This window comes from Xenopus tropicalis, chromosome 2, assembly GCF_000004195.4.
Source record: "Xenopus tropicalis strain Nigerian chromosome 2, UCB_Xtro_10.0, whole genome shotgun sequence".
NCBI lineage: Eukaryota > Metazoa > Chordata > Amphibia > Anura > Pipidae > Xenopus > Xenopus tropicalis.
The window spans coordinates 12,371,630-12,482,203 of NC_030678.2; the positions used below are offsets into that span (position 1 = coordinate 12,371,630).

A 110,574-nucleotide genomic window follows, 5' to 3' on the forward strand; every position below is an offset into this window, starting at 1 on the left:
CTTTTCTCTGTAATAATAAAACAGTACCTGTACTTGATCCCAACTAAGATATAATTACCCCTTATTGGGGGCAGAACAGCCCTATTGGGTTTATTTAATGGTTAAATGATTCCCCTTTCTCTGTAATAATAAAACAGTACCTGTACTTGATCCCAACTAAGATATAATTACCCCTTATTGGGGGCAGAACAGCCCTATTGGGTTTATTTAATGGTTAAATGATTCCCTTTTCTCTGTAATAATAAAACAGTACCTGTACTTGATCCCAACTAAGATATAATTACCCCTTATTGGGGGCAGAACAGCCCTATTGGGTTTATTTAATGGTTAAATGATTCCCTTTTCTCTGTAATAATAAAACAGTACCTGTACTTGATCCCAACTAAGATATAATTACCCCTTATTGGGGCAGAACAGCCCTATTGGGTTTATTTAATGGTTAAATGATTCCCCTTTCTCTGTAATAATAAAACAGTACCTGTACTTGATCCCAACTAAGATATAATTACCCCTTATTGGGGCAGAACAGCCCTATTGGGTTTATTTAATGGTTAAATGATTCCCTTTTCTCTGTAATAATAAAACAGTACCTGTACTTGATCCCAACTAAGATATAATTACCCCTTATTGGGGGCAGAACAGCCCTATTGGGTTTATTTAATGGTTAAATGATTCCCTTTTCTCTGTAATAATAAAACAGTACCTGTACTTGATCCCAACTAAGATATAATTACCCCTTATTGGGGCAGAACAGCCCTATTGGGTTTATTTAATGGTTAAATGATTCCCCTTTCTCTGTAATAATAAAACAGTACCTGTACTTGATCCCAACTAAGATATAATTACCCCTTATTGGGGCAGAACAGCCCTATTGGGTTTATTTAATGGTTAAATGATTCCCTTTTCTCTGTAATAATAAAACAGTACCTGTACTTGATCCCAACTAAGATATAATTACCCCTTATTGGGGCAGAACAGCCCTATTGGGTTTATTTAATGGTTAAATGATTCCCTTTTCTCTGTAATAATAAAACAGTACCTGTACTTGATCCCAACTAAGATATAATTACCCCTTATTGGGGGCAGAACAGCCCTATTGGGTTTATTTAATGGTTAAATGATTCCCTTTTCTCTGTAATAATAAAACAGTACCTGTACTTGATCCCAACTAAGATATAATTACCCCTTATTGGGGCAGAACAGCCCTATTGGGTTTATTTAATGGTTAAATGATTCCCCTTTCTCTGTAATAATAAAACAGTACCTGTACTTGATCCCAACTAAGATATAATTACCCCTTATTGGGGCAGAACAGCCCTATTGGGTTTATTTAATGGTTAAATGATTCCCTTTTCTCTGTAATAATAAAACAGTACCTGTACTTGATCCCAACTAAGATATAATTACCCCTTATTGGGGGCAGAACAGCCCTATTGGGTTTATTTAATGGTTAAATGATTCCCTTTTCTCTGTAATAATAAAACAGTACCTGTACTTGATCCCAACTAAGATATAATTACCCCTTATTGGGGCAGAACAGCCCTATTGGGTTTATTTAATGGTTAAATGATTCCCCTTTCTCTGTAATAATAAAACAGTACCTGTACTTGATCCCAACTAAGATATAATTACCCCTTATTGGGGCAGAACAGCCCTATTGGGTTTATTTAATGGTTAAATGATTCCCTTTTCTCTGTAATAATAAAACAGTACCTGTACTTGATCCCAACTAAGATATAATTACCCCTTATTGGGGGCAGAACAGCCCTATTGGGTTTATTTCATGGTTAAATGATTCCCTTTTCTCTGTAATAATAAAACAGTACCTGTACTTGATCCCAACTAAGATATAATTACCCCTTATTGGGGGCAGAACAGCCCTATTGGGTTTATTTCATGGTTAAATGATTCCCTTTTCTCTGTAATAATAAAACAGTACCTGTACTTGATCCCAACTAAGATATAATTACCCCTTATTGGGGGCAGAACAGCCCTATTGGGTTTATTTAATGGTTAAATGATTCCCTTTTCTCTGTAATAATAAAACAGTACCTGTACTTGATCCCAACTAAGATATAATTAATCCTTATTGGAGCCAATTTGCAATTGGTCTTCATTTGTTATTTGTGGTTCTTTAATGATTTCACTTTTTGTTCCGCCACTATCTAGTTTGGAATTTCAGCAGTTATCTGGTTGCCAGGGTTTAAATTACCTTAGCAACCAAGCAGTTATTTGAATGAGATACTGTGATATGAATAGGAGAGGCCTCAATAATAAGTAATAAAAAGTAACAATAAATATGTAGCCACTTGGGGAAATTGTTTTATGGCTTCCAGGGTCAGCGACCCCCTTTTGAAAGCTGTCCCCTTATTCACTGTTCCTTCGTTAAGGACACAATCGCCATTTCTATTGGTACCAGCCCCCCCCCCCCCCATACAGCACTATGTCCTTCCATCCGTTTCTAAGAGCAAAGCCTCAGAGTCTCAGTTCTGTGTTGCTCTCCCGCGGCTGACGGCTTGATACATGCGGTGCCGCGCATAATGTGCCTTTTTTATGTTTTTAATATCACTGAGACACCTCCATCGCACTTGATGAAAGCAGAATTTATTCCGTTATCTGTGTAAATATGTCGGGCGTCCCAGAGCGCCTAAGCGCGTGTGCGTCGGCTTTATGAGCCAATCCGGTAATTATTCATGTTAATGTCGATAAAATCTCCCTAATAGGGCACATTACTGCTCTAATAAAAATTTCACAGCTAAATTATGGCGTGGAGTGTTTTATATTATTATAAGCGCAGTGCCGGGCAGTTGTACCTGAACCCCAACCCAGGGGCCACCGTTTGGCTTATACTAATAATTAAGGGGTTGAAGACCTACAAATAAAATGTTGATTAATGAAAGATAATGGAATTTTAAGCAATTTTCCGGTATAGATACACTGCACATATTAAGGGCTGCACAGAACCAGGGTTGGACTGGGCCGGAGGGACACAGGGAAATAACCTGGTGGGCCCAGCCATAAAAATCTATGAAAGATTATCAAAATTTTAACCAATTTGTTATTGTTTTTCAGAGGAAAATTTCTATTTAAATTGTGACGGTCGTGATGGAGATCATGATTGTCGCAAGTATGTGCATATTTTTTTATTTTTGCAAATGTGCAGTTTTTAATTAATAAAACCCCGGAAAAACACTGTCCATGGCTGCTGAGATCAGGTAATGGTTTAGGGGGACATTGTTTTGAGCTCAACCAAAAAGCTGCTTGGCTTAGTCGTGAGTGGCCACATCATCAGCCGACGCAAGGATGGAACCCCCTATAGTACTTACATTACAATGGCACTGGGGCCCACAAACTGGGGCTTGAGGCTCAGAATATTCTTGTGTTTCTTGACAAAATACAGTGAAATGGGATCCAAACTGTTGCCTTTCACTGGGGCCCTTCAGTGTCTGGTTCCACGCGGGTCCCTCTGTCTGGTTCCATGCCGGTCCCTCAGTCTGGTTCCACGCCAACCCCCCTGTCTGGTTCCCCACCGGCCCCTCTGTCTGGTTCCACACCGGCCCCTCTGTCTGGTTCCACGCCAGTCCCTCTGTCTGGTTCCACACCGACCCCTCTGTCTGGTTCCACACCGACCCCTCTGTCTGGTTCCACACCGACCCCTCTGTCTGGTTCCACACCGACCCCTCTGTCTGGTTCCACGCCGGTCCCTCTGTCTGGTTCCACGCTGGTCCCTCTGTCTTGTTCCAGACCGACCCCTCTGTCTGGTTCCACGCCGGTCCCTCTGTCTGGTTCCACACCAACACCCCTGTCTGGTTCCACACCAACACCCCTGTCTGGTTCCACGCCAGTCCCTCTGTCTGGTTCCACGCCGACCCCTCTGTCTGGTTCCACACCGACCCCTCTGTCTGGTTCCACGCTGGCCCCCCGTCTGGTTCCCCACCGCCCCCCCTGTCTGGTCCCCCACCGGCCCCCCTGTCTGGTTCCACGCCGGCCCCCCGTCTGGTTCCATGCCGGCCCCTCTGTTCCATTATAAAGGCAAATTAGAGTGCAAGGGATAATATTATTATTATTAACATTTATTTATAAAGTGCCAACATATTCTGCAGCGCTGTACAATATTCCCACGGGGAGCAGCCGGGAGGAAGAGCACAATCTCAGGTTCTCAGAAGACTTTGCATCAAACATTCCTGCTATAATCGAGTCCCCCATCCAAGTAAAATGGCTGTGTAATTGCTGGAACTGTGATTAAAGGGCCCCTATTCTTTCTCTTTTCCTCCATTTCTCCTTTGTTCCCATAATAATAATAAATGCTGTTATTTTCTATCAGCCTCTCACAACATATCCGAGACCAATGCACAAAGACAGACCCAGAGTGCTGTTTGTGTATATTGCCATTGTTTGCTTTCTATAAATCCCCCCCCTTGGGCATGGAATGGGGGGGCCCCACTGTTTCTGTAAATCCAGATGTTGTTACAAGATCAGACATATTGCCATTGATTTCTCTCATCCTTTTATGTCATTCTCTAAGGGCCGGAGTTGGACTGATCACACATGGGTCACTATTCTATAACCAATCAGCCTCTTTTGACTAAGCAGCTTATTGGCCTGTATAGGGGGCCCCCAGAGGACAGATATTGATTGGCCAATCCTGTTGAGCATGGCCAAGCACGCAGTCTTCTAATGGTAAGTCTGCAGCCCAGAGTCATCCAATCATTGAACAGACCTGATTGGACTAATTACCTGGATGGACAAATCAGACATAGATGTGCTTGTTTGGGGGCCTCTAGCTTTAGGAAAGTGGGGGGCCCTGGCTATGGGGGGAGGCTGGGGCCCAGGGCTGGATCTAGGGTAGGCAGAAGAGGCACCTAGGGCGTAATGATGGGTAGGGCGCCAAGCAGGTACCTCTTTTGCCTACAGGCCCAGATTTGTGGCTTGACTTTGCCTAGGAAAACTCCTATTGATTTCTATAGAATTTTAGCATCACAGAGCAATAGTTATTTTGGCTGCCGGGGTCAGTGACCCCCATTTAAAAACTGGAAAGAGTTTGAAGAGGAAAGGAAATAATTCAAAAACTATTAAAAATTGATCCCAAAGGTGAATGACCCCTTTAAAGAGAGAATCGGGGTGTAATGACTCTTAGTTACTTATACGGGTGTTTGCGGAAACATAGAAGCAGATATGTCTATCAATGATTACTAAACAAGTCCAGTTGCTTCAAATTTATTTATACTAGATATAGAAGCAGATATCGCCTTTCATCATTTTAATTTCACTAGAACCATTAAAGCTCATTGCTGATTGGTTGCTATGGGATAGACATTTGCAGCATCATCAAAAACTTGCAAAATGTGCTAAAGTAGTCAATGTCACCCAACTGTCGGCCCGAGGGTCGAATGTTTGGATCTGCCCAATCTGACCTGTCTCTTAGGTGGCAAAATTGGACAAAGATCAGTCTGGTAGTTTTTTAATTATTTTACTTTTTTTTCCGCAGCTCTCCAGTTTGGAGAGCAGTTATCTGGTCCAATTTGCCTTAGTAACCAGCGAGTGGTTTGAATGAGAGACTGATATATGAATAGGAGAGGGGCTGAATAGAAAGATAAGTAATAAAAAGTAACAATAACAATAAAACTGGAGCCTCACAGAGGAATAGTTTTTGGTTGCCGGGGTCAGCGACCCCCATTTGAACGCTGGAAAGAGACAGAAGAAGGCAAATAATTAAAAAACTATAAAAGATAAAAAATGAAGACCAAATGAAAAATTGCTTAGAATTGCCCATTCTGTAACATTATATAACTATATAAGGGTCTGGGGGGGGAACTACCATACAGCAGGGGCTGGGGGGGGGAACTACCATACAGCAGGGGCTGGGGGGGGGAACTACCATACAGCAGGGGCTGGGGGGGGGGAACTACCATACAGCAGGGGCTGGGGGGGGGGAACTACCATACAGCAGGGGCTGGGGGGGGGAACTACCATACAGCAGGGGCTGGGGGGGGGGAACTACCATACAGCAGGGGCTGGGGGGGGGGGAACTACCATACAGCAGGGGCTGGGGGGGGGAACTACTATACAGCAGGGGCTGGGGGGGGGGGAACTACCATACAGCAGGGGCTGGGGGGGGGAACTACCATACAGCAGGGGCTGGGGGGGGGAACTACCATACAGCAGGGGCTGAAGTCCCGGCCACCTTTGTCCCCCTGCAATTACCTTTTCTGAACCCTCATTTTAACCCCTTAACTGCTCACACCAAGCAGTATTTGTAGTATTAGCAACGAGCTGAATAACCCCTTATGGCTGTTCCTTGTAATCCCACCATTCTAATTAGTATTCTTGGAAACATATCAAATTTTGTCTTTAACCCACTGGTTGCCATAGCAATGAGCCTTTCAGGCCAGGCATTCCTTTAATGGGTAAAAATTGCACTGACTGCCTAAGTAGGTCACTAATGCTCGGCGCTGCACTCTACCCAGCATGCACTGCTGCAGCGCTACAAGTACTGAGACTTGTCACATGACTGGCGTCAAATAAGGGGTGATATCAATGATAGCTTATATTACTGTACAGCCTGCAGGTTGGGCCCCCCTTAGGGACAAAGCTGATTTTGTTTGTTTTACTCGATATTGGACTTTATAACCTGCAATAATTCTCTTTTGTTCTTTATGCAACTGACAAGGGAACATCATGCCGTAGGTATCAGTGTACAGGTATAGGATCCATTATCCAGAATGCTCGGGAGCTAGGGTATTCTGGATAGGGGTCTTTCGTAATTTGGATCTCCTACCTTAAGTCTACTAAAAAAATCAATAAAACATTAATTAAACCCAATAGGATTGTTCTGCCCCCAATAAGGGGTAATTATATCTTAGTTGGGATCAAGTACAGGTACTGTTTTATTATTACAGAGAAAAGGGAATCATTTAACCATTAAATAAACCCAATAGGGCTGTTCTGCCCCCAATAAGGGGTAATTATATCTTAGTTGGGATCAAGTACAGGTACTGTTTTATTATTACAGAGAAAAGGGAATCATTTAACCATTAAATAAACCCAATAGGGCTGTTCTGCCCCCAATAAGGGGTAATTATATCTTAGTTGGGATCAAGTACAGGTACTGTTTTATTATTACAGAGAAAAGGGAATCATTTAACCATTAAATAAACCCAATAGGACTGTTCTGCCCCCAATAAGGGGTAATTATATCTTAGTTGGGATCAAGTACAGGTACTGTTTTATTATTACAGAGAAAAGGGAATCATTTAACCATTAAATAAACCCAATAGGGCTGTTCTGCCCCCAATAAGGGGTAATTATATCTTAGTTGGGATCAAGTACAGGTACTGTTTTATTATTACAGAGAAAAGGGAATCATTTAACCATTAAATAAACCCAATAGGGCTGTTCTGCCCCCCAATAAGGGGTAATTATATCTTAGTTGGGATCAAGTACAGGTACTGTTTTATTATTACAGAGAAAAGGGAATCATTTAACCATTAAATAAACCCAATAGGGCTGTTCTGCCCCAATAAGGGGTAATTATATCTTAGTTGGGATCAAGTACAGGTACTGTTTTATTATTACAGAGAAAAAGGAAATCAGTTTTAAAATTATGAATCATTTGATTAAAATGGAGTCTATGGGAGACAGGCTTTCCGTAATTTGGAGCTTTCTGGATAATGGGTTTCCGGATACCTGTAATATGTTATACTGTATTTCTGTATAGCTTCTTGCACCCCAGCATTATAAGGAGCTTTCCAACAATGGAACACAAACTGGCTACCCCGTTCTACCACCGGCCATGGAGTCGCAATGCCTGATGGGAATAGCAGAATGGGCAGATCTGACTCTTTCCGGCCTCTACAGAGTTACATTGCCTTGGGCCTGGAGCCTTTATGGGAAGAGCCATTGCAGTAAGCTGGAAAGGTTTATAGCCGCGCTTAATATGGGACAGGCATGAAATAAAGTCAATGATTAATGGACTCTGGGCATTTAAATCAAAGCCGAGCTGGGCAGACGGGGAATAGTCAATTGGATCTTATCTGCTCTCAAAGCCTAAAGCATAAATCACATACAATGACTATAAATTCAATGATATTGGTTAGAATAGGAGGCCCGTATCTAACAGCGCCAACGCCGCGCTGAATTGTCACCCAACAGAATAAGTGTTTTGTCCGCTGTCAATTCAAGCAATTCAATGCAAGTGAAGCAATCAGGCTGCAGGGAGTGATGTGATTGGCTGCTGCAGTTATTCTACTCTGTCTTAAACGTGAGTCCATTATGGAATACTGGGCACTAAGTTTGCACAGGAGCAGTAACCCATAGCAACCAATCAGCAGGAAGCATTTACTGGTCACCTGTTTAAAAACAATCATCATATTGGTTGCTATGGATTACTGCTCCTTATTAAATATAGTGTATAGACTTTTAGCCACTGCATTTGCGGACGTAAACAAGCCCTTATATTTTATGATTTAAGTCAGTAGCCAATCAGTGACTTGAGGGGGGGGCCATATGGGACATAACTGTCAGTTAGTTTGCATTTGAATCTGACCTGCATGCTCACAAACTAACTGACAGTTATGTCCATGTGGCCCCCCCTAAAGTCAAGTCACTGATTGGTTACTGACTGCTAACAGCTTAGAGAGCTGAAAAGCAGGTATAGTGTTCTGGCTATTATGTTAGACATCTGCCCACTCCAGCCTTTATAGATTACATTTTGCCTAACTAATTCACCTAAATAATTTTTATTTTGTGCAGTTTTTGCTCAAGGGGCAGACAGATATTGCTTTTCTTAGCAACAAACAACTTTAAAAATACTAACATTGATGAATGTAAAAAATCAGAAAGGTGCTTAGAATGACTATATCTGTCACTGGGCAATTTGTTATATTGGACTTTCCCCTTAGCATCACATAGAAAGAGCCCTGCTAGTGTCCCCTTAGGCAGAACTATCTTTGCAGCTATGCTTTGCTATCAGACCCCTGCAGCTGGGGGTTGGCTGAGCTTTATATTTATACTAAAAGTCACTTATCAAATCGTATTTCCATTATGAGTCGATCCTCATACAAACAACATGCAGCTGATTTGAAGAGGGAATTCCATTAAAAAAAACCACCTTTCTAACCGGTGCGATTCCCTCCTTGGCCAGTAGGTGGCACTGTGGCGCAGAGTCAGTGCCAGGCTTTATTCCCCACTCGCTTCTCAGACTCAGCAGCAGAAGATGCAGCTCCTGTGCGATTCAGTAGCGTTCATTCAATCTGCGGATTTCACGATCTTCACAGCACTTTTCTTGCCTGGTCCGTTTTTATTCCCCCCTCTTGGCGTTTTAGCTGCTGCCTGACACCCCTCCCCCCCACCCTCCGACTTTGTCGCAGCCGCGCAGTTGGTCGCACTTGGATAATTATTATCTGGTTGCAAATACATGTCTGTGAGAGCGACAGAGCGATGTTGGAGCAGCGACAGAAGCGATGTGTGTGCGGGGGGGATAGGGGACCAGTGAGGGCAACAAGCTCCTCATTTTAACTCTTTCACTGCTGCTGAGCAACTGGTCTCTGGCTAATTACCCTCCAAAGCAACAGAACATCATGAGAGGCTGATCCAGGGCATCAGGAGAAGGTAAAGCCCCCCCCCCCCCCCCCCCCATCCCTTCCCTAATACTTCCCTTGGCTTCCTATTTTAACTCATATGGTGCTGGTTTGGGTTTGGGTCAGTACTGTCCCAACCCACTGGGGTTCAGCACCAAGGCAGCCCATTGGCTTCTGTAGTCCTTTTGATCCCCCCTAGGAATATGTTTGCTAAATCCGCCGCTGGGCAGAAGAGGGATTCTGTTTGTGTTATTTCACTTGTTAGTGTGTTTAATATATAAATATATGATAATATATATACATATATCCACTCTCCCAGATATTGCTGAACTACAACTCACACACCCCTTGACTTTCAGGGTGCAATCTGGGTTATTATTATTATTATTAACATTTATTTATAAAGCGCCAACATATACCGCAGGGTTAGGCATACAAATAGGGGGCTTCCATTAGATTGCCATTGGTTTCTATTGATTCTATGGAAGCCCCTGTGCTTATCTTAATAGTCCACTCGTTAACTGTTGATCTGTAGACATATCTGCCCGTTATTCAGCCGCCCTATTCCCAAAACGGCTTTAATAATGCGATTTAAATATAATAATGGCCATTTAGCAATGTTGTATTTGGGCTTGGAGATTCACGTCTGGTTGGTGCGCTGGCAGCCAGCGTGGGATTATGTAACTCGTGGGAGGGCGGCTCGGTGTTCCCACAACTACGCTGCTGAGGAAGGGGCATCACTAACAACCTTTATCCCAACGCATTGCAGAGCCTTAAACTTTCCACTCCATACAAAGGCAACTGCAGCCATTTTTGCCCCCCCCCCCCCCGCGCGCGCGATGTTGCCATTGGATCCTTCCTTGCCCCTACATTGATTAGGGAGGCACGCTGATTATTAGTTCAAGGGATAAAGGAAAAGAAAAAACCCACATCTGCTGTTAGAAGGTGATAATTAAGTAATACCCATCTCTGTGTCACCATGGCGACTCCGGGGGGGGGGAATCTGTTGTTTGTGCTGCAAGACCAAAATAAAAAGCTTAAAACTTCAGTGCTAATTAGTTAAAAATATTTCTATTTTTGTTATCCGTGGGGTGAAGTTTATAAGATATTGAAATTGTCAAAGAGACAGACAGATTTAGTCACTACAGTGAGAATATTAAAGCACCCTGGGCAGATCGCGGGTATTAGTTCTACACCCTGGATGGATAAGAGCTTGGTGCCTATATACTCATTGGTTGATAGCCCTGGACAGATTATGACTTGACTACTCATTGGCTCAGCACCCAGGACAGACCATGACTTTAGGCCTATATGTCTGTTGTATCAGCACCCTCTAAAATTATGACTTTAGGTCTATATGTCTATTGGCTCAGCCCCCTGGAAAGTGCATGACGTTAGGCCTATATGACTATTGTATCAGCAACCTGGGTACACCATGACTTCAGGCCAATGTGCCCATTAATTCAGCCCCCTGGAAAGTGCATGACGTTAGGCCTATATGTCTATTGTATCAGCAACCTGGGTACACCATGACTTTAGGCCAATGTGCCCATTAATTCAGCACCCTGGAAAGACCATGACGTTAGGCCTATATGCCTGAGGTTTCAGCAACCTGGGCAGACCATGACTTTAGGCCAATTGCCCATTGGTTCAGCAACCTGGGAAGACCATGACTTTAGGCCTATATACCTATGGTTTCAGCACCCTGGACTATCATGACTTTAGGCCTATATGCCTGAGGTTTCAGCAACCTGGGCAGACCATGACTTTAGGCCAATGTGCCCATTGGTTCAGTACCCTGGGAAGATCATGACTTTAGGCCTATATACCTATGGTTTCAGCACCCTGGACAGACCATGACTTTAGGCCTATATGTCCGTTGGTTTAGCACCCTGGACAGACCATGACTTTAGGTCTATATGCCCGTTGGTTTAGCACCCTGGACAGACCATGACTTTAGGCCTATATGTCCGTTGGTTTAGCACCCTGGACAGACCATGACTTTAGGTCTATATGCCCGTTGGTTTAGCACCCTGGACAGACCATGACTTTAGGTGTCTATCCCTATTGTTCAACAAACTCAACAGATTATGTCTTAAAGACTATCTATACCTATACATACATATATTGTAGCTTGAGTTTGTCTAGAGGTTACGAGTCTTTGCTGTTGGATCTCATGCTAGAGACCCTGGTTTGATTCCTTGTGGCAACTCCTAGTGACCCTGGACAAGTCACTTAATGGTTTTCCAGGCTACTGTGTGGTCCTATAATGGCCACTTTGCTTGTTGTAAATCACTTTGAGTCCCATGGGTGAAAAAGTGATATATCAAAATAATTTCCCTTCCCTATCCTTTGGTTCGGCACCATGGACAGATCATGGCTTAAAGCCGATATACACACATTGGTACAGCATAGCTCACAGCCCAAGCTCTATTTATCCACTGGTTCAGAACCCTGGACAGATCCAGTTTAAAGACTATGTTCTCATTGGCTCAACATTAGTACAGATTACTGCCTGAGCCCTATTTATCCATTGGTTCAGCACCCCGGACAGATCCATATTGAAGGCTTTATAGCCATTACTCTAGCCCTGCAGGACAGCTCTGAGATTGTAAAGCCACACTCCGAGCAAATTCTCTCTAATGGGGCCATGAAAATGCTATTAAACATTGACAAATTACCGCACGTTAACCACGCTTACAAGGCCCTTGCAGGGAAATTAATATCTTTTGTCGTGAGTTAAATTATAGATTTATACACAAAAGCTTTTAGGTTTGATGCTGTGAAACGTTATCAGGCGCCACCCTAGGGTAAAAGAGAAATATCTGTAAATTCAGTTGGAAATTATTATCCAAATGCACTGGGTTAATATATAATATTCAGTTATAGAAGATACAGTATATGTTATCGTTCTGGATTGAGGACAATAGCCCACAGGGTTTTGGGATATTAATATTTTGGTCACAGAGACAGGGCAGATTTCTCAGTATTCCCTTTGGCTGTGCCCATATTAAATCTCTACTAAGGAAACATCAGGCTAATTTATAGAGCGAAGGTTCCCAGTGCTGTTTGCTCTACTTGGTGAGCGGGTTGGCAGGGCTCCAACTCCACGGTTGTAGCATTCCGGATCGATCTTCGCTGTCAGGATGGATCTAAAGAGCACGTTTTGTTGGTTTTGGCCTTATATTGGGCCTCTGTGTTGCTGAGCTTGGAAGTTTTCGTATGGGATCATAAGAATTATTTATACTTTTCATCTCTACATAGTGTTCAGCGCTATTTCCCAGCATGCCCCTATAATCTTTGCACTGGTTTCTGGTCAGGAACATTTTTCACCCATCACCCATTGCCATGCCTAGGACTTATATAATATATGAGCCCTTGGGTCCCAAACACTCCCAATATTCAGGTGTTACACTCACCATCTTCATCTGCCTTCCCACCTACAAATGATGTTCTCTGGGGCCCAGGACGACCATCTATATCTGCATTTCCTAAAGGCAGCAATGATGGTCTCAACCCTATTAACTACATTCATGTAAAGGGTTTCCATCCAATGGACTAAAATGAATATGGACTGTATAGATTTAATTATGTCTTAAAGCCTATATGTACATTTGATCAGCACCCCATACAGATCATGACTTCGGTTGTTCTAGAGCAGTGATCCCCAACCAGTGGCTCAGGGGCAACATGTTGCTCCCCAACCCCTTGGATGTTACTCCCAGTGGCCTCAATGAAGGTGCCCATTTTTTAATTCCTGGCCCGTCTAGTCCCCTCTATTTATAAACCCTCCCCCGCTTCACCCACCAATGGCATCACAAAAGGGGTGGGCGCTTATAAATAAGAGAGCCAGAAAGCCGGCGGTGTAAGGTCGACCGGAAAATGTTGTGCAGAGGTCCCACGGGTATCGGGCCGGCCTGCACATCACTAGTCTATAGGTCAAGTTATCAGCCTTTGCTGTTGGATCTCTTGCTAGAGACCCTGGTTTGATTCCCTGTGGCAACTCCTTGTGACCCTGGACAAGTCACTTAATCTTTTGGTTTCCCAAGGGATCCTGACTTAAGGTCCCCATACACCTTATGGGGTGTCGCCAAGCGAGTGGATCTTCTCCCGATATCCCCACCTACAGGTGGGTGATATCGGGAGAATCCAGGCTAAATCCAGGGCCAAACGATCGAATTATAATGACGGGTATAGGCAAAGTCGGTCCGGGGACCGCATCAACGAGCCGATGTGGTCCCCGATCCGACTAGATTTTTTAACCTGCCCGATCGAGATCTGCCTGATTTCAGGCCAGATATCGGTCGGGCAGTCCCGTCGGTAGTCCCCATACACGGGCCGATTAGCTGCCGAATCAGTCTAAGGGACCAATATCGGCAGCTAGAATCGGCCTGTGTACCTTTACACAATGGAGCATCGGTACAGATCATGGCTTGAATCCTATTGATCCAGTGGCTCAGCACCTTGTACAGATCCCAGGTTGAATCCTAGAAACCCATTGCTCCAGTTCTGAGGCTGTAGAACCAGACTCTATACGGAATACGCAAGTGATGCAGGGGTTATTGGAGTCGCTGAAGCTGTCACCCTTTCGCTCTTATTATTCCCACCTACCGACCACTTTATCCTCATCTACAGACTTACTTGTTGTTAAACTGAGCCCTTCTACATTACCCCCCCCCCCCCCCACATAAATCAATCGCTTTCATATTATATACAAAACCTAAAATCACTGCATATGATTTGCGGTGGGTATAGAATATAGACAGAATAATGATAGTTTTAGACGTTCTCTATTAATTATTCTTGAGGGCCTAGCAGAGGCTTCATCAGAAAGTTTGATAAATGGCATCATTAGCGCTGGGGCCGGTGTTACTGTTGCACTGCAGAGAAGCTGTAGCTCGCTATCCCCGCGCTCCTTCTCCACTAAATAAATTATTTACTGAGCCGTAAGAAGGGGCTGCGTAATGCAGCTACATTTCCCCACGGTGTTTAAAGTTCAGACTGTGAAGCACACACACACGTGGGCACTCGTCATGCAATAAACATGTAGATTCCGTGTGCATCCCTACGGCTTTTCCCCAGGGCAGGAAGTTCCTGGGGGGGTTGCATTCTTAGTGCAGAGCATGTATCTGTCATACGATAATGGCTTTCTTGGTAAACATCATTTATCTACAACCGCGCCATTGATGACTGTGTTTATGTAGCTTCCCAAAGGTTTTGTGTTATAGGTGATATACAACAATGACGGGATTGGGCTACTAAACGTTGATGTTCTATAAAGCTTGGAAATGTCTGTAATGGAGGCCGGTAATAACCAGGTGCTCCTGTCATTTTGGTTGGTCCTCTCCTGGGTGCCCACTGGCATCATACCCACTTACACTGAAACATGTCCCTTGGCTTCTTTCAAAGCAGTTGGGAGTAAGGCACACTGTAGTCGGATTGGGTAGTGGGACCTGCTGACCCAATCCTGCTCCCTGTGCCTGCTGCAAGCTGTCTGTGGGTGCAACTGATTGCCCACCCCCCCACTCCATTTCCGATCTCATCCATAAAGAGGCAGGAATGCTCATGTGTGCAGCGTTGCGATTGGTTCTGATATTTGCCTGCAGGGAAGCTTACGACTGGGGTGGGGGGACCCTGAGAGGCAATCCCAGTGGGCCCCACACACCCCAGTCTGACACTGGTAGAGAGAGAAAACAATGGAGGTTTCTGCAAGGTGGGATCCGTATTAAAATAAGGAAAGAAGGTTCGTGGCCCTTATGTACCCAAAATGTAATAATATAATGGTTTATACAGAGTTCTGAAGGCAAGCATCCGTGGTTAGTGATGAGCGAATCTGTCCCGTTTCGCCGAAAAATTTGTGAATCTCTCAAAAGATTCCCGACCGCGGCTTTTCTTTTGTCGCCCGCAACTATTCTTTCGTCGCACAGCTATTCTTTTGTCACCCGCGACTATTCTTTTGACGCTTGTGGCTATTCTTTTGTCGCCCACGGCTATTCTTTTGTGGCCCACGACTATTCTTTTGTCGCCTGCGGCTATTCATTTGTCGCCTGTGGCTATTCTTTCGTCGCCCGTGGCTATTCTTTCGTTGCGCAGCTATTCTTTTGTTGCCCAACTATTCTTTTGACGCCCGCGACTATTCTTTTGTCGCGCGGCTATTCTTTTGTCATCCGCATCAAAAAAATAAAAGTCGCGCAACTAAAGAATAGTCGTGGGAGACAAAAGAATAGTCGCAGGCAACAAAAGAATAGCCGCGCGACAATTTTTTTTTTCAACCATTTCACGAAACAATCTGCCAATGGCGAAACGTGGAAATTCGCCGCGAATCCATGCCTGGTGGGTGAAACATTTCACCCATCGCTATTCGTGGGACACTAGGAGCCAGCTAGGTTCCTCTGCCACACACACAAGTCAAAGCTATTAGCCTTCGGCTATGGCAGACCGACTGTGACCCCCGTGGCTTGTCACCCCATTGTAACCCCCTGTACACTCAGGCCTCCAGTAAGAGAAACTGCCCTCGGCCTCGGCTGGCTGGCTCTGGGGCACGGCCATTTAGTTCAGCTCTCCTATCAGTTGTTTCCGAACCTTCTTTTTCCCCTGTACGTGGAGCAACAAAGGTTTAAGCTTTATTTGCCTGCAGCAAACAGATTAGTGTGACAGTAGCAATGCCACTGAAGAGCAATGATATCATTATTCATCCAAACAGCACGGCGCTGGGATAAAGCCATTACTGCAGCCAATGAGCAGGAAATAGCAGGGACAGTATGAAAAGGCATGTCAGTACCCACTCCCCTCGCTACCGAGCTATGCCATCCAGCATGGCCGTCCCTTGGCTATTATGGCACTGGTAATTAAATAGTAGTGTAGAACAGGATGGCTTGGCAGGCGTAGAACTGGTACATCTTGGGCAAACTTGATTGGCAAATATGGTATTTGGGCATCATATGGGCTGGGGTGGCAGGGAATGGAATCCTACAGCTGGGGAGCTATGGAACAGTATAAACGGGGCACAGAAGCAGGAATTATACACTTAGGGGTTTATTTATCATGGTGTGTAAAAAGTGGAGTGAAGCAGGGCAACCAATCAGCAATTGGATTTCAATAGTAAGAAAAACCAAAGCAAAGCATCTGATTGGCTGCTATGAGCAACATCACCGGTGATGTTTTACTCCACTTTTTACACAGCATGATAAATATACCCCTTAGTCACCTCCTGGTGGTTTTATTTCCACCTCAAATATCACCTGAACCAGAATCATGTAGCGTCGCCTTCCCCTCTGTACTGTAATTGTTGGGTCCCAGGCAATATAGAGAGATGGGGATTAGAAACCGCAGAGAAACTGAAGGCCACTAATTGTATTAATGTGGTTACTGAATTGTTGTTATAGTACATGAGCCGGCCACAGTTTGAAACCACAAAATAGTTTTAATCTCTTACAGTCTGTAAACTCGTATTAGGGATCATTTACAGTAGGGAAGGCAGTGAGCAAAGTGCGACAAATAGCTACGGCGTGTACGGCACAGTCATTCCCTGGGCAGAATTTACAGTATAATACATCATGGATACCCAGGCCTCCCTGTATAACTCAGCCTGCAGCCTTGTGCCTTTATATGGGCACAGAACCCCTCAGTGACTGCTAATATCCTTATCATTTACAGTAGGGGGTACATTATCCCTTATAATACATGAGTGATACTCAGAGTTCCCTGTATAACTCAGCCTGCAGCCTTGTGCCTTTATATGGGCACAGAACCCCTCAGTGACTGCTAATATCCTTATCATTTACAGTAGGGGGTACATTATCCCTTATAATACATGAGTGATACTCAGAGTTCCCTGTATAACTCAGCCTGCAGCCTTGTGCCTTTATATGGGCACAGAACCCCTCAGTGACTGCTAATATCCTTATCATTTACAGTAGGGGGTACATTATCCCTTATAATACATGAGTGATACTCAGAGTTCCCTGTATAACTCAGCCTGCAGCCTTGTGCCTTTATATGGGCACAGAACCCCTCAGTGACTGCTAATATCCTTATCATTTACAGTAGGGGGTACATTATCCCTTATAATACATGAGTGATACTCAGAGTTCCCTGTATAACTCAGCCTGCAGCCTTGTGCCTTTATATGGGCACAGAACCCCTCAGTGACTGCTAATATCCTTATCATTTACAGTAGGGGGTACATTATCCCTTATAATACATGAGTGATACTCAGAGTTCCCTGTATAACTCAGCCTGCAGCCTTGTGCCTTTATATGGGGGGCACAGAACCCCTCAGTGACTGCTAATATCCTTATCATTTACAGTAGGGGGTACATTATCCCTTATAATACATGAGTGATACTCAGAGTTCCCTGTATAACTCAGCCTGCAGCCTTGTGCCTTTATATGGGCACAGAACCCCTCAGTGACTGCTAATATCCTTATCATTTACAGTAGGGGGTACATTATCCCTTATAATACAGGAGTGATACTCAGAGTTCCCTGTATAACTCAGCCTGCAGCCTTGTGCCTTTATATGGGCACAGAACCCCTCAGTGACTGCTAATATCCTTATCATTTACAGTAGGGGGTACATTATCCCTTATAATACATGAGTGATACTCAGAGTTCCCTGTATAACTCAGCCTGCAGCCTTGTGCCTTTATATGGGGGGCACAGAACCCCTCAGTGACTGCTAATATCCTTATCATTTACAGTAGGGGGTACATTATCCCTTATAATACATGAGTGATACTCAGAGTTCCCTGTATAACTCAGCCTGCAGCCTTGTGCCTTTATATGGGCACAGAACCCCTCAGTGACTGCTAATATCCTTATCATTTACAGTAGGGGGTACATTATCCCTTATAATACATGAGTGATACTCAGAGTTCCCTGTATAACTCAGCCTGCAGCCTTGTGCCTTTATATGGGCACAGAACCCCTCAGTGACTGCTAATATCCTTATCATTTACAGTAGGGGGTACATTATCCCTTATAATACATGAGTGATACTCAGAGTTCCCTGTATAACTCAGCCTGCAGCCTTGTGCCTTTATATGGGCACAGAACCCCTCAGTGACTGCTAATATCCTTATCATTTACAGTAGGGGGTACATTATCCCTTATAATACATGAGTGTTCCCTGGGGGATCTAGAGCTCTTGTTTTAGAGTTTTAAAGGTAATTTTGCAGGCTTTACAGGGTTTAAGGTTTATCAGTTACTAACCAGCTCCCAGAAGCTTACAGTCAGCGGCCTCTAATTTCCTATTAATTACTCTGTAATAGTTTTGGCAGTTTCCTACAGCTGAATGTAAACATGTTTAATAATGCGTGTAGGCTGCGCTACAAACACGGAGTAGATCTGTACAGAATGCCGGCCGCAGCTGGGAGGTGGGACTGGGGTGGCCAACAAGAGAAACAGCAGCTGAAGTGTTAGCCATTAAGGCAATTAGCTAATTAAGGTGGCACGGGGGCATTACTTCCAGCAGATTGACTTTCATTCCATAAACAAGGTTTAACACATATTGTGAACTCTGATATTTCTTCAGTTCCATTTGTTCTTTGTATAAATAAATAAGCCAAGTGTTTCTTTCTACAGATTAACGTATTTAGTTGCCCTTTAATTTATGGTTCATCCAGTTTATCATTTTAAACCTTGTCCATAATATGTTGTGTTATGTATAATGCATAAAGATAACTACAGGGCCTAATGCACTAACCCTTAATTGCACCAGTTCAGCAGTCGCAATGAGCAATGACGTATTTGCTGATGGGAAGTCAATGCTAATTGGTCGCTATTGGCAACTGTAAAGGTCAACGGGGCCCCCATGTCAGTACCTAATGTCACAGGAATCCAGCAAATCCATCGCTTTGGGATTCCGCCCTGTGCCAAATGGGCCACAACAGATATAAAAAATAATAACATGGAGGCTTCATCACTTCCAACCAAAAAGTCAATCATTTTGAGCAGAAAAGCGGCGGTTTGGATCAGCCCGTTAGTATTGATCTACACCTCTATTAAACGGAAATGATGGGAAGGAGCTACAGCCTGTCTCCCTGTTTGGAAATATGGCGGCCTGACGAGAATCTTTCTGCCATATCTCCTCTAGACATGATCGATAATGGGCAAATCATGACTTGGCAGCTCGCGGTGACAACGGAAACGACGGCCAAAATATATTGCAGCCAAAAAAGAATTCACCGCCGACTGCTTTCCGTTATTATTTCCATTATTTGTATTTACTGATAACTTAAAAGCCACTGAAAACGGGTAATGAGTGTGTAATGGAAAAATGAAAAGTTCAGGGGAGGGGGGGGGCCCTTGGTGTTCTTGTACCCTGGGTCTATGGAAATGGCCCCCATTGTCTTTCATTGTTACATATACAAGTGCATTGTTCCATTTTGGATGCAATTTATAGGGTTTTTTTCACCCAGAATGCAGACTTTTTCTCCATAATTGTGGGTGGGGGGGGGAGCTTGGGTCTGAATGCGAATGGGATTCGCTCACGTCTGGAACTTGGTGTCCAAATGACTTGTGTGTGTGATTCTGTAGGTGCAAGGGTGCTGTGTATATTGGTGCTGGGAACTAGGGTTGCCACCTTTCCAGTTTTGACCCAATGAAAACCGGGCTGCCCAGGTTAAAACTGGCAAAGCCTCTGCTTGATTGATACGGCGATTGTCCAATCCCAACATAGTCCCGCCCTGTAACAAAACAGTCCCACCCTGACGTCATTTCCCCTGCCCAGAGTTCATGCAGAAGAAAAGTGGGAACCCTAGAATTGCCCCCAGCTTGTAGGCTTCAGCTCCAACAGTGCGGCAGCCGGCACCAAGGCCAACTATACAGAAGCGTAGGGAGTGGCTTGATAATGGTATCAACTCACCCAACGATGGAGCCCATCCTCTGCACCTGTAGTCAATATTTGTGGGTGAAGTTCCCCTTTACAAGTGGTTATGTTGCACAGCAGCCATGGTTACTGGGCTCATACAGTATATTTGGGCTCTAATGACCCCAGATGCTCATTGCATACAGAGGCTTTCAGCCAAATTTCCTCTCGTTTATCAGCCCTGGCACTTCTTGCTGGAGGTATTTATGCAGGATGTTTTGTGCCTGTTCTCCAGAATCCCCTTCTACTGTAACAGCACTAAACAAAAAAAATGCCTTCGGGGTTGTGCTCTATTATACTGGTGACAAAAGGAGAAATTCTCCAGAGAGGCGTACTTAAACTCTCTCTCGTAGGATGGCGTGCACTCGCTGTAAAGAGCAGCACAGTAAGAACCTTTATAGGAGCACAAAGGGGTAAATGGGTCGGGACAATGATGAGTTGACTGCATTTAGCCACCTTTGTGGCTCTTTTGTAAAGAAAAGACTCAAATATGAGATGTCTGTAAATTATATTATATAGAGCCGCGGTTCCCAGGCTGTGGGACTGGCACCCAGGGGGTATTTGGAGGAGTAGTGGGGTGGTGGGGGGAGAGAATTGAGAAAAATTGCCTTTTGCTCTCTTAGAGACACCTGAAATGTCAGCTTGAAGATCAAGGTCAGGGCGCAGTTTGGGGTTAATATGTAAAGTATTTGCTGCTCAATATGTTCTTAAAACTCTGACCGAATGACTGGTACACTGATTTTCTGATATCTGTACTTATTTCATGAGCTAAAGAGGGACTTGACTTAAGGTTGGACCTTTATGGGGAAACTTGACCAAAGGTTGGACCTTCATGGGGAACCTTGACCAAAGGTTGGACCTTTATGGGGAAACTTGACCAAAGGTTGGACCTTCATGGGGAACCTTGACCAAAGGTTGGACCTTTATGGGGAAACTTGACCAAAGGTTGGACCTTCATGGGGAACCTTGACCAAAGGTTGGACCTTTATGGGGAACCTTGACCAAAGGTTGGACCTTCAAGGGGAACCTTGACCAAAGGTTGGACCTTCATGGGGAACCTTGACCAAAGGTTGGACCTTCAAGGGGAACCTTGACCAAAGGTTGGACCTTCAAGGGAAACTTTGACCAAAGGTTGGACCTTCATGGGGAACCTTGACCAAAGGTTGGACCTTTATGGGGAACCTTGACCAAAGATTGGACTTTCAAGGGGAACCTTGACCAAAGGTTGGACCTTCCAGTGTGGCCTGAGCTAATTTGTTATGATTTACTTCAAAACCTGGGGTGCATGAGGCAACTTTCAGGCTTTTTCAGGGGCCTAAAAACTTCAAAAAGTCCAAAATGTCCCCTGTTAATTGTGTTTAAGTACATGAAAGCATTGGGGGTACCTGTTCAACACAATAGTCGGACAAGTAGGGGGTCTCCTCAATCCGAAATGTATTAATTGATGCACTTCCCTGAACGCATATAGATTAATTAGAAAACCCTTCACTTGACTGATGAGCCCCAATAAGAGTGAAACCAGCCTGCAGTTGGGTTCTGATCAGCAGCCGCCCATACGCTTTAGCATAAAGAATGATACGGGGTTTCCTTCCCAGCATTCCTTCTGTTAAGTATCAGTAGCCATGCAACAGATATAAGTAGCCCCCCTACTTGTACCGCACAAGGGGACATTTGCAGGCATAACTATATGCACTTTCATAGGGTAAACATTTCTATCATTGGTGCATAATAAGCCTCCATCAGAGGGTGCTACAGTGGAACATACATTATTGCCGTGCCGGGTAATGTTACTGGCGCTGTGATTCCCGCGTTCATCTGTCTCTGTGATTCAGGGATCATTATGGGACCAGCGAGAGGCCGAGCGCATGTGAATATCTACTGTGCAATGTTGGTTTTCTTTTTTAATTGCGATGCGAAGGCTAAAACGCATCTGTTATAGGAAATAAACCTTGTTTGGAACAGGAGTTTCTCTTCAGTTCCTTTAGCTGATACCTACAGAATAGTGAGGGAATGAGCTTATTGAACATTCCTCCTCTGTGTTGGCATGTGTGTTTGTATGTTTGGGTTGGAACTATTATACTGCTGCCCTAAAGTCTCCCACATGAGTGAAACTTTGCCCAGTTGGAGGGCCCAACTGAACTATGGACCAATGATTGGATCATATGGGGGAATGGGCATGGGCATAGCTATTATCAGAGAAAAATATCCAAGCCCTGATTCCACCCATGGAATTTTGCAGCCAGTCCAGTCTAAATTAGGCTAAGCCCCACCATCAGTAGAGGTGGCCATAGGATTTTTGATGTGCTCTAGGTGGAGCATTGTGCCTTGCTGGAATAAACTCATGGGAAGACATGGTACTTTGCGATGGAATTTTGGCTTAATAAATGACCCACCACCAATCAATTGCTAGGGAAAGGCTAGATGCTTTTCTTGAACCTTTCTTGGAGGGCTAGATGCTTTTTTTGACCCTTTTCTTGGAGGGCTAGATGCTTTGTCTTGCTTAATAAATTACCCACCACCACTAAGAGGAGACCTCAGAGGACATCAGGGAGAAGAACCCAATACATGAGCAATAGCTAGAAGAGGGCTAGTTTTTAATTTTTTTTGGCTGTTTCATAAAGGACCCACCACCACCAAAGGTAGACCTCAGAGGACATCAGGGAGAAGAAACCTAATAAATGAACAATTGCTAGAAGAGGACTAGATGCTTTTCTTGGCCTTTTTCTTGGAGGGCTAAATGTTTTTTCTTGCTTAATAACTGACCCACCACCACTAAGAGGAGACCTCAGGGGACATCAGGGAGAAGAACCCAATAAATGAGCAATAGCTAGAAGAGGGCTAGATTTTATTTTTTTGGCTGTTTCATAAAGGACCCACCACCACCAAAGGGAGACCTCAGAGGACATCAGGGAGAAGAAACCTTATAAATGAGATATTGCTAGATGCTTTTCTTGGCTTTTTTCTTGGAGGGCTAGATGCTTTTTCTTGCTTAATAACTGACCCACCAGCACCAAGAGGAGACCTCAGGGGACATCAGAGAGAAGAAACCTAATAAATGAGCAACTGCTAGAAGAGGGCTAGATGCTTTTCTTGGCCCTTTTCTTGGAGGGCTAAATGTTTTTTCATGATTAAGAACTGACCCACCACCACTAAGAGGAGACCTCAGGGGACATCAGAGAGAAGAACCCAATAAATGAGCAATAGCTAGAAGAGGGCTAGATTTTTTTTTGGCTGTTTCATAAAGGACCCACCACCACCAAAGGGAGACCTCAGAGGACATCAGAGACAGAGAGAAGAAACGTAATAAATGAGCAACTGCTAGAAGAGGACTAGATGCTTTTCTTGGCCTTTCTTGGAGGGCTAAATGTTTTTTCATGCTTAATAACTGACCCACCACCACTAAGAGGAGACCTCAGGGGACATCAGAGAGAAGAAGCTCAATAAATTAACAATTGCTAGATGCTATGTGTAGTCTCTTTAGTAGAATAAGTTTGTAAGGGTTATTTAGGACTGTCTGTGACCTCCCTCTCTGGCCGCAGCCCATCATGTAGACAAAGGTTTAGGCTTGCTGAGCTTTTGTCATTGTTTTTCTCTATATTCCTGTTTGTGTTTCCATCCGATGTAAGAAGCTCATTAGGCAAGAAGCCGGCGTTCGTTGCGGACCATTAGCCAGTAAGATTTAGGCTGCCTTAGACATTGCTGAGGATTTTTTTTTCTATCTCCGAGATACAGTGTATGGTTGAGTGCCTCGAACAGAGCGGAATGTAACTGTGTAATTGTAAACCAGTGCAATAATACTGTGATACATAGAAAGGCTTTTCCTAACCCATCCCTCAGTCCAGCCAAAGCCTGCGCGGCACGGGAATCATAAAATCCCTCCACAAGTGCCAGGGCAGTAAAAATGAGATTACGCCAACACATGCATGCCATAAACGTGCCATTTGCAAGGAATAGGGGCAGGGAAATGGCAGTGACAGAATCGTAAGTAGCAGCTCTTTAATAGTAAATACTCAGTAATTGCCTTGTTTTTAAAGCGCTTCCCACCCCTGTGTATTGTATAGAGCTGTATCCTACCTCACCCCAATTGTCTACTCTGCGCCACTTCAGAAGAGAATGACGTCTCACCACAATATCAATGCACCCCCAGGGTTCCATAGCAGCTTATAGCCCCAGCCAGCGCACTCAGGGGGAGGAGCTGCACCTGGAATATGGCGGATACGCCACAGACATCTGCAACAACGTAGATAGCATTAATGCTAGCCATTTCTGCCCCTGCCATTATATCATACACACACCCCCATATTTGCACCCCCAAGGAGAACATGCTAACCTAATTGTTTTTATATTGTTATTAGTTAGCAAATCAACCATTACAAATGTTTGTCCGTATTTTCTCAAAAACAGGCTCTAACCAATTGCGTGTCTATTTATATAATGGGTCACATTGTAGTATTGGGGGTCAGTAAGTGCCTACTCATATGATACATTGTTAGTGTCCCTTATGGGAAAGGGGGTGGATATTGTATATGAGTGGGTAGGATAGCTAGTGCAGCCTCACCAGTTGATGTCATGCCCTAGGGGTGTTAAGGTGGCCATATTGGGGCCCTTCAGCAGGCCTCCCCAACCAATATCTGCCCCAAAATCATCCAGATATCAATCGGACAGGCTAGATTTTTCTGTCTGATCTAGGACCGTATCAGCTCATTGATGCAGCCCTTGCTCCAACTTCTTGTATCCCCTTTGTTGTGATTCGATTGTTTGGCCCTAGGGCCACAGGATCACATTAGTACAAAATCGTCTACCCAAGGTGGGCATACTGGGGGAAGAATTTGCTTGAGTGGAAACCTTGCCAAACAAGCGAGTCTCCCATAGAGACCCATTTGTACAACTGAATCAGATGATCACCTGGGGTTTATAAAGGGAGAAGATGAGTTATTGTTTGTCTCAGAGTGAATGCTGGACTTGTGCCCAGAGCATGGCATGAGAGGGTCCCTGTGACGACTAAGCTCTGAAAAAGTCATAGAGTAGCAACCTAACCAGTGAGGATTAGTTAGTGGACTGCTAGGTCCTATGTGTAATCCCTGGGGAAGCATGAGTTGGTGATGCTGAGCAGCCAGAAGCTCCAACAAGCAGTGCAGTGTGTTTGTTCCCCAGTGTAGTCACTAGTGTGATGGGTGTGAGTGAAACCCTTTATAGCCAGTCTCAGAATGCCCAATAACACTGTGGTTGAATGACCTAACCCATTAGTGGCATCAGTGAAAATAAGATACACCTCCTATACTGGGAGGCCTTAGTCTGAGTATAAGAAGACCAGTGTAACCCATGTTCTAACAAAATGGGCCAAGAAGGGCTTGAAAATAGTTTTGCAGTGTAACATGTAGAATAGCAAATAGCGTGGCTTCCCTGGCTCTACTCACTGTATGCAAGAAGAATGGGCAGAGGGTTGGTTTTATTATAGTATGTGCATATGTTGTAATTGCTTCTAAATCTGCATGTACAGTGGGCTGGGCTTAGGAACGAGCCAATCCCAGCATTAGAACATCCACGGGGCAAGAGCCCTAATGTTGTTAGAGCTGGCAGCCTTCAATAGCAGTGAGCGACGGCTTTTCCAAATGAAACCAAGTTAAGGTGCTCAACGCGTTCCATGCAGTAACGCTCTTTGTGCTGCGGTGGCACAATCGGCTATTGATAGCCTTGTCATTGGTGCATTGTATTCTATCTGAAGGCTGTTGTCAGTTTCCCATCACCGGCACGGTTTTCTCTTGTGTGTATTTGCATGGGTAATGAAAAATAAAGGCAGATAAGCACAATGTTGTGACAGGCGGTTTAAATCGACTGATAACAGCAGTTACAGGGAATAATCAGCCTTCAGTCGTTATGTATTAAATTGCTGAAAAGCACCGAATTTATTCCGTAGCAGTTTAACTCTACTTTGATCTCCCATGTTGCCAATAAACATCTAAAAATGTACTCAGGGTTGGACTGGGCTGTGGGAACATCAGAAGAAATCATGGTGGGCCCCAGTCGTCATTGGCCATCACCTCGGGCCCTGCCTAGGCCAATGGGTGGGGAGAACAGTTTGCAGCTTGAGGAGGCAAGGGGTGGGGCAGTGGGGTGGGGAAATTGGGGGGGAAGGTGTGACAGAAATGAAGGCCTCTGTCTCTGTGGTTGAGGTGGTGGGCCATTGGTGATTGCCCCTGATGGGACCCAAACATCTCAGTCCAACACTGAATGTACTTTTATACCAGGGTCATTGATTTTAGCACCTTAGGGGTTGAAGATGGGGAGCTATGCAAGAAAACAAGAAGGGCTCTCCTAGGGAACAGCATCATTCAGAGCAAGACAGGGCTAAAGCCATATTTAACTAGAAGAACTTGTCATGGTCCCATCAGGTCATCAGTACTTCTAGTAATATATCCAGTTATTTAGCCAACATGCAGAAGGGGCAATTGCTTCTTGCACCATGGCAGCAAGTAACCCCAGATCTCCCTGCCCATGGTCTCCCTCTAGGAGTCTCCGTCATGCTGATAATAATAACAGGGCATTAAATGGCTTCAATTAAAAATAAACTCATCCTTCCTTGTTGTTTAATTCTTCCATTCCCTTTCTCTGCACTCTCTCCTTCTTAAGGACTGGAGCCCAAAACTGCCCCCCATACTCAAGGTGAGGCCTTACCAGGGACCTATAAAGGGGCAATATTATGTTTTCATCCCTTGAGTCAATGCCTGATGGTTCATACAAAACCCCAAAATAGTTCCACCCACCGCTTTCCTTATTTTCTCCCCTAAATGCGCCTGTGAGTACAGCATTGACTGTATATACTGTAACTGTAGGTGGCAAAGGCAGCAGATTGTACTGTTTGTTTGTCCCCGAAACCCTTTTTTCGGATTCCCAATTTGAAAACAATTAAAACCTGGGTACTGAATGTTCTGATTCATTTGAGCGGCGGCGGCGGCGCTCCATCTGATCCGTCAGGATTACATTCGCCACCCTGCTATAAATAAATCCCTATAGCTCTCTGCGGCTGAGTGTGTAGGAAGCATCTGACTGAGCCATTCTGAGAGCCCAAACCATCAATAAATAAGGAGCGATTTGGTGGGAACACAGAATAACAGGGAGAGCGCTCAATAGACAATAATGACGACTGCTGTGTCGCTTACGTCGCCGGGGATTATGAAACCGCGCACATTGTTTGGGCCCAGAATGTAACAAAACATAGAACTTCACCTAAATGGTTATCAAAGTTAGTGGAACGGGCCAATGGGGGGAGGCAAATGGGCAAGTGATCTTCCTTCTTTTACAAGAGCTGCTGTTGGGGGTCCATGTTCCCCGACTTCTCTAGTGGACCTTGGGCGCCACTGACACAGTTGAACCCTGCCCTTGATTGCCCCCACCTGGAGCCACAGTTAAGAGGTGAGTGCAGGGTAGGGCTGCTGAGGGGCAGGGGGTACAGGGGTTGCGCAATACAAGTGATGTGATAGGGCGAGGAGCCATCGCCCATTGACAGGCAATAAGGTAGAACCAGAAAGTCAGACTAGGGGTAGGTGAAGAGGTACATCTAGGCACATTGCTCTAGGCACATTGCCCTTCTGCCCACCCCTAGTTCCAGCTTGATACTGGGGCCTTACAGTCCAGGCTCCCAACACATACAACCCTGGTACTAAGTGGAACTGGATGAGTAATGTGCTCACTCCCATTAGACATGATCTCAGGGCCAATTGGGGATCCACGCATTTTGGATAACAGATCCCATACCTGTATATGGAAGCATCTAATAGAATAAGGTATGTAGGTGTGTAGGTTCCTCCTCCTGACCAAACCCCACAGGAGAACCTCCCCGCTACATCCATGGATGGTCTCACAAGGGGAGGATGGTTCAACTGCTTAAGAACACACCAGTTGTGGTGGGATCTAGTACCCCAAGAACAAAATGAATATTTCCTTATGTTATGATAATATAAAGTGCTAATGGCTACTTGATTTTTGTTTTTCCCTGAGCTCTGTATAAACAAACCCAGAGCTGCAGCTTTCGTTGGTCGTTGAGATAAGCAGCATCTTATTTTGTAGAGGGTTTATATGTGGACTGGTTTCCTCTGCAAAAGTAAAAGCAGTTCCATTTTCAGGTTTAGTTCAAGAAATAACAAATAGCAAATATATTTCTTAATTAGATCAAAAGGCAAAATGTATGTCCAGCAGTACCAGCCCTATTTATTGAACTAACGTTGATAAAGTTGGTATAGTGCCCCTTTAATGGAGAGTAATATTTTATATCTAGCTCTTTAGTTCTATTCGTTTCTCTTGCTTTCTCTTCATTATAGCTCTGACCTGACCCTTAAACCCTGGGAAGTCCCAGTCGGCTACTGCAGTTGACCTTCTAGGTCACCCATGGCCGCCTGGCTTAGCTGTGCCAGCCAATAGGATTGCAGACTGCAGCCCCGGGGGGGACCGTTCCATATGTACCCACCTCAGTACCGAGCAGCCAGCCGTTTGTTGGAATAATCCCAACGGCTTTTATTGGCTCTGGTTTATTGTTTATAATTGAGCTTTTAGCTGCTATTTGTTCCTGTGTTCCCTGCAGCAGAATTAAATCAGCATTGATCCCTGGGAGCATATTCAGCTCCATTGGCTTTTGTGTCATTTGGACAGAAACCGCCCTGATTCTCCTTTTGTTTCATTCCCTGACTTTGTCCGGCCGACAGTGCGTCCCCAGTGTAATGAACTGCCCCGTATTGGTTATGCTTGGGATACGGGTAACTCTGAGAGGGCACAAGGGACACTTATATATCACTTAGATTGTAAGCTCTACGGGGCAGGGACCTCCTTCCTACTGTGTCTCATACCACATTGCACTTACATATATATATATATTTATTGTATTTTTTTATTATATCACTTGTCCTCCCTGTGTGTAATTGTGTATATTGTAAGACTGTACAGCGCTGCGTTCCCTTGTGGCACTTTATAAATAAAGTTATACATACATACATACATACATACATATCATTATCTGCCATTAAACTCAGCTTATTCCAGCGCAAAGGGTCAGGTAGGTGTTCTGTATAGAACTCATATACCCAAGAAGCTGGCACTGTGGTGGGCATCCCCATTTAACATGGCAGGGCATCAAAGTGCCCCCGTGCTAACATGGGTGCAAATGGTGAACATATTGATAATATTCATTAAAAGTACTTGTGTCAAGAACACACTTATTACTCCGGCCGGCCTGGATTGGGGCAATAGGGGCAAAAGACTTGTGCCATAAGAATCACACACTAATGGTGTCTAAGTGATGTAGTTACCAGTGGTGTAACTTGGTCGTTCCGGGCCCCCCTGCAGGAAAACCCTCTAAGGGGGCTCGGCACAACCAGTCAAACCCCCCCCGTACCCACTCACGCTGCACCTCCCAGTGCCATTCTGTTTAAAGGTAGGAGAAGGGCCGGTGAGGGGGGGGCTTATGGTACAGCAGACCCTGTGGTCTAAGCCCCCTCAGTTGCCCGGGGCCCCCACGGCCGCGGGTTTTTTCCAAGTGTCCTGCCTGGGAGCTACTGCCAATGAGCTTGCACCTAAAGAATCAGTGCATGTAGCACAATCTGGAATTAGAAAATCTTTACCAAAACTGCATTTGCCACAAGTGTATAGGCACCTCTCTCAGTCGCAGGGGCAATTAATAGGGGGGACAACCAACGAAATCTTCACCAAAACTGCATTTGCCACAAGTGTATAGGCACCTCTCTCAGTCGCAGGGGCAATTAATAGGGGGGACAACCAACGAAATCTTCCCCAAAACTACCTTTGCCACAAGTGTATAGGCACCTCTCTCAGTCGCAGGGGCAATTAATAGGGGGGACAACCAACGAAATCTTCCCCAAAACTGCCTTTGCCACAAGTGTATAGGCACCTCTCTCAGTCGCAGGGGCAATTAATAGGGGGGACAACCAACGAAATCTTCCCCAAAACTCCATTTGGCACAAGTGTATAGGCACATCTCTCAGTCGCAGGGGCAATTAATATGGGGGACAACCAACAAAATCTTCCCCAAAACTGCATTTGGCACAAGTGTATATGCACCTCTCAGTCGCAGGGGCAATTAATATGGGGGACAACCAACGAAATCTTCCCCAAAACTGCGTTTGGCACAAGTGTATAGGCACATCTCTCAGTCGCAGGGGCAATTAATATGGGGGACAACCAACGAAATCTTCCCCAAAACTGCATTTGGCACAAGTGTATAGGCACATCTCTCAGTCGCAGGGGCAATTAATATGGGGGACAACCAACGACCTGCTATTATTGGCTGACACCGAGCATGTGGATAAAGGATAGCTGAGCAGAGAGAGTGAAGCCGCAGTTCCATCTAATGAAATGAATTATTGGTGTCAGGGAGGCTGAACTTCCCATCGCTCCCCATCAATCAAGGCCGTGCCAGACCTCATTACTGCTCCAAGTAGGATGAAAAGCGCCGATGAGGAAGATAAATGAGTGAGGCCCAGACATTATCCCAGAGTTCCCTGTGCGCAGGATAGGTGGTCTGTGTGTCTCCTGTACCAACGTGGAAGGCTCGCTGCGTGGTCCTTACCAATCAGTCCGCGGGTGCAAAAGTGCTCCTGCCTCGATGTCATTTACAGAAGTTGGATATATTAGATTTTATGCCCTATTTCTGCTCTTGGACAGGACACATTGGTTGGAACGCTGTTCTTCTGGTGTGTTGACTGCTTTAACCCGTCCGATGCCTGAGAAGTGAATTACCACCCTTTTCCTATTTTTTGCACCATATAGGGTACAATTTATGGGACCTCAAGCCTAAGTGCCAATTAGGGTGACATTTAGGCTCAGCTATTTTTTCTATTCTGCCACGCAGGTCCCAAAATTGTTACGTGCATAAAATTTTTTGACGCACCGACGAATTTCCGCAGCAGTTTTGATTCAGTTGATGGCAAAACGTGGAAATTCGCAGTGAACCCATGCCTGCCGAAATTTTTCACTCATCGCTAACTGTAGCAAAATAATGTATTTTTTGCATGTATAACACTGTGGAGAGTAAAATGGGGGATGCCTGAAACTCATAACCCATAATGCCTGAAACCAAAGCCAAAAATATACATTATAGGAGCTCAAATCAATGGGCCTAGAGTTCTACTACAGATAAAGCTTGGACAGCAGTTACCTATGTTATGTTAATATGTGTTAAAACTCTCTCTCTAAAAGTATAAGGGTCCTCAGCCTTCACACTCTGTAACATTTAGAATCGATTTGGCTAAAGGAGAGATGTGATTTTGGATAGGTCATTTAGAATTTTCAGCCCCCATCCATCCATCGCTAACCTGCTTTCATGGTGATCCTGCCCCCCAGGGGAATTTACCCAGCCCACCACCCCCAGGTGTCCTCACCCCTGGCAGCAGAGAGAGAGGACTCAGCCGGGAGCGGGATGGGGGAGCTGAGAGGGAGGACGGAGGGCAGGTAGGACTTAGCGGGAATGAAGGGAACGCCAGAGGGAGGATTTGAGGGGAAATGTGACAAGTTTGGGCCACATTTTGCTGCCACTGTCACCACCGATGAAGAGGGGTGCTGTCTGAGGGGCCCTTGATATGGCCCCTTGGGTCAGAAGTTTGAGGACCCCTGTTCTAGAACCTTACCAGATCTGCAGAACTAGCAGTTGACTATTGAATCATCATTTAGACATTGGGTGGGAAGAAGAGTAAGTGTGGAGCACTTCTGGACGGGGGCCAACCACTACATGTCCTAACTGTGCTTCTGTGCCCCAAGAGGGGCAACTAGTTTTAAAGGAGAAGCAAAGTGTAAAGCACTGGGGGGGGGGGTGCCAAAATGTTAATGTTAGGAATTAAGATGGCTTATATGATACCCCGGGTCAGTGCACCGGCCACAGTTTGCTGTAAGTAACCAATGTATCTGCTTGGGACCTGTGGCACAACAGGCCTGCACCGGGCAATAAGGCAATTTAGCTTGGTAATTGGACAGTCTAGTCCCCAGGTGCTTGACATTAATGCTTCTTCAGTGCTAAACAGCCATAAATAAAGGATAATATTACGGACTCTCTTGAAGCTTCTCGCTTGATTTCCAGAAGCGCAATGTATAACATCATCTCATCCACAGTGTGCCCTGTATAAATAAACCCACATGTGTTGGAACCACAATACTTGCAAGAGAGAAGAGAATGCATAACCCGTGGCATTATCTAATTAAAGCGTAATATTATAAAAAAAAAATAATGAGCAATAATACCTTGGAGCAGTCTGTCTCCATGGAGTTCCTAATGTCACAGTCTATGGCAGGAGAATGTAGATAAAGGTAAACCTTGTTCTAGACAGCTACACGGCTGCTTAGGCAAGTACCTTGTTCAAGGGAGGAATACGCAGCTTTCTAATAAAAATAAAAGTAAAATAGTGATGTAGTTTGTAATCATGGTTTTACAGAATGGGCTAGTTCCTGATAGTGAAAGATAAAGAGCTAGAACCCAGTATTAGTGATCCAGGTAGAAGAGTTCTAAGAGATCCTCGAAAATGTCAAGTAACCCCCCTAGTGTATAAAAAGGAATCCATCTTAGCCTTGGGTCCAGCAGTCAAATAGGAAAGATGGAGTCGAAAGTGTTTGGAAGACTCATTGAAGAAAATGGGGGAGATCTCAGAAGATCTCAAGCCTTGCAATAGATTTTCCATGTCGCGTATAATGATGTCGGTGAGGTCTGGCTGACAAAGTATCAAGGAATAGGCAGAGACAAGGTCAGGGCAGGCAAAACCAGTTCAACACAAACCAACCGGCCAACATCAGGGCAGGCAGTGAGCTGCTCAAAAAACCCAACAAATCCAACTCTGAATCCTGAGAAATGACATCTTATAGAACTGGAATGATTTGATTAAGTGTCTTATTTGCTTTAGTGCCTATATTTTAGAGTTTAGGAAGGCTTTTTCCAGACCCTCCAGTCTCTTTATATAAATAAAAAGCAGACACAGATACTCCCACCTCCTTCATTCTTGTTTGGGGGATTCTCTGTTCATTTGCACCACGTTTTCTCGGGTTTCTTTACAGTTTAAATGTCATTAGAGGCGTTTAATTCTATGTTCCTCTGCTTGGGGAAATAACAGTCTTTTCCCTTGAGAAGTTCTTTTTAGGGGCGAGATCTGACATGTCAGGTGTTATCATAAAGCTGTATGAATCATGCCTCCATGGCGAGGCTTGGGACCTATTCCATTACACATTTCATTATACATTAAATGGGTTTGAGAAAATGTAATGATATATCAGGCCAAAAAAGCGCACCATGGCAGTCGGTATTTTTGGCCCTCACCTATACTTAGCTCATGTAATGGGAAAATGTCAGTGTATTAGTCATTCAGACGTAGTTCAGAGAATATTTAGGGCAGTAAATGCATATTCACCTCAAATCTCGCTGTAACTAATGCTCAAAGTGGGCCTTTAGGTGTATCTAGGGCAGCAGAACCTAACTGGCCTTTAGGATAAGACCCCAAGCTCCAGCCATTGCTGTTTGGGAACCACTCCCCTGTTTGGAAGGTTCCAGTTACCCAAGTAGCCATACAACGGTTTGCAGTATGAACATGAAGGGTATAAACAGAAAGAATTGTTATAAAACATATTGGGCCTGATTCACTAAAGTGCGATAAAAATTATCGCACGCTTTTTTGCCGTAAAAAAAGACGCGATAATTTGCGCGCGATTCACCATAGTATTATCGCGTGCGATAAATCGCCATTTTCGCATGCGGTATTTCTCGCGCTAGTTTTACCGCATGCGTTAATTTCCGCGATGAAAAGAATACGATCGCATGATTCACTATAACTTTTGCGCGCTAAATATCGCATTCGGCTATGCGAAAATTAACTCCTACTACAGGCAGGCGATAATTATACAAAAGTACAGTAAATGATTTTTTGCAATAAAATATGGACTTTGCAGTGTTATTTATTGAAGTCTGTGTTTCCCCTAGAGTGACGCAGCCGCCAGTTTGCAGCGAAATGTTCATTTTTAATACAGTAATTTTCCGCAAGTATTGGCGTGTATGGCTAACATGGCGTGCGTTCATTTGCGCGACTATTTATATTTGGCTACAAGTGATGAAATGCTTCACCAGGCATGGATTCGCGGCGGATTTTTTTTATGCGTTTCGCAAAACAATCCGCCAACGGCAAAACGCATGAAAAAATTCGCCACGCAAAAATTCAATGCACATCCAAAAATTTATACAAGCGTCCAAAAATAATAGTCACAGCAACAATTTTTTTGCCCGCACAACATTTTTGCCGTTTCGTGGATCTTTTGAAAGATTTGCTAATTTTTCACTAAAGAAACCAGAACACATTTGCTCATCACTAGTGGCTACTATTTATATGATACCATTTATATGCTACCATTTATATGCTACTATTTATATGCTACCATTTATATGCTACCATTTATATGCTACTATTTATATGCTACCATTTATATGATACCATTTATATGCTACCATTTATATGCTACCATTTATATGATACCATTTATATGCTACCATTTATATGCTACCATTTATATGCTACCATTTATACGCTACCATTTATATGTGGCTAATATTTATATACACCATTTATATGTGGCGACACTATTTCTATGCTACCATTCATATGCGGTGACTATTTGCGTGCGTAATTTAGCGCATGTACCGGCAAATACCGCATTGAAATAGTCTTCGCGAGTTAAATAACGCATGCAATATCGCGCGTATGCTTATAGTGAATCGTGCGAAAAATCGCCAAAATTAAGAAGCGGTAAAATTTATAGCGCACACTAAAAATAGCGCACATTTTATCGCACTTTAGTGAATCAGGCCCATTGAAAGTTAAATGATTAATAGGCTTTGTGGTAACCGGGGTCAGCGACTACAATAACCAAACACAGTCTGACGGTTTGGGCTGGAAACAATGCGTATGTGTGTATATTAATAGAACACGCGGAGAAAATAAGTCTTTAAATAAACATGGTCCAGGTTTTCCAGCGTCACATTCTGTATGTCAAGACTATCATTAGCGGAGACAAGAAATCATTATTAATTCAGATTTTCTAATGTAAATGTTATAATGGGAGTGGATAGAATGAGCCCACGGGTTTAGCGCAGGAAAGAATGATGGCAGAATGGAGAGGATATCAGCTATGGAGATACTAGAGAAGCTCAAGTCGTAAGGTGGGCGAGTCTGTTCCCCAAAGCCAATAGCTCCCCAGTCAAGTGCCGGTTGGAGGTGCCATTAGTCGGTTATTTTGTTCTCTGTCTCCATAGGCCGGTGCTAGACATTTAACCGTTTCTTCTACCAAGTAAATTTTCCCAGCTCTGACAATTCCTTCTTAACAGGAGCTTGTATAGAAAATGAATTCTTTCAATGTAAAGAAGCCCGAAGGGACCAACGGTGACATTTACTGGAGCTGCTCTTTCTCCTATAAATCCGTATGCGCTGGATACTGTTTCATGTCTCAAATCCCTAATCTGGGATGGAGTAAATATGTTGTTTTGTTCAACACACTGTGCTCCGTATATATCTGTCTGTGAGTGTTTGCTACACCATTTATCTCACCCAACATGAAGGGCACAATGAAGTGAGTTAAACATTGACGCCCAGTAATGTTAATCCTCAAGTAGGATTCAAATGATTGTGAGTCCCATTAGCACTTGTTTTGGAGGTCCAGCCTTGGCCCAGGGCACACTTAGATCATAAAACATTGGTATAATCCATTCAGGCATATTTCTATGAATATCTAGGACAGTGATCCCCAACCAGTGGCTCGTGACCAACATGTTTCCCATCAACTATTTAGATGTTGCTCCCAGTAGACTCAAAGCAGGTTCTCTTTTGAATTTCTGCCTTGGAGGCCAGTTTTGGAGGCATAAAGACCACATGTACTGCCAAACAGAGCCTCCTGTCATCGGGCTGCCAAATAACCAATCACAGCCCTTATTGTTCCCCAACTTTTTTGATATTCGAGTGTTGCTCATGGGTAAAGAAAGGTTGGGGAACCCTGATCTAGGACAACAAATAAGTGTTCACCCCAGATCCCAACCTAACTGACTTTGAAGCTGGGCTTTCTGTAGTTTCTAGGAAAGCAAACAGATACATCTTACCCAATCTGGGCTTTAAGTAGCTCCTCACCCAAGCCACTGTATTGGGCCAGCTTCTTGGCTTTGGAACTACTACATTTAAGAGTGTGAGTATTCATGGTGTTAGCTACAAAGAAAGAACCAATGATTAAATGGCTCCTGGTAATCGGATACAACTATGGAAGCTTAAAACTATACCCCCAGAATGAATACTTAACCAATGGATAGTTTATATCATATTAAGTGACCTATTAAAGAATCTCGCCAAACTGGAATATATATATCAGTAAATATTGCCCTTTTACATCCTTTCCCTTGAGCCGCCATTTAGTGATGGGCTGTGTGCTCCCTCAGAGATCAGCTGACAGGAAGTGATGCAGCTCTACCTGTAACAGGAAGTAGTGTGGGAGTAAAAGGCAGAACTCTGCCCATTCATTGGCTGATGGGGCCTAGCATGTATGTGTGCCTTGGCTTGTTTGTGTGCACTGTGAATCCTATGATCCCAGGGGGCGGCCCTTAGTACAGTTTTCTATTTAGGATTACCCAATGGCACATACTACTAATAAAGTATATCGTTATGAAAATGGTTTATTTAGATGAAACAGGGCTTTACATATGAGCTTGTTTATGGAATATATTTTTATAGGGACCTAGAGTTTTCCTTAACAAAGTAAATAATGGTTATAATTTGCTTATACCAAAGTCTAATGAGATCTGTAGGCTGGAAGTTGAGAAGCCAAAAGGGAAAACCCCTCTAGATCAGGAAATGATTTGTTATCTACTGATGACTCTGCTTAGAATAAAAGAGCGTGAAGAGAATCCTTTCAGGCACTGCTTATTCAGCCAGGAACTCGTGGTGACCTGGTTACGTGGGTGTACAAGTTCCACATGGCTGCGGCTGAGTCCAGCGGAGTGTAAGGGAGCGGTGCCGAGTACCCTGCACATACTGCTTAGCATTATTAATTCAATCAAACACATTATTGGGCAGTTTAGGGTACTGCCCTGCTTCCAAATTCTATGGAGCATTTCTAAATATGAAATAGGCTTTATAGCAAAAGATTCCCAAGCGATGGAGCTTAGAAAGGCTATGCACCATTGTATATAAGCAATGATCAGCTGGGCTTCGTGCCTCCGTAAGTGATTATTCCATTGGTGCTTCCAACCTGCTATTTATTTTTGCTAAAATGCTGACATACGGAGGACTGAATTTGGACGTGATAATATCTATTGTCATTACTATGCATTTATTTCCCCCCCTCTCAGTATTCATGATGGGTTGTGTTGTTGCTTATGTGAATTCCCACCAGGTTTTGTTTGTGTCTGCAGATTTCTGACTCACTTGCGTCTGTAAACCAACCGCGTGCCAAGCCAAGGTTACCAGCTGCCAATTTGTTTGGCCAAAACAGTGTATTCTGATTAAGTGACTACACGGGAGGCTCTATAAACACTTTCCCCATGGGAAATGACATGGGGAATCATATATATATGAGTTTAATAGGCAGTTCCCATGTCACCTCAGCCTTTCCAAAGGTCTATCTTGTATAGGTTAATATTAGGGACGTACTGAATCCCGGAATCGGTTCGGGATTCGGGCCGAATCCAGTCTTTTTTTGAAGGCCGGGACCATGGATTCAGCTGAAACCGATTCGGTTCGGAATTCTGCAAAATCCGTCACGATGGGTTCGGGGGTTCCGAACACCCACATTTGCACCCACGTCTTTCGCTGAATTAATAGGAAAATTCCCATTGGCGCCAATAAGCGGACAAGTGAATTTTCTGATGAAATAAGCAGAAAAAGATCTTGCTCCCTGCAAGTTCCCGGCAGCGGGAGGTTATTAATTCAGGAGACTGATGCAGTGGGGATGGTGAGTCTCGTAGAAACAAGCAGCTTCTCGTTTCATTTAAGGTTTCATTTATTGTTACTAGTGATGGGCGAAATGTGTCGCCAGGCATGGATTCGCGGCGAATTTCCGCGTTTCGCCATTGGCGGATCGTTTCGCGAAACGGATGAAAACATTCGCCGTGAAAAAATTCACGCACGTCCAAAAATTGCCGCCGGCGTCAAAAAAGAATAGTCGCGGGCGTCAAAAAAGAATAATCTCGGGTGTCAAAAGAAAAGCCGCGGAACAAGATAATAGCCGCGGGCGACAAAAGAATAGTGGCTGGCGACAAAATAATAGCCACGTGTGACAAAAGAATAGCCGTGGGTGACAAAAGAATAGTTGCGGGCGGCAATTTTTTTTGCCGCACAACATTCTCGCCGTTTTGCGAATTTTTTGCCGTTTCGCGGATCTTTTGAAAGATTCGAGAGTTTTTCGGCGAAGCAAAACGGAACAGATTCGCTCATCACTAATTGTTACCCTTATATATATATAATATGGAAACACACAGCTGCCCTTGCCCAAAAGTGGCCAAATGCCCAGGGGTGCCCTTTGTTCGTGTTGAACCCCCAGCCGCTGCAGGGCACAAGCACCCGAATCAGATTTATTGGACTGGTCCCTATAAGTTTAGCTTTGGGGTTTTTCCCCCAAAACTCTATAACTGTCAGTTCTCTCCCTCCGTGCTTATAGCCTTTGTGTAGCAGAGAATAGGGACGTGTGTTCATCAATTTGTCCTCCAGCGAAGTCACCTGCTGTCAAAGAAGAGCTGAACGGCGAGAGATGTGTTTCCGTAGAAGGATAATCAATGAAGAAGAGGGAAAAAAACAAAGTTGCTGAGCTCTATTTATCAAACAGAAAAGCGTAGCACAGCTTTATAGAGCTCACAGTGCGAGGCGAGACTGACAGACTAATCGTAAGGGACTGTTTGAGCCAAGGAACTGCGAAATTACAACTGGTGGGAACATTGTCAGCTATAAGTGCAACTGATACTCCCAAATGAACAGCAGGAAACCAGGTGCCCTAAAGGCTTTTGGCCAAATTGGCAACCAATTGACTCCTGTATGGACCCAAAATAATTAGGGCTCAATAAGATATTGATAGGGCTGGGTGGAAAATCCCATTGGCCAGGGATCTCTGGTCTACAGAGAGTTTTTGCACAAGAGCCAACAAACGAGCAGATATTTGCATGACTTGAACTGACTTGAACTGAAGAAGCCACTCGGATGAGGGGTGAAACGTTTCCAAGAAAAACTTAGAAAAGTCCAGTTGTTTTAGACTTAATTCTACTAGATACTGTATGACTTGACCCTCCACTTGAAAGGCCAAGTTGGGCAACGACCTGCTTATTTAATAAACTAAGCCAAACTAGTCACAGTACTGCCAGCTTTACATGCTTTTATACTCATTTTCATGGAATTTGGCCAAGAAAGATCACTGTCTCTTTAGACCAGAGGTCCTCACCCCTTTTGTACTGGTGGGCCACATTCAAATGCAGACAGACTTGGGGAACCACCCCAGTGTAAATAAATTAAGGGTTTGGTTGTTTGTTTCTTAGTCCCATGAGGACTTACGGCCTGCAGCAGCCTCTTTAAGTCTCCAAGGTTTGCCTTCAAGCCAGGCATGTAGAAAGGAGCACCTACATTGAGGGCATCATCCAACGTCATAATGAGCAACATGTTGCTTTAGAGTCTTTGAATGATGGAACCTCACCATCCATTTAAACTGAACTTTGATAAAGTGGTGACTAGGCACAGGGTGTACTGGGGTGTGGATGGTGTCTGGGCAGCTTATTGGCAAATCTACTTGCTGCTGATTGGTTGCTCTGGGTTAATGAACAAGTATCAAACATAAGACCAATTATTACATGACCCCCTAAGTTTTTCTTTGCTTTGACTTCAGCCCCATTGCCTGGTTCATTCTCATCTCTTTACAAGGTCTTTAACTGCAGCTAGCTAACTGGTTATCTACCAGCCAGGTAACGAGGGTTGGACTGGGGTGAGTGAGGCCCACCGGGGCCCTACACCCCCCTCTGGGGCACCCACTCACCCACAGCCAGCCGCTCCCCCCATACCTGCACCTTATACTTACTTTTGCCAGGGGAGGAGGGCATCAGAGGAGCAATGGGAGAGGACAGGCGAGGATCGGGCTTGGTTGGCGGGGCCCACAAGGGTCAGGGTCCATCAGCTTTTTTCCTGGTGTCACACTGGCCCAGTCCGACCCTGCAGGTACCCAAGTGGAAACTGCAAAGATAATAACTCAAGTGCCTGCAAGTTTCCCTGGGTGATACCATAAGAGCAAATGAGTTCCAGCAGCCAATGGGCAGAAAGCTTTTGCATGGAGATGTTCGTACAGAGCAGAGCCCTGGCTCCTAGCAACTACACCCAGGTTACAGCCATGGGGCTTGTGCTCTGGGCCATTAGATAGGAAACTGGCACTACGGCTGGCTAGCGAGGGCTTCTGGCCGGCAGTTTACATGGAATTGCCAGTGCAATAAAAGCTGAAACACCGCTGCTTTGTGCCTCTGGGGTTGATGTTAAAGGGATCGTTTTAGCAAAAACAACAAAAATGTAACATATTAATAAACATAAACAACCGCAATGTGAGTTTGCGCTTTCTAAAGTGAAGTCACAAACACCAGGCGAGTGACAAACAGACCATATGTTCCCTTTCTCCCTATGGAGCCGTCGCCTGAATGCAGCCAAGTCCCGTAACCTTGGAAGCTTGTTGTTCCTGTCTCTCTTTCAAACCACTGCCTGGTTGCTAGGCTAATTTGGACCATAGCAACCAAATAGCTGCCAAACAAAAAATAATTTAAAAATGTGAATAATAAAACATGAAGAACAACTGCAAATTGTCTCAGAATAGTAATATCTATATCACATTATAAGTTCATTTAAAGGTGAACAACCCCTTTAGAACCAAAAGTATACATGATGGATCGTTCTTTGTCTGGAAAAGCCTTGACTGATTTATGTATCATAGCCAAATAAGTCACCAGCCTCTCCAGGCAGCAGCGTAGCAAGCAAGGCTTTTAGAGAAGGGCAGAACTGCTGGATTGTGGCAGTTGGACCGGACCAGTGAGTATGTATTTCTTCATACAGTTTGGGTCATTTATCAACACTGGGCAAATTTGACTGTGGGCAGTAACCCATGGCAACCAATCAAAGTGTTGCATTCACTGTTTTACCTGCAGCTGGCTGAATAAAGCCGGTCGCTGATTGGTTGCTATGGGTTACTGCCCACAGTCAAATTTGCCCATTGTTGATAAATGAGACGCAGCAAGATTGCTTCCGACAACATTGTTGGTTGGGTGGGTATTTAGCAAGTGGGTTATGGGAGATAGCTCTCAGTACAGGTTGATCCAGGGACTGGTCCAATTGCCATCTTGGAGTCAGGAAGGAATTTTTTCCCCTCTGGGGCAAATTAGAGGCTTCAGATGGGGTTTTTGCCTTCCTCTGGATCAACTAGCAGTTAGGCAGGTTATATATAGGCATTATGGTTAAACGTGATGCACATGTGTCTTTTTTCAGCCTAACTTACTATGTTGCTATGTATTCCATATAAAGGCAAATAAAATAATCAGGTATCTCTTTCCTTCTGGGGCTGAGGCTTTTATAAAATGAGTCTCCAAGTCTAATTGTGACGGGATAGGAGTCACATCAACATTGTCACCGCAACCCGTCACATCAGCGCCATGTACAAAGGAGTGGGACGCGCGGCTTTTATTCTAAGACATGCTAATTATTTGCAAGGCAGAAATGTGTCAGTTACACAAATATCAGGCATCAGATACGGTACCAGCCCCGGTGGCAGGGAACAATGGATGGCACATCGCTCCGAATGAGTCAGAAGGATGAAAGACGCCAGTAAGGTGCCAAGTGTCAGCCCTACAGAGGGAATACAATGCACCTTGATGAATATTATGGCAGGGAATGGAAAGGCAGCAATATATATAATATTTCCATCCAATCTCACCCCAGACAAGCCCAGCCTAATGTGTGTGTGAGAGATGCAGAGACGTGCCCTAACAAGATGGAAGCCTAATTTAATCACCAATCATATAAGAGCGCAGCGTAAACTGATGAAGGGCGCTAATGAGATTGTCTAATAGAATAAGGGATGTGTTAATAGGCACTTGCTTAATGGTTCCAGGGGAGCGGCGCGTCGGCAGGAAAGCACCGGGGGAAAGGCTTTCTCATTTGCTGATTATTTTCCTGCTTGTTCTGGAATATACAGTATATGTAATGGGGGATATTTATAGTGCCAGGCTCGTACCATGACTGCGCCTTGGGCATGCCAACCAGGGGAGCCGTAATGTTCTAATACTGTGTGTGTGTTAACCCACACGCTGCCAAACTTCTCATAGCAGCATAACTATAGGGCAGCGGTTCTCAACCTATGGGTCGGGACCCCTTTGGGCTCTCCCAAGACCATCAGAAAACACATATTTCCGATGGTCTTAGGAATAATTTTATGGTTGGGGGTCACCACAACATGAGGAACTGTATTAAAGGGTCATGGCAATAGGAAGGCAGTTGGGGCAAGGCAGTTGGGGCCTTGATGCTCCCAAATCCCTTAGGTTCTAAGACCCAACTGGCAAACCTGCAAGATTATAAAATATGCCCAGCCATGGCCACCCCCATACACAACCCCCCCGCTCCATTTAAACTCTCATTCAGAGAAGTGGGGAGATCTCCCCATTGCTCCGTATGTGAGCAAAGTTTCTGTGAGTTTGGGAGGCATGTCCCCCCTAAATTTGTGCCGCCCTAGGCCCGGGCCTTGGTGGCCTCACCACAAATCTGGGCTTGGCAATCACAAGATATTTTAAGGTGTTCTCACCAATCAATATAGCATATGAAGGTACACCCAGTCCACCATATTAGTACTCTCATGATTGAAGCCAGTTCAAAGCATAGAAAACTTTACAAAGCATAAAAACAAGCACAACCCAATCCGCCATATTGGTGCTCTCATTAGAAGCTTATACAAAAACAAAAAACTTTATTAGTACATAAGTACAACAACCTTAAAAACAGAGTCTTTTTGTAGAGGAACTCATCATCAAGAGATTTTTTATTATGTACAAATTACACTACAGACAATCATTATGATAAGAGCAGTTATCCAAAATAACACGAAGCATCATACTCGCTATTCAAGCCAAATGGATATCTAGTAGCGAGAGTAAAAATCCATTTTGTTTCATGGAATAATAGTTTCTAGTTAAATCACCTCCTCTCCTGCCCCAGGCGGGATTTCCATACGGGGAGAATGAATTCTCCAGTTTTTGAAGGCAGATGATGCACTCGCCTCCAATTAACTTACTGTCAGTAACATTAATGCTGAAGTCAGGGCATTGCCCCGGTTACTGCTGAATTGTCGCTAGGTGCCAGGGGCATTGAGATGGGTGGCTACACTGCTCATTGCAAGGCCCTTTGTGGAGCTCAAATCAATAAGGTGAGCTGGGAAAATCAATATAAACCTACAGTTGATCAAAGAAAGGAAAGGGCTGTCATCTGAACAAATGCCCTCCAAGTGATTAGCCATATTGTACAGGGCAACAAAAGAAAAGCAGATGCTTAACAACGGCTTCCTTAGAAGTTCAATTTGATAATATAACGGTATCGCCACCGAAAGCTGTAACCCTTTAAACATTTGCATCTATGGTTATTAATAGGCAGCTGTCTAATGCTTGAAATCCCAGTATCTCTAAAGGAAATGAGAGCAGAGCAGGCAGTAACCCTTCCAACACTTTCCCCTGTCTCTGCCCCTATATATTAGGTACATACCTAGTGCTACCAACACCTATTTCTGTAGGGAAATGAGAGCAGAGCAGGCAGTAACCCTTCCAACACTTTCCCCTGTCTCTGCCCCTATATATTAGGTACCTACCTAGTGCTACCAACCCCTATTTCTGTAGGGAAATGAGAGCAGAGCAGGCAGTAACCCTTCCAACACTTTCCCCTGTCTCTGCCCCTATATATTAGGTACCTACCTAGTGCTACCAACCCCTATTTCTGTAGGGAAATGAGAGCAGGGCAGGCAGTAACCCTTCCAACACTTTCACCTGTCTCTGTCCCTATATATTAGGTACCTATCTAGTGCTACCAACCCCTATTTCTGTAGGGAAATGAGAGCAGGGCAGGCAGTAACCCTTCCAACACTTTCACCTGTCTCTGTCCCTATATATTAGGTACCTATCTAGTGCTACCAACCCCTATTTCTGTAGGGAAATGAGAGCAGGGCAGGCAGTAACCCTTCCAACACTTTCCCCTGTCTCTGCCCCTATATATTAGGTACCTACCTAGTGCTACCAACCCCTATTTCTGTAGGGAAATGAGAGCAGGGCAGGCAGTAACCCTTCCAACACTTTCCCCTGTCTCTGCCCCTATATATTAGGTACCTACCTAGTGCTACCAACCCCTATTTCTGTAGGGAAATGAGAGCAGGGCAGGCAGTAACCGTTCCAACACTTTCCCCTGTCTCTACCCCTATATATTAGGTACCTACCTAGTGCTACCAACCCCTATTTCTGTAGGGAAATGAGAGCAGAGCAGGCAGTAACCCTTCCAACACTATCCCCTGTCTCTACCCCTATATATTAGGTACCTACCTAGTGCTACCAACCCCTATTTCTGTAGGGAAATGAGAGCAGGGCAGGCAGTAACCCTTCCAACACTTTCCCCTGTCTCTGCCCCTATATATTAGGTACCTACCTAGTGCTACCAACCCCTATTTCTGTAGGGAAATGAGAGCAGAGCAGGCAGTAACCCTTCCAACACTTTCCCCTGTCTCTGCCCCTATATATTAGGTACCTACCTAGTGCTACCAACCCCTATTTCTGTAGGGAAATGAGAGCAGGGCAGGCAGTAACCCTTCCAACACTTTCCCCTGTCTCTGTCCCTATATATTAGGTACCTACCTAGTGCTACCAACCCCTATTTCTGTAGGGAAATGAGAGCAGGGCAGACAGTAACCCTTCCAACACTTTCCCCTGTTTCTGCCCCTATATATTAGGTACCTACCTAGTGCTACCAACCCCTATTTCTGTAGGGAAATGAGAGCAGGGCAGGCAGTAACCCTTCCAACACTTTCCCCTGTCTCTGCCCCTATATATTAGGTACCTACCTAGTGCTACCAACCCCTATTTCTGTAGGGAAATGAGAGCAGGGCAGGCAGTAACCCTTCCAACTCTTTCCCCTGTCTCTGCCCCTATATATTAGGTACCTACCTAGTGCTACCAACCCCTATTTCTGTAGGGAGAAGAGGCATTTACAAACCCTCTAGCCCCGAAAGAAAGACCTTTGCATTTTGCTTAATGACAGATCAGTAACAGATCACAAGGGAAATTGCCGGAATGTAATATAATGATGTTTCAGCTGCTGTTTATCCTGCGCGCTGTAGACCTTCACCCCATTCTGTGCTGCTTTTGCTCTCATACGGGGGAAAATTCATAAATTCTCTGATAGACGTACATTTCTCAGCTTGGCTGTGAGTCAAGAAGCAGCCGGCAGCTCAGGGAAAAATGCTTTGTTTTTCTCCTTCCAACAGCTCCGTCCGCCTCGCTCTCTCCCCGGGGGCTCTGGGGATTTACTGACTTGGAGAAAAAGTATTTTATGAGTTGTGAAAATCCAGTTTCCCCATACGTTGCTTACAGACACATGTTGCGTGGAGACTCCGTGTATGTTGAACTATAACATGTCGGCAGCTGAACCTGGGGGCCAGAGAATCAACAGCACCAATATTAAATTTATTAAATATTATATTTACTGTTCGGAGCTGCACTTTGATCTGTGTTTACCCCGGCACATAAATGTATATGTATATTTGGGTAACAATCATTGTGCTGCCTATTTAAAACCATTGTATTTAGCCCCCATAATTAAGAATAGTACTTCTGACTATTAGAATTAGGGTTGTCACTTGTCTGGTTTTGACCTAGACAGCCCAGTTTTCGGAAAGGTTATCCAGGTCAAAACCTTTCCGAATTAGGAAAACCCGGCAGGACGCAGTAACATTGACGCAGTGTTGCATAGCCCCGCCCCATTATGTCATGGTCCTGCCTTGTCTCCACCCCATGACATCATAACCCCGCCTCTTCCCTGCCCCCTGACCGGCTAAGAAAGCCAGCAGAGGTGGCAACCCTAATTAGCACCTAATTGCCACCTTTTTTTTTTTCGTTTTACCTGCTGTCTGGGGGGCAATGACAAAAGGGGGCAGGCTATGACATAAATGGGGGCGTGGTGAGGGGGGCAGGTGACATCACAGCTGTGGAGATTTGGCGCATCTGGAATCTAGGGACTGGATAGTGGGGAGAACAGGGAAGAAAAAAGCTATGATTGGGGTGGGCCGAGGGCTTAGGTGGGTGGGCCAGTAGCTAAATTTAGGGATACTGAACCATATTGCCAGCTTTGGCGGGTTTTTTACCAGCTACGCTAACAAAATACCAGCCAGGTGGCATCCTTACCCATTGCCAAGCGGTCAACCAACATCTAACATAATGGTTGCCACACTGGCATAGGCAGCAAGTGGGTTTTGTGCTTCCTCAGCCTACCTTCGTGCATACAGTGTTGCCAAACGCAGGTGGAGCTGTATTCATCCGGAAAGCTCTAGAATGAAGCGCCCGTGGGCACTGACCGAGGGACAGGACGAGACATCTAGACAGCGGTAGAGGCTCCACCATTATATCATATAACACGGATGCATATTCACGCTATAAACATAATTAGCAAATATTTGCTTCTGATGTCTCATTAACAAAGCAATTAATTACCTGCCACCAACCGTAGGTGTAGTCATATGTAATGGATTAATAAGCGCTGGAAGATGCTGGTAATTACAAATAGTTGATGAATATTAAACATGCCTTTGGATTATGTGTTGAGCTAGGGCTTTCTTCCTGCCTGCCTGAGATTTTATTGCCCCCTCTGGGGCATTTTGCTGTGATTACCTGTTCTGTGGATCCACAGGCCACCTGGCCATAATCTTTGTGCCGCCGCCGTATGTTCTGCTATCTGGGGAGCAATAGGAACCTTCAGCCGATGCCACAATAACTCTTCCCTGCAATCAGTCACAGCGAATATGACCAACGAGACAAACTCTGCTCTGCAGTCGGAACCTGATTTAATTTACCCACACACCCAGTAGGGCAGTAGGTCACACACAGCTCTAATATTCTGTCACAGCTCTGTAATACCCCCTCCTAATGTGGAGGCTTCTTCAAATCACTCATCAAATATCTGCATGGCAGAAACTCGAGCAGGGAACGCTTGGTTTTTTAAGCCGAAATTGGGACTTTGATTATCTGAGACCTTGGATTCTGAGGTCATGGGTCCATGGGATGATGTAATGATGATGTCATTCAGATCTTGCCGTAGTGATTGCAGGGAATGGGGGAAAAGGATCAGCGATATCCAAGATTTCCCAATTATTTCTTTTTCACTTGTTTTGGGGGACGGGGCACATTATTATATGGTCAAAATGTTGGACCAAGTCTAGTAAAAAGTAAAAGGAAGTACTACTTTCTGATTGGTTGCTAGGGGTTAGACCTTGTGCAACATATTTGACTTTAATTACATTATTATAGGGACTTGGGCAAGCTAGTGCTGACAAGAGGTTTCATAATCCCTTTAAAGGCACCTTACACACCTCCTGTTCTGCCCCCTATATATACAGAGGTATAGGAGGGTAGCATTTCTACTGTCAGTCAGTTGTTATTGGCTGTGTATAACCGACTCGGAGATGAGTAGCAATTGAAAGAGTCTATACCCAATCAGAATGTTCAAATGGTTACACTGTCAGAGTAATAGCCAATCAAAATTCACAAACCAACTGCCAATTCCTGTAGCAAAACATACTGTTAGATATTTCCTTACCCCATATATATATATATATATATATATATATCATCCAAGTCACCAAAATAGAATGCAGGCTGGAACCAGCTAAATTCTGCTTTAAAAATCATCTTTAAAAATTTAGAAACATATTAAAAGGGAAAAATCAAATCAGTTACCATAGAAACATGCTATAGAGGAATATTTCTGGGGGGGGGGGTTACGCAGTTTCAGCAGAATTTAAATGCATGTAAAAGAAATCACAAATGAGCGGGTCGAAGGCAAAAGGCCATTTTGGGAAGGAGAAGGGGTGTAAAAGTGACATTTGCCGTACAAATCCCATCCCGGCAGATTATGTAGCAGATACTCCGGGCGCTTGTGTTTGAGAGGCACGTTGCCATGGAGACTCTGGGTTCCTTTCTGGTGTTCCCTACAGAAAGTAAAGGGTTTCCTCGCCCCCCCGCATTCGTTCAGGCTCCCAGTCTATACATAGAAAGCAATGGGAAACCAAGGGGAAAATAATAACGGCGCAAAGCCCCCCGGGAAGGTTAATGACAGTGGAAAATACCAAGGGAAACTCTGACAGCGGTGAGAATCCCACTAATCTCCCGGCTGGACCTGGCTGCCCCCGTGGCTACACAGCGGCTTCATTATATAAACCATAGAAGTCTTTCTGATGCAAATATACAGTATATACCCGTATATACCAGTGCAGGGCAGCAGTACATTCTGTTTTTAAGCTTACAATACTCATTTTTTGGTGTTATTGGTCCTTTAGTTTTCCATTTGCTTCTAAGCTGCTGAGAGACTGTGGCACTCCTGTGAGACTGCTGAGAGACTGTGGCACTGCTGAGAGACTGTGGCACTGCTGTGAGACTGTGGCACTGCTGAGAGACTGTGGCACTGCTGAGAGACTGTGGCACTGCTGAGAGACTGTGGCACTGCTGAGAGACTGTGGCACTGCTGAGAGACTGTGGCACTGCTGAGAGACTGTGGCACTGCTGAGAGACTGTGGCACTGCTGAGAGACGGGGGCACTGCTGAGAGACTGTGGCACTGCTGAGAGACTGTGGCACAGCTGAGAGACTGTGGCACTGCTGAGAGACTGTGGCACTGCTGTGAGACTGTGGCACTGCTGAGAGACTGTGGCACTGCTGAGAGACTGTGGCACTGCTGAGAGACTGTGGCACTGCTGAGAGACTGTGGCACTGCTGAGAGACGGGGGCACTGCTGAGAGACTGTGGCACTGCTGAGAGACTGTGGCACTGCTGAGAGACTGTGGCACTGCTGAGAGACTGTGGCACTGCTGTGAGACTGTGGCACTGCTGAGAGACTGTGGCACTGCTGTGAGACTGTGGCACTGCTGTGAGACTGTGGCACTGCTGAGAGACTGTGGCACTGCTGAGAGACTGTGGCACTGCTGAGAGACGGGGGCACTGCTGAGAGACGGGGGCACTGCTAAGAGACTGTGGCACTGCTGAGAGACTGTGGCACTGCTGAGAGACTGTGGCACAGCTGAGAGACTGTGGAACTGCTGAGAGACTGTGGCACTGCTAAGAGACTGTGGCACTGCTGAGAGACTGTGGCACTGCTGAGAGACTGTGGCACTGCTGAGAGACTGTGGCACTGCTGAGAGACTGTGGCACAGCTGAGAGACTGTGGCACTGCTGAGAGACTGGCACTGCTGTGAGACTGTGGCACTGCTGTGAGACTGGCACTGCTGAGAGACTGTGGCACTGCTGTGAGACTGTGGCACTGCTGTGAGACTGTGGCACTGCTAAGAGACTGTGGCACTGCTGAGAGACGGGGGCACTGCTGTGAGACTGTGGCACAGCTGAGAGACTGTGGAACTGCTGAGAGACTGTGGCACTGCTGAGAGACTGTGGCACTGCTGAGAGACTGTGGCACTGCTGAGAGACTGTGGCACTGCTGAGAGACTGTGGCACTGCTGAGAGACTGTGGCACTGCTGTGAGACTGTGGCACTGCTGAGAGACTGTGGCACTGCTGTGAGACTGTGGCACTGCTGAGAGACTGTGGCACTGCTGAGAGACTGTGGCACTGCTGAGAGACTGTGGCACTGCTGAGAGACTGTGGCACTGCTGAGAGACGGGGGCACTGCTGAGAGACTGTGGCACTGCTGAGAGACTGTGGCACAGCTGAGAGACTGTGGCACTGCTGAGAGACTGTGGCACTGCTGTGAGACTGTGGCACTGCTGTGAGACTGTGGCACTGCTGAGAGACTGTGGCACTGCTGAGAGACTGTGGCACTGCTGAGAGACGGGGGCACTGCTGAGAGACGGGGGCACTGCTGAGAGACTGTGGCACTGCTGAGAGACTGTGGCACTGCTGAGAGACTGTGGCACAGCTGAGAGACTGTGGAACTGCTGAGAGACTGTGGCACTGCTAAGAGACTGTGGCACTGCTGAGAGACTGTGGCACTGCTGAGAGACTGTGGCACTGCTGAGAGACTGTGGCACTGCTGAGAGACTGTGGCACAGCTGAGAGACTGTGGCACTGCTGAGAGACTGGCACTGCTGTGAGACTGTGGCACTGCTGTGAGACTGGCACTGCTGAGAGACTGTGGCACTGCTGTGAGACTGTGGCACTGCTGTGAGACTGTGGCACTGCTAAGAGACTGTGGCACTACTGAGAGACGGGGGCACTGCTGTGAGACTGTGGCACAGCTGAGAGACTGTGGAACTGCTGAGAGACTGTGGCACTGCTGAGAGACTGTGGCACTGCTGTGAGACTGTGGCACTGCTGTGAGACTGTGGCACTGCTGAGAGACTGTGGCACTGCTGAGAGACTGTGGCACTGCTGAGAGACTGTGGCACTGCTGAGAGACTGTGGCACTGCTGAGAGACTGTGGCACTGCTGAGAGACTGTGGCACTGCTGAGAGACTGTGGCACTGCTGTGAGACTGTGGCACTGCTGAGAGACTGTGGCACTGCTGAGAGACTGTGGCACTGCTGAGAGACTGTGGCACTGCTGAGAGACTGTGGCACTGCTGAGAGACTGTGGCACTGCTGAGAGACGGGGGCACTGCTGAGAGACTGTGGCACTGCTGAGAGACTGTGGCACAGCTGAGAGACTGTGGCACTGCTGAGAGACTGTGGCACTGCTGTGAGACTGTGGCACTGCTGAGAGACTGTGGCACTGCTGTGAGACTGTGGCACTGCTGAGAGACTGTGGCACTGCTGAGAGACTGTGGCACTGCTGAGAGACGGGGGCACTGCTGAGAGACGGGGGCACTGCTAAGAGACTGTGGCACTGCTGAGAGACTGTGGCACTGCTGAGAGACTGTGGCACAGCTGAGAGACTGTGGAACTGCTGAGAGACTGTGGCACTGCTAAGAGACTGTGGCACTGCTGAGAGACTGTGGCACTGCTGAGAGACTGTGGCACTGCTGAGAGACTGTGGCACTGCTGAGAGACTGTGGCACAGCTGAGAGACTGTGGCACTGCTGAGAGACTGGCACTGCTGTGAGACTGTGGCACTGCTGTGAGACTGGCACTGCTGAGAGACTGTGGCACTGCTGTGAGACTGTGGCACTGCTGTGAGACTGTGGCACTGCTGAGAGACTGTGGCACAGCTGAGAGACTGTGGAACAGCTGAGAGACTGTGGCACTGCTAAGAGACTGTGGCACTGCTGTGAGACTGTGGCACTGCTGTGAGACTGTGGCACTGCTGAGAGACTGTGGCACTGCTGAGAGACTGTGGCACTGCTGTGAGACTGTGGCACAGCTGAGAGACTGTGGAACTACTGAGAGACTGTGGCACTGCTAAGAGACTGTGGCACTGCTGAGAGACTGTGGCACTGCTGAGAGACTGTGGCACTGCTGTGAGACTGTGGCACTGCTGAGAGACTGTGGCACTGCTGTGAGACTGTGGCACAGCTGAGAGACTGTGGAACTGCTGAGAGACTGTGGCACTGCTGTGAGACTGTGGCACTGCTGAGAGACTGTGGCACTGCTGAGAGACTGTGGCACTGCTGAGAGACTGTGGCACTGCTGAGAGACTGTGGCACTGCTGAGAGACTGTGGCACTGCTGAGAGACTGTGGCACAGCTGAGAGACTGTGGCACTGCTGAGAGACTGTGGCACTGCTGAGAGACTGTGGAACTGCTGAGAGACTGTGGCACTGCTGTGAGACTGTGGCACTGCTGAGAGACTGTGGCACTGCTGAGAGACGGGGGCACTGCTGTGAGACTGTGGCACAGCTGAGAGACTGTGGAACTGCTGAGAGACTGTGGCACTGCTAAGAGACTGTGGCACTGCTGTGAGACTGTGGCACTGCTGTGAGACTGTGGCACTGCTGAGAGACTGGGGCACTGCTGAGAGACTGTGGCACTGCTGTGAGACTGTGGCACAGCTGAGAGACTGTGGAACTGCTGAGAGACTGTGGCACTGCTAAGAGACTGTGGCACTGCTGAGAGACTGTGGCACTGCTGAGAGACTGTGGCACTGCTGTGAGACTGTGGCACTGCTGAGAGACTGTGGCACTGCTGTGAGACTGTGGCACAGCTGAGAGACTGTGGAACTGCTGAGAGACTGTGGCACTGCTGTGAGACTGTGGCACTGCTGAGAGACTGTGGCACTGCTGAGAGACTGTGGCACTGCTGAGAGACTGTGGCACTGCTGAGAGACTGTGGCACTGCTGAGAGACTGTGGCACTGCTGAGAGACTGTGGCACAGCTGAGAGACTGTGGCACTGCTGAGAGACTGTGGCACTGCTGAGAGACTGTGGAACTGCTGAGAGACTGTGGCACTGCTGTGAGACTGTGGCACTGCTGAGAGACTGTGGCACTGCTGAGAGACTGTGGCACTGCTGAGAGACTGTGGCACTGCTGAGAGACTGTGGCACTGCTGAGAGACTGTGGCACTGCTGAGAGACTGTGGCACTGCTGAGAGACTGTGGCACTGCTGAGAGACTGTGGCACTGCTGAGAGACTGTGGCACTGCTGAGAGACGGGGGCACTGCTGAGAGACTGTGGCACTGCTGAGAGACTGTGGCACTGCTGTGAGACTGTGGCACTGCTGTGAGACTGTGGCACTGCTGTGAGACTGTGGCACTGCTGTGAGACTGTGGCACTGCTGAGAGACGGGGGCACTGCTGAGAGACGGGGGCACTGCTGAGAGACTGTGGCACTGCTGAGAGACGGGGGCACTGCTGAGAGACTGTGGCACTGCTGTGAGACGGGGGCACTGCTGAGAGACTGTGGCACTGCTGTGAGACTGTGGCACAGCTGAGAGACTGTGGAACTGCTGAGAGACTGTGGCACTGCTAAGAGACTGTGGAACTGCTGAGAGACTGTGGCACTGCTAAGAGACTGTGGCACTGCTGAGAGACTGTGGCACTGCTGAGAGACTGTGGCACTGCTGAGAGACTGTGGCACAGCTGAGAGACTGTGGCACTGCTGAGAGACTGTGGCACTGCTGTGAGACTGTGGCACTGCTGTGAGACTGTGGCACTGCTGAGAGACTGTGGCACTGCTGAGAGACGGGGGCACTGCTGAGAGACGGGGGCACTGCTAGAGACTGTGGCACTGCTGAGAGACTGTGGCACTGCTGAGAGACTGTGGCACAGCTGAGAGACTGTGGAACTGCTGAGAGACTGTGGCACTGCTAAGAGACTGTGGCACTGCTGAGAGACTGTGGCACTGCTGAGAGACTGTGGCACTGCTGAGAGACTGTGGCACTGCTGAGAGACTGTGGCACTGCTGAGAGACTGTGGCACAGCTGAGAGACTGTGGCACTGCTGAGAGACTGGCACTGCTAAGAGACTGTGGCACTGCTGAGAGACTGTGGCACTGCTGAGAGACTGTGGCACTGCTGAGAGACTGTGGCACTGCTGAGAGACTGTGGCACTGCTGAGAGACTGTGGCACAGCTGAGAGACTGTGGCACTGCTGAGAGACTGGCACTGCTGTGAGACTGTGGCACTGCTGTGAGACTGTGGCACTGCTGTGAGACTGGCACTGCTGAGAGACTGTGGCACTGCTGTGAGACTGTGGCACTGCTGAGAGACTGTGGCACTGCTGAGAGACTGTGGCACTGCTGAGAGACTGTGGCACTGCTGTGAGACTGTGGCACTGCTGAGAGACTGTGGCACTGCTGAGAGACTGTGGCACTGCTGTGAGACTGTGGCACTGCTGAGAGACTGTGGCACTGCTGAGAGACTGTGGCACTGCTGAGAGACGGGGGCACTGCTGAGAGACTGTGGCACTGCTGAGAGACTGTGGCACTGCTGAGAGACTGTGGCACTGCTGAGAGACTGTGGCACTGCTGTGAGACTGTGGCACTGCTGAGAGACTGTGGCACTGCTGAGAGACGGGGCACTGCTGTGAGACTGTGGCACAGCTGAGAGACTGTGGAACTGCTGAGAGACTGGCACTGCTAAGAGACTGTGGCACTGCTGAGAGACTGTGGCACTGCTGAGAGACTGTGGCACTGCTGTGAGACTGTGGCACTGCTGAGAGACTGTGGCACTGCTGTGAGACTGTGGCACAGCTGAGAGACTGTGGAACTGCTGAGAGACTGTGGCACTGCTGTGAGACTGTGGCACTGCTGAGAGACTGTGGCACTGCTGAGAGACTGTGGCACTGCTGAGAGACTGTGGCACAGCTGAGAGACTGTGGCACTGCTGAGAGACTGTGGCACTGCTGAGAGACTGTGGCACTGCTGAGAGACTGTGGCACTGCTGAGAGACTGTGGCACTGCTGAGAGACTGTGGCACTGCTGAGAGACTGTGGCACTGCTGAGAGACTGTGGCACTGCTGAGAGACTGTGGAACTGCTGAGAGACTGTGGCACTGCTGTGAGACTGTGGCACTGCTGAGAGACTGTGGCACTGCTGAGAGACTGTGGCACTGCTGAGAGACTGTGGCACTGCTGAGAGACTGTGGCACTGCTGAGAGACTGTGGCACAGCTGAGAGACTGTGGAACTGCTGAGAGACTGTGGCACTGCTGAGAGACTGTGGCACTGCTGAGAGACTGTGGCACTGCTGAGAGACTGTGGCACTGCTGAGAGACGGGGGCACTGCTGAGAGACTGTGGCACTGCTGTGAGACTGTGGCACAGCTGAGAGACTGTGGAACTGCTGAGAGACTGTGGCACTGCTGAGAGACTGTGGCACTGCTGAGAGACTGTGGCACTGCTGAGAGACTGTGGCACTGCTGAGAGACGGGGGCACTGCTGAGAGACTGTGGCACTGCTGTGAGACTGTGGCACAGCTGAGAGACTGTGGAACTGCTGAGAGACTGTGGCACTGCTGAGAGACTGTGGAACTGCTGAGAGACTGTGGCACTGCTAAGAGACTGTGGCACTGCTGAGAGACTGTGGCACTGCTGAGAGACTGTGGCACTGCTGAGAGACTGTGGCACAGCTGAGAGACTGTGGAACTGCTGAGAGACTGTGGCACTGCTAAGAGACTGTGGCACTGCTGAGAGACTGTGGCACTGCTGAGAGACTGTGGCACTGCTGAGAGACTGTGGCACAGCTGAGAGACTGTGGAACTGCTGAGAGACTGTGGCACTGCTGAGAGACTGTGGCACTGCTGAGAGACTGTGGCACAGCTGAGAGACTGTGGAACTGCTGAGAGACTGTGGCACTGCTAAGAGACTGTGGCACTGCTGAGAGACTGTGGCACTGCTGAGAGACTGTGGCACTGCTGAGAGACTGTGGCACTGCTGTGAGACTGTGGCACTGCTGTGAGACTGTGGCACTGCTGTGAGACTGGCACTGCTGAGAGACTGTGGCACTGCTGTGAGACTGTGGCACTGCTGAGAGACTGTGGCACTGCTGAGAGACGGGGGCACTGCTGAGAGACGGGGGCACTGCTGTGAGACTGTGGCACAGCTGAGAGACTGTGGAACTGCTGAGAGACTGTGGCACTGCTAAGAGACTGTGGCACTGCTGAGAGACTGTGGCACTGCTGAGAGACTGTGGCACTGCTGAGAGACTGTGGCACTGCTGAGAGACTGTGGAACTGCTGAGAGACTGTGGCACTGCTGTGAGACTGTGACTCAGCTGAGAGACTGTGGAACTGCTGAGAGACTGTGGCACTGCTGTGAGACTGTGACTCAGCTGAGAGACTGTGGCACTGCTGAGAGACTGTGGCACTGCTGAGAGACTGTGGCACTGCTGTGAGACTGTGGCACTGCTGTGAGACTGTGGCACTGCTGAGAGACTGTGGCACTGCTGAGAGACTGTGGAACTGCTGAGAGACTGTGGCACTGCTGAGAGACTGTGGAACTGCTGAGAGACTGTGGCACTGCTGTGAGACTGGCACTGCTGAGAGACTGTGGCACTGCTGTGAGACTGTGGCACTGCTGAGAGACTGTGGAACTGCTGTGAGACTGTGGCACTGCTGTGAGACTGTGGCACTGCTGAGAGACTGTGGCACTGCTGTGAGACTGGCACTGCTGAGAGACTGTGGAACTGCTGAGAGACTGTGGCACTGCTGTGAGACTGGCACTGCTGTGAGACTGGCACTGCTGAGAGACTGTGGCACTGCTGTGAGACTGTGGCACTGCTGAGAGACTGTGGCACTGCTGTGAGACTGTGGCACTGCTGTGAGACTGTGGCACTGCTGAGAGACTGTGGCACTGCTGAGAGACTGTGGAACTGCTGAGAGACTGTGGCACTGCTGAGAGACTGTGGAACTGCTGTGAGACTGTGGCACTGCTGTGAGACTGGCACTGCTGAGAGACTGTGGCACTGCTGTGAGACTGTGGCACTGCTGAGAGACTGTGGCACTGCTGAGAGACGGGGGCACTGCTGAGAGACGGGGGCACTGCTGTGAGACTGTGGCACAGCTGAGAGACTGTGGAACTGCTGAGAGACTGTGGCACTGCTAAGAGACTGTGGCACTGCTGAGAGACTGTGGCACTGCTGAGAGACTGTGGCACTGCTGAGAGACTGTGGCACTGCTGAGAGACTGTGGCACTGCTGAGAGACTGTGGAACTGCTGAGAGACTGTGGCACTGCTGTGAGACTGTGACTCAGCTGAGAGACTGTGGAACTGCTGAGAGACTGTGGCACTGCTGTGAGACTGTGACTCAGCTGAGAGACTGTGGCACTGCTGAGAGACTGTGGCACTGCTGAGAGACTGTGGCACTGCTGTGAGACTGTGGCACTGCTGTGAGACTGTGGCACTGCTGAGAGACTGTGGCACTGCTGAGAGACTGTGGAACTGCTGAGAGACTGTGGCACTGCTGAGAGACTGTGGAACTGCTGAGAGACTGTGGCACTGCTGTGAGACTGTGGCACTGCTGAGAGACTGTGGAACTGCTGAGAGACTGTGGCACTGCTGTGAGACTGTGGCACTGCTGAGAGACTGTGGCACTGCTGAGAGACTGTGGCACTGCTGAGAGACTGTGGAACTGCTGAGAGACTGTGGCACTGCTGAGAGACTGTGGAACTGCTGAGAGACTGTGGCACTGCTGAGAGACTGGCACTGCTGAGAGACTGTGGAACTGCTGAGAGACTGTGGCACTGCTGAGAGACTGGCACTGCTGAGAGACTGTGGCACTGCTGAGAGACTGGCACTGCTGTGAGACTGTGGCACTGCTGAGAGACTGGCACTGCTGTGAGACTGTGGCACTGCTGTGAGACTGTGGCACTGCTGAGAGACTGGCACTGCTGTGAGACTGTGGCACTGCTGAGAGACTGTGGCACTGCTGAGAGACTGTGGCACTGCTGTGAGACTGTGGCACTGCTGAGAGACTGGCACTGCTGAGAGACTCTGGCACTGCTGAGAGACTGGCACTGCTGTGAGACTGTGGCACTGCTGTGAGACTGGCACTGCTGAGAGACTGTGGCACTGCTGAGAGACTGTGGCACTGCTGAGAGACTGGCACTGCTGAGAGACTGTGGCACTGTGTGAGACTGTGGCACTGCTGTGAGACTGTGGCACTGCTGAGAGACTGGCACTGCTGAGAGACTGTGGCACTGCTGAGAGACTGGCACTGCTGTGAGACTGTGGCACTGCTGTGAGACTGTGGCACTGCTGAGAGACTGGCACTGCTGAGAGACTGTGGCACTGCTGAGAGACTGTGGCACTGCTGAGAGACTGTGGCACTGCTGTGAGACTGTGGCACTGCTGTGAGACTGTGGCACTGCTGAGAGACTGTGGCACTGCTGAGAGACTGTGGCACTGCTGAGAGACTGTGGCACTGCTGAGAGACTGTGGCACTGCTGAGAGACTGTGGCACTGCTGAGAGACTGTGGCACTGCTGAGAGACTGTGGCACTGCTGTGAGACTGTGGCACTGCTGAGAGACTGGCACTGCTGAGAGACTGTGGCACTGCTGAGAGACTGTGGCACAGCTGAGAGACTGTGGCACAGCTGAGAGACTGTGGCACTGCTGAGAGACTGTGGCACTGCTGAGAGACTGTGGCACTGCTGTGAGACTGTGGCACTGCTGTGAGACTGTGGCACTGCTGAGAGACTGTGGCACTGCTGAGAGACTGTGGCACTGCTGAGAGACTGTGGCACTGCTGAGAGACTGTGGCACTGCTGAGAGACTGCTGCGAGACTGTGGAGAGCTGCAAGATAATAAATAATGAGGTGCCAGGCAGGGTATTTCCCTGGGCCCCACTATCTAAGAGGAAGCTGTATGGTGGGGGCTAATATGGGCTAATAAAATACTACATTGGTGTTTATAGACAGCGTATAATGATTCATCCCATGCAATAGAATCTCTTGTAAAGTGCTCAGTCCCAGCCAGGAGGCTGTATATCTGTCTGTATATCCCTCAGTATATCCCTCTGTATATCTCTCTGTATATCTCTCCGTATATCCCTCAGTATATCTCTCTGTATATCCCTCTGTATATCCCTCAGTATATCTCTCTGTATATCTCTCTGTATATCTCTCTGTATATCTCTCTGTATATCTCTCTGTATATCTCTCCGTATATCCCTCAGTATATCTCTCAGTATATCTCTCTGTATATCTCTCTGTATATCTCTCTGTATATCTCTCTGTATATCTCTCTGTATATCTCTCCGTATATCCCTCAGTATATCTCTCTGTATATCCCTCTGTATATCTCTCTGTATATCCCTCTGTATATCCCTCTGTATATCCCTCTGTATATCTCTCTGTATATCTCTCCGTATATCCCTCAGTATATCTCTCTGTATATCCCTCTGTATATCCCTCTGTATATCTCTCTGTATATCTCTCCGTATATCCCTCAGTATATCCCTCTGTATATCCCTCTGTATATCTCTCTGTATATCTCTCTGTATATCTCTCTGTATATCTCTCTGTATATCTCTCCGTATATCCCTCAGTATATCTCTCTGTATATCCCTCTGTATATCTCTCTGTATATCCCTCTGTATATCCCTCTGTATATCTCTCTGTATATCTCTCCGTATATCCCTCAGTATATCTCTCTGTATATCCCTCTGTATATCTCTCTGTATATCTCTCAGTATATCCCTCTGTATATCTCTCTGTATATCTCTCTGTATATCTCTCTGTATATCTCTCTGTATATCTCTCAGTATATCTCTCCCTATATATCTCTGTATATCCCTCTGTATATCTCTCTGTATATCTCTCTGTATATCTCTCTGTATATCCCTCAGTATATCTCTCCCTATATCTCTCTGTATATCTCTCTGTATATCTCTCTGTATATCCCTCTGTATATCTCTCCCTATATCTCTCTGTATATCCCTCTGTATATCTCTCTGTATATCTCTCTGTATATCTCTCTGTATATCCCTCTGTATATCTCTCTGTATATCTCTCTGTATATCTCTCTGTATATCCCTCTGTATATCTCTCTGTATATCTCTCTGTATATCTCTCTGTATATCCCTCAGTATATCTCTCCCTATATCTCTCTGTATATCTCTCTGTATATCTCTCTGTATATCTCTCTGTATATCTCTCAGTATATCTCTCCCTATATCTCTCTGTATATCTCTCTGTATATCTCTCTGTATATCTCTCTGTATATCTCTCAGTATATCTCTCCCTATATCTCTCTGTATATCTCTCTGTATATCTCTCTGTATATCTCTCTGTATATCTCTCCCTATATCTCTCCCTATATCTCTCTGTATATCTCTCCCTATATCTCTCTGTATATCTCTCTGTATATCTCTCCCTATATCTCTCTGTATATCTCTCCCTATATCTCTCTGTATATCCCTCAGTATATCTCTCTGTATATCCCTCTGTATATCTCTCTGTATATCTCTCTGTATATCTCTCTGTATATCCCTCAGTATATCTCTCTGTATATCTCTCTGTATATCTCTCTGTATATCCCTCAGTATATCTCTCTGTATATCCCTCTGTATATCTCTCCCTATATCTCTCTGTATATCTCTCCCTATATCTCTCTGTATATCTCTCTGTATATCTCTCTGTATATCCCTCAGTATATCTCTCCCTATATCTCTCTGTATATCCCTCAGTATATCTCTCCCTATATCTCTCTGTATATCTCTTTGTATATCCCTCAGTATATCTCTCTGTATATCTCTCTGTATATCTCTCCCTATATCTCTCTGTATATCTCTCTGTATATCTCTCTGTATATCTCTCTGTATATCTCTCTGTATATCCCTCTGTATATCCCTCTGTATATCTCTCTGTATATCTCTCTGTAAATCTCTCTGTATATCTCTCTGTAAATCTCTCTGTATATCTCTCTGTATATCTCTCTGTATATCCCTCTGTATATCCCTCTGTATATCTTTCTGTATATCTCTCCCTATATCTCTCTGTATATCTCTCCCTATATCTCTCTGTATATCTCTCTGTATATCTCTCTGTATATCCCTCTGTATATCCCTCAGTATATCTCTCTGTATATCTCTCTGTATATCCCTCTGTATATCTCTCTGTATATCTCTCTGTATATCTCTCCCTATATCTCTCTGTATATCTCTCCCTATATCTCTCTGTATATCTCTCTGTATATCTCTCTGTATATCTCTCCCTATATCTCTCTGTATATCTCTCTGTATATCTCTCTGTATATCTCTCCCTATATCTCTCTGTATATCTCTCCCTATATCTCTCTGTATATCTCTCTGTATATCTCTCTGTATATCCCTCTGTATATCCCTCAGTATATCTCTCTGTATATCTCTCTGTATATCCCTCTGTATATCCCTCTGTATATCTCTCTGTATATCTCTCTGTATATCTCTCCCTATATCTCTCTGTATATCTCTCCCTATATCTCTCTGTATATCTCTCTGTTTATCTCTCTGTATATCCCTCTGTATATCCCTCAGTATATCTCTCTGTATATCTGTCTGTATATCCCTCTGTATATCTCTCTGTATATCTCTCTGTATATCTCTCCCTATATCTCTCTGTATATCTCTCTGTATATCTCTCTGTATATCTCTCTGTATATCCCTCAGTATATCTCTCTGTATATCTCTCTGTATATCTCTCTGTATATCCCTCAGTATATCTCTCTGTATATCCCTCTGTATATCTCTCCCTATATCTCTCTGTATATCTCTCCCTATATCTCTCTGTATATCTCTCTGTATATCTCTCTGTATATCCCTCAGTATATCTCTCCCTATATCTCTCTGTATTTCCCTCTGTATATCTCTCCCTATATCCCTCAGTATATCTCTCCCTATATCTCTCTGTATATCTCTCTGTATATCTCTCCGTATATCTCTCTGTATATCTCTCTGTATATCCCTCCCTATATCTCTCTGTATATCCCTCTGTATATCTCTCCGTATATCTCTCTGTATATCCCTCTGTATATCTCTCCGTATATCTCTCTGTATATCTCTCTGTATATCCCTCCCTATATCTCTCTGTATATCTCTCTGTATATCTCTCTGTATATCCCTCTGTATATCCCTCTGTATATCTCTCTGTATATCTCTCTGTATATCTCTCCCTATATCTCTCTGTATATCTCTCCCTATATCTCTCTGTATATCTCTCTGTATATCCCTCTGTATATCCCTCAGTATATCTCTCTGTATATCCCTCTGTATATCTCTCTGTATATCTCTCTGTATATCCCTCAGTATATCTCTCCCTATATATCTCTGTATATCCCTCTGTATATCTCTCCCTATATCTCTCAGTATATCTCTCTGTATATCTCTCCCTATATCTCTCTGTATATCTCTCTGTATATCTCTCTGTATATCTCTCTGTATATCCCTCAGTATATCTCTCTGTATATCCCTCTGTATATCTCTCTGTATATCTCTCTGTATATCCCTCAGTATATCTCTCTGTATATCCCTCTGTATATCCCTCAGTATATCTCTCTGTATATCTGTCTGTATATCCCTCTGTATATCTCTCTGTATATCTCTCTGTATATCTCTCCCTATATCTCTCTGTATATCTCTCTGTATATCTCTCTGTATATCTCTCTGTATATCCCTCAGTATATCTCTCTGTATATCTCTCTGTATATCTCTCTGTATATCCCTCAGTATATCTCTCTGTATATCCCTCTGTATATCTCTCCCTATATCTCTCTGTATATCTCTCCCTATATCTCTCTGTATATCTCTCCCTATATCTCTCTGTATATCTCTCTGTATATCTCTCTGTATATCCCTCAGTATATCTCTCCCTATATCTCTCTGTATTTCCCTCTGTATATCTCTCCCTATATCCCTCAGTATATCTCTCCCTATATCTCTCTGTATATCTCTCTGTATATCTCTCCGTATATCTCTCTGTATATCTCTCTGTATATCCCTCCCTATATCTCTCTGTATATCCCTCTGTATATCTCTCCGTATATCTCTCTGTATATCCCTCTGTATATCTCTCCGTATATCTCTCTGTATATCTCTCTGTATATCCCTCCCTATATCTCTCTGTATATCTCTCTGTATATCTCTCTGTATATCCCTCTGTATATCCCTCTGTATATCTCTCTGTATATCTCTCTGTATATCTCTCCCTATATCTCTCTGTATATCTCTCCCTATATCTCTCTGTATATCTCTCTGTATATCCCTCTGTATATCCCTCAGTATATCTCTCTGTATATCTCTCTGTATATCCCTCTGTATATCTCTCTGTATATCTCTCTGTATATCCCTCAGTATATCTCTCCCTATATATCTCTGTATATCCCTCTGTATATCTCTCCCTATATCTCTCAGTATATCTCTCTGTATATCTCTCCCTATATCTCTCTGTATATCTCTCTGTATATCTCTCTGTATATCTCTCTGTATATCCCTCAGTATATCTCTCTGTATATCCCTCTGTATATCTCTCCCTATATCTCTCTGTATATCTCTCTGTATATCTCTCCCTATATCTCTCTGTATATCTCTCTGTATATCCCTCAGTATATCTCTCCCTATATCTCTCTGTATATCTCTCTGTATATCTCTCTGTATATCCCTCAGTATATCTCTCCCTATATCTCTCTGTATATCTCTCTGTATATCTCTCTGTATATCCCTCAGTATATCTCTCTGTATATCCCTCTGTATATCTCTCCCTATATCTCTCTGTATATCTCTCTGTATATCTCTCCCTATATCTCTCTGTATATCTCTCTGTATATCCCTCAGTATATCTCTCCCTATATCTCTCTGTATATCTCTCTGTATATCCCTCAGTATATCTCTCCCTATATCTCTCTGTATATCTCTCTGTATATCTCTCTGTATATCCCTCAGTATATCTCTATGTATATCTCTCTGTATATCTCTCCCTATATCTCTCTGTATATCTCTCTGTATATCCCTCAGTATATCTCTCCCTATATCTCTCCCTATATCTCTCTGTATATCTCTCTGTATATCTCTCTGTATATCTCTCCGTATATCTCTCCGTATATCTCTCTGTATATCCCTCTGTATATCTCTCCGTATATCTCTCTGTATATCTCTCCCTATATCTCTCCCTATATCTCTCTGTATATCTCTCTGTATATCTCTCCGTATATCTCTCCCTATATCTCTCTGTATATCTCTCTGTATATCCCTCAGTATATCTCTCTGTATATCTGTCTGTATATCCCTCTGTATATCTCTCTGTATATCTCTCTGTATATCTCTCCCTATATCTCTCTGTATATCTCTCTGTATATCTCTCTGTATATCTCTCTGTATATCCCTCAGTATATCTCTCTGTATATCTCTCTGTATATCTCTCTGTATATCCCTCAGTATATCTCTCTGTATATCTCTCTGTATATCTCTCTGTATATCCCTCAGTATATCTCTCTGTATATCCCTCTGTATATCTCTCCCTATATCTCTCTGTATATCTCTCCCTATATCTCTCTGTATATCTCTCCCTATATCTCTCTGTATATCTCTCTGTATATCTCTCTGTATATCCCTCAGTATATCTCTCCCTATATCTCTCTGTATTTCCCTCTGTATATCTCTCCCTATATCCCTCAGTATATCTCTCCCTATATCTCTCTGTATATCTCTCTGTATATCTCTCCGTATATCTCTCTGTATATCTCTCTGTATATCCCTCCCTATATCTCTCTGTATATCCCTCTGTATATCTCTCCGTATATCTCTCTGTATATCCCTCTGTATATCTCTCCGTATATCTCTCTGTATATCTCTCTGTATATCCCTCCCTATATCTCTCTGTATATCTCTCTGTATATCTCTCTGTATATCTCTCTGTATATCCCTCTGTATATCCCTCTGTATATCTCTCTGTATATCTCTCTGTATATCTCTCCCTATATCTCTCTGTATATCTCTCCCTATATCTCTCTGTATATCTCTCTGTATATCCCTCTGTATATCCCTCAGTATATCTCTCTGTATATCTCTCTGTATATCCCTCTGTATATCTCTCTGTATATCTCTCTGTATATCCCTCAGTATATCTCTCCCTATATATCTCTGTATATCCCTCTGTATATCTCTCCCTATATCTCTCAGTATATCTCTCTGTATATCTCTCCCTATATCTCTCTGTATATCTCTCTGTATATCTCTCTGTATATCTCTCTGTATATCCCTCAGTATATCTCTCTGTATATCCCTCTGTATATCTCTCCCTATATCTCTCTGTATATCTCTCTGTATATCTCTCCCTATATCTCTCTGTATATCTCTCTGTATATCCCTCAGTATATCTCTCCCTATATCTCTCTGTATATCTCTCTGTATATCTCTCTGTATATCCCTCAGTATATCTCTCCCTATATCTCTCTGTATATCTCTCTGTATATCTCTCTGTATATCCCTCAGTATATCTCTCTGTATATCCCTCTGTATATCTCTCCCTATATCTCTCTGTATATCTCTCTGTATATCTCTCCCTATATCTCTCTGTATATCTCTCTGTATATCCCTCAGTATATCTCTCTGTATATCCCTCAGTATATCTCTCCCTATATCTCTCTGTATATCTCTCTGTATATCCCTCAGTATATCTCTCTGTATATCCCTCAGTATATCTCTCCCTATATCTCTCTGTATATCTCTCTGTATATCTCTCCCTATATCTCTCTGTATATCTCTCTGTATATCCCTCAGTATATCTCTCTGTATATCCCTCAGTATATCTCTCCCTATATCTCTCTGTATATCTCTCTGTATATCTCTCTGTATATCCCTCAGTATATCTCTCTGTATATCTCTCCCTATATCTCTCTGTATATCTCTCTGTATATCCCTCAGTATATCTCTCCCTATATCTCTCCCTATATCTCTCTGTATATCTCTCTGTATATCTCTCTGTATATCTCTCCGTATATCTCTCCGTATATCTCTCTGTATATCCCTCTGTATATCTCTCCGTATATCTCTCTGTATATCTCTCCCTATATCTCTCTGTATATCTCTCTGTATATCCCTCCCTATATCTCTCTGTATATCTCTCTGTATATCTCTCCCTATATCTCTCCGTATATCTCTCCCTATATCTCTCTGTATATCTCTCTGTATATCTCTCTGTATATCCCTCAGTATATCTCTCTGTATATCTCTCTGTATATCTCTCCCTATATCTCTCTGTATATCTCTCTGTATATCCCTCAGTATATCTCTCTGTATATCTCTCTGTATATCTCTCCCTATATCTCTCTGTATATCTCTCTGTATATCCCTCAGTATATCTCTCCCTATATCTCTCCCTATATCTCTCTGTATATCTCTCCCTATATCTCTCTGTATATCTCTCTGTATATCCCTCAGTATATCTCTCCCTATATCTCTCCCTATATCTCTCTGTATATCTCTCTGTATATCTCTCTGTATATCTCTCCGTATATCTCTCCGTATATCTCTCTGTATATCCCTCTGTATATCTCTCCGTATATCTCTCTGTATATCTCTCCCTATATCTCTCTGTATATCTCTCTGTATATCCCTCCCTATATCTCTCTGTATATCTCTCTGTATATCTCTCCCTATATCTCTCCGTATATCTCTCCCTATATCTCTCTGTATATCTCTCTGTATATCTCTCTGTATATCCCTCAGTATATCTCTCTGTATATCTCTCTGTATATCTCTCCCTATATCTCTCTGTATATCTCTCTGTATATCCCTCAGTATATCTCTCTGTATATCTCTCTGTATATCTCTCCCTATATCTCTCTGTATATCTCTCTGTATATCCCTCAGTATATCTCTCTGTATATCTCTCTGTATATCTCTCCCTATATCTCTCTGTATATCTCTCTGTATATCCCTCAGTATATCTCTCCCTATATCTCTCCCTATATCCCTCTGTATATCTCTCCGTATATCTCTCTGTATATCTCTCCCTATATCTCTCTGTATATCTCTCTGTATATCCCTCCCTATATCTCTCTGTATATCTCTCTGTATATCCCTCAGTATATCTCTCCCTATATCTCTCCCTATATCTCTCTGTATATCTCTCTGTATATCTCTCCGTATATCTCTCCGTATATCTCTCCATATATCCCTCCGTATATCTCTCCGTATATCCTTATGTTTGTACCAAGCAGTAAATAGCCCTATAAATCCCAGGCTTGTGCTCCCTGCAGTGCTAAGCTTGTCATTTGTGTGTTGCATTCAATTTACATTCAAATACCCCCCCCCCCCATCATGTCTAATTAAAGCAACGTTACCCTGACCAATCAAAATGATACTGACACTTGCATATATTTAATTAAATTGGTGTCAGTGCCCTTTAAAACACTCAAGCTGTGAGGCCGACCTGCCCTGAGGTGCGGTGGGATTTTTGTTGTTTTTTTTTTTTATTCTACAGAAAATCACAGCTCTGGGGTTGTTCACTTCAACAGCTCATTTTCCTACCCCCTGTAAGCTGCCATCTTTGTGATAAAGGCCAGCCCACTGTCTGAAGCTGCCATACTTTTTTGTTTTTGCTGAAAACAAAAAACTAAAAATTCTTCCTAAGCAGCAATAGTAACAGCACCACCTACAGGGAAATAAATGTAAATGCACGACACCCACCATTGGTGGATTATAGACACTCGAAAGGGGTTGTTCACTTTTGAGTTAACTTTTAGTATGATGTAGAGAGTTTGCAATTGGTCTTCATTTTTTATTCTTTGTAGTATTTTCACTTTGTATTCAGCAGCTCTGCAGTTTGGAGTTTCAGCAGCTATCTGGTTGCTAGGGTCCAAATTACCTTAGCGACCAGGGAGCAGTTTGAATGAGAGGCTGGTAAATGAAGAGGAGAGGAGTTGAATAAAAAACAATAATAAAAAGTAACAATAGCAATAAAACTGGAGCCTCACAGAGCAATAGGTTTTTGGTTTCCGGGGTCAGTGACCCCCATTTGAAAGCTGGAAAAAGGCAAATAGATGAAACACTATAAGAAATCAATAAGGAAGACCAATTGAAAAGTTGCAGACCTTGCATTGAGTCATCTGAAGATAAGAATTCCTTACGGCCCCTGATAAGAGCAATAGAGAAGCGGCAGAAGACGTCAGAGGTCCGTTCCTGGGCCCCAGGCTGAGAGAAAGTGGTTCTGATTGCAGAATTTGCCAGGTTTAACTTGAATGACCACAGAGCAAAGTGAAGGTGACAAGCCTGAAATCAGCAAGGAGCTCTCGCGGGCAGGTCCCCCCCAATGGCGTTACGCAGGGCCGGGTCAATATTCTGCCTTAACAAGCTGAGAAGCTTTATTTCCAGGGCTCAGAATCATTCTTGGTGCCAGGAATACTAATGGGAATGATGTTCTACGGGTCTGTACGGTGCCTCCGCAGCACTTAGTCTGTTCTGTATGTTCTATAGGTGGTCCGGCTCTGACCCACCCATCAGGCCCGGGATATAAAATATAAAATAGGCCCTGGCATTTCAAGTACACAGAGGCCCAAACAGCCCCCCACACAATGCCAGTCTGGGCCTGCCACTAGTGATGAGCCAATCTGTCTTGAAAAACGTGCGAAACGACAGCAAAATTCACGAAACGGCGAAACGATTATTTTTGTCACCCGTGCGCCTTTTTGTATGTGACCGTGCCCATTTTGAAACGACCACGCCTATTTTGCAGTGACCGCACCTTTTTTCACGTAACCGCGCCCATTTTGGCGTAAGCCGAATTTTCCGGCGGTGAATTTTCTCGGAAGTTTCGCAAAACAATTCATCAATGGTGAAATGTGGAAGTTCGTTGTGAATCTATGCCAGGCGAAAAAATTCGCTCATCACTACCTGCCACCCATCTAAGGTTGCCACCTATCCAGTATTGCCCAGTCTGGGTCAAAACCTCCTGCCCATGCAGGACTCACTGGGTTTGACTTAGCAATTTGCCAAACCCCAAGGCATAGCCCCACCCAGTGATGCCACGGCACCACCTCTTCCCCGCCCCATGACATTGTGGCCCAGCCTCTTCCCCACCCCCTATGACATCACTGCCCGCCCCCTGCCCAGTAACAAACGCTGGCAGAGCTGATAACCCTACACCCATGTGATTCTAGTAAAGGGCAGGGGCCCTATGATCTCATACCCTGTACAAAGAGATTCCATAAAACAGTAACAGTGAAAGTATCCCCCTGTACTGCAAATTGTTTGGCCACGCCCACTTTGTGGCCACGCCCCAATTGCCACACCCCATTTTTAAAATAGTTAAAATAGTGCCCACGATGGCCCAATAGACAGCACCCCCATAGACAGTGCCCCCCATACACAGTGCCCCCCATACACAGTGCCCCCCATACACAGTAGCCCTCCATACACAGTAGCCCCCCCATACACAGTGCCCCCCATACACAGTAGCCCTCCATACACAGTGCCCCCCCATACACAGTAGCCCTCCTTACACAGTGCCCCCCATACACAGTAGCCCTCCTTACACAGTGCCCCCCCATACACAGTAGCCCTCCTTACACAGTGCCCCCCCATACACAGTAGCTCTCCTTACACAGTGCCCCCCATACACAGTGCCCCCCCATACACAGTGCCCCCCATACACAGTAGCCCTCCTTACACAGTATCCCCGCATACACAGTAGCTCTCCTTACACAGTGCCCCCCCATACACAGTGCCCCCCCATACACAGTGCCCCCCATACACAGTAGCCCTCCTTACACAGTGCCCCCCCATACACAGAGCCCCCCATACACAGTGCCCCCCCATACACAGTAGCCCTCCTTACACAGTGTCTCCCCATACAATGCCCCCCATACACAGAGCTCCCCAATTGCCCCCATAGTGAGTACCTCCAATAGAAAATGCCCCCATACATGGCAGCCCCCATAGACTTCTTGGGCTCCTGCTCCTTATTCAGCTCCTCGTACGGCGGCGACAGGACCTTTTATAAGGTTGCGCCCGTGCGTATGTGTGACGTCACACGTACGCATGGGCGCAACCTTATAAAAGGACCTGTCGCCGCCGTACGAGGAGCCGAATAAGGAGCGGGAGCCCAAGAAGAAGGAGCCGGAGCGCTCCGCTGTAGCCAGCGCGTCTCACTGGCCTGGATAGTTTAATGAATGTTCTGCATTTCCGTAATGCGGGACATTCATTGAACAATCCGGGACAGCGGGACGCGCTGTAAAAACCGGGACTGTCCCGCGAAAAGCGGGACAGTTGGGGGGTATGCCTCTGATCCCAGGGGGCGGCCCTTAGTACGTAAAATGGCAGTTTCCTATTTAGGATTACCCAATGGCACATACTACTAAAAAAGTAGATTTATATGAAAATGTTTTATTTGGATGAAGCAGGGCTTTACATATGAGCTGTTTATGTGATATATTTGTATAGAGACCTACATTGTTTGGGGGTATAGTTTCCCTTTAATCATTAGGTGGAACCTCGAAACCCTGCGTTGCTAATTGGCAGTCTCGTGACTGAATGTAGAGAGAGAAGCAGATACACGGCGGGCTGGGGCATTGTCTTGTACCCGCGCAAGGTATTAATTAGAGTTTTAGAGCGCTGTGTGTGTAATTGTTTCACTCATTGCTGGGAAGAGACAGAGCTCTGATGAATAATGAGACACTGTGCTGTGAGCGCTGGATCCCCGCTGCAGAACAGAGTGCGGATATTGTCGGGGGCTCCTCTAATCCAGGAACATTCCGGCCTGCTCCCCAGGTATATATGCATATATCTACAGTATATATGGGAAGCACCGCGGGAACCATTCCCCATCCTGTTTAAAGGACAAGCAAAGGCAGAGGCTCCGGGGGAGCCAAGCAATCAACATTTATACAAAAAAAAATGAAAATGAAAACTAGCTATGAAGTTGCTATGAGTAAGGTATTCTATAACTTACTAAATGATAACTGCACCTTCAAGTCAAGGTGTGTCTAGGCCTCATTGGCTCAGTTAAACCATGTGACCTGCCAGTACTACGTTAGGTAAAAGGAAGAGACTTATAACAGATTCCTTATGGGGAATGTTCATCTAATGGTGAAAATAGAGCTCACCACCGAGGAAAGTCTCTTTGTTTATTTGTATAGGTAAGCACGTATTTATCAAAGTGACGTATGTGATAAATAAGCCTTTAAAATCCTATACAAGTGAATAGGGAGCTGGGGAAACTCTACTTCGATATATACACCCTGTTTTATTGTGTAAGTGACTGGGGAGCTGGGGAGTTTGCCTCTAGGGCAAATATGGTGAACTCTATTTTCACCCTTTGATAACTATGCCTTTAAAATCCTATACAAGTGAATAGGGAACTGGGGAAATGTGGTGAAATCTATTATCGCCCCTAAATGTTGTACATCTATGAGTGTTTTTTCTTTACTGAGTCAGCCATACCAAGTGCTGCACTCTATCCAAGCAAGAACACGTTACTAACCTTCTTGGTCCCAGCAACCGGCTGTAAGGAACGTTCATGTTTAGGTGGGGGGGGAGGCGGCATTTACATGTGTCTGTGGATGAGAGGGGCTTCCTAATTAATAATGGGGGCAGGGGGTAGTATGAGGCATTAAAAGCTCCCACATATTCACCCACCCAGTGCCCCGATCCCTACTGCACCCACAGCATTGGACATGGCCCATTCAGCTTCAGCTGGGGAGAGGAGCAGCCCAACTTTGCATTTTAAAGTATGACCAATGTAAATCTAATCTGGCGCTGCCCTGTGTCATTACCATTTGAAATATATGATTTATTGTGCCGTTCTGCTACATTTGGGCACAGTAAAGGGGATTGTTTCATAGCAAATTCATGTTGTTACTTTATGTACAGAGCAGTGCCAGCAGGAACAGCCTGTGCCTTGACGCTGAGTCATTTAAAGTGACGGTTCCTCATAGTTTCCAGCCAGGGCTCCCCATCTGGGCTTGTACAGCGTATTCCCCCCTATACTCAACTGAATTCCCATCAGTCACCAGGCACATTTGCATGGGAATAGAGCTGCCCTCCGTGCCCTGCCATTTCCCTTCATGTATTTTCCCAACTGGAATAGAAAGAACAAAGGGCAAGGTGAGCAATTTAACCCCTTGTCATTTGATTTACTTACAGCTGGGGAATTAATGAGACATTTATATCGAATTACTGATTCTCAGCTGGTGGGAAGCGCCCAGATCCGCCAGTACTGCCTGTATTTCTAAATTTAATAGGGTTGTCCTGGTTGCTAGGGTCGCTGACCCTAACAGATTTACCTATTACAATAGAATTATGGGAAAACTCAGTGGGCCCAAGTCCTGTTGGGCCTCGCCGGCCTGAGCACACCGGTTGGCTGCGTGGTATTGTGATGGTTCAGTATTGGCCCAGAATGCATTGCACAATACTGCCACCCATATTGATGGGGAGCAGTGGGCCCTTAGCTGGGGGGGGGGGCAGGGTGAGGCTGGAGTGGTGGGCCCTTAGCTGGGGGGGAGCAGGGTGAGGCTGGAGTGGTGGGCCCTTAGCTGGGGGGGAGCAGGGTGAGGCTGGAGTGGTGGGCCCTTAGCTGGGGGGGAGCAGGGTGAGGCTGGAGTGATGGGCCCTTAGCTGGGGGGGAGCAGGGTGAGGCTGGAGTGGTGGGCCCTTAGTTGGGGGGGAGCAGGGTGAGGCTGGAGTGGTGGGCCCTTAGCTGGGGGGGAGCAGGGTGAGGCTGGAGTGGTGGGCCCTTAGCTGGGGGGGAGCAGGGTGAGGCTGGAGTGATGGGCCCTTAGCTGGGGGGGAGCAGGGTGAGGCTGGAGTGGTGGGCCCTTAGCTGGGGGGGAGCAGGGTGAGGCTGGAGTGATGGGCCCTTAGCTGGGGGGGAGCAGGGTGAGGCTGGAGTGATGGGCCCTTAGCTGGGGGGGAGCAGGGTGAGGCTGGAGTGGTGGGCCCTTAGCTGGGGGGGAGCAGGGTGAGGCTGGAGTGGTGGGTCCTTAGTTGGGGGGGAGCAGGGTGAGGCTGGAGTGGTGGGCCCTTAGCTGGGGGGGAGCAGGGTGAGGCTGGAGTGGTGGGCCCTTAGTTGGGGGGGAGCAGGGTGAGGCTGGAGTGGTGGGCCCTTAGCTGGGGGGGAGCAGGGTGAGGCTGGAGTGGTGGGCCCTTAGCTGGGGGGGAGCAGGGTGAGGCTGGAGTGGTGGGCCCTTAGCTGGGGGGGAGAAGGGTGAGGCTGGAGTGGTGGGCCCTTAGCTGGGGGGGGAGCAGGGTGAGGCTGGAGTGGTGGGTCCTTAGTTGGGGGGGGAGCAGGGTGAGGCTGGAGTGGTGGGCCCTTAGCTGGGGGGGAGCAGGGTGAGGCTGGAGTGGTGGGCCCTTAGCTGGGGGGGGAGCAGGGTGAGGCTGGAGTGGTGGGTCCTTAGTTGGGGGGGGGCAGGGTGAGGCTGGAGTGGTGGGCCCTTAGCTGGGGGGGAGCAGGGTGAGGCTGGAGTGGTGGGCCCTTAGCTGGGGGGGAGCAGGGTGAGGCTGGAGTGGTGGGCCCTTAGCTGGGGGGGAGCAGGGTGAGGCTGGAGTGGTGGGCCCTTAGCTGGGGGGGAGCAGGGTGAGGCTGGAGTGGTGGGCCCTTAGCTGGGGGGGGAGCAGGGTGAGGCTGGAGTGGTGGGCCCTTAGCTGGGGGGGGAGCAGGGTGAGGCTGGAGTGGTGGGCCCTTAGCAGGGGGGGAGCAGGGTGAGGCTGGAGTGGTGGGCCCTTAGCTGGGGGGGGAGCAGGGTGAGGCTGGAGTGGTGGGCCCTTAGCTGGGGGGGGAGCAGGGTGAGGCTGGAGTGGTGGGCCCTTAGCTGGGGGGGAGCAGGGTGAGGCAGGAGTGGTGGGCCCTTAGCTGGGGGGGAGCAGGGTGAGGCTGGAGTGGTGGGCCCTTAGCTGGGGGGGGAGCAGGGTGAGGCTGGAGTTGTGGGCCCTTAGCTGGGGGGGGAGCAGGGTGAGGCTGGAGTTGTGGGCCCTTAGCTGGGGGGGGAGCAGGGTGAGGCTGGAGTGGTGGGCCCTTAGCTGGGGGGGGGGGCAGGGTGAGGCTGGAGTGGTGGGCCCTTAGCTGGGGGGGGAGCAGGGTGAGGCTGGAGTGGTGGGCCCTTAGCTGGGGGGGGAGCAGGGTGAGGCTGGAGTGGTGGGCCCTTAGCTGGGGGGGGAGCAGGGTGAGGCTGGAGTGGTGGGCCCTTAGCTGGGGGGGGAGCAGGGTGAGGCTGGAGTGGTGGGCCCTTAGCTGGGGGGGGAGCAGGGTGAGGCTGGAGTGGTGGGCCCTTAGCTGGGGGGGGAGCAGGGTGAGGCTGGAGTGGTGGGCCCTTAGCTGGGGGGGGAGCAGGGTGAGGCTGGAGTTGTGGGTCCAGTCCTTTGCTCGGGTTTTCCGTTGGGTCCTGTCTCGACACTGCTTGCTCTTGTAAATGAGCCCTAATGTGTAGCATGTCAAGCCTACTTTTTTCTTAAGCCTTAGTTTTCCTTTAAATTGTGCCCCCCAGTCTTTTCTGCCTCACCAGACACCCCCTTTTTCCTCCCCCCCCCCCAAGCATGCAAATTTCCATAACCGATACCAATGCGTGACGGCTGCAGCGCTGCAATTAATAAAGCAGCCATGTTGTAATTGCTCTCTAAACGTGTCAGCGGTGGGTACATGGAATAAATGGGAATCCATCAGTCATTAACATCTGGTAGCCGGCTGTCATATTTAATGAGTCCACTTTCTCTTCCATACGGCAGAAAGCGCACAAGGCAAGAAGATGTCAGGTTATTAGCTAGAAGCTTGGGGAGGGATGATGGGAGCGGGGCTGAAGGTGCCGAGATCCAAAGAACCAAATGAGTCAGAATGGATCCATAGGAAATAATGTGCGAAGTCAGACTGACACCACCTCCTGCCCTCAAACCAAGACAGTAGCCCCCCCCCCCTGTGCCTCTCTTGGTGCATGTAGGTTGCCATTATTTGGAATAGTGATAGGAAGCAGGCCTGATAGCCAACATCTAGCATCGGACTGACCCATTGGGACACAGGGAGGAATCCCCAGTGCGCCCCGACGAGTTGTTGGGGCAGGAGGGGTAGTTAGCAGTGGTGGCGGGGGAAGGGGGAGTGGTTGGCAGAGGTCAGGTCTTACATTGGGCCCTTGGGCATCTCCAGTATCAGTGCCCAACCTCTTATATAAACGGCAGCAAATCCCAACAGCAATGTTCCAGTATATAATGGGACCTTCCCAGAAGAATAAGGGTTGTTATATCAACAAAGGGCAACTTAATATAATACCTTTTCTTTGAGATGTCCCCATACTATTGACCCTATCAGTCCTGTGTTGCCCCAGGCACTGAACCAGTATGCACCCATCGGTGAATGCTCTATGACATCACCGAAAGTGACATCACAGCGCAACACGCATGCATGTGACATCACTCCCGCTCAAGAATCACCATTGAAACCCCTACCCCCACCTCTGCTGCTGGTTTTGATAGGAAAGTAGCAGGGGAGGGGTCTTTTTTTTTTTTTTTTTTTTAAAGTTTTGTTTATCATACAGTCATCCAAGGGCCACCCACTTAAATCTGCCGCCCTAGGCACGGGCCCTCAAGTGCCTATATCAGTGCTGTCCAACTGGCGGCCCGCGACCCCCCTCTGTGTGGCCCCCCACCTGTCTGGCTGCTTTGATGGCTTACCTTTGAGTAAGCATTAAGTGGTATCAGTACTGTGATTAACTGGCCCCCTGCATGGTTCTCACCTCAGATTCAGGCTGTAATCCCTCTGTATTGTTTAAATATGTAATCCCCTGTGTTTTTCACACCTTTTAATACCTGCATTGTTCACCCCCTGCAGTGTTCCCACCTCAGGCTCAGGCTGTAATCACTCCCATTGTTCACTTCTTCACACCTCAGACATAGGTACTGTAGGCAGAGTATGGCACATACAGCCAGCATAGGGCAGGTAGAGTATGGCACACACAGGCAGCATAGGTCAGGGAGGGTATGGCACACACACAGGAAGGGTAGGGCAGGCAGAATATGGCACACAGAGGCAGCATAGGGAAGTCAGAGTATGGCACACACAGGCAGGGTAGGGCAGGCAGAGTATTGCACACACAGGCAGGGTAGGGCAGGCAGAGTATGGCACACAGAGGCAGCATAGGGAAGGCAGAGTATGGCACACACAGGCAGGGTTGGACAGGCAGAGTGCTGCCTGTGTGTGCCATACTCTGCTTGCCCTATGCTGCTTGTGGGAGGTGAACCTGGCAGGGGTTTGTTGTGGGAGTTTGTTAGCAGTTGGAAATAGCCATTAAATGGTCCCTAAGGTGTGTAATTATGTACTGGGGGTTGCTCTGCTATCCACAGGGGAGGAGGAGGCATATGGAATTTAAGGGTATATCTTAATATGACATAATTCTTTCACATATGAATGATGGTTGATATCCCCACAGTAAGGACCAAGCATTTGGGATTTTGCTGTGCTACCACCATTGTGATAAAATAGGTGTGGTTTGAAGTGGGTGTGGTTTCAAAAAGGGGAGTGGTCAAAACTGGCTTCCATTAGCGGCCCTCCACCATGTATGCTAGAGAAATTCCGGCCCTCGGCACCATAGAAGTTGGACAGCACTGGCCTATATGGTAAATACGCCCCTGGACCCTATAAACAGATAAGCTACTATTAGCACTAGGTGGGAGCTCAAATATCTCACATACAGTATATGAAAGGGGGACTGCACTGCTCAACCAAACTTTACTTGGCTGTTGCTGGACTACAAACCCCAGAATAATGTAACATATAATTAAGAGTGAGGCATGCTGGGAGCTGTAGTCCAGCAACATCAGGGTTGTATTCTTAAAGCAATAAACTTTCCAAAACACAATAAAACTTTTCCAAAACTTTCCCCCAAATCCCCAGGGCCGGCGGCTGCATTAAAATGCAAGAAATCCCCCAATGAGAATCCCAGCTGATGTGAGTAAATCCGGCTCCCTGTTCTCTGTTCCTGCAATTGGAGTTGGGAGCAATAAGCACAGTTTCCCAGCACTGAACAAGTCTGTCCCTTTATCCCCATGTCTGATTCCTGTGCCATATAATGACGGGAAAATGCCATCATTATCTCTATATGTAAGGTACCAGCAAGGGGCCTGACACAGTGCTGGGAATCCGCATTCTCATTGGTCACTTCTCTTGCATTTATAATGACATTTTTGGTCAGTAGAATTCTCATTGGTGAATGCACGTGAGCCCACCTTCATTCCCACCTCCCAGTCCAGCTTGGTCCCTCCATGTTAGCGCTAAGGAATGACATTGTTTCCAGTGACCCGAATGGCAGCGCTCTGGGGGCTTCCTGCAGCAGATGGCATCTCATGTTGGCATGGCGCCCTGCCTTCCTTGTATGCAGCTGCCCACAGATCCAACAAAGAACTTGTCCTCACACAGGAACCCAGCCAGGATTCCCCATTGCTTGACAGCCATGGACGTGTGAGAACCTGTCAGTTATAGGCCACCGGGGTGCAATTAATTCTGTTGTTATTGGCAGCTGGGCCCACTAATCAGCGCTGCTATCAGTTCTTAATTGGTTTGTATGCACTTTATTACTGGCCGGACTGGAAGGGCTAGGATTGTGCCGTAGGACCCAGACACCTCTAGCTACACCCTTGGGCAAGGCACATAACGATCATATACCCCCTACTGTAAATGATAAGGATATTATAAGTCTCTCATGTATTATAAGGGATAATGTACCCCCTACTGTAAATGATAAGGATATTAGCAGTCACTGAGGGGTTCTGTGCCCATATAAAGGCACAAGGCTGCAGGCTGAGTTATACAGGGAACTCTGAGTATCACTCATGTATTATAAGGGATAATGTACCCCCTACTGTAAATGATAAGGATATTAGCAGTCACTGAGGGGTTCTGTGCCCATATAAAGGCACAAGGCTGCAGGCTGAGTTATACAGGGAACTCTGAGTATCACTCATGTATTATAAGGGATAATGTACCCCCTACTGTAAATGATAAGGATATTAGAAGTCACGGAGGGGTTCTGTGCCCATATAAAGGCACAAGGCTGCAGGCTGAGTTATACAGGGAACTCTGAGTATCACTCATGTATTATAAGGGATAATGTACCCCCTACTGTAAATGATAAGGATATTAGAAGTCACGGAGGGGTTCTGTGCCCATATAAAGGCACAAGGCTGCAGGCTGAGTTATACAGGGAACTCTGAGTATCACTCATGTATTATAAGGGATAATGTACCCCCTACTGTAAATGATAAGGATATTAGCAGTCACTGAGGGGTTCTGTGCCCATATAAAGGCACAAGGCTGCAGGCTGAGTTATACAGGGAACTCTGAGTATCACTCATGTATTATAAGGGATAATGTACCCCCTACTGTAAATGATAAGGATATTAGCAGTCACTGAGGGGTTCTGTGCCCATATAAAGGCACAAGGCTGCAGGCTGAGTTATACAGGGAACTCTGAGTATCACTCATGTATTATAAGGGATAATGTACCCCCTACTGTAAATGATAAGGATATTAGCAGTCACTGAGGGCTAGGATTGCGGCGTAGGACCCAGGCACCTCTAGCTACACCTTTGGGCAAGGCACCCACTGACACCCCCCTACTCCTAGTTTTTGCTATAAGTCTTCCTATTCTGCCTCTTTTTGGTGTGCGGCTGAGAAGGCTATCTCGTTGTCAGGGAAACCCCAAAAGTAGATTGAGTACAAGGCTATAGTTTTATTGCTACTTCTGTTGCTTGTCCTTCTATGCAGACCCTGGGCTTGCATTCTGAATTCCAAACGGCTGCCTGGTCACTAGGGTAATTCATCACTAGCAACCGCATAGCAGTTTTGATTGCAAGCCTGAGTACTACACACACACAGGGATAGAACGCCGGCGCCGCTGGGTTGCTGAATGCCGCAGCCGTGTCGCTGCTAGGAATAAAAAGGAAATGTGTAGATGCCATTAGCAAAGCAGATACTGCATTTTCCTGCTGGAACGCGTTTCGCATTTACTAATAAAACACCCCTGCTTGTGATCTTCAGCCCTCGCCGCTCACCGGGGGTATAATACTGGCACAGCCGTTCCGTCTTTAGCTTCTGTCATATCCTCATGTGTTTGGGGAAAAGGGATTGGGAGCTAAAATCTATCAGAGCGGAGGAACGACAGCGAATGGCGTGTAATGCGCGTTTCCCACGGTCCCTGTCGTGTCGCCGGGTCCCTGACTGCCCTGAGGTTTATGAGAAGAGACAGCTACTCGCTCGCATCTCTGCCTCGGATTTCTCCCTTTTACTCCCCCCCTCACTTCACTATCATTTATAAATGGAAAGGGGCTCATGTACGATGTGCAGGGTGGGGGTGTATATGGGGGTGTATAGTGCCCTTCTATTTAACCCTTTCAGAGCCTCATTTCCATTTGCTAATTAGGATTTGGTTCGGTATTCTTTCAGGAAGGATTTGGGGTTCAGGCGGAACCCAATTGTAATGGATTAGGTGCCTGTGTGCCAATAGTGCAGGTCTGTGCCCCACAATGGACACCTATTGGTTTAGAACAAATTGTGCATCACCGTGGATATATCTATTGGTTCTGACCCAAAGGTTAAACAGTGACAAACACTGAGCTAAAAGCCTTCCTGTTTGACATTGGATCCCACTGGTGAGTAGAGGGGAAACAGTTAATCAAATTTCCCCCCCCCCTAAAGCTCTACTTTCCATTCTTGGCACATTTCCCTCTCTGTGCCAGTAGCTGGGCACACTTGCTACCCTAGCTGGGCACAAGCAGAGAGGCAAACCTCCTTGGAGTTCCGGGGGAATGTATTTTTGTAGGACCCCTGGGCCGCTGTACCTCCGGGCACATACAGGCACTCTATGATTTAGATTAAAGCTCTCTGGGCTTTAGCTGACAGGGGTATCTCTGTCTCCGTGGTGCCCCCTGCACTTACCTCTCCTGTATTCAGACCCCCCCTTCAGCAGGAGTGAACCCTAACTCTTTGGGTTGTTACAATACACTACATGACCAAATGTCTGTGAAAACCCCTATTTAATTATTAGAATTGGCTTTTAAAGCCAAGAGGAAACAGTAGTTTTTTTTGTTTTGTTTTTTTTTAAAATGCCCCCCGTGCTGTTTGGGTCAGTACTAATCCCAGAAATCCAGACTGGGCTCTGCACTGAATGACGCAGTAATCAGCCAATTGCCAGTCGCCATATCATAGCCCCACCCAGTGACACACCTACTAAATGTCATCCCTATCTCCAAATATTGCCAGTCCCGCCCCTGGAATCATCCACCCCGCCCCCTTGCCCAGACCTCACTAATACAAAAGGTGGCAACCCCAATTAGGCCTAGGGGGGAAACATTTTTTGAAGATATGTGCCCTTTAACAAATCCCACCAACAATATTCCAACATCTAGTGGAACCTTCTGAGAGGGGTAGAGAGACTGTTACAGCAGAGAAATGACTCCCCTCGGTTTGGGAACGAGACGTCGGGCAGGCAGGGCCCCCGATACTTTTGGCCATAGTGTGAGACAGTTGGGCAAATGAAATGACATGTAACAGAAGATGATATAAAGTAGATCAGATACCATAGGATGTTAGTTTTCCTTTAGATAACCTATTGGATTTCTGCCTGTCTCTGTCATTCTCCTTCCCTTGTGTCTGTCCCTCGCCCTGCACTCTCCTATCTGCCAGTTTGCTGTCACGCCGAGCGCCCCCGTCCCTTTCTCATCCCACTGGCGATTATAATGCACTTTCACTCATTGTCACCATCTATTTAACCAAACGTCAGCTCTTCCCCAACAAACGCTCTCTCCGAAAACAAGATTAAGCCGCAGCCATGAGCAGCCCGATGTGAGGTTAGCGGCAACGCACACAGTCATTACCCACTGTCATACGGGATCAGAAAGTAACGGCTGCCGGCGGGCACTGCCCTGACAGGTGCCAATAACACTGAGCCGAGCGAGTGTCTGTGTGCGGCAACCGTAAGCCCTAATGCATGAATTCTTATATAATGGTATATCATAGGAACGAGGTACTTGTATATACTCTTGTGTGTGCTATACATAACGATAATGTACCCCCTACTGTAAATGATAAGGATATTAGCAGTCACTGAGGGGTTCTGTGCCCATATAAAGGCACCAGGCTGCAGGCTGAGTTATACAGGGAACTCTGAGTATCACTCATGTATTATAAGGGATAATGTACCCCCTACTGTAAATGATAAGGATATTAGCAGTCACTGAGGGGTTCTGTGCCCATATAAAGGCACAAGGCTGCAGGCTGAGTTATACAGGGAACTCTGAGTATCACTCATGTATTATAAGGGGTAATGTACCCCCTACTGTAAATGATAAGGATATTAGCAGTCACTGAGGGGTTCTGTGCCCCCCATATAAAGGCACAAGGCTGCAGGCTGAGTTATACAGGGAACTCTGAGTATCACTCATGTATTATAAGGGATAATGTACCCCCTACTGTAAATGATAAGGATATTAGCAGTCACTGAGGGGTTCTGTGCCCATATAAAGGCACAAGGCTGCAGGCTGAGTTATACAGGGAACTCTGAGTATCACTCATGTATTATAAGGGATAATGTACCCCCTACTGTAAATGATAAGGATATTAGCAGTCACTGAGGGGTTCTGTGCCCCCCATATAAAGGCACAAGGCTGCAGGCTGAGTTATACAGGGAACTCTGAGTATCACTCATGTATTATACGGGATAATGTACCCCCTACTGTAAATGATAAGGATATTAGCAGTCACTGAGGGGTTCTGTGCCCATATAAAGGCACAAGGCTGCAGGCTGAGTTATACAGGGAACTCTGAGTATCACTAATGGGATGTAATGTACCAACAATTACTCCATCCAGATTAGCAAACATTTAATGGAAAACATTGCGCTAATTTTTACAAATGGGTCCCAATTGCTTTAGATATGGCTCTGTTGGAATTCTGGGAAACAACTCTGCATTATGGGAGGGAGATGGTGATTGCACTCAAAATTGCCCTTTGGTCACTGCACTTGTTGTTGTAAATGACCCCTAAGGTGTCTCACAACTTCGCAACCAATCAGTGATGAGCTTTGTTGCAGAAATTTGATTGGTTGCCATGGGTTACTGGCCCGGGGCAAATTCACCCGTTGTAAATAAATGAGTCCTGTTATGTCTGACCCATGGTTGGTACCAGATAATAATGTGGTATAATGATAAATGTGTTTGTGTGTATATATATATATATATATATAGAGGGGGGGGGGCGGGAAGGCTGATTTTCCTGTCGCACCATATGTTCTCATGCTCAGGAGTCAGTGGGATGTTATTGATTCCAGTTTACAAGCTTCAAAGGGGGGGGGCATATTTATTATAGTGTGTAAGCCAGCAGCACCAGTGATGTTGCCCGTACCAACCAGAGCAGGGGGTGCAGTGTTCCCAACATGGCTGCAGATATAAGGAGCCCCAGTCTGATGCCCCCCCCCCCCCGCGCTGTCACTGATCGCACTTTCCCAGTGTGGGGGGCACAGCTCTTTTTTCAGTTCACTTTTGTTTCCCCCATCAGGAGGGGGGCTCTGTTACCCTGCACCTCTTGTGGGGGAAACAAATGTATGTGATAGGGGCCCTTTAATACAAATAGTGGGGCAGAAAATAATAAGTTGCAACAACCAGCAGGTGGCATTTAATGCATTATTCCCCCAAGCCATGCACCAGCAGATGCAACAAAGTGCACACAGACTCTGTTCTGTCTCAGACCCCCACCAATTGGCTACAGGAACGGGCAGATTTTATTCTGTCATCCCCGCAGCATATAAATGAGGCTCTAACACCTTATAAAAAGGCATTTTATCTCCTTCCATGTCCCCCCCCCCCCCTGCACCCTGCTTGCCTATCCAATAAAAGTGGGATTAGCCAAGTCCATGTAACTCCCCGGCGGCGGATTGATTGCGGCTGCAGTGATTTGCAATGGCAGTTTATTTGGCAAGTCAGCATGGAATAAGTTCATAGTAAATTCACATGTCAGCAAGTGCAAGATGAGCAGCCGAGCTTAACGGGCCAATATTTACAGTGAGGATTAGAGCGGGGCCAGGCGAGAGGAATACTGCAAGGGCTGCGGCGTGGGAAACACATTAGCACCCTGTTAGCACCCTGACCACTCAGCCCTGGCTCACTAGGCTCACTCGCAATAACATTCTCTCTATAAATAAATATGTTTTTATATCACTCATCAGAATCTATAGAAAGTTTATAATTCAGCTTGATAGCACAATGAGTTCTGCCACTTTTCTACCCCAAAACAGCCCCCTAAGGAGATTCCATTCAAACTCAGGGCTTCAGAAGACAACACAATGGGCTTATGGGCCAACACACTGCTTGCCCTGGCCTTTCCCATACAGCTGCATTGGCCCCTGCCCTTTGCCTGAGCCGTAGGTTCCTGTTGCTGGTTCTGAAAGCTGCTCCTGGATCCTTGTTGCTGGGCACTTGCTTTTTTTGCTGAGATCTGCTTGCCTTGACCTTGTATTTAACCCATTGTTGCTTTGCCTTGTTTGCCCCGTTCCTTGCCTTGCCTAGAGTTGACTGCCCAGCTCAGAGCCAGTGCCAGGGTGGCTGTTTACCTTACCTGACCTGTTTATCCTGTCTCGTCCTACCTGCGCCTTTAATTTCTCAGTCCGCACATCCAATCATATAGCCTGTGGCCCTTACATCTATGGTTTGCTTATGGGACCACAGTCCTGAAGCTTTGATTGGCTTCCAGGGGTGGAACTACTGCGGGTGTGGGGATTGCACCCAGACCCACACCCTCTTGGGGCCTGCCAGATGCTTGCGCCAATGTGAAAACTGCCTCCAGAGGCGGGGGGGGGGCACAGCCTGTACCCACCCTGGTGCATATAGTTACCCTTGGCTTGCATCTGCTCAGTCTTATCTGCAAGCCCTATATATCCTGAATAGAAATGTATATTGCCCCCACACTATTGGCAACTGGAAATATTCGATGGGGTCCTGCATCATTGCCATAATAACTCAACCACATGGAATTCTGTTTCTCCCACTGAAAGGGTTAATAATGGTAATGCCCCCAGGCAGCCCAAAAGCTGATTCCCAAACTGCGCCCTTTGGGGGCAGCGATGAATCCCTGGTGCCGACGTTACTGACTCACAAAGGGACTCAGTGGGCCGAGACCCCCCTGGGGATGCTCCACATGAAGCTGAATAAAATCCCGTAACGCCGGCGTTTCTTTGTCGCTCCCCGCTGTTACGCCGGGGGTTCCACATTATAGATCATTACAGTGCTCAGTGTGTGCAATCTCTTGCTCCACTGATAGGTAAATATAACGCTGGGTAAGAATAGAATCATTAGTACTTTCTATCTATAACGGGGTCACTTGTTATATTCACTATGAACAGACAGGGGGGTATTTATTCTTTCTGATTTCCCACCCCAGACTCGGGCCTACAGTCTCCCCCAATCATTGTAGGGTCCCAAGGGAAAGATAACATGGGGGGCTCTTCACCCTGGTAGGGTGGCCCTAGCTTCCCCACCCCAGGGAGACCCCCACATATATACAGTAAAGAGCAGGAATATTCTGTGCTGTAGCCACATAGCTGCATTTTTAATGGATGAACTATGGATTTGTCCTTGAACAAGCGATGATCAAGCCGCCTGTGCCGGAGCGGCTGTTGCACATTGGATTAAATATTTAAGCAGTCGCCCGGAGGTGGGCTCATTCTCTCTATTGTCGGTACAAACCATATGGTGCGCGTTGTGACTGTATCACAAAGGTTTGTGCCTCCCCAATTCTCTGCCCTCAGATAATCTTTGCCTGAGCTTATTAAAGGAATTGGAATGATGGCGGGGGGGGGGGGGGGGTTTGTTATTGTTCTTTTTGCCACAAGTCAAGAGTTGGGGATATGAGGCCCCAGGCACTACCGGAATACAGGGGCCCCAATCGAGGCCCTGTTTTATTATTACAGAGAAAAGGGAATCATTTAACCATTAAATAAACCCAATAGGGCTGTTCTGCCCCCAATAAGGGGTAATTATATCTTAGTTGGGATCAAGTACAGGTACTGTTTTATTATTACAGAGAAAAGGGAATCATTTAACCATTAAATAAACCCAATAGGGCTGTTCTGCCCCCAATAAGGGATAATTATATCTTAGTTGGGATCAAGTACAGGTACTGTTTTATTATTACAGAGAAAAGGGAATCATTTAACCATTAAATAAACCCAATAGGGCTGTTCTGCCCCCAATAAGGGGTAATTATATCTTAGTTGGGATCAAGTACAGGTACTGTTTTATTATTACAGAGAAAAGGGAATCATTTAACCATTAAATAAACCCAATAGGGCTGTTCTGCCCCAATAAGGGGTAATTATATCTTAGTTGGGATCAAGTACAGGTACTGTTTTATTATTACAGAGAAAAGGGAATCATTTAACCATTAAATAAACCCAATAGGGCTGTTCTGCCCCCAATAAGGGGTAATTATATCTTAGTTGGGATCAAGTACAGGTACTGTTTTATTATTACAGAGAAAAGGGAATCATTTAACCATTAAATAAACCCAATAGGGCTGTTCTGCCCCAATAAGGGGTAATTATATCTTAGTTGGGATCAAGTACAGGTACTGTTTTATTATTACAGAGAAAAGGGAATCATTTAACCATTAAATAAACCCAATAGGGCTGTTCTGCCCCCAATAAGGGGTAATTATATCTTAGTTGGGATCAAATAGATGTTACTGTTTTATTATTACAGAGAAAAAGAAAATCAATCTTGAAAATCTGAATTATTTGATTAAAATGGATGCTATGGGAGACAGGCTTTCCGAATTCGGAGCTTTCTGGATAATGGGTTTCCAGATAAGTGATCCCATACCTGTACTAATTAAATCAAATCTGACAACTTGCCCCGTATGACATATGTACAAGCCATTCAGATTACATTCAAAGAAACCTAGTAGGAATTATAATAGCAGGGGTAAAATGCCCTCCAGGTCTAGTAACCAAGGGCAACAAGTGCTAATAAGCCTCATTTATGATTACAAGGGAAAGAGCAAAGTGGATGCAGAATTGAGTGAGGCCAGTAAGAACTTTCTACTGGTACCACAGAACCATCTTAGGCAGGGCTGTCCAACTGGAGGCCTGGGGTCAGATCCGGTTCCCTTGGGGTATATTTATTTTCCTATATCTGTGGGATCCACCGGCTGCTATGTATCATAATATATAATGTGGCCAACGAGTGGGAAAGTTGAAAAGCGCAGAGCTGAGGGCAAAAGCATCAAACAGAGCACATCAGGGTAAATATAGACTAATTCTGTTAGAGTGAGAGGTGCAGCGGCTGAAGGGTTAACACGAGCAGGCAGCCATTATCCCGGATGCGCCAGATGCTGTTAGCGGTGCAGACAGGAGTGAGCACCAGGGTACAATGAGAATGACTGGAGGTGATAACTGCGGGGCTAATTTACTCTTCCCTGAGTACATAGAGACTCAGCCGGCACAAACCATAAAGCCTTTATAGTGACGGCACAAACTGCTCGGCTTTATAGCCACATTATTATAACCTGTGCCAGGCATGGGACTCTGCACTGGGGCCCCCCAGGTAACAAGCTGCCCCCCAGGTAACAAGCTGCCCCCCAGGTAACCCCAGGTAACAAGCTGGCCCCCAGGTAACAAGCTGCCCCCCAGGTAACAAGCTGCCCCCCAGGTAACAAGCTGCCCCCCAGGTAACAAGCTGGCCCCCAGGTAACAAGCTGCCCCCAGGTAACAAGCTGCCCCCCAGGTAACAAGCTGCCCCCCAGGTAACAAGCTGGCCCCCAGGTAACAAGCTGCCCCCAGGTAACAAGCTGCCCCCCCCAGGTAACAAGCTGGCCCCCAGGTAACAAGCTGCCCCCCAGGTGACAAGCTGGCCCCCCAGGTAACAAGCTGGCCCCCCAGGTAACAAGCTGCCCCCCAGGTAACAAGCTGCCCCCCAGGTAACAAGCTGCCCCCCCAGGTAACAAGGTGTCCCCCCAGGTAACAAACTGGCCCCCAGGTAACAAGCTGCCCCCCAGGTAACAAGCTGGCCCCCCAGGTAACAAACTGGCCCCCAGGTAACAAGCTGCCCCCCAGGTAACAAGCTGCCCCCCAGGTAACAAGCTGGCCCCCCAGGTAACAAACTGGCCCCCAGGTAACAAGCTGCCCCCCCAGGTAACAAGCTGCACCCCCAGGTAACAAGCTGCCCCCAGGTAACAAGCTGCCCCCCAGGTAACAAGCTGCCCCCCAGGTGACAAGCTGGCCCCCCAGGTAACAAGCTGGCCCCCCAGGTAACAAGCTACCCCCCAGGTAACAAGCTGCCCCCCAGGTAACAAGCTGGCCCCCAGGTAACAAGCTGCCCCCCAGGTAACAAGCCGGCCCCCCAGGTAACAAACTGGCCCCCAGGTAACAAGCTGCCCCCCAGGTAACAAGCTGGCCCCCCAGGTAACAAGCTGCCCCCCAGGTAACAAGCCGGCCCCCAGGTAACAAGCTGCCCCCCAGGTAACAAGCTGCCCCCCAGGTAACAAGCTGGCCCCCCAGGTAACAATCTGCCCCCCCAGGTAACAAGCAACCTTTGCCGGTGGCTAACCCCAAGCAAAAGGGGGCGGGAATTATGGCATTGTGGGTGGGGCAGTGTCGCTGGGGTTGAGCACAATGGTGTCAGACGGGCCATGGGTGCTTTGGCAACCTAATAGCTGCCTCCCTGCCCCTCGCCTCCTGTGCTTAGGGGTCTTTTTGTGCCTGAGCGGGTTGGGTTGGGGGCACATCACTAGAGCACATTAGTGCCCTCTGACCAGTAGAGCCAAAATTCTTATTTAAAGCTCAGAATTTCAGATTTTGCAGTAACCAAGAGCAGCCTTTTGCCACCCATAGTAACCAGCAGCCGCGTCCCTTGGTGGGGTATGACACTGGCGCGACTATTATATACGCTGGGGTGTCTGTTATACAGAAACCAATTATCCAGAAAGTTGTGAGATACAGCAAAGCTAATTCTTCATTTTTGACCGATTTGCTTCATATTTCTGTAATAATAAGAAATGAACTTTGATAGGAAAAAATCAGTATCTTATTATTTCAATGCTTTTCATTAACTGGCCAGAATATTGCTGTTTGGGTTGCACAAGGCTGTTGACAGTTGAGACCTGAACAGATGGAAAACCGAACTGTTTGGGTAAAAAATGAACAGGTTGCATGTAAGGGAAAGCCGTGCCCACACTATGCCCTCCTTGTACCCTCAGGGCTATAGAGGCAGGGCCCCCGGCATTACAGTATGGGCAGGGCCCCCGGCATTACAGTATGGGCAGGGCCCCCGGCATTACAGTATGGGCAGGGCCCCCGGCATTACAGTATGGGCAGGGCCCCCGGCATTACAGTATGGGCAGGGCCCCTGACCCAAAGGAGGGCAAAAACCCCATCTGAAGCCCCTCTAATTTGCCACAAGGGGAAAAAAATTAAATTCCTTCCTCTCGGCTTCCCTTTATCTCCAGCCCCTGGGTACCCAGTATATAACCAACAGGTTTGTTTATCTCTGATCAAGGTCTTCTCAACCCATCAGCACCGCTCTAACATGACTGACTATTGATCAAAGATGGTCCAACCCCCCCCCCCCCAGCAGCCATAACATCCCACTGACTCCCCCCGTACCCAAGCCTTTGGGGTATCTTTAATACTAACCCTGTTCATTCCGCGCATCCAGTCAATAACTAAATCAAGTCAGTGTTTATGTGGCTAATGTTTCTCATACACAGACATTCATCTCACACGAAGCCAACGAAGTTCTAATTCACTCTCTCATCACGTCACTTATTGATCCCTGTAACTCTCTATTGATTCGACTCACCCCTAACCCACCGTCATAACTCCTTCCCTAGTAACTGCTGCTGCCAGGCTCATATACCCCACCACCTGCCCATACACCCCACCACCCGTCCATACACCCCACCACCCGCCCATACACCCCACCACCCGTCCATACACCCCACCACCCGCCCATACACCCCACCACCCGTCCATACACCCCACCACCCGCCCATACACCCCACCACCCGCCCATACACCCCACCACCCGCCCACACACCCCACCACCCGTCCATACACCCCACCACCCGCCCATACACCCCACCACCCGCCCATACCCCCCACCACCCGCCCATACACCCCATCAACCTCCCATGCACCCCATCAACCTCCCATACACCCCATCAACCTCCCATACACCCCACCACCCGCCCCAAACACCCCACCACCCGCCCAAACACCCCATCAACCTCCCATACACCCCACCACCCACCCATACACCCCATCAACCTCCCATACACCCCACCACCCACCCATACACCCCATCAACCTCCCATACACCCCACCCATACACCCCACCCCCATACACCCCATCACCCACCCATACACCCCATCAACCTCCCATACACCCCATCAACCTCCCATACACCCCATCAACCTCCCATACACCCCACCACCCGCCCAAACACCCCATCAACCTCCCATACACCCCACCACCCACCCATACACCCCATCAACCTCCCATACACCCCACCCATACACCCCATCACCCACCCATACACCCCATCAACCTCCCATACACCCCACCACCCACCGATACACGCCACCGATACACCCCATCAACCTCCCATACACCCCACCAGCTTCTCCTTCCCTGTGATTCCCAACATCACTCTCCACGTTTGCACATTCAGTTCTTGACTAGAGCCACAACCCATCAGATGTCTTCCTAAAATTTCAGGCTCCAGACTGTCTCTTTTAAGGTCTTACCAATCACCCATGTCACATTATAAGCTACTTCCAGCTGCTCAGATACAACTTCGGTGCCACATCTTTCATTATCCTAATACCCATCCTCATACCCTGTCACTCAGGCCCCTTGTGCTCCAATGGGCAGGGTTCCCTTTACCTCTTCTACATTGTATACACCATCCTCATATTGTACATCACTGAAATGTATGTGGCCATGTTATAAATGCCTGTCACTAACAATTCTAATAATACTGTATGTTTCTTAATTTAAAGGGGCCTGATACAGTCGGACAGAGCTAGATTGTGCACAAGGCTCCCAGGGATCCTGTTTGGGGCCACATTAGACCTTGGGACCCTAACACTGCTGGGTGACAGAGTGTATTGCTGTGTGCCAAATGGCAAAACATTTCTCATGGGAGTGGTTGGTGTTCTAGCTCCTGTGTGCCCATTACACCCATTAATGCGTTGGTAAACAAGGTGCAAAGTTTAATACAGGTCTAGTAACCCATAGCAACCAATAGGCAGGCAGCATTTACTAGTTAACTGTTGGAAAGCAATTTTTTGAAAGATGGGTTATTGATGAATATTTAGTGCTGTGGCCTTTACTGCCTGCTATTTACTATACATTCTCTCTCTTCTTATCCTTCCCACGAGCAGTGTTACCAACGCAACCAGCCCAGATGGAGCAGGACGTCGAGAGCCCCATCACGATACGGCAGCCGATCAAGTTGCCCAAACAGGCTCGCGAGGACCCGGGCCGGCAGAAATGCTCCAAGCGGAAGATCCAGAGGTACGTCCGCAAAGACGGAAAGTGCAACGTCCACCACGGCAACGTCAGGGAGACCTACCGCTTCCTCAGCGACATTTTTACCACGTTGGTGGATCTCAAATGGAGGTTCAATCTGTTGATATTCGTTATGGTTTACACGGCGACTTGGCTCTTCTTCGGGTTCATTTGGTGGCTCATCGCCTACATTCGGGGGGACCTGGAGCACATAGGAGACAAAAAGTGGAACCCCTGTGTGGATAATCTCAACGGGTTTGTTTCCGCCTTTTTATTCTCCATTGAGACTGAGACCACCATTGGCTACGGGTACAGGGTCATCACGGACAAGTGTCCCGAAGGGATTGTACTTCTTCTGGTCCAGTCCGTTCTAGGGTCAATTGTGAACGCCTTCATGGTCGGTTGCATGTTCGTGAAAATATCCCAGCCCAAGAAGAGGGCGGAGACCCTTGTCTTCTCCACCAACGCCGTCATCTCCATGCGCGACGGGAGGCTGTGCCTGATGTTCCGGGTCGGCGACCTGAGGAACTCGCACATCGTGGAGGCGTCCATACGCGCCAAGCTCATCAAGTCCAAGCAAACCAAGGAAGGGGAGTTTATTCCGTTAAACCAGACGGATATCAACGTGGGGTACGATACCGGAGACGACCGGCTGTTTCTCGTGTCGCCGCTGATCATAAGCCATGAAATCAATGCGCACAGTCCCTTCTGGGAGATTTCCAAAGCCCAGCTGCCCAAAGAGGATTTCGAGATTGTGGTCATTCTGGAAGGGATGGTGGAGGCGACAGGTAATTATTGGGGTCTGGGCAGAGCATTAGGTATCATGTGACTTGATGGGGCAGATTTATGAAGTTGACCTGCACCCAACCCTAATCTGCCCTCTCCCACTGATCTGTGTCTATTTATATACCCCTGCCTGCCCCACCTCTGATGTCACAAAGGGGGCGGGGCAGATGCACGTCTATAAATAGATGCTCCCAGGGGCAGAAACAGAGCACATTTAGGTGTAAGGTGGGGAGGGCAGCAGGAAGAGCTCAGCCTGAACCCACCCGCGACCCAAATACAGTATGTTGTGTGAGTGTCGGCCCCAACCTGCCTGACTCGGGGGTTTCAGGCTGACCCACACATCACTAGTCGGGGGCTAAACTCATCCAAACCCAGTAACCATCATAAGGGCCCCCTGATCCCTCCAGCAGCCAATTGTGGTCATCTAATTTATATTCTTCTCCCACCCCCTCTAGTGACATCTGATTGGTCAGACCCAGGTATATACATAAGCGCACATTACTATACCCTATGTATAACTTAATGGGAATTGCTCAGTGGGACTAGAGCCATAGAACTGAGCAGCATTAGTAGAGGCCTAGATTGGGTGAACTTCCCCTTTAAATTAAATGATTCAATGAAAGGCATCTGTAACTACTGTAAGTATAAATATCTGTCAAGCAACCAACCTGATTAGTAGCTCTGAGCTGAGAAGTTCTAGTGCTCTTGGCACAGCCATAGGGGCATATTCTGTCTGACCTAATAATATGATGTTCTGCTCAGAAAATGAAGTCGGTGAGCAGAGAAGATCCAGCTGACTTTTCCCAGGCCGGTTCTATGCAGTGCAAGCAACACTGTGGCTGAACTGAACAGCAGGTGGCGCTGTTGCTCCAAATGCATTCTACCAGCTGTGTACAAACTGCAAGTCTCTTGAAAACTAGAAACAAATAATTCATGTAAATCAGGAGAGCGATCATTGCATTGGGGCATCTGAGGCCAAGTTTTCTTACCCACATTCCTTTGCAGTCTGCCCATTTTGAGCTCAGCCAATCAGGACTGTCCCCATTTCTATAATAGTTTTATGCTGTTGTCTATGTAGAAGGCCTCAGCCATAGAAAGTGATATAGAAGCTCCCACTCCTATGTGTGAATGCAAACAGACAAAGAAGGTTATTTGCAAGCTATACACTTTGATACTGATATTATTTGCTTAGAATTGGCTGCTCCCACTGCATGATGGGAGATGTAGTTTAGCAAGAAGTTAAAGACCAAGGCTTTTCTACTCACACACATTAGGGAGGTAAATATTCGGTCCCTTTTAGCTCAGTGCTGAGACTGCAGTTGCAGGGTCCCAGGAGAATCTGAGCCATAATATACCGGTAGGTCTCTTGGTTTGGGAAAGGGCAAGTAAACTGTACCAGGTCTCTTCAAGGGAGGTAAAATGCTAGGATATTAATTATGAGTAGAAAGTGTTAAGCTTAGTGGGGGGGGGGGTGAACCCCACAGGGAAAATCCTATACGGTAAGGAGCACACTGGGCTGTGGATGTCATTTGCTCCCCACAGTTCTGCACAAGTGATCCAATTATATTCAAGGGTACACACAACCAGATTGGCCAGATTTGGCCCCACACTTGGGTGACCAGATTGTGGTTATCGGGGTGAAGCTTCCTTAGGGTGCTGGACCAGCTTTACAGAAACATTCTATTTACCTTCAGCCATAGACGGCATAGACAGGCACCTCCAATCCACAGGCGGATCCTCACCCAATGATTGGCCTAGAGAGATTGAGCAAGACCAACATGTATAATTAAGGGAATCACAGCTCTGCCATCAGTAAGGGAGAGGCAGGATTCCAGAACTGGGGTCCAGGGGTCTGTACTGCCACAAAAGGGATTGGGCTTCCCACAAAGGGGGTGGGGATTGGCAGATCAGGTTGGGTTTGGGGGTCAGTGGTGGGGTCAGGTTGGCATATGGGGCCTCACTGTTACTTATGGCACCATTGTAGTGTAGAAAGCCCAGCAGTGCTGTATAACCATTCTACTCCCCAGTCTGGGGTCACAGAGGGAGGAAAAGTAATGGGGTGTAAGTGGGCTCCGCTGGGCAGTGCCACCTTGGGGAGCAGAATGGCCCCTAAATGAGCCCTTGTACAATTGTTCCGTGTGTTACTTCCTGTCTGTCCTCCTGGTTGGGGGGCAAATTCCTTCCCCGCTGAGAGTTCTAGTTCAGCTCCATATCAGGCACCTTCCCATGTAACACTTTGTACAGCTCAGGCCTTTGTAGCAGATCAGTGGCGCTGAGTTTGGAGGCGGATTGGGAAGGTTTGTCTGGAACTTTTCTCTATTATTTCCCTGCAGGGAGTTTTTGTGCCGTTTGAGTGAGAGTCAGGCAACTGCCCCGGCGGCTTTATAGAGAGTTGTGCAAGGAATGAGCCCCGTGGCCTTATTGTTCAGCCTAAATTACTATTATACCCACTATACCCACCTCTGTGTATGGGCAGCGCTGTGGCACCAAGGGACGGACATGATTTCATTTGGAAAGAGAATTAATGATGTCATACAAGTTGCTTCCAAACCACACCCACTCTTTTGGGGTCCCCCTGCCCCGTCTAATAGGGAAAGGGGGGCAGTATGAGACAATGCAGGCTGGAACGGACATGGATATGGAAGTCAATGTTACAAGTCTATTGAAGCCATAACATATAGTGAATCTAAGGGCTCATTCACTAAAGGGCTCTGATGTCATAGGGTTAAAGGGGAAGGCAATTCCCTGTGCCATTATGATTTCCTTTACAGCACCCGAAACAGCGCGGAGTTATTACCCCTCAGATTAAAGGGTTTATTTGTATATTTGATGAATGTTCCTTGCTTGTGTTTACTCTGCCTCGTCTAAGCTTCCTTATCTCTGGCAGTGGCATTGTTAAACCAAGCAGAGGCATCTCCCGGCAACACCGGATCCAACACAAATCAGCCTTTCAGATAAAGGGTAACTTCTCCTGTGCGCTGAGAGTAAAGGGCCATTCACATTGAGATCCGCTCATTTGGCGAGTGCCCAGCAAAGGTGAACGATATTGGTAAAAACCTCGATTATCGGTCATCTCGCCGATCGCGCAGGAATGAAAATTTTGATTGGGCGCCTTTGAAGGTCCCTGAACATCGTAATGTTAATCAGGGTCGGACTGCCCCGGCTCTAGTGGCCCTGGCGGCCCAGACCCGACCCTTGCCGGTGCTCCCCCTCCCAACCGCTCATCCTCTGACGCGTTAAATTTCCACGCACGGAGGAGGACGTCGGGTGGGGGACCGTGCGAGGGGGGTTATGGGGGCCCCTGCGGGGGGGTTAGGGGACGTGCCTGGCTGGGGGCACCTGCAGGGCCCCTGGGACAGGAGCCCCGGTGGGCCCTTCACCCCCCAGTCCGACCCTGATGTTAATGCTGAAGAGTTCCTTCGTTTCTACCCAAATATCTGACGATTCAGCTCTTAACGTTAGTAGAGTGGAGGAACAATCTTTCCTACAACTAATTTCAGAATTGTAGCGTGTATGGCCACCTTGAAGGGCTCCAATCGGCAGCTTAAATCTGCCCCCGTGTGGCCACTATAAGGTTCATGGTAAAAGGGGCAACTGGGTATTTCATCAGCAGCATGTTCCAGGGGGTGCAAAAGTGCCAGGCAGGGCCCCTTGCCCCATGTTGATTCCCATAGAAGGCTTTGGGGGGGGGCATTTTGGTCATTTTGACCCCACCTCCTTGACTACTAAAAATGTGGAGGGAGGGGCTGTTACTGATTGATAGTTCATACAGTAAGGAGGGGGATGCCAAGGGAAGGGCCAGTGGCAGCCCAAGTAGAATTGGCAAAGACAAATACTACTTGGCCCTCTACTTGCCCCCCCCCCCCAATCCTACCCAATGCTCATTCCCTCTCTCCAGTTGTGCCCCCACCAACTGCACCCAAGGTACAAGCCTCATCTGCTGACCCCTAGTTCCAGCCCCGAGTGCATAGAAAGGCAGGGAGCTGCCATTGGATGGGCCAGTAACTGTGGGAATTGCCCCCCCCCCCCACAAAAAGGTCTTCAGGGGTCCCACTTGTGCACCCCCACATTCCTCCTCTTCACTTTGCTTCAAGCAACGAAATTAAAGAGCAAAAGGAGATAGGGAGGGGGGACTATTGCATTTTAGACTCCAGCCAAGGAAGGTAGGGCCCCCCCTGCACACACTGCAGCTCAGCCCACCCCTCTGTCAGAACTCTAAAGAGGGTCACAAATGTGACTGCCCCCCCCCCCATGAAATTAGCATGGCACTTCCCAGCATCCTCCCTGCTCAACGTTTTGCTCCCATGTCTAACAGGGACCCCCCAAACGGTGTTATTGTGTGCCCTCCCCCACTGAGAGCGGTGGGGCTGGTTAATTCTATGGCCAGACTCATTGATTTTCCATATAAAGTACGAGGGGGTGATGTTTACTGGGTACACAGGGAACTCATTCACTTTTATGTAAGTGGGAGCTGCCATAGGGTTTTCATGTATGATAAAATGCCAGGCAGGCAGAGAGCAGATTAAGGCTACACAGGAATATTTCACTGTTTGATCAAAGTGAATGAAGGAAACGACCATTTTCTGTCTATACATTCAGTCCAGGGCACAGTGTATATATAACATGACCCAGATGAATAAAACACTTTCAAAGATGTTCCTTTTAGAATTTGAAGATTTATTTTTCCTTTATTTTTGCCATATGTTAGCATGACACTCGTGAACAGAGAACAGAAGCCGCTTTCCTGCCCCGGGAAATTGTGCTTAGCGAGCAATAAAACCGCATTAACATCTGACTTATATTTCCATCAAATATTCAGAGTTGCACATCAAATGAATGGCCCCCCCTGCAAGGGATTGGAAGGAAGAAGTGATAGAATGAGCGCCACCTGGTGGTTAGAAACAGCAGGAACAGTTCAGTTTTACACCCTTCAGGTGCTGGATGAAATGATTGTTATATATGGAAAATAAACCACATGTCTTTATATTTATTTCTTAGGGTCATTTATTGTTGTGCAGATATAATAGTTACTATTAAAGTTTCAAGATTTTATCTAAAATGGGGGGGGGGGGGAGGTGGTATTGTTAGTAAAAGGCATTGTGTCAGAAAGTTTCCCTAAGGCGTAAAGAGGCATTTGTGACCCCCATAAAGGTTCCAGTCGAGCCCACTGAATGTAGGATTAGTCGCCCTGTTCTTATAATAATGAGTCCAACATTGTTATTCAAAGAGGGTTCTGTACGTTGAAAGCAATGAATGCTGCCCAAGTGTTGTTCAATAAAGGAAAAGCAATAAGGTGATATTGGAATCTTGGTCGGTAATGGCGCAGGGTTCCACCATCACTGAGACTAATGAGCCCAAGGCGACATGGCTGAGTAACTGCAGGGTTCTGCCTTGTTGCACATACAAATAATAAGATGTGTGACCACAATCTCAATGTGTCCATAGAGCCCAGGCACAAAACTTATTGTATCATTAACAGCCCAAATCAGTGTTGTACAGCAGTGAGAGGAAAACAACTGGGGTGTATGGATTCCTGCATACTACTTCCTGTTTCCTGCTTGCCTCAGTGGATTCTGTGTGTTACTGTGAGTGTTACTGTGTGTGTGTGTGTGTGTGTGTGTGTGTGTAAGTGTTACTGTGAGTGTTACTGTGTGTGTTACTGTGTGTGTGTGTGTGTGTGTGTGTTACTGTCTGTGTGTGTTACTGTGTGTGTTACTGTGTGTGTGTTACTGTCTGTGTGTGTTACTGTGTGTGTTACTGTGTGTGTGTTACTGTGTGTGTGTGTGTGTGTTACTGTGTGTGTGTGTGTGTGTGTGTGTGTTACTGTCTGTGTGTGTTACTGTGTGTGTGTTACTGTGTGTGTGTGTGTGTGTGTGTTACTGTGTGTGTGTGTGTGTGTGTGTGTTACTGTGTGTGTGTGTGTGTGTGTGTGTGTGTAAGTGTTACTGTGAGTGTTACTGTGTGTGTTATTGTGTGTGTGTGTGTGTGTGTTACTGTCTGTGTGTGTTACTGTGTGTGTTACTGTGTGTGTGTGTGTGTGTGTGTGTGTGTGTTACTGTGTGTGTGTGTGTGTGTGTGTTACTGTGTGTGTGTGTCTGTGTGTGTTACTGTGTGTGTGTGTGTGTGTGTGTGTGTTACTGTGTGTGTTACTGTGTGTGTGTTACTGTCTGTGTGTGTTACTGTGTGTGTGTGTGTGTGTGTGTTACTGTGTGTGTGTGTGTGTGTGTTACTGTGTGAGTGTTACTGTGTGTGTTACTGTGTGTGTGTTACTGTGTGAGTGTTACTGTGTGAGTGTTACTGTGTGTGTTACTGTGTGTGTGTGTGTGTGTTACTGTGTGTGTTACTGTGTGTGTGTTACTGTCTGTGTGTGTTACTGTGTGTGTGTGTGTGTGTTACTGTGTGTGTGTGTGTGTGTGTTTACTGTGTGAGTGTTACTGTGTGTGTTACTGTGTGTGTGTTACTGTGTGAGTGTTACTGTGTGAGTGTTACTGTGTGTGTTACTGTGTGTGTGTTACTGTGTGAGTGTTACTGTGTGTGTTACTGTGTGAGTGTTACTGTGTGAGTGTTACTGTGTGAGTGTTACTGTGTGTGTGTGTTACTGTGTGTGTGTTACTGTGTGAGTGTTACTGTGTGAGTGTTACTGTGTGTGTGTTACTGTGTGAGTGTTACTGTGTGTGTGTTACTGTGTGAGTGTTACTGTGTGTGTTACTGTGTGTGTGTGTGTGTTACTGTGTGTGTGTTACTGTGTGAGTGTTACTGTGTGAGTGTTACTGTGTGTGTTACTGTGTGTGTGTTACTGTGTGAGTGTTACTGTGTGTGTTACTGTGTGTGTTACTGTGTGTGTGTTACTGTGTGAATGTTACTGTGTGTGTTAGTGTATGTGTTACTGAGTATTGATATTGTGCCCGGCCCATACCCACATGTGTAACACAGAGAGTGGTTGGCGAGCCGTTAGCAGCAGAAGTAGATTCTCTCCTCAGCGCGTCCCACTATTTTGCCAGCATCTGCGCCTGTTTTCTCTCTCTCGCTGCTATAAAGTTGTTTTTCTGCAAATTAATTGCATTTTGTAACTCGGGCAGTGTTGTTGCCAAGTGTGGCATCGAGAGAAAGCTGGGTAGTGACTGGCAGAGCCAACTGTTTAACCTGACAGCACAACACTGTCTAATGGGGCCGGGCAGGCTGGCAGACTGGGTCTGGGTCAGGAAAAGTCCTATTAAAATGGACCCTGGTTCTGGTTCTGGAAGGTGAATAGGATAAGGGCTGGATAGATGGACAATAGCATGAAAATCAACCCGCTTTGTGCTTGTCAGGAGTCGCTGACCCGGAGCACAAACAGAATTTTACAAATGGCAAATATTCCAACATAACAAAAAATATACAATATAAATTGTTACCAATTATATCCAAGGTAGAACTGGGGGGTTGTGTAGGGGGGGCCTGGGGGTCTCAGTAATGGTAGTACCCAATCTGCCTACGCTTCCTTGTACAGGTATAGGATCTATTATCCAAAAAGATAGGGACCTGGGGATTTTTGGTTAAGGGGTCTTTCTGTAACTTGGATCTCTATACCTTAAGCCTACTAAAAAAAGATTGAAGCATTGACCAAACCCAATAGGATTGTTTTGCCCCCAATATGGATTCATGCCAGGGTTTCCCAAACCAGAGAAAGCAGAGTTTAAGGGCAGCGCCATCTTGTGCAGTCGAGTCTTCTTGTGTAAGAGAGCGCCAACACTGAGCATGCCCAGTCTCGTGTAAGAGAGCGCCAACACTGAGCATGCCCAGTGGGAACACAAAATGGCGCCTTTCAACCCTGCTGCGTTACTCCACCTTCTCGCAGTTGGTTAAAAAAAAACAGGACAGATTTTGAGGGAGGGGGGGAACTGGTCCTGTTTGCATAGGGTTCATCCCACCAGGGATGCCACCTCATAGCCCCCCCACCTCAGTCACAAACTCCACCCCCACCTCCACCCCTTGGCACACACACAACATACCTTTTATTTCCACCTTGCGACTGCGGTTGGGGGCAGGGTTTGAGCACCCAAAATTCCTGGGGGGGGGGGGCAAGCCTGGGGCAGCAGGACCCACAGGGTTCATGGGCTTAAGTTATGGCCATCATCTTTATCTGTTGGTGCTCAATTAGAAGGATTTCATTGGCTAAAGACCACATCGGGCTGATTGCAGTCTGCAGCCCAGCTCGGCCCATTACATGCACTGGGAAGGCTCCACTCATTGGGCAACTTCACCAAATCAAATAGTCTTAATGTTTATGGCCAACCTTTGTTTTATCTTTTTTTTATTCTTTTTTCTCTGTAACCATATCTTTTGTTGTTTGTAGGGATGACCTGCCAAGCTCGGAGCTCCTACATCACCTCAGAGATCCTGTGGGGCCACCGTTTTACCCCGGTACTGACGCTGGAAGACGGGTTTTATGAGGTCGACTACAACAGTTTCCACGATACCTACGAGACCAACACGCCGTCGTGCAGCGCCAAAGAGTTGGCAGAACTCGTCAGCAGGACGGAGATACCACTGAGCTGGTCCGTGTCCAGCAAGCTGAACCAGCAGGAGGAAATGATCAAGGAGGAAAGCGGAAAGACTCACGAGACCCAAACAGAAAGCAATGGGGATGTAGCCAATATAGAGAGTGAGTCTAAGGTCTAACCCTGCGGTGCATTGAGATGCTACAGAGCCGCCCAACGTGTGGTGTAAATGGCCGCTCAGTGGAGACCGGTTTGGGCAGAGGAAACAGAGTCAATCCCATAATGGAAGGCGACTGCCGCACAAGGCTGATGTTTGCATGAATTCTCCTTTTTGGCTTGTAAACTACACAGTTTAGGCAGTGAGTCCGCTGGATCTTGGTTCTATATCAAGTTCATAAGGAACATTGCCTACAATGACACGGCTTTGAGCTCCTTGGGCTGCACAGAGATGTGGCCACTGGTGGCTCGTCATTCCACGGGCTCTCCGGATGTTGGCCGGCAACATTCTGATGGCCTCAGGTTGCCCATGCCTGGTCTGATGGCTCCAAGGTGTAAGCCGGGGGTTCGTCAGAACACTGTACATATTGCCTTATGGAAATTATTTTTCTCTTACATTTGTGAATAAGCCCAGCATGTACAAAGGAACTGCGAATGAAACCTCGAAATAATGTAGATAGACGTGTAATTAATGTAGGTTTATTTCAGAATTCTAGGATTATGATAATGCAAAAACAAATCCACATACAGACACCGCCATACATGTTCTGGGGTAATGGCTCACCGAGCAGGGGCAGGGGTTTGGCCCGTGACAAATGGGAGCAAAAAGTCCTATATTCATTGAGTTAAATGAAAAGCCTAGGGGCTCATCTGGGCACCATTAGCCTCACTTTGTTCTAACGTGCACTCGTGCAGTAACCCATAGCAACCAATCAGCAATTACCTGCAGTTGATTCACAATCTAGATATTAGAACCTAACTGGTTGCCATGGGTTACTGCATTAGCACCTATTTATTATTTTGTAGAATATTATTGCTGGAAATACACCTGGCTATGAAAAGCCTTCACCGGTCACAGCACTGCTCTTCCTTGGTCAGCCTCCGGAGGTACAGCATAGGGGAGCTGGTATCTTAAAGGGGTGCTAGCACCTATTTTACCTGTACTTATTATGTTGCAGAATACAAGGAGGGAGGCAGCTATTGCTGGGAAATGCTAGCGGCATATTGTATAAGTTGCAGTACCGCTACTCACCACTCTCAGGCAATAGCTCTTTTTTCCATAAGGCTGCAACAGAACAGCGCCAAAATCTGATCTGAGCTTCCAATAAGGTCCTGAGATTTGAAAAGGACAAACGTTTTCAACACGCTGAATGCTGAACACCTCCCAGAAATGTAAGGCCATTGTTGTTAGTGCCCTATAAGATGAGATGTGGCTCACAAAACTGCATTATCTACCCCTCTAACCACATCCAGACAATGAGATCCTATGAAGATATGGGCTTTTATATCTCACACACATAACTGCCAACCTCACACTGTGCTCTTCCACATAAGCACAATTTGTATTTTAGCTGTATCTGGAGCTCCACAACAAGGCTCAACCCATAGGTGTAACCATATCGGTGTCCCTACTGGATAGGCAGCTACTGATCATTCCTTACCCAATGAATGACTTCTGATGAAAGCCATAGACGAGGTGAAGCGAGAGAGGCGCAGATCAGGGTATCACTCCCGCTGTACTGTGAGACTGTTTACATAAGGCCATTGTGTTATTCCGTGAGTGTCTATCAGTGTTCCATGGTCACTACATGTCTATCAGTTGGTGGGGTGAAGCCCCCAGGGGGAACATTATTCTGTTTATTTCTTACATTAATTAATTAGAGATAAAGGGGGGCTTGGGGGAAGGTGCCTAGGAGCCAGGAAACACTTTAGGTACCAATTAAGGCCATTGGTCGGTCAATAACCCAGACTTTTATCATGTTGAGTTGGTAATGCATGTTCTGAAGGTTCTATAAAGCAACCTTAGACTTTCATTGATCCAGGTTAACTAGTGACTAGTGATGTATCGGTTGACAGTTTGACATTATGTAGTGCAAGTTAAGGCGCTAGGCAACATGTGGGGAGGGGCTTCAGTAAAATAAATCCGACCCAATGCAAACCTACACGTTCTGCAGGTTTTGAGATGGCCCACAGACTACTAACAAAGACCTATTAAGCAGCATTGAAAGAAGAAGAGATGTGTCCCACTTGCTCTTCATTGGTCGAGTCTTCGGCCAAGTTGAGTACAATGACCCTAGTTGGGGTCATTGTAGTCAACTTGGCTGAGGACTCTACGGATAGGACTGGCAATAGAGAGAAAAAGGAGAGACCTTTCCCTTTAAGACTGTTTTCATTTGTACCATACAGCCCTAAAGGCAATAAGTATATCATATTTATATGTGGAGATTTTTTTATAGACCTCAGACTGCTGAAGAGCTCAGTTGACCTTTTTGCATGACATTTATTATGATGGGTCCCAAACATGTAGTATAGGGCATGCTCTATGGAAACGGTTGGACAGCACTGTCATGTGATATCACAAATGCTGCGTCAAAGGGATCCTTATGGCTCCTCCTTCTCAAAATACTTCCAGTTGTCCATGACAATGAGATTGCACATTGTCTGACTTGGATGAAGCATTTTATAGACTTAAGAGCGTAATGAAGAGCGTAACGGCCTTAACTTGTCTAGTAACACATAGCAACCAATCATCAGGTGGCATTTACTGGTCATCTGTTTGACTCCTATGGAAGGTAACTCTCTTCTGCCACAATAATGATCTGAAAGGGATAACTTTCTATAAAGCAAGCTGCCACCTCAGGGGCCCCAGACCCCCCAGCCATGAATTCCATCTGGGTCACTTTACTTTTATTTGGGGCCAGGTGATGCCTAATTCCTGACAGGGAGAGCACCTGGGTCAATCACAGCCCACTGGGGTTTTTCCCGGTATTCTGCAGCCCCAGTCTGACCCTGGGAAGAATAGAGAATCAAAAGGTGAAAATGGGGAGCACTGAGAAAGGGGGGAATTGATGAGAGCAGGGGGTGAGGGGTGGGGGGCTCAGCTAGTGTAAACCCATGGGTCCTGCAGGTTTTGGGTCAACCCACACATGACTACAGAGAGCCTGTATTAGGGCTTGGGGGGCATGGAATGCCATTAGAGAGAGGGCGGAACGGGGGCAGAAGCACAAGCAAAAGGGCTCATTGGAGAAGCGGGAAATGTACAGAAATGAGGAGAGAAAAAAATAGAGCTGGGGAAGAGAAGATGATGGGGGAAAGGAAGATGGAAGTCTGAAGAGTAAAGAAAATAAAAGAAGGAGAATGGGGGGTTGAGAGTTGATCTGAGTTGGATTGGGTTGGGCTGAGAAGAGAGAACAGACAGAAGTAAAGGATGGTAGAGAAAGGGGAGAACATGGGGTGGGAATTTAATGAGTGAAAGGGAGCGTCTACTAATGTCTTGTGCGTGTTACCCTCCAAAATGGGCGATTGGTCACATTTTCCCCTTCCCTGCTGTTTCCCTTTTTATAGATTCCCAACTACAGACTTTCTCAACCCTCTTCATTTATTTGTGGCTCTCCCTAAGCTGATCAGCCAACCCTGCACTGATGAGCCCCAAGAAGGGCAAAACCGGTCTGTAGTTGGGAATCAGCTGTTATCCCGGCTTCTGCTTTATACCCAGTGGGTGAGTTGTAACCTATAGGGTAAACCCATGTAAATGGCATTTTCTTGGAGCTCTTTGGGATTAGTTTAAACAAAAACCTTAAAACAAAAGTTTGAGGGTTTATAAATAGGAACTGGCCTGCGGAATTGGATTCCATTTCTCTGTCAGTACAGGCGTGGGACCTGGGGTTTTCCAGATATGGGGTCTTCTGTAATTTGGATCTCCATACCTTAAGGCTAAAAAAAATAATAATCTAAAACATTAAATAAACCCAATAGAAGTGTTTTGCCTCAAATAAGGGGTAATTATATCTTAGTTGGGATCAAGTACAGGTACTGTTTTATTATTACAGAGAAAAGGGAATCATTTAACCATTAAATAAACCCAATAGGGCTGTTCTGCCCCAATAAGGGGTAATTATATCTTAGTTGGGATCAAGTACAGGTACTGTTTTATTATTACAGAGAAAAGGGAATCATTTAACCATTAAATAAACCCAATAGGGCTGTTCTGCCCCAATAAGGGGTAATTATATCTTAGTTGGGATCAAGTACAAGTACTGTTTTATTATTACAGAGAAAAGGGAATCATTTAACCATTAAATAAACCCAATAGGGCTGTTCTGCCCCAATAAGGGGTAATTATATCTTAGTTGGGATCAAGTACAGGTACTGTTTTATTATTACAGAGAAAAGGGAATCATTTAACCATTAAATAAACCCAATAGGGCTGTTCTGCCCCAATAAGGGGTAATTATATCTTAGTTGGGATCAAGTACAGGTACTGTTTTATTATTACAGAGAAAAGGGAATCATTTAACCATTAAATAAACCCAATAGGGCTGTTCTGCCCCAATAAGGGGTAATTATATCTTAGTTGGGATCAAGTACAGGTACTGTTTTATTATTACAGAGAAAAGGGAATCATTTAACCATTAAATAAACCCAATAGGGCTGTTCTGCCCCAATAAGGGGTAATTATATCTTAGTTGGGATCAAGTACAGGTACTGTTTTATTATTACAGAGAAAAGGGAATCATTTAACCATTAAATAAACCCAATAGGGCTGTTCTGCCCCAATAAGGGGTAATTATATCTTAGTTGAGATCAAGTACAGGTACTGTTTTATTATTACAGAGAAAAGGGAATCATTTAACCATTAAATAAACCCAATAGGGCTGTTCTGCCCCAATAAGGGGTAATTATATCTTAGTTGGGATCAAGTACAGGTACTGTTTTATTATTACAGAGAAAAGGGAATCATTTAACCATTAAATAAACCCAATAGGGCTGTTCTGCCCCAATAAGGGGTAATTATATCTTAGTTGGGATCAAGTACAGGTACTGTTTTATTATTACAGAGAAAAGGGAATCATTTAACCATTAAATAAACCCAATAGGGCTGTTCTGCCCCCAATAAGGGGTAATTATATCTTAGTTGGGATCAAGTACAGGTACTGTTTTATTATTACAGAGAAAAGGGAATCATTTAACCATGAAATAAACCCAATAGGGCTGTTCTGCCCCCAATAAGGGGTAATTATATCTTAGTTGGGATCAAGTACAGGTACTGTTTTATTATTACAGAGAAAAGGGAATCATTTAACCATGAAATAAACCCAATAGGGCTGTTCTGCCCCCAATAAGGGGTAATTATATCTTAGTTGGGATCAAGTACAGGTACTGTTTTATTATTACAGAGAAAAGGGAATCATTTAACCATGAAATAAACCCAATAGGGCTGTTCTGCCCCCAATAAGGGGTAATTATATCTTAGTTGGGATCAAGTACAGGTACTGTTTTATTATTACAGAGAAAAGGGAATCATTTAACCATTAAATAATACCAATAGGACTGTTTTGCCCCCAATAAGGGGTAATTATATCTTAGTTGGGATCAAGTACAGGTACTGTTTTATTATTACAGAGAAAAGGGAATCATTTAACCATTAAATAATACCAATAGGACTGTTTTGCCCCCAATAAGGGGTAATTATATCTTAGTTGGGATCAAGTACAGGTACTGTTTTATTATTACAGAGAAAAGGATATCACTTAAACAAAAAATATAATTATTTGATTAAAATGGAGTCTATGGGAGATGGCCTTTCCACAATTCAGAGCTTTCTGGATATTGGGTTTCTGGATAAAGGTTCCTATACCTTGCCCGGTTATAGGTTGCTCAGTACCAATGTTTTCTATAAAGTCATAGGTCACACGTGCAGCGGGACAGGGGAAGCTTTACATATGGGCCCAGAAACAATGACCTGTACCAATTTGGTAGTCATTAAAGGACCAGTAAAGCCAAAGAAATTTGAGGATTTTATAAGTAATGCACTGGAAAGGTGGCCAAACACTGGGCAACCCTTTAAGGTTTCCAACTGATCAGCTAATGGGCCAAGCACCCAGATTCTGTAGCCTAATGTTGGAAAACTCTGTAGGGCTCATTTATGAAATGGGCCGCCATTTATTTGTCAGGAAGAACCAATGGCAGCCATTGTCACAGGGGAACTCTGGAGCTGCTGCCACCCAGGCAGTGATTGTAGGGTTCCCAGAGCCGGCTGTGCCAGTCAGCACCACAGACTTGCGCCCCAAAAAATCACAGTGTGACACAAACCCCACTACGTGCCCCCAATTAATGCTTTCACAAATGAGTTCGTAACTACGTATTGCCCAATGCAACACTGCACGATGAAGCTTGATTTGAAGGGGGGCAAATGCTGCATTGTGGGTAAAAAACGTGCCGATTAGCGCAGGGGACCAAATATCTTTCAGTTGGTATAAATTATAATCACTTTACATGCAGCTATCCAGTGTAATCGTGCATTATTGGGGCCCTGACTCTGGTTTGCTGTATTTAATCTTATTTTCTGTTCATACCAACTGAATGGCATATTCTGTCAACTGCACTGGAGATATAAAGGGGCTCCTCCCAGCCACCCCCCTTATATACAGTAACTAAGCTACTGGGTAGCCATGGGGGCTTCCATTTAAGCTCCAGCGGGGGCAGTAGGGGCCCCATTTTGGGTTTGGTGCTGGGGTTGGAAGTCACTCGTTGCTTCAGGCAAAAGCACCAGGAACCATATCTTTGATGTTTCGGCAGAAGAGTATTTGGGTTATTCCATTGAATTTATTGATATATTTGGTATCATTTCAACATGACACGGAGGGAAATCCCTCAGATCTGTATCTTCCAATCTGTATCTCCATTTGTTAGATATTCGTCTCTGTCGGGATGTGTATTATAAGCAAAGTCATTTGGAGAAAGCCCTCGGACTTTGTACTGACCAACCCCCCCCCCCCCAAAATATCTCTATTTTTCTACAAATAAGCTTAAAACCTGTCCTGCGTCTCATTTGTGTGATTCATATCAAACTGCTAGAGAAATATAGGGACTTTGTGCCGATTGGCCGAAGGTTGCGCGTCTCATTGCGGTGCGATGTCCCGCCTACCTTTACGGTTTGGGGTATAGTGTTGGGGGTGAAACCTTCAGATTTTGGGTTAAAGCCTGTCGTTCTTGCATTTTTTTTGTTACAGTCATTAAAAAAAAGGGAACTCGTATTAAATCTCCAGAACCAACACGGATCGTTGAATTAAAATAAAAAAAGACGGAAGATGTAAAACGTTTATGCAAGTTGTTATACAATTATAAAAAAAAGTCAAAATGAAACTTTTGTCGTGTTTGTGTTTATTTGTGAGGGATTCTAGACAAATGGGGGTTTATGTATAAGTACAAAATACTGTTCATGGAACGAGCTTGGGGTAGGCATTAAGTACTGGGTCCTGCGCCCACTGCTACTCCCAGTATCAGACTGGGCCACCAGTTTACCAGGAAAACTCCCGGGGGGCTCAGGTGTCAGTGGGCCCTCCTGCTCCTGACCATTTGGCCTGTTTCATGGTCATTCCCTATTTCTGAATGGGAAGAAAGAGGAGAAATAGATGGAAGAATAGATGCTAGCATGTAAATAAAAGAGACTGGGAGAATAGATTGGGCGAGTAAAGGAGGAAAAATAGTTTGGAGAGTGGGCCTATGGTATAAGGTTTTCTGGTGGGCCCCAGGGGGCCCCAGTCTGACACTGACTACTCCCAGTGGCGTAATTACAACGTTCCAGGCCCGGGGTGCACAGCAAGCCCTACCCGCCCCACTCCTGCTCTCCGTCCATTCATTCCACAGATCAGCTTGGGAGGGGGTAACAACTATAGAGAAAGCAGATCCCACACTCCGGGCCCCCCCTGTGTCTGTAGGGTTTGCTTCCTCTATAATTACACCATTGGTTGCCCCCTTAACCTGCAGGCCTGGGTTTGAGGCGAGGCCACAAAGGCCTGGGCCTAGGGCGGCACAAATTTATGTCGTCCCGCCGCTTGAAAATGTAGAAATGTTGCTCCCATACGGAGCAATGGGGAACTCTCCCGATGAATGGGGCAGCCTCGGGGTGCTTGGGTAACCTGTGCATCTGAACCTGACATAGGCAGCACTGTATTCACTGGGCGCTGCGCCCCAAAAGGGAGACCTACAGAAACTCATCTAGGCAGGGCGCTAAGTGCAAAAACATGGCGGATGGACCCCGATCTTTTTCACTCTGCTTCCATGTTGCAAATGAGCTCTAATTACCTATTTAATGTTCTTAAAAAGGTAACAAATAATATATAAGTAGCCTCGTTTCATACGATATTCGGTGCGTGTATGGTGGCTCGACGAGGCAACTGATATCACAAAGGCTGTGGATAACGGTCGATAACTCATCGATTGCCCAGGTCAAAAGATTCATCTACGATCTACGTTCAGGGCTCAGTCGGCAGAAGGAGGTAGAATTCCTATTGTTTGTACCTCCATATCTGACCTGAACGTTAGTGACCAATGGTCGCAGGAAAGGTTGTAATTGTAATGTGTATGGCCACCTTTACATATATGATCCCGAGCTGTCAGCCTTGAGAAAAGTGAAGCCGGGGGACCCTGCGGCATAAACTCGCTGATGAAATTCTTTCCTCGCTTCCAGAAGTGACGCCATGCGCATGGGCAAATGGGCAGGTGAAGCCAAAACACATGCGCAAATTAAGGTTAGCGTCACAGGGGCGTGGCTATGGAACAGGGGTCGCCGATTGGCCAATCACCACTTTTTGACCCGGACAACCCTACAGAAAACCGGACAACCGAGCGCAAATGCTTTGAATGCTGTCACTTATTGCTCACTGTGCAGGCAAAATTGGGCGCAAACTTCGGGGAATAGCCAAAAACTCTTGGGAATATTGGGAAAATTATTGCGTGATGGGAGACCGGGGGGCGGGGCGGGTAAAATTGGGTAACTCCCACTTCTAGACCAGTTATCAATACAATATAGACACCTAGGAAATATATATATATATATAACAGAGGGATTCCGCACACTCCTCTGACCTGCATTATATGGGTTCCACTCATTAAGGGGAGGAGCTGATAGAAAACGTTATTTTTGGCCATTGTTTCAGTTACAGGCAGTTATGTCTCCTAAAATAGGGATGTTCCAAATCCAAATTTAGTCTCTCACATTATAAATAGTTGTCTGTATAAATAGCCCCCTCATTCCTCTTACTTTCTGCTTCCACATCAACCGTCTCTCCGCACAGAGAGTGCAGGCAGTTAACATAAAACTGAGAGGAGCCTGTTGCTTAGCAACCACAAAGTGACATCCCTTCTCCTCCGTATCACGAAGCAGAGCCACTCGCAGCCTGAAACCTCTCGGCTCTTATGCAACAATAACACGGGATTAATCTTCCGAGGGGGGAAATAAAAGTTAATTTGTTGTTAGGAGGGGGAGAAACAATAGGGGGGGGGGGTGCACCATCAGAGGAAGAGCCGGTGTTTATATTGCAGCAAGTGGGCAGGGATTACAGGTGGGAAATGCCATACACAACGTGCCTGTGCCCACTGTTCTAACATAGCGCCCCCCGGAGCTTGCACTTTGGTGCATGAGGTGCCCAGGCTGTGGGTGACAATGTTGTGCCCATAGAGGCCCACAGCGGCTGCGAGTATGGCAGTAGCCACAGGGGCAGCTAGTTTGCCCAGCACAGCCCCCCCCCCATTAAAAGGAACAGTAACACCAAAAAATGAAAGTGTATAAAAGTAATTAGAATATAATGTACTTCTGTCCTGCACTGGTACAACTGGGGTGTTTGCCTCTGAAAGACAACTATAGTTTATAGTCACAGAACCCCTCAGTGACTGCTAATATCCTTATCACTTACAGTAGGGGGTACATTATCCCTTATAATACATGAGTGATACTCAGAGTTCCCTGTATAACTCAGCCTGCAGCCTTGTGCCTTTATATGGGGGGCACAGAACCCCTCAGTGACTGCTAATATCCTTATCATTTACAGTAGGGGGTACATTATCCCTTATAATACATGAGTGATACTCAGAGTTCCCTGTATAACTCAGCCTGCAGCCTTGTGCCTTTATATGGGCACAGAACCCCTCAGTGACTGCTAATATCCTTATCATTTACAGTAGGGGGTACATTATCCCTTATAATACATGAGTGATACTCAGAGTTCCCTGTATAACTCAGCCTGCAGCCTTGTGCCTTTATATGGGCACAGAACCCCTCAGTGACTGCTAATATCCTTATCATTTACAGTAGGGGGTACATTATCCCTTATAATACATGAGTGATACTCAGAGTTCCCTGTATAACTCAGCCTGCAGCCTTGTGCCTTTATATGGGCACAGAACCCCTCAGTGACTGCTAATATCCTTATCATTTACAGTAGGGGGTACATTATCCCTTATAATACATGAGTGATACTCAGAGTTCCCTGTATAACTCAGCCTGCAGCCTTGTGCCTTTATATGGGCACAGAACCCCTCAGTGACTGCTAATATCCTTATCATTTACAGTAGGGGGTACATTATCCCTTATAATACATGAGTGATACTCAGAGTTCCCTGTATAACTCAGCCTGCAGCCTTGTGCCTTTATATGGGCACAGAACCCCTCAGTGACTGCTAATATCCTTATCGTATATAATAGGAGTTGCACATAGCCAGGCTTCCCTTGCTAGAGGAGGATATAAGGAGTGGTGCCTAAGAATAGCCTGGAAAGGTCACACAGCAGAGAT

At 46.6% G+C, this 110,574-nt stretch overlaps 1 protein-coding gene across 1 annotated transcript; it reads left to right on the top strand.

Moving 5' to 3' along the window:
* Window positions 1–9,199: 9,199 nt before the first annotated feature.
* kcnj6 (potassium inwardly rectifying channel subfamily J member 6) lies at window positions 9,200–103,718 on the top strand. The gene is made up of 3 exons (XM_031896549.1): window positions 9,200–9,609; window positions 90,392–91,306; window positions 99,640–103,718. Exons 2-3 carry the CDS (start codon window positions 90,415–90,417, stop codon window positions 99,963–99,965), a joined length of 1,218 nt encoding a protein of 405 aa, XP_031752409.1. The 5' UTR covers window positions 9,200–9,609; window positions 90,392–90,414; the 3' UTR covers window positions 99,966–103,718.
* Window positions 103,719–110,574: the final 6,856 nt, after the last annotated feature.

Bases quoted from the DNA above. Each gene is read 5' to 3' on its own strand.
- kcnj6 (XM_031896549.1), top strand. From the start codon at position 90,415: ATGGAGCAGGACGTCGAGAGCCCCATCACGATACGGCAGCCGATCAAG. The intron at 91,307-99,639 runs GTAATTATTGGG...TGTTGTTTGTAG, and splicing joins AGGGATGGTGGAGGCGACAG to GGATGACCTGCCAAGCTCGG.